At 42.9% G+C, this 144179-nt stretch overlaps 2 protein-coding genes and 1 long non-coding RNA gene across 8 annotated transcripts in view; 2 read left to right on the plus strand and 1 right to left on the minus strand.

Annotated features, from left to right (window-relative positions):
* Positions 1–7145: 7145 nt before the first annotated feature.
* Positions 7146–88123, minus strand: RBMS2 (RNA binding motif single stranded interacting protein 2). 5 transcript variants are annotated; one of them, XM_087710394.1, is made up of 14 exons: positions 87948–88123; positions 37434–37627; positions 30661–30719; positions 28553–28644; positions 26196–26347; positions 23068–23147; positions 18362–18471; positions 14994–15040; positions 14714–14807; positions 13233–13283; positions 12133–12246; positions 11965–12045; positions 10833–10919; positions 7146–8345 (listed from the first exon to the last, which is right to left on the minus strand). In XM_087710394.1, the coding sequence occupies exons 1-13, from the start codon at positions 88011–88013 to the stop codon at positions 10839–10841; spliced, it is 1221 nt and encodes a 406-aa protein (XP_087566520.1). In that variant the 5' UTR covers positions 88014–88123; the 3' UTR covers positions 7146–8345; positions 10833–10838. The 5 variants fall into 5 exon arrangements, with proteins under 5 accessions (XP_087566520.1, XP_087566518.1, XP_087566519.1 ...); XM_087710392.1 differs by having other exon boundaries at positions 26196–26353; positions 87948–88122; XM_087710393.1 differs by having other exon boundaries at positions 12133–12243; positions 26196–26353; positions 87948–88121.
* Positions 34974–40768, plus strand: LOC106556942 (uncharacterized). Of its 2 annotated transcripts, none has more exons than XR_015696046.1 (3): positions 34974–35918; positions 37783–39509; positions 39751–40768. It is a non-coding gene; the product is annotated as an uncharacterized LOC106556942 (long non-coding RNA). The 2 variants fall into 2 exon arrangements; XR_015696047.1 differs by having other exon boundaries at positions 39772–40768.
* A 28886-nt stretch (positions 88124–117009) lies between the features above and the next one.
* GLS2 (glutaminase 2) overlaps positions 117010–144179 on the plus strand; it is a 31268-nt gene continuing 4098 nt past the window's right edge. Inside the window, exons 1-16 of the mRNA XM_087710397.1 lie at positions 117010–117238; positions 121102–121201; positions 122710–122831; positions 124546–124675; positions 125661–125740; positions 126478–126641; positions 129434–129492; positions 131180–131212; positions 131769–131827; positions 131970–132036; positions 132191–132241; positions 134621–134797; positions 136990–137121; positions 140249–140341; positions 141708–141769; positions 141876–141952. Coding sequence (XP_087566523.1) covers positions 117042–117238; positions 121102–121201; positions 122710–122831; positions 124546–124675; positions 125661–125740; positions 126478–126641; positions 129434–129492; positions 131180–131212; positions 131769–131827; positions 131970–132036; positions 132191–132241; positions 134621–134797; positions 136990–137121; positions 140249–140341; positions 141708–141769; positions 141876–141952 — 1603 coding nt within the window. The 5' untranslated portion in view covers positions 117010–117041. The remainder of the gene's footprint in view (positions 117239–121101; positions 121202–122709; positions 122832–124545; positions 124676–125660; positions 125741–126477; positions 126642–129433; positions 129493–131179; positions 131213–131768; positions 131828–131969; positions 132037–132190; positions 132242–134620; positions 134798–136989; positions 137122–140248; positions 140342–141707; positions 141770–141875; positions 141953–144179) is intronic.

A 144179-nucleotide genomic window follows, 5' to 3' on the forward strand; every position in this document is an offset into this window, starting at 1 on the left:
TTGGAAGAGAAAGAAAGAAAGGGGGGGGAAACAAATATCGCCTCTTCTGCCCTACCTTTGGCCCATCCCAGAGACAGCTGCTCACTGTTCTGTTTGGGGGGGCGGGGGCGTCTCTAGAAGACCCATAGTGTGCAGCAAAAAATGGAAGCAGGAAATCATAGCACCGAGAGTCCTGGAATTATAATTGGCCGGGTTAACAACTTCTGGTTAACTACAAGTCGATTTGGAACGGCTGAAGCCCATCCTCTCTCCGAGTGTGCCGTCTTGCATGCTTGCTTTGGGGTGGGGGTGGGGGTGAAGGGCTGACAGGGCTTCCCGGGTTATGTGGGCTACCATATACAGCTCTTACTGGGAACAAGTTTCTATCAAGCATGTCGTCCTTATTTTGGGGGGTGGTGGGCTCTAGCTCAGCCATCCTGGGCCAAACCAAGGATCCACATAACATCATCTTTACAACGAATCAGAGTTTGATCTTTGGAAAAGTTTTAACAGTATAGTAGCACTACATATAACCTTACCCTCTCCCCCCACTTTATCATCCCCAAAGCCATACTATTCATACATCACCTTATACAATTTTTACAGATGATGAAAGTCCTTGCTCAAAAGTCTTTCCGCTAAGGGTCTGGCCGGTTTTATTGCCTGCATTCTACCTCCTGGTGGTTTTTACAGGAGAACCAGGTGTTGGTGGTTTAGAAAGTGTGGTGTATCTCAGGGCAAGGATTCTCTCTCTTGTTGAAACCAAAGCCTTGGGAATACTGTACTTGGCTACAGTGAAACTCTTAGGGAGGACAGCAGCCTCTTCTATGCTCCGATCCTTCCCAAATTGGGTAATGTCTTGCTTTGGCAAGAAAACATTCACCACTATTCCCTGTTCTAAAACCAAACTCCGTCATTCTGGAATCTCCCTTGATCTCCTCTGGTGTGAGCAGTGAAGCCCCCAGCAGAGCCTGGAGCTCAAGAGACATGGGGCAAAAAAGCAGGGGGAGAAAGAGGGAAGCAACTTCGTGGTCTTGTCAACTCTTGCCCAGTTGGGTTCTCACAACAGAGCCACAAAAAAAAAAAATGCTTCTCTAGACAAAACCATTTCTGCTCCATCTTTTTTTTAAATAAACTAATATATTTTACAAGGAAAATTAGAAAAGCAAAGCAAAAAACGAGTACATTGAACATAAAACTGTATTAATTAGCAGCAACACGGGGGTCTTTTTCTTTTTTCCATTCAAACCAACATTTTTCTTCTCTCTCTCTCCCCCCCTTCCCAAAAGCAGAGGAGCCTAAAGGATTTTCTCTTTTTAAGGATGAGGTGGGGAGCGTATCCCTTGGAGAAGGTGCAGTTTGCCGGTTCTGGGTATACAAATGAACTGCGAGTGCATGTGAGGTAGATATGTAGCTAAGAATGATGGAAACTGGAATTGATGAGCGTGGAAATGAAGGGAAGTTCTGAACCGGGTTTCCTCTCTCTCTCCACCCCCACCCCACCCCACCAACTTCCAAGGAGTGCAGGGTTCAATGCCAGCATGGTACAGCTATAGAATTCAGGGGGATGGTGCTTGCTTTCTAAACTATCCGCACTGCAAATGGATGTGGAGAGGCTCGTCTAATAGTTCTTGGAGGCAGCCTGCTGCATTCTCCTCCGGTGTGGTGGGTGGAAAGATGGGGTGAAGGCTGGTTAAGGGGAGGGGAGCTGGAATAAGGAGCAGCAGCCAGGTAGAAAGGAAGGACAAGACTACAGCATCCTTGCTTTTTGAAAAGATTCACGGAGAAAGGCTGAACTAGGACTGGGCATTTATAAAGTGCAGGGACTGGTTCCCCCCGCTGTCAAGAATGGGACAGGGGAAATCAAGGCACAAGATAAAACAAAAAAACCAGCAGCTCAGAGGTGTGGGCTCCAAAGGTCCCGGCTGCTTGTGTTTGGTCCCTGCACAAAGCATGCAGGCTTCCATATCATGGTTTAAGCAAGGGATGGTTATATGTGGTAAAGCATCATAACAGGGATCTTCCCATCCCGCAGGTGGGTTAGAACTGTGGACTTGACTTGCAGTCCGACAGGAAGCTGGAGCTATCCTGCAAGCTTTCAGCAGACACCGTGTGAGATGGGGCTGGAAGCAGGAAGGCTGCCATCCAAAGTCCCCTCTGCCGCCTACCGAGGATGAAAGGAGAGCCTAGCGTTTTTTCATCACCCACTATGCTTCTGTTCCGAATGGCTACGATGGAATAAACTTAAAATAATAAAATGTTACTGCCCCAAAGCACATCTCTTAAGTAAGATGGCACAGGAGCATCTCGAGTGTGCAACTCTTTTAACTCCCTGCATCTTTGCCTGGGGTAACACACTTGCCCTCTTCAGCTGCCATGGGTTCCTAGATTTTATTTTTTTTAAAAAACCCAGCTGCTTTAAAGAGTCGCAGAGAGATGCTGTGTCTCTGCACTCTTGCATTCCAAAGGACCTCCTTGGATGCAGATCCAGAGTGTTGCCCAAATCTAATGTCTACCTTGGGTGAGAGGGTTGTGAGGCAGTGGTCCGGGAAGAGGAATGAGAATAGAGCCGAGGCTTAAAAGGAATCTTGGCAGGGCAAAACGCGTGGAAAAAGATAGTATCCCTGTGTGCACATGTTATTTCTCTTCTAGCAGCTTACATTCACTCTTACATCCATCCATCTCTAGCTTGGATCTTCTTCAATCTTCCACATAGCGGACTTCCTCCAAAACATTTTTGATCTACAGCTGTCCTCTTTTCTAAACTCTTAGCAATCTCTGCCTGGGCATGCACACTGCACATCGGCCACTGCTATTACTCTGTCTCCACCTCTCCTTTGCCATTGTGCCAACAGTCTCAATGCCTTTGGATGGCGATTCCTTTGTGGCAATTCTACTGTAGATTCAGGTCTCCTTTTGTTTCTACTACGCCGTGTGATCACTTAAGATTCCTAGGGAGTTGCATTTGGTACACCATGCCGAGTCTGCTTCTATTCGTAGTCCAGCACCCTCCTCTTCCATCCTTGAAGGCCGCCTAGTAGAATTGGATTTGAAACCCTGCTCCCTGCAATTTCCCCCATCCAATAGCCTGGGCTTTGGTTCTGGAAAATGCTATCTCCTATTCCACATCCAAGATGACCAACAGTGAGCCGGTCCCAATCTCTGGTTCTAAAAGAGGAAGATCCATCAACACTTCAGAAGAGCCAGTTTTCAGAGATTGAGGGTGGGGGGAGGATAATAAGGCAGGGAGTCTTGAGGCCTTTTGTCTTCATTTAGAAATGAACCCTGCAGTTTGGAGAATTGGGTGCGCTGTGATCCTGTCTTATGGGTTCAAGATTATGTGAGCGGGACACATCTAGACTAGACCACAAGTGGGTTGCCCCCTTGCTGGAAAACATATATTTAGCTCTTTGCCACAAACATTTATGGATCCATTAAACATCATCATAAAGGTAGGGAGGGCTGTGGGATTTTTTTTTTTAATCATGTGCCCCGGACTTGGACAAATGCCATCAAAAGGACAGCCAACACAGAGGAAAGCTTCATGCTCTTTTTGGGTGGGGACTTGCTTAGGATATGCTAGGTATCTAACGGCAGCCGAATACCAAATGCACGGATCAGAAAAGCAATCAGGACAGGCAGGTATGCTGAAAAAAGGAACACCCGTTTCCAGAGCAGATCTTGATCTGGCGCTTGCATTTTTACAGAGCCGTTGGGGGCTTTCAATGCAGACATACATTTCTGTGCACAGATAAGCATCCCAGCATCCCTCAGTGAGGGTCAGATTAGCATTACACTAGAGATGGGACAGAAATATTGGGGACGGGTCTACAAATCCACATCCCCCATTCACCCTGAACGGAACCCGCTTACTAGCCACACAGGTGTTTGAGGTTACACTACGGCTACAAAACACAGGAATGTGCACATTTACTTAAAAGTTAATTTCCTGAATTTATGGGGATTTCCTTCTTGGTAAGGACTGCTCTCTTAATCATAACTAAATTTTACAGAGCTGTATCCTGGATTTCTTTGCTTTTTTAAAAAAAACAGTGCTGGAAAGAAGACACAAAATTTAGGAAGCTAGGATACTCCTCATTTCATATAAGCAGTAAAATAAACCTGGTAGCTAGTTAACTATAACTTCTTTGATCTCCCAAATTAGCTTGGGTTCAAATCCCCACCGTTTGCTGCTCTGTTTTACAGCTTGAAGGCAAAGCCAAACCAAGCCAAAGATTTAGCATTTATCTGTTTTAAAGTCCTGATATCAGGATTTGCTAATTTTATTTACTTTATTAAATTAATCAATGATTTTAATAAATAATTTAATTATTTTCAATGCTGTTCCTACTATTTTAAGAAAATGGTGACCCTGATTTTAATGATTACACCTGAATGCCTAACTCTAACCCTAACCCTAACCCTATGGTCAAGCCTAACCCTTGGTGTTTATTTTCTAACAGATTTCCGAGTTAGAGTCTAGCCAAAGGGAGTTTTTAATTTTGCTTCTTTGATTACTGTTACATTTAAAAAGGGCCCAACTCTAAAGGCTCTGCAAGCACAGACTAAATTGTAATCTAGGGCAGTGGTTCTCAACCTGTGGGTCGGGACCCCTTTGGGGGGGTGTCGAACGACACTTTCACAAGGGTTGCCTAAGACCATCGGAAAACACATATTTTCAATGGTCTTAGGAACCGAGACACCAGTTTTACGGTTGGGGGTCACCACAACATGAGGAATTGTGTTAAAGGGTCGCGGCATTGGGAAGGTTGACAACCACTGATCTAGGGGTTGAATAAATCTATCAGTTGCCCATCATCAAATGCCTAAATATCTAGCATATTTCCCACTCCCATCTAAAATAGGTAGGGGAAGGAGTGCTTGGAAGTGACACAAGCCAGAAGAATCTTAATTGTAAACACATCAATTTGGGGAAATCAAATTTAAGGATCAGGAGACCCTATGGACATCCCCCCCCCTTTTTAAAAACAACAACAAGGGTTTCATTAACCTCTGACTGCTAATTGTTTGAGCAAGATCTCGTAGCAGATTTGGACAAGCAGTTATGAATCCTAACCTAGCAAGAAATTTGGCAGCACGAATCCTATCAGAGCAAGAGGGGGGGGGAAGGGTGTGCCTTTCTACAGATCTCATCCACTCCCAAGAAAACTTCATAGGACAGCTTTCCTCAACTTGGACTGCATACAAAAGGGTCATCGGGGATTAAAGAGAAAACGCAGGGTATCATGGAGGGTATCTGCTGTAACCTTTCTAAAAGCTGCTCAAAAAAATGGGAGGGAGGAAGCAGGAGAGTGGCCTGTTAAGGACCAGGTGTACCCCGATGTAGTCTGAGGTTGCAGCCCGTATTTAGAGCAAACCTGGAACCAATTTCAAAAGTAGAATCCTTTTATAGCTTGTATTTACTCTAGGTTCAGATGCAAGGAGTTTCAAAGTTTCCCTGCAGTTTGGCCTGTGAGCTCTGCAGGCAAATCACAAGAGGGAAGGGTGGGTGGTATCAACCCCCAACCTAGCTGGGAAGTTCCTTTACTCATCCTGCAGAGACTGGGGGCTCCTCTGCCTTTGCCTCCCAAATAGTCTGAGTCAGTTGGAATCAGAATCTCAGTTACTGCATTTTCATTTATTTTTTAATTGTTTCTCTAACTAGCCACCCCAACCCATTTTGGGACCTGACTCTGCAAAACGCCACTTGGCCACGGATGAGGGCCCATCGAAGATCACGGAACATAAAGATGAAGGCAAGCTTGCATGCCCCAAAAAAGGCACTTCAGATTCTCTCAGCACTAGGGGGACAGGGTGGTGGTGGTTAGGCCAACCAGGAGGTTCTAGCCAGGCTAGAGAAAAGGGGCACCAAACGTAGCCAGCCTTTGGATCCACTGGGTGCCTGCATTGTCGGTCTTGCCTCTCTGTTCTGGGGGGGCATCACGGCCGTGTCAGTGTGTTGCCCCTTGTCACGAGCAATGCGGGAAGGGATCTAAACTAGTCTGGCTGAAGGATTACGCGGATGGGGCGAACTCAACCCTCCCCAAATCTCCAACAGGAAGTCCACCTGCTCTTTGCTGGGTCAGGAGCCATGCTTTCAAAATGGCCAAGACGGCAAAAGGACCCTGAGCCACGTCCCAAGTCCAATGACACTCGACAGATATATTTATGCCACTTCCTCCAATGCCACAGATCTCTCTCCGCTCCCTCCAAAGACATGGATGGTACGCACACAAACCAAGACAGATAGGGACCACATGCACACGTAACTCTTGCTTTCCTAGACTCCCGTGACACCCGTATGGCCTCCGCCATTGCTCCTTCCTGATTGTCAGCTGCATAAGAGCCATTTCTTCAAAGGAAGGGCCCAGCAGGGAGGAGGGGGGAGGGGGGGAGGGGAGGAGAGGAAAGGGGGACAAAGTGATCGCAGCCCACGGTGGGAGAAAGCAAACGGTCATTGGAACAACAGGATGGAAGGGATCAGCTACATGCCAGCTGGGCTGGGCTGGGGGTGACTTTATGGTGGAAGAGAGGATGACTTTTAGCACCATCTGGTTGGGGGAGGGGGGAGAGGGGGAAGGAAACATGCAGAGGTGTCTAAAGCACTTCAGGAGGCTCTGCAGGGAAACACAAGGTAGGAAAGGCTGAATTATTGCACATAATCTCCTCCTATTGCAAATCTCAGGGCGCAGCCAGCAATCAAGGGCTGGGGGAGGGAGGGATAACGTGCATAGTAACTAGGGTCTCCGGAGGGGAGGTTGGGAGTGGGGTGGGGAGCGGGGAGCTGGGACATCCCCTGCAAGGTGCTCGATGCTCCTTGGTTGCTTGGTTCACGGCCATCGGGACGGGCTTCCTGCAGTCCCCACCAGTCACGGAAGGAGAGCACCTGTTCCCAGCTGAGTTGGTCGAGAGAAAACGGACGCACTGTGGACCTGGGCTTGGTGGGCATGCAGGAACTGGGTGTTGGGGTGGAAGGGGGGGGGGGCTTACGGCAGCACAGTCCGGACCGCAGGCAGCAGAAGGCACTGTGTGTGTGTGTGTCTGTGTGTGTGCGTGTAAGAGTGTGTGTGTGTTTGTGTATCCCGGGGATGGGGGACAGGGCGAAGCACTGCTGCTGGCAACGTGTCCATTCAACGTCCGAGAGTCCAGAGGTGACGACGCATCACTGGCGGCAGATTCCTTAGTCCGTTTATTGTTCCCCTGGTCCAGGGCAGGACGGGGCAGGCGAGGGGGGGGGGAGCCTCCCCATGGAAGCAAAGACAGGTCTGCACAGAAGCTCAAATCAGAGTCCAAAACATCCAGCAAAAAATAGTCCAATTGGACAGAGGGCAGAAATTGAGGTCTGGCGCAAACTCTGTTTTTCTCTCTCTCTCAGCTGAGGCAAAATTTATGCCAAAAAACAAAACAAAAAACAGGATTAAGTTCATCCGATGCCTCCAGCCGCATCATTTCATTCCAACTTGACAAGCATTAAGCAAGCCCCTCTTTGCTGCCGCCAAAAGTTCAACTTTTTTTTTTAAGATTTCCTTTTTTTCTGAATTTTTTTTTGTAAATTTCCTCTTTTTTATTTTTTTGTAAATTTGTCTTTTTTAGAAAAAAAATACCCTCTTGAAATAATAAAATAATCCTTTCAAAGCAAAATTCCCTCCCCGCTCCCACCCCAAGGAAGAAAAAGAGGAAGAAGAAGAAGAAGAAGAAAAAAAAAGAATTCCGCACTGATTTTTATCCTACAGCTGCGAGGTGGGGCTTTTCAGAGCATTTTTTTTCCTTATAAAACAACAACAAAAAAAATATTCAAACACTTTTGCATATTTGTCCTTTAAAAAATCTTTTACATGACCAAAGAAAACAAAATGAATTCAAAGGAGAAAAAAAAAAAAACCTTCCTCCCACAGAGGTACCGAACCAGCTTTCCAAAAGAAGGGGGGGAAAAATTCATTTTCTTCTCTGGAGAAATTCTGGGGCATCCAAAGCGTTTGACTTTGCTGTTATCAAGAAAATAAACACGCACGCACACACGCAAACACACACGCTCAAACATACACGCACAAATGTTCTCGTATTAAAATAGTCCTTAGTCCATCTGTACATCTAAGGGTCGGGGGTATTTTTTTTTTCCTTTTCTACCCCCATTCTAACCTCCTTTGGTTCCTCGGTGACAAAAGTCTATTGCGGTTATTTCCTTGTTTAAAAAACAAAACAACCTTTTTCTTTGCCAAAAAGAAAAAGAAGAAAAAAAAAAGAAAAAAGAAAAAATGGTTCCGACATCTTCTAAACGCAGCACAAAATTTTAACAAAAAGAAAATAAAGAAAAACCACGTTGTCTCCCTCGAAGTGATTGCTCAGAGTTGAGCTGCTCGGTGGCACTAGAGGGATGGAAAATGGAGGGAATTACGAGGAGAGTGGGCAACAAAGACCAAAGTGGAGGTAGTTAGCATGGCACACAAAAGCAGTAAGCAAGGAGAGAAACCGTCCCATTCCCAAGCCTTCCTCCTTTAGCCTCTCTTCCCCCGCTTCTGGCAGCCACCCCAATGTCCAACATGTTAGGAAGCATTTGAAGGACCTATCTGAGCACACACAACCTTCTCGGCCTTAACCTTTAGCCACTTACCTATGTGGGAGAAGGACTTTGAACTGAAGGGGCAGACATGGTTAAAGATAAAGGATCCGCTCACATATATGTGCTAGTCGTTCCTGACTCTAGGGGGCGGTGCCCATCTCCGTTTCAAAGCCGAAGAGCCGGCGCTGTCCGAAGACCTCTCCGTGGTCATGTGGCCGGCATGACTAAATGCCGAAGACACACGGAATGCTGTTACCTTCCCATCAAAGGTGGTCCCTATTTTTCTACTTGCATTTTTTACGTGCTTTCGGACTGCTAGGTTGGCAGAAGCTGGGGCAAGTAACGGGAGCTCTGTTATGTGGCGCTAGGGATTCGAGCCGCCAAACTGGCGGCCTTTTTGATAGTCAAACTCAGCATCTTAGCCACTGAGCCACTGCGTCCCCGTGACATGGTTAGGTCTGAAATAATTAGGGCAACTCTTGCACCGAACACTTGCTGCAGAAGCCGTGCCCCGTGTTTCCTGCAGTGAACAAAGGAGACGCCGTTCTGAGGCAGAGAACATTGGCGTCCTTCAAGTGTTCACTGTGGGAAATATCAATGTCACACCTGCCGCTCCTTCCAAAAAAGGCCATTCCGAGAGTTGATCTCAGAATTCCAAGTGGAGAGTCACATGCTTGGGAGAACAAACGAGTGTTGTGACACCTTAAAGATCAATATATAATTTAGGTCTCATTGAACAAACGAGGCCGATATGCAAAAAGTTCAGCAGGTGATCTTCAGTTGTTCCTGAAGGTCATCTACCCTTCAAGATCATTGGGTCACAAATTGCCAGGCTATGCAAAGGCGAGAATCCTTATTAGTCTCATTAACATTCCACTTTCTGCTCACTCAGTTTTGTGGTTGTGCCCAAAGTTCAAATTTGATGATCCTGATGGAAAAAACCTGAAGCTAACATAGAAACTGGGCCTGTTCCTGGGACAAGGAGGAGATTCTGCATCCTATCTCAGTGAGAAGTTTGATTTTTCTTCATTTTTGGAACTCGGGAGGTGGGGCAGCCTCCACCAACCTAGGTGATCTCCATTCTCTAGGTGAGAATGCCTCAGTCACCACAGCTACCGCTAAGAACTCTGGGAACAAAGGCCATACACTTGAACAATGTCCGGCTCGCTCCAGAAATGCTCTGTGGAACTTGATGTGGAGACTCAAATCTAGCCTCTTGGCTTCCTTTTTTCCTTATTTGGGAGTAACCAAGTAGTTCATCTCCCTGTCTGTCCTTGAAGCATCTCAAAACCCTTTTTATTCTCTTTTAAATTAAGCAGCAGGAAGAAGCAGGGCAGAGGTGGGGTCATACCCATTCGGTCCGGTTCAGTCGAATAGGTAGTAACTCCGGTAGACACGTGACCTACCAGTTCTATCCTTGGCGGTGCCATCTTGCTTTTCTGTTCTGCACATGCGCAGAACAATCCTCATTGAAAAAAATGTAATTTTTATTCCGTTGTGTGCATGTGCAGATCATTTTAAGTGCAAATGTGCGACTGGTGTGCAGAAAATTTTTTGGCAGCCGAACCGGTAGTCACCCTTGAAGCATGGGGCTCAGCTACAAGCCTTCTGCTTGGCAGCTCATTTTCCTTCTTTTTAGAGATTAAATCCTGCTTAAAGGGGTTTCCTGCAGTTGCATGAATCACATGGGGTGCTTTTTGACTTTGGGGAGTGGGGGGTGTTTAATTTCCAAGCCACACTTGCTGTCCCTCCATGGTAAAGAACAGGGAGGGGAGGACCCTGGATCTCATTTTCCAACTGGCCATGACTGGATGCTGTAAAATAGAGATTGAGGTTCCTCTGCCAACCTCCTCCTACGATACATTCCCAGTTCTAGTCAATGTCCCAGCGTCTCAAATGCCATCTTAACCTCCTTTACGGAATCTTCCTGGCACGTGGATGAGACAAATCCAGGTTTCTGGAGTTGCTGGAGAAAATATCTTCAATGGACTCCTAACTCTTACTTTATCTCATCTTTTTTACTCTCCACACCTCTCCTCCTGCTCTTGGGAGGAGAGAAAAGGGCTGTGTGTGGGTGAATCTATCCAGATTGCTCAAATTACCCTGAGAGGGACCCTCCTGGGCTCGAGGGCCGATGCCCAAGGCACTGGCCATGAGCTTCAAATTCACTTATTTTCCGGAACTGGCAAAGGATTAAGAAAATGAAAAGAATGGAGCTATCTCTGGCAGAAGAAAACTAATATATATATATAGATATATATAGATAGATGCCAGTGGCCTTTCCTGTCCTTACCTGTTGTTACTTGTTGTACTGATACGAATAGGCAGCATGATCCGATGGAGACTCCACTGTCACGTGGCTCTGCTGGCCACTGTTCTCCTGTGACAAAATACCCATTGGGGGAATTGGGATGGTAGCCATATCTTCCCCAAACCTTTCAGCCCCATTAAGACAAGCAAGGTCAAATCACTACGTGGCTTGGTAGGGAATCAGACCTCTCCACTTGCCTCATGAAGACCTCAGCAGATTGCCATGGACTTGGAAACTGGTCTCCAGAGACTCCTCATCTTACCCCCAAAGAAAGACCCATCCACCCCCCAAAACCCTGCGATGGGTCTACTCAGAGGCTTTCTCCATGTTGCCTGTTTAAAGCTCGGCATATAAAGACACTATGTGGCTGGGAAGAAAAACTTTGCAAGGGCCTCTGTGGGAAGACACCAGTGGGCAGAAGTAAGGGCTCATTTCAGAACCTATTAAAGATTAGTGGCTGATCGAATTCCCAGACTAATTTGAGCTAGTTTGGTAAACGTCATTATCCAAAGCACATTTATGCCATAGCTCCTAAGGACCAGGTGGGGTGGGGTGGGGTGGGGGGAATGGTGAAGAAGAAAAGGTTACAAAAGTCATGGCAAGGGTGGCAGCGGAATATGGGAATCCTCTTCCATTCCCCAGCATTGCCATTTCAAAAATCTATAAGCCATGCTCTGGGTTTCCACTCACCCACTTACCCTCGGTAACCTGTTCCTCTTTACTGGAAACACACAAAACCAAATTGTGTATCAGCGCAAGATGAACAATCTCTGAATAGGCATGTAATATATATATATATATATATCTCAGATAAATACACAGTCCAGAGGCTGAGTTCACACAACCCACCAAATCCCAAACCCAAGTTAATAAACCACAGTTGCTGTGTTCACATAACATGTGACGCGACTCCCTCATCCCCACCCACCCCCAATGGCTTAACATAAGAGCCAGTTGCTACGGCAAAGGTTCAGATCCCGGAAGAAAATAAGGCACACATTTTCCATCCCCATTTTAGCTTACTCAGAGCTGTTATGTGAACTCAGCGTGAGGCATAAATCTGTACCAAGGAAGCACTCCTAATTTAAGCAGGAAGGCCCAAAGGGCCTCTTACCTCAACTGCGACACTAGAGGAAGGCACCGGTGTATACTGGGGGATATAGGCTCCTTGCATAGCTGCTGCCGCTGGCATATACTGGCAAGAAGGAGAGAAAACGTCAAGAGGCGGCAGCAGGACTGAGTCTCAAGCCCCACACACAAAAAAGGCAAGGAGAATCCTTACTGTGCCAGCACTGCTGAGGGACAGATGGCCCAGCTGTTGGGTGAGAGGCCCCATCATGGAAGTGGGCTGGATGGAAATGGCGTGGTCCATGGCAGGTGTGAGCACCGTCCCCTGCTTGGGAACAAAATGCTAACTGAGTAAAAGAGGGCCCCATTAGAGACAAAATGGAAAGTAATGAAGGGATGAGCCTATCAATATCCTAAGAACAACGGGCATCATAACGGTATGAAGGTACTACATTTCCCAAAGGTTCAAATCGGGGGATAATTAGAAAAGGTGAGACATGCTGACTAGCACGCTAGGCCACACAGCACTTTGAATTAAAAACAAAAAAGGTTTTTCCCACTTGAGTACTAAAGTATATTAAAGGTAAAGGTTTCCCTCACACATACAGAATGTGCTAGTCATTCCCAACTCTAGGGGGCGGTGCCCATTTCCGTCTCTAAGCCGAAGAGCCAGTGCTGTCCAAAGTCGTCTCTGTGGTCATGTGGCCGGCATGACTAAATGCCGAAGACGCATGGAACGCTGTTACCTTCCCACCAAAGGTCGTTTCTATTGTTCAACTTGCATTTTTTATGTGTTTTCGAACTGCTAGGTTTGAAGAGCTTGGACAGGAAACGGGAGCTCACTCTGTTATGTGGCACTAGGGATTCAAACCGCTGACCTTTCTGATCGACAAGATCAGCGTCTTAGCCACCGAGCCACCGCGTCCCTTTTAAAGTATATTAGTTGTTATTTAACACAGATGACACATATGATTTTTTTTACCCTCCTGACCCAGGAAGACAAGCAGAACAAAACACAAAACAGTGACACCATTTAATCTCTTTTCCTGTCATTTGGTCTAGAAAGGGAGAAAGCCCAAGCTCTCACAAGTTTAAAAAAAAAAAAAAAAAGCCAACTCCAACTTTCACTGCTCCATCTGAATCCACAATTAAAGAGGTTAATCAGCACCGGGAGAACTTTTGCAACATTTTCCTTAATGGAGGATTCCAGGTAGGTAGGTGGCAGGTAGGTGGCAGGTAGGTAGGTAGTAGGTAGGTAGGTAGGTAGTAGGTAGGTGGGTAGTAGGCAGGCAGGCAGGCAGAAATAGCTCTCACCGTGGGCTGCATGAGGTATGACTGATGGTGCATCCAAGATGGACTGTGGACCTAGAATAAGAAAGGGTGTTTTATACAGGGTCTCTTAGCAAAACGCCCCTAAAAAGTAGACTGAGTTATTCATCCCCGTCATGAAGGAGACTGAGAAACAATATCCAAGTAGGGCAGATAAGATTTCAACAGGGGACTTCTGGTTCACAGCTCACCCCCTTGTAGATTTTTCTGCTTAACCGGTCTTGCCCCACTCTGGGTTCCCTCCTAAAAATTGGGCTTTGGACTACAACTCCCATAATCTTTGATCATGGGTCATGCAGTTTGGAAGGCCACTTTAAAGGCAGACCTTCCCCGTCACACACACAGTCAGCGGATAGCTACATTTTCTTTCCTTAAGCTACTTTTTTTACCTAGACTAGATGACTTCTAGTAGCTGAAGGGAAGATACAACAGGAAAGTCAAAAAGAATTATCTTCCATTTGTTCTAAAAAAAAAAAAATCGGACAGGTGTTCTCATTTTTCCCTGGTGGGGAAACCCAAGGGATTGGACAAATGCATCAGCCCCCCTCCATGTTGGCTTGGTCCTTCACAATAATGTCACATCATTTCTTGCCATTTCTGACTCGCTATTAGTGACCCCCCCAAGCCATGTTAATCACAGAATCTTGTTATTCTAGGCGGCCAACACATCAATCTGTTAAGTCCTCTGAAGCAGGGGCCTCCAACCTTGGGCATTTTAAGACTTGTGGACTTCAACTCCCAGAATTCCCAGGCCCCTGCTCTGAAGGGAAGAAAAGAAAGGTTGTGTTCTGACTGAGGCTTCCCAAGAGCCTGAAGAAAACTCCTTGTCTCGACAAAAAACCCTTTTTACTAATTTAGTGTGAATTCTGCTCATTCACATCCAGCAAAGTCTGTCAAGGGAGGATTTATAGTCACAGACCTTATCTGACTTGACAAAGTCTGTCAAGGGAGGATTTATAGTCACAGACCTTATCTGACTTGGACAGCTGCCAGGCTGATATCTGCAACCAATTAACTCCACTCCCCTTTCACTCTCTTTTATTTCCTCTGGGAGGGGCCATTTATCTTCCGCCTGTGGCCTTACTCCCAAGTCAACCCCTGTTCTTTAGTTGTTCCCTTTATCTGGCAACTCTGCGCATGCGCACACTGGAAACAGGCTCCAGCTGTTTGTCTGCCTCCCTGATGTCTGACTCCGAAGGCAGCTGATAACTGTCAGACAGCCCTTGGCCCCCTCTCTGCCTCTGACACAGAGCCCTCATCAGATCCTTCCCCAGACTCCAACTGGCCCATGTTCCTCCCCAACCTCCTCACTGCCTGAATTTGCTGCCAGCTCTGCTGGCAGGCCACAACAGGTTGCCTCCTCCTCCTCCCCATTCTTAGTACAGCCGTTTCCAAGCTCTCGTCTCTTGTAATGACTCAGAGGTCCCGGCTTGTCTTGTCCAGTATTAGCTGCAAAAGCAACACACCTGGTAAGAGGAAACAGGTGATGGGAGATAAGGGGAGAGCGCAGTCTGGGCAATCATCCTGTTCGGAGCCAGGCTGTAGGGCGTTGTATAGAACCTGCAGCGAAAATAGGAATCGCCTGTTAGAAGTCTGTCCCAAAAAACTGAGAGAGGTCTCAGCAGGACTCTCTTCCCAATGGTTGCCATGCCAGTTTAATTCTGCCAGGCCCCATTTTTCATATCATTTCTAATGGAAAATATTACTGTACCCATAAAAGGTGAAGGCACAATAGCAAAGACATACCCGTTTTGTAACGCTGTTGTAGGGTCATAAGTCAAGGTCATCCCACCCTGCAGGAAACAATAGTTAATTCACATAGGGCTCATGCCTTTTCCTTTTTCCCCAATGCACCAGGTTCTCAGCTCAGGGAAGCAATAGTTATGATTTCACCTTTCCAGGAACAAGTTGCAAGCCTTCTCCAAGCCAGCAGAAAGCCTGTTCTCTCAACCAGCTTAGTGGCATGTCAGTACAGCTGGTCAAGCTGTTAAGGGAACGTTCTCCTGCTGTCTCTAAGCTTAGCCTGCACACCTTGTGGCCAGTTCACAAAATCCAAAGGGAGGGGCGGCAAACCAGTTCACTTCCGTGCCAGGGATGCAGTTGTAGACTTCCCGCAAGGAAATAGCACACTGACCTACCACGGAGCGGTGGGAGAGATTACGTTGAAAATGGTAGCGGGACATGGGAACCAAATAGCCAAAATCTCTCCGGAGAAAGGAGAGACATTTGAGATTACTCATATGTATTCCGGACAGCTATTTTTTTGTGAATACATGATAGGAACCAAAAATTTTGCCGCTGCTCGCTATCAGCGGGCAGTCATTGGACTACAGGTAGTCCTTGAATTATAAGCACCATTGAGCCCAAAGTTTCTGTTGGTAAGTGAGACAGTTGGTAAGTGTTTTGCCCCATTTTATGACTTTTCTTGCCTTAGTTGTTAAGTGAATTACTGCAGTTGTTAAGTTAGTAGCAAGGCTGTAAAGCGAATCTGGCTCTGCAACTGTCATAAATATGAGCCAATTACCAAACACCCCAATTTTGCTCATATGATTACAAGGATCATCAGTGCAACAAATAGTTGTAAGTCACTTTTTGGGGGGCTTTTGTAACTTTGGACTGTCACTAACATATGGTTATAATTCGAGGACTATATGCACCGGAGCCAGAGACATTATTGTAGCCTTTCCTAGACTCAAGGTTCACCTAAACCTCACTTCTTAATCACTTTGGACTTTATTTTTGTATTGCTTTTTAAAGATTGAGAATTTTCAGAACCACAAGTTTTATTGTATTCACTGGGTCAAGGGTTTTTGTTCTTCAATTTTCTTTCTTTTCTTTGGGAAAATCATGAATTTAAGATTTCATGAAATCATGAATTTAAGAGTTTGCTATAAACTTTTTTTGAAAATACAAAGTTATTACAGAAAATACAGAAAAAGTAGGTTCGAGAAATTTTCAAATAGATTAAAGAGATGAATTTGAATTAAAACTTTGACGTTAATTCAAAGGATTTTCCTATGGGAAACATTCCGTGCTTACTTTTGAAAACAAATAACTGATGACTTTGAAGGCACAAGGTAATGAATGTATCAATGGATTTATTGAGTGAGCTATATGACTTTTGGGTGCAAAAATAATTTTAAAATCTGCCAGGATAAATAAATTAGATGGTGTTATGGAAGAGAAACTGATTTTATTGAATAAAGTTGAAATTGATCTAAATGTAGATGTAAAAATGTATAAGCAAGAGGGAAAAGGTGAATAGTGGATACAAAAAAACGGAGCTGTTGGACATACAAGTGAAACTGATTGATTGGGGGTGGTGGTGGATGCAAATAATAAACCAGAAGAGTGATGTTAATAATCTCTTCATACGGGATTTGTAAAAGGAATTTGTTAAAGTTGTCAACAATTTTCTGAGAAGAAGCATGGAGAATCTGAGGAGTGAGGTGGATAACCTCTTTACACTGGATCTACAAAAGGGCTTGAAAAAGATGCCAATGATTTGGTGAGAAGACATGAAGAGAGCATAAAAAGAAAACAGATGTTTGAATATTATCTGAGGAGACTAGAGGTTGTTAATGAGAAAGGGGAAAGATTACATACAGTGTTTGGTTTATATGATCAAGGTTAAAAGAAATGGATTGCTAATTCTGATGACATTTGATGGATGTTATGTAGACTAAAACTAGACAACAATGTTTTAAAAGTTTTGTTTATTTATAAGCCAGTTTGGTCTAGGCACCAGGCTAGAAAGCAGGAGGCCTTGAGTTCAAGTCCCAACTTAGCCATGAAAGCTGGGTGGCTTTGAGCCAGGCATTGTCTCTCAGTCAGTGGTGGGTTCCGGATCCCGATGCAACTGGTACGGTGCAACGGGGCCCAGTGCCACCACATGTACGTCTGCAGCGCACGCATGGGTCCTTACCTTCTGCAATGCTCTGCGATGCCACCGCAACGCTCCAGCTGCTCAGTGGAGCGTTGCGCAGGTGCGGTACGCTGTGTGCGCATGTGCAGATGGCCTGTTTCCTTCAAATACAGGTAAGGAACGAGGGCGGGCGGCCCTCCGGAGCACCGTACCGGAACGGTACCCGGTGCTCCTGGCAGCTCCCGTACTGGGGCATACCGCCAGCAACCCACCACTGCTCTCAGTCCAATCCACCTCACAGTGTTGTTGTTGGGGAAACCAGGAGGAGGAAGGTGTGTTGTATATCTTTGAGGTATTTGTAAAAATAATAAAGCTGGGATACAAATAAATAAATATTTGAAGAACTGAGATCGGGAGATTTGTTTAAAGAAAATGAGGAATAAATGTAAAAACAAGGAATCAAAATGGGTTTATTGAACATACCGTATTTTTCGGACTATAAGGCGCATCGGTGCCTAGGATGCACCAAGAGTTTGAAGAGGTAAGTCAGAAAAAAAAAAAAAAGGTTTTGTCTTCCCCGGCCCCCAAGAGCATTCTGCATGCTTCAGCAGGACTGGGGAAGGCAAAAACGCCCCCGTTTTTCACCAAAACAAGAGCATTTTCCCCTTCTCCCAGCCCTGCTGAAGCCTGCAGAGTGTTTCTGGGGGGTGGGAGAAGGCAAAAGTGCCCCCATTTTTCACAAAAATAGGATGCAGGGGTAGGGCTTCGGGAGGCCAAAAATGGCTGTATTCAGTGTCTAAGACGCACCAAAATTTCAACACTCTTTTTTTTGGTGGGGGAGTGAGTTTTATACTCCGAAAAATATGGTAGTTTACAATAGTTATGTTGCTACTTCTTGCCTTAATGGACTTTTGCTGGGGGAGATGGGGTGATGAGGTTTTAAAGATTTGTTTAATCTGAAAGAGAAAGGGATGGGTTGTGGGATGAAGAAATGATTAGTTGTATTTTGAGAGAGAGTGAAAAGTTGTTAATGTTAACTATACTTAACTAACTGGGCTTTTTAAAAAATCTTTTGTAGTTCCTATTAGTTTTATTTATACAATACAATTCTTAATAAAATTATTGCCAAAAAAAGGGGGGGGAGTTCCATGCTAGGAGCAAACGTGTCAAATAAACTTTTTATCAAGTTCTCGTTGGGCCACCATGTATGACCAAAGGGGATTCTGTGCCCACTGAAATCCGCTCTTACCGTATCACTTTCCCTTGGCCAGGCTCGCCCATTCTGCACATATTTGCCCTGATTCTGGCGCTTCTTCTGACCACCATCAGCAAACTTGCAAAGCAATGGATCTGGAGGAGCTGCAAGGAAAAAAAAAAGGAGCTGGGATTAGCCTTGGGACTTTTTGTTATAACGTATCTGGACACTCCTGGTATGAACTCCTAGGTCTCCGTATTCTCTCGATGCACTTGAATCTAAACCTAAACCTTCTCTTCACAGATGACTGGATGCACTGAATTCCACTCCACACATCGTCCCACCTGTGATGGACTCATTAACAGGATGCTACTTTGCTTTGTAGCAATAACTGCTGTTATCAAACCTGAGTTGCTCATTGTCCCTTCTTCTCCTTGACTTCATCCTACCTCTGAACCACAGATACCCTCCTCTTTCTTTTCTTTCTTTCTTTTCTCCATTCCTTTCTTTCCCTCTCTCTTTCTTTCTCTCTTTCCCTTCCTTTCTCTCCCCCTTCCTCTTTTTCTTTCTCTCCCTTTCTTCCTTTCTTTTTTCTTTTCCTTTCTATCTCTCTCCTTTCCTTTCTTTCTTTTCTCTCTCCCTCTTTCCTCCTTCCTCTTTTTTCTTTCTCTCTCTCACTCTTTCTTTCTCTCTCCCTTCCTTCCTTTCATTCTCTCATCTGTCCTCTTTCTATCTCTCTCCCTTCCTTCCTTTTTCTTTTCTTTCTTTCTCTCCTTTACTCTTTCTTTATTTCTGGCTTTCTTTCCTTTCTCTCTCCCTTTCTTTCTCCCCCCCTTCCTCTTTCTTTCTTTATCTCACTTTCGTTCTCTCTCTCCCTTTCTTTCTTTCTTTCTATCTCCCTCTTTCTTTCTTTCTTTCTTTCTTTCTTTCTTTCTTTTTATCTCTCTCCCTTCCTTTCTTTTCTTTCTTTCTTTTCTTCCTTTCAATCTCTCTCCTTTCTTCTTTCTTTCTTTCTTTCTTTCTTTCTTTCTTTCTTTCTTTCTTTCTGGCTTTCTCTCTCTCTCTCTCTCCCTTCCTTTCATTCTCTCACCCGCCCTCTTTCTATCTCTCTCCCTTCCTTCCTCTTTCTTTTCTTTCTTTCTCTCTATCCTTTCCTTTCTTTCTGTCTTTCTTTCCTTTATCTCTCCCTTTCTTTCTCTCCCACTTCCTCTTTCTTTCTTTATCCCACTCTTTCTTTCTCTCTCTCCCTTCCTTTCTTTCTATCTCCCTTCCTCTTTTTCTTTCTTTCCTCCCTTCCTTCCTTCCAATCTGTCTCTCTCTCCCTATCTATCTATCTATCTATCTATCTATCTATCTATCTATCTATCTATCTATCTATCTATCTATCCCTTCCTTTTTCTTTCTTTCTTCCTTTCTTTCCTTCCTTTCTATCTCTCTCTCCCTTCCTCTCTCTTTCTTTCTCTTTCTTTTTCACCCATCATGGCTAGAAATAAAGAATGAAACCTTCTGCAAATTGTTCAGGATCCAGCCGTGCTGAGGGGAAGTCAGAAGAGCTAGCTAGTATCAATTCTGAGACTTTTATCAGACCATCTGCAGACTTTTATTTTAACATCAGTGCTGGGCCTATTAGTATTTTGAAGGGAATGCTACAGCCTCCGTCCAGAGTGTGTGTGTGTGGCCCAGGCAGCTTTCCATGTAAAGACTTGCAGACTTCGGTGTCATGCTACTGTTTTCCTTGAACTCTTGTGGTTAACCTTCCTTTTTGTTGCCAAGCAACTACTCTCTTCTCCCACAACTGGGAGAGTGTACAGAGCTACATAGCATTCTGAATTACTACCACATGAGTAGCACTTATGTACAAGAGGACACTCCTGCTTCCCTCCACTGGACCCTTGGCCAGCAAGTCAGAAGGGCCAGTTGATACATGCACTGAAACCAAAGGAGCCTCTATTCTGTGAGTTATTGGGGGGGGGGGCACAGAGGACCAGGTATGGCCACTTTGGAAAAGCAGATGATTAAAACAGCTTGTCAAAAAGGAGGCATCAAATAATTGGGACAGAGAATATATTTTAATGGGTCTTCCCCAATCAGATACGCTTCCTGTGAGTGGAGTGGCTGTGTTCCCTCTCCCCAAACTCTTTTTCGTTATGCGGCCTAGTTTTATCGCAGCCAGCACTGGAGAGCCTGTAGCTGTAGCCACTGCAGCATCGGAAGTGACCTGATCGAGCGCTTCTCCAACACAAAGACTCTTTAGGTGATTTGGGGATAGTCATCCTCTCTCAGCATAATCCATCTTTATTGTTGTGGGAATTAAATTAAGGTCAGTCTCCATGTAAGCTCCTGGAGTGTTCAGGCAAAATTGGGGACATGAATGCAATGACTAATAACCACCTCTGTAAAGGGAAGCTAAGGGAAACGAGTGGAAGACAATGCGATATTGTACTTAACAGACATGATCAATTGATAACAGCCCGGAAATGGCAAGAAACCCTTAATTCTTAATTCTTTTGGTAGATGTGCACACCTACCTTGAGATGGGAGGAGATGGACACAAATAAGGAAATAAAAATGTCCCTCTTATAAATACCTTTGCCGGAGTGAAGTCTATCTATTCCACAAGGACCATGCTGTGAAATGTTACTCCTTGTAAAAAGTAGGATTCCTTAACTCTACGACACCTTCCCCCACACATTCCTCTTAGAGCAGTGTTGGCAAAGCTTTTTGGCACCGAGTGCTGAAATGGAAGCGCACGCAAGGGCCAGAAACTGGAAGATCAGCCACCCAGTGCACATACGGGCACCGGGCACCTGACCTTCTAATTTCTGACGTGCATGTGGCGTGCCAAGAGCTGCTGGCCAATGCGCATGTGTGTGCTCGGAATTTGGAGTTTGCATTTAAAGAATATTCATTGGCTTTATCAGTTCCTCGTCACAGAAACAGGAAAGCAATTGCTTCATGCCCTGATCATCCCTTTAGCTCAGTGTTTCTCAACCTTGTCAACTTGAAGATGTCCGGACTTCAACTCCCAGAATTCCCCAGCCAGCGAATGCTGGCTGGGGAATTCTGGGAGTTGAAGTCCGGACATCTTCAAGTTGACAAGGTTGAGAAACACTGCCTTAGCTGGATGACTGCAACAGTCTCTTAGCAGATCAATTACAAAAACAATTACTACCAGCCTGCTTTCCATTGAGGACCTGTATGCTGCACGAGTCAAAGAGAGGGCCGTGAAAATATTTACAGACCCCTTCATCCTGTTTCAACTCCTACCCTCAAAATGATGCTATACGATGCTTGTGTCTAGTTGTTCACACCAGAACAACTAAACACAAGGACAGTTTTTCCCCGAATGCCATCACTCTGCTAAACAAATAATTCCCTCAACACAAACTATTTACTAAGGCTGCATTACTATTACTATTAATCTTCTCATTGTTCCTATCACCCATCTCCTCCCACTGCATGACTGTAACTTTGTTGCTTGTATCCTTACGATTTATATTGATTGTTTCCTAGTATGATTTGATTACTTATTTGTACCCCATGACTATCATTAAATGTTGTACCTTATGATTCTTGATGAATGCATCTTGTCTTTTTATGTACACTGAGAGCTTATGCAGCAAAGACAAATTCCTTGTGTGTCCAATCACACTTGGCCAATAAAGAATTCAATTCAATTCAATTTAATTCAATTCTAGTCTCTAGTCTCTTCTATTCCCTGAACATCCCTTAGCTGGATTATTGCAACAGTCTCTTAGTAGGTCACCTAAGATTCTTATTTTATTGATGATCTAGATAGTGTGTGCTATGCTGGACCTTCCCTGAATCAATCCTTCCTTCCCTCTATTAGTGGGCTCCCAAGTGGCTACGTATTTATGAAAGATACCGACTCTAATTGCTGGCTAACTCATTGGGTCTTGCACTTTGGCTGTTGGGTTTTCACAGGCACATCTATTTAACTGGAAAACCTGATGGTGGTTCCTCTCTGTGATCTCTGTGAACCTTTAGCTATGGGCGAATAGTACCACCTCATACTAAAATTGTGACATCAGATTTGAGAATTGTTTTCTCATTTTAATGCCAGCCCTCTAGAACCAGCTGCTGCCAGAGTCATGCCCAGACATCTAAGCATTTGGAACAGTACTAAAACCTTCCTTTTAATGGAATTTTTTACCCCCAAGCTGGTCAAAATATTAATTATTTGGGCAAAAATGCTTTGTTGTTTAGATCTGACTTCTAACGTCTATTTTAACAGATATGGGCTATTCAAGTTATTGAGTTTATATAGTACAGTGGTGGCGAACCTCTGGCACACGTGCCAGAGATGACACGCAGCACCTTCTCTGTGCACACGTGCGCTGTTGCCCCAGCTCTGTTTTGGGTCTCTGCGCACATGCACCTCCCGATGGCCAGCTCACCTTCAGGTCTCTGTCACACATGTGCAGGGTGCCTGTCACCTTGCAGTTTGAGTGGGGGGGGGAGGCATGCACAGGGCGTGCACACACATGAACCCACGACTTTCAGTTTGGGCACGTGGGCATTTTGGGCACTTGGTCCCTAAAAGGTTCCCCATCACTGATATAGTTACCTTAATTGCAGGATACGGAGTTACCATACTAATGTCTCAATGTTGTTTTATTGTTTAGTATGGTGCCCTTTTAAAAAAAACTCTACTATTTTTGCTGCTGCTGCTGCTTCTATGACCTTAAACTTTTGTTCTTCCGGCAAGGAACCAATTCACCCTTATAGTATTTTCTCACCTGGGACCCCTGGAGGAGTCTTGATATATTTGCCATTGAAGTGGGTGATGATTGCTTCACACTTTTCTGTAGACTCCATCCTGGAGAAGTAATGAAAAGAAAGCATTTATGAAGCTGGGATGGAGTAAAATGCCAAATGTTTCTATTGGGGAATAACTAGGGAGAAGAATGTGCTCTGTAACAAATGCTGTGGAATTCCAAGTCCCTCAGACATGGCCAACACAGCCATCAGGAGGGACGATTGGGCAACTTCGGCAAGATATCTACACAACCTGCTCCTGATCGATGGGGCCTGCAGCTCAAAATATAGCAGATGTGAGAGTTACCGACTCATAATTCCTATGGAGAAATTCATCCGTTTATATATTTTGCTGAACTGAAGAGGAGCTGAACTGAAAAAACAGCTCCATGTCAACTCCAGTTCACGTCAATACCCATTCCAAGTTGTCGAGATTGAGAACCAGTGCTTTAAATGGCCCTGCTTCCATTTAAAGCAGCGTTTCCGACTCTCAGCAACTTTTAAGATGAGTGGACTTCCAACTCCTAGAATTCCCCAGCCATCTGGAAGTTGAAATCTACACATCAAGATGAAGTTGCTAAGGTTGAGAAACACTGATTTAGGAGCTGCGGTGGCACAGTGGTTAGAGTGCAGTACTGCAGGCTACTTCTGCTGCCTGCCAGCTGCCTGCAATTTGGCAGATTGAATCTCACCAAGCTCAAGGTTGACTCAGCCTTCTGTCCTTCCAAGGTGGATAAAATGAGGACCCAGAGTGTTGGGGACAATAGGCTGACTCTGGAAACCGCTCAGGGAGGGCTGTAAAGCACAGTGAAGCAGTATATAAGTGTTATTGCTATTTAGAGGACTTTGCAGAGAGGAAGGGATAGGGACATTGGGGTGAGTACCCTGTAATCATAAATCCAGGTACTTAACTTTCTGTTATGCTCAGAGACTTGTGATGATGGTATTTGGAAAGGTTAGATAGGAATTAACAGTCCGTGTGATTCTCCTAGATTCTCCTAATCAAGATTCATCAAAGGCAACAGATCAAATTTGGAAAATTTATGCGATATAACCCGTTCCTAAACTATAATTCCTTGGGGAGATTTACACAAAAAATGAATCCAAGCATGTAAAACCTGACATCAGAATTAACCTGGGCTGGTTTTGAACTGTAGCCGTTTCCCAATCACTGGCAGGATATGAATTTATGACTCCAAGTAGTTCCAATATTTCACTGAGCTTTCAAAATGCTGGCCTGTGTTTCCACGTGGCTCTGCTATGATGATTAAACACCTCATTTTCTTGTTATTCCTTTTGGCTTTCAAACACTACATTTAAGGACTCGTGAAAAATATTTTAGAGCTGCAGCGTTTGATAGAAAGCAGGGAAGGGGGGAGGGGGGGAAGCAGCTTAGACAGAGAGAGAGAGAAATAAGTCTTTTAATTTCTCTCCACTCTTGACGAGGACCAACCTCATCCATTACAACTAGCCGTAGGAAACAGGAATATGTAATTAACCAACCATTGCTAATTCTACCTAACAGTCCAAGTTTACCTCTCCAGGTAGGAAGGAAATAAAAATGGAGGAGCCAGGAGCGGGCTGCTGCAATGTGAACATCAGCCAGTAGGGGGCAATATAGGACAGAAAAGAATGGTCAAACTAAGGCAGGAAAGGGAGACTGGAACAAAACTGACCACCCAGGTAGATACCTGAGCAGCAAAGCAGCAACAAAGGAGCACACACCTATGCTTAAAATTAGTTCCACACCACAGCCAGACAAATCTTTAGCAGTGATCTTGGGTTAGAAACCATATGCATAAATGTGTATTTTCCTTCTCCTTAGTAAACAACGCTCCACAACCTTGTGAATCAGGAAACTGTAGGATCAATGGTGCTTCTGCCTTTCAGCATTCCTGTTCCACATCAAGCCATTTCTAAATCACTAGTTTTCTGCTACCAGTTTTTCTCCCCTTCCCTCTCAAGCAATTGACTGAATATCTTGCTTCTAACCTAAGGCTAAGCTCAAGACTGAACAGCAGTTGGGTGGCGTGGGAAAAGTGAATGAGGTAGCCTAGGGCTTTATAGTCCACATCAAAACATCTGGCCCGCAAGTTAGCCACATGTTGTAAGGCCTTAGGACAGACGGAAGTGCCCACTGACGTTCAGCTTTTTCTGTCGGCCAACCAAACATGGAAAGGAATCATTTTGAGTGTCGATGCTCTTCCATCTTTCGCTGCAGCCTCTCCTAATCTTTCAGGAACATTTGGTGATACAGTAATGGATCAGAAATGGAAAAATACACCTGGTAATAAACCCAACGTAAAAAGGTCAAAGTTCCCCTCGCACATATGTGCTAGACATTCCCGACTCTAGGGGCGGTGCTCATCTCCGTTTCAAAGCCGAAGAGCCAGCGCTATCCGAAGGCGTCTCCGTGGTCATGTGACCGGCATGACTAAACGCTGAAGGTGCACGGAACGCTGTTACCTTCCCACCAAAGGTGGTTCCTATTTTTCTACTTGCATTTTTACATGCTTTCGAACTGCTAGGTTGGCAGAAGCTGGGACAAGTCATGGGAGCTCACTAGGGATTCAAAGCGGCAAATTGCCGACCTTTCTGATCGACAAGCTCAGTGTCTTAGCCATTGAACCACTGCATCCCTATCAAACCCAACATACAGTGAGCTAAAATAATACAGTTTCAGAAAAACATAGAAAAATTTTCACAGAAATGCCAAATATCTAGTTCCAGGGAACCAACCCAGAAGAGGAGTGTGGCTATAGCTATCCTAACCCTAAAACTTAGGGAATAGGGCATGGAAGAGTAAAAAGGCACCTTCACCACCTTGAACCCAGAGGGAAATATTTGCAAATGCTCCATGCGTAAGGGAATATTTAGCCCAGCAAATTTCTGTGCAGGTATTCCTACAGAAAAAGCATCCTTGGGCAACGGAATTGTTCAAGGTGCTCGTTCCCATAAGGGATGCGAATGGATCACATTTCTGAGGGTTCCCCCAGTGAACATAGGCTATGCCAGTTTGTCCTTTCCAGCCAGCACTACTGTGGAGAGCTGAAGAGGTATACCAGGAAACCAAACATTCTCCAACCCTGTCCCAGCCATCCTGCCTGACCTGGCAAAGCCAACTCCTCGGCTGGTGCCGCTGGCATCACGTAGGATACGTGTCGAGATGACTTGTCCGAACGGTTTCAGCATCGACTCCAATTCAGCCTCATCCATGCCCAAAGGCAAGTTTGACAGGTAGAGGTTGGTAGGATCCTGCTCCTGTTGCTATGGAAACAAGAAGTCAGGCTGTTGCCTAGCAATGGTCCATCCCATCCCGGGGACGCATTCCTTTGGACTCTCCCTTCCCCTTCCTGAACGTATCACCTGCCTCTGTTGAGATGCTTGCTGCCCCCCCTTCCCTAGGCACACTGGGGCCTTTCTATCTATAAAGAGAACTCAACGTATTATCTCGGTTGAGCGCCCGGCTTCTGCTCTGAGCAACCCCGCTGGGGAGACTCACTGCTGTGAAGCAGAATGAAGAGAAGCTGAAACACTGGAAGGATCCAGCATCCAAGGAGAGCAAGCGAGGCAGCAAACATGGCCTAGAGTACTGTTGGCTACATCACATACCCAAGTGTGCTAACTGCACACTGGGAATGACATACATGACCTAAGTGCATGTGGGAACGCTGTGTGTTCTTTCCAAATAGTGATACTCAGACTGTCAAAGAAATTCCGAGGGAATCCCACCGCTGGCCATGGCTTTAATTAACCAAAACATGGAGAATCATAGGTTCCCCACCACTGATTACAGTGTAATTTACTCTGAGTAAATCCAAATCTACTGGAGCACCAGAGTGCAACATCTGCCACCCATCAAATGGGAAGATAGTCTTGGGCTAAGAGAGCATTACTTATTTCTTATATGGAACCACAATGATGGAGCTCTCTGCTTCTTTGAGTAGTAGCTTATTTAGTCTACAGAACAGTGGACCCAATCTTTCTGGGTTTATGAAGCGGCAGGAGCAGGGGGAAGTGGGTGGAGAAAGAGGATGGTTTTGTGCACATGCCGACCGCTTGCACGGCCCAGTTCCCAAGGGCCAAGGACTGGTACTGTGTCATGGACTAGGGGTTGAGTACCCTTGCTAGAGAAAGCTTTCTTTTTCTCTTTCTGTGTCTTTCTGTTTCTCTGTTTCTCTCTCTCTCTCTCGCTGTCTTTCTATCTCTCTATCTTTCTGTCTCTCTCTCTCTTTCTGACTGTCTGTCTCTCTCTCTGTCTGTCTCTCTCTTTCTCTGTCTCTCTTTCTCTCTCTCACTCTCTCTTTCTGTCTCTCTCTCTTTCTTTCTCTCTCTCTCTCTTTCTCTCTCTCTGGCTCTCTGTTGGAGGAGAAAGAGGAACTGAAGCTTGTTTCAATATCAAAAGTGCCACCTGATTCAAGCAACCTGCCCCAACCAAATGGTGGCACCCTAATTTCCAGAACTCTTCCCAATATCCCTGGAAAGCTTCCGCTTGGGGGAAAGTGGAATTAAAATGATGAGCAAAGTGTGTTTTTGAAAAGAATGAATACATCATATGTGAACAATTTATCTTCAAACATTGACGCCTCTAGTTTTAAAGACTTTTTTTGGGGGGTGGGGAAGGGTATTCTTTTCCCAAAGAACTTGGGAAAGGAATCCTTGCCTGACCAAGTGAGACTGAGTAATACTGGAAATTATTCTGGGATTCCAAGGCCAGGCTATCCAACTTAATGGATAAATAATTTGATCTGCTATGGTTGAGTCTCAGGTAATAGCTGGGGTCCGATTCACATATAATAATACTAAGGTACATTGGCTCTGGGTGTTGCTCTTGTCTGCTTAGGCCTTATCTGAAGGATGGCTTGAATAGAAAACCCAGGTTCCTGCAGAATTTACCACCAGGTCTACTCATAGGGAATGTTCCCAGCACCACCAATCCAACTACATGGAGTGAAGCACCAGTGCAGGGGTCGGCAACCTTAAACATTCAAAGAGTCACAAAGGTCCTAACCAGAAGCTTCCCGTTCAATTCTGGAGCCGACCGGAAGTCTGGTTCCCCCACCCTTGAGTCTCCTCCTGGCGCGTCGTCCTTTTTCCTCTACCTGTCCTAACCGAAAGCCCTATCAATTGTGGAGCCGGCCGGCGACAGGGAGCCGCAGCAGAGGGATGAAAGGGCCAAATGCGGCTCCAGAGCCGCAGGTTACCAACCCTGCACCAGTGGTACTCTTGAAACACTAGGTAACACAGGTAATGCCAGAGAATATACTCTGTAGAGAAGCATCTCCATCATGGCCAGGTTATTATAAGGAGGGTCTTGCTTCCACGGGGCTAAATCACAAGGAGCATCTTGTGGATGGAGGACTAGAAGCTGAACTGTGATGATTTGAGTCAGGCATGTTCCCCGTCTCCTTCGTGGAAGTGAGGGGGGGGGGGTTCTGCCGGGCAGGGCTGTAGCTCAAGGCTTACCTTGGCCATCTGAGCTTGGACCCCGCTGGCCTTGAGTGCAGTCACGGCTTTCTGAGCTGCTGTGGGGCTGTCAAAATCCACAAAGCCATAACCTGAAGGTTCAAGGAGAGGAAAGGTAAGTCCCGTTGACCTCAGAGGTTCTGTTTCCAGCTTCTACAAGAAGTCCTTGACTTACAACAGTTCCTTTAGGGCCCGTTCAAAGTTACATCACTGAAAAAAAAGTGACTTATGACCGTTTTTCAACACTTAAGGACCACTGCGGCATCCACACGATCACAAATTGAACGCTTGACAATCGGCTCCCATTTATGACGGTTGCAGTGTCCCGTGGTCACGGGATCCCCTTTTGCGACCTTCTGACAATAGGGAAGCCAGGTTCACTTAACAACCGGATGACTAACTTAACAACTGCAGAAATTCACTGAACAACCATGGTCTGAAAAAGGTCGTGAAATGGGGGAAAACTCATTGAATCCATGTTTCACTTAGCAACATACATTTTGGGCCCAATTGCAGACGTACGTTGAGGACTACCCCTATAGGGGATCCTTCCTACAGCCCTTTGTACCTCTGGGTGAGTAGCAGAGAGACTCACCTCTGCAGAGGAGCAAAAAGCCCTCCTGCCTCACCCACCTATTTTACATTCTCAGCTGCACCACACCCTCTGGCACACCACAAACAGCAATCACTCTGAGGGGCAAGACTAATGTTATCTGGCGGGTTAGCAAACCTTGGCACGGAAGCCAGAGGAGGAGGATCCGCCTCACCATTAAACCATACAGGCTGCAGGACTACTCCCCTCCTCTTCTTCCTCTTCCCACCCCTCCTCCTCCTCCTCCTCCTCCTTCAACTTGTACTCTGAGTGGAGGCTCCATCTTTTTTTTCCCTTCTCCCCAGCAATGTCTGGCATTTCAGGAATGCAACTCTCCCCCCCCCCATCACCCTCATGCCAATAAACCATCCCCACCTTCAGACTGAGCCCCTCCTCCCTCAGGAAGCTTGGCTCCAGAATCAGATTCTGAACCTGTCCTGTCGTCCCGTCCTCCCCCCCCCCCACTGCCCCAACCCTTACGTGGGTTTCAACTTTGCCAGCCTCAAAGCTGTGGAAGGAAGAAACCCTCTTTTGGAGAGATTGCATTCTTAGGCCACTGCAAAAGGTGTGTGTGTGTGTCTGTGTGTGTGTGTCTGTGTGTGTGTAAGAGAGACAGACCCAGATAAAGAGAGACAGAGAGAGGGACAGAGAGAGAGCGAGAGCACACAAACACACACACAGAGAGAGACAGAGACAGAGAGAGAGACAGAGAGAGCAGAGAGACAGAGAGAGAGAGACAGACAGAGACACACACAAACACACATAGAGAGACAGACAGAGACAGACAGAAAGACAGAGAGACAGAGACAGAAACACACACACACACACACAGACAGAAGAGAGAGACAAACAGTCAGAGAGACAGACAGAGACAGACAGACAGAGACAGACACATACACACACAGACAGATAGAGAGAGAGAGACAGACACACACACACAGAGAGACAGAGAGAGAGAGAGAGAGACAGACACACAGGGAGAGAGACAGACAGAGTCAGAGAGACAGACAGAGACAGAGAGACAGAGACACACACAGAAACACACACACACACACAAAGACAGAGACAGACAGAGAGAGAGACAGAGAGAGACAGAGGCAGACACACACACACACACAGAGACAGACAGAGACAGACAGACAGAGACACAGACAGAGACAGAGAGACAGACAGAGACAGAGAGAGCAGAGAGAGACAGAGAGACAGAGAGACACACAGAAAAACACACACACACAAACAAAGACAGAGACAGAGAGAGAGAGAGAGAGAGAGAGAGAGAGAGAGAGTGGGAGACAGAGAGAGAGACACACACACACACAGAGACAGAAACAGACAGACACAGAGAGACAGAAACAGACAGACAGAGAGAGAAAAAGATTTAGCAAAACAGCTCTGCACTCTCCCTTTGAGAAACCCACCAAACAAAAACTCACACATTATCCAGACTCTGATTCAGGTCCTGCGGTTACCACCTAAGATACTCCATGTGGGAGGAAAAAGTCCAGGCTGAGCTCACCTTTGCATTTATTGGTGGTTTTATCCAGGATGGCCTTTGTGGAGACAATTTTGCCGTATCTGCAAGTACAGAAAAGCATCAAGATAAGCAAGTTTGAGAAATTAATACAATGGTCCTAACTATCCTCCCTGGATATACTTCTCCTTCATAGACTCTTCCCTGACCCCCTCCCTCTACCAACAACACCCCCCCCCCAAAAAAAAGAGGCCTGAAAAATAAAAGTTTTTCTCCACTCCAGAATTAGAGCTGCTCTTCAATTAACTTCAAGACTGGTGAGAAAAAAAAATGTTTTGAGGGCTATATTTGGGGCCTTGGTTTCCCACCAAGAAACCAAACTTACAGAAGAATGGTAAATTCTTCACCATGAGAGCCAAGAAGCTGAAAGTGTCTAGAAAAGTGTGTTCAGATTTGTGTCGTTCCCTGGATATCTCTGTCTCTGTCACATATTTGTAGGGTTTGGTGTACTATGTCTGTGAAAGAGCCCTTAGCCAGGAAGATGAATGAAACAAACAAAAATGGTAACTAATATAAATTACTTCTAGCATAGCCCACATCTCTACTGGGCAAATTTTTATAGGAAAAACCTATAGGTGCCTCTGTTTCAGTGGTGGGTTTCAAAAATTGTTGGAACTTACTCTGTGGGTGTGGCTTCCTTTGTGGGAGTGGCTTGCCGCCCATGTGACCGGATATGAAATTATGTATTAATACTTAGGTTGGTCCAAGTAGCTATTCAGAAACTCTGGCATTGAAGCATGCAAGTCTTAAAGCTGTCAAGTTGCAAGATCCTTGCCAGTGGTGGGTTTCAAAATTTTTTGGAACCTCTTCTGTAGGTGTGGCCTACTTTCTGGGTCCACTGGTGGAACCTCTTCTAACTGGTTCGGTAGATTTGACGAACCGGTTCTACCGAATAGGTGCGAACTGATAGGAACCCACCTCTGCTCTGTTTGTAGAGAACAGAACTGTTTGGCAAAAAAAAAAAAAAAAAAAGCTTCTGGGTTTCCAAATGGATAGCCATGATATTGTTGTTGGGGTGGTTGTTAGTTGCGAAGTTGTGTTCTACCCATTGCGACCCCGTGGACAACATTCTTCCAGGCCTTCCTGTCCTCTGCTATCCTCTGGAGTCCATTTAAGCTCATGCCTATTGCTGCGGTGACTCCACCCAACCACCTCATTCTCTGTTGTCCTCTTCTTCTTTTGCCCTCAATCTTTCCCAGCATTAGGCTCTTCTCCAATTGAGTAATTTCTTCTCATTAGGTGGCCAAAGTATTTGAGTTTCATCTTCAGGATCTGGCCTTCTAGAGAGCAGTCAGGGTTAGAACATATATGAGAACCTATAGCTGGAAGATATCAGGGAGGTGAGAGTGGGTGGCCCATCTTGACCAGTGGTTGGTGAAGATCCCAATAGGTTCACAGATATGGAGAATCATATAGATCAGTGGTCTCCAACCTTGGCAACTTTAAGACCTGTGGACTTCAACTTCCAGAGTTCTTCAACCGCTGATATAGATAACTCTGTTGTCAAAGAGCTATTAACTGCAGGCTCTTCCAATTTCAAAGGCATTTGGCCACTTGTTCTAACAGCAAATGAATTGCAAAATGACGCTGGATTTCACTTGAATTGGATTACAGGTAGTCCTCAACCTATAACCATTCATTTAGTGACTGTGTGATGTTACAACGGCAACACACCATTTTTTTCAAAAAAGTCACTGACAACCCGTCCTCACGTTTACAACTGTCACAACGTCCTCAGAGTTATGTGATCAAAGTTTGGGTGCTTGGCACGTAGTTACAACAAGTTGCAGCATCCCGGGGTGGCCTGATTGCCATTTGCATCCTTCCTAGACAGCTTCCAACTAGCAAAGTCCATGGGGGAAGCCAGATTTGCTTAAGGACCACCTATAACTCATTTAACAGCCGTAGCGATTTGCTTAACAACTGTGGAGGGGGGGGAGTTGTAACCTCAGATGCGACTCACTTCACGACCACTTGGCTTAGAAATGAGATTCTGGTCCCAACTGGGCTTGCAAATTGAAGACTACCGGTAGAACAGGGTCAGTTTGGTGAAGTAAGCCAAACTCCACGGCTTCTGAGGAGTGAGAGCTACAGAGAGCTCAGTGATACTGAGGTAGGAAGGAGGCTGGGGGCTACGCACTAGACTAGAGCTGAGCTTCCATTTTTGAGTGGGAATTTTGTGTTTTTTAATATAAATCCTGCTCCACCGTCAAGTGTCTCCAAATGGTGGGAAATCATGTTGCTCAAATTCAGTAATGAAGCAGTCAGTACTTAGTAGCATGGAAAAAGCTTCTTGGATGAGAAGCAAAACGTCTTCAAAAAACCAACCCCAAAGCCCAGTTGCCTCATGAAATAAAGCATCTTTGGGACAACCATGACCTGGATGACTGAGAATCTCCATAGACTTTCAGAAACTTCATTAGCTGAGGTTACCCATCTCTGCACTAGAGAGCATTCAAAGTTGGTGCATCCAACAATTTATACTGTGCCCGGTAGAATGACTTTTATGATATTTGAGGTTTAGCTTTAAAAGGGGGGGGGGAAACTGCACCCTCCTAATTACAGCTTACAAGTGAAATGTCAAACTTTGGAAGATGGGCAGATCTGAAATTCCAGTCTTGCACAATACAGTGCAAGAATGCTGAGTCTGGGTGGCGGAACACTTCCATAGATAATATATATAAAAGCCTGAATGTTGTCCTGATAGGAGCCTATATTAAAATCTCGAAAGGTGAGAGCTGGGAATATTAAAATAGCCAAGGAACAGCTCAGATTCTCACCAGTCCTTGATCTAGCAGAAAACCATACCAGCATAACATAAGCTGCCTCTGGTGATGATCTCTATCCTGCCACAGATAATGATGTTGGCAAATGCTGCTTGTTCTTATTAATAAGCAAGCAGGACACGCTAAAAACAGAGATTAATATGTTTTCTACTAACTTTTATTCCTTCCCCTCTCCAGGCATCACAAAGTCAGAAATTTTCTGACAGTGAGAGCAATCGACCAACGGAACAGAAGTTGCCTTTGGAAGGTGTGGGAGCTTCATCACTGGAAGCTTTCAAGAAGAGACTGGACAGACATCTGCCAGAAATGCTGTAGGGTCTCCTGCTTGGGCAGGGGGGTTGGACTAGATGACCTACAAGGTCCCTTCCGACTCTGTTAATCTGTAATCTAAGTAACAGGGGGAAACACTTTCCTTAATGTAGGTGAGGGATGAGGCAGAGGCAACTTTTGACTAAATCAGTTGAGCGGAGCTACCTATGAAAACTTGCTTTGGTTTTGCACGCAGGTTTTCTATAGGTGCCACCAAAGGGAGCCCAAGTATCAATTGGCTCAAGCTCATTTCAAATATGGGTTTAGAGCTGTTCTAACAGAGCACAAAAACTATAATCAAAAGTGGCCTGGAGAACAGTTCACAGGGAAAACTACACTGGGAGGCAGCCCGAGAGAGGGCCGTTTGTCTCCCCTGCTTCATTATGAAGCCTAGCCCACCCCCACCATTTAGGTTGATACAGGTCACCAAACATGGGATCGGACGGCTGGTACAGGATGAGAGCTCTCCTGCTGCTTAAGCGGAAAGGTTTTTGAAGAAAACGCCCAGGGATCAGAGGAAAGTGGTTGTGCCGTAGGTCCCTGGCCAATCTCGCCCTTTAGGAGTGACCACACAGCAGCACTAGCCAAACAGCTGGTGAGAGATACCAGACACCTCCTGTGTCAAAACCATGGGAACTGACCGAATGCTTTTAAGAGGTATGTAAGGTTTTAACTCTGGAGCCGCTAAGGACAATTTTGAACTGCTTCAGGTACGAATCCTGCAGGAAAGGAAAAAGCACCACCAAGACCAGGCCAGAAAAGATGGTTACTAGGATATGCTCCTGACCCAGTTTCCCATGGGAAAAAAGAGGGAATGGTTATCCCAGCATCCTCTGAATAGTTCTGGGACAATTAGAAACAGCCTTGGCAGTGTAATCATTTGCTAAAAAATGGCTCTGATAGCCCTTTTCTTTTAAATCCCTTCATTAGCTTCCTTATCGCTATCTTGCTAAGGAAGTCACAGTTATGCATGCAATTCCTTGGTCCAGCCTTTCTAGGACAGCCTTAAATTCCTCCAACCTATTACAAGCCCCCTCCCCTCCGCCCTCCGTTAGTGTGAGCCCTGAATTAGTTTCCCTTTAAAAATAGCCAGCGGACTCTGGCTCTCTTCCCCTCCCCCCAAGTGCTGAGCCCTACAGAGTCCATCCCAGCTGCCCTCTCACCCCACCCGCGATGCTTCCTGTTCACCCCGAGCAGGATTTCCTGCCCAGGGAAGGACAAGCCCAGGAAATCCGACCGGCGCCAAGAACAGCCAAGTCCTGGCGCCTCCCAGCCTGGACTCAGGGGAGTCCAGCTGCAGGGCTTCAGAGCGAGATGAATCATGCTGAACGCTGTGGTTATGGTCAGACCTCCAATGGGGGGGGGGTTTCTACTGCTTTGCAGATGTGAGAATGAAGGCACAGGGGGAGGAGGGCACCGCACACAAACGTTGCAAGATAGGGGCAGGATCAGGAATGCCGCCCAGAATTCCCAGATCCCAGCCCCTGCCGGTATTAGGCTCTGGAGTTGTTTCCTTCCCTTCCCTTTGGTCCTCCCCAAGCTCTCCGCCTGCTGGTTGCAGCTCTCATCCATGATTCCCTTCTCTCGCACATTCCTGGTATGAAGCAGGCGTGTTTGTCAAGTGTGGCTTTGGGGCCAGATCCAGCATTCCAGACCGGGGTGAGCTGAGGTAAACGAGGAACAGCCCCCTGCCCACCCACCCCTCCCGGCCTCCTAGCTTCAAGTGCTGTAGCTTTGCTCGGTCTCCTTCAGGCAAGGCTCGGAGATGGAAGAGTGGTGCAAACTCTGGCAGGCAATTAGGGAGCCACAGACTTCACAACGTCAATATGTTGCTGCAGGCAATGTGTACGTGACTGCACTCTACTTAGCCCCCTCCAACTCTTTTTTCCTCCCCCCCCCACACTCTGGAAGTCACTTTCAGAACTCTTTAGCAGGGAGTCAAGACACCTTCCCATCACTTTTTAGATAACTTTGGCAAATCAGGGGGCTACCAAAGCAACACTGATTATTAGTCAAGGTTGGAGTATTTGCACTGAGCTTCTGGAAGATGTGGGAGTTCAATACAGCAGATAGCACGAAGGTCTTAAGCTTTTGATACCCTTAAAACAAGGACACAATGACAGATTTCCATGAGGATCCAAGAAACAGGTGAGCCACAGCAGCAGCAGCCCTCCAAAACCTGATCAACGTCCTACAAATAATGACTTTCCTGTTCAGGCTACACTTTGGTTCAGGACCCCCAGAGCAGAAGGGCTGGATTCAGACCTGATGCTGCCAGCTTCCCATCCTTACAAAGAAGGACATGGTCCTTCACCAAAGTGACAGAAAGAGCTAGGATAGCTTAGGTTTATTTTGAATTACTCCTCACCCAGAATATCCTAAATGGCCCAGGTAGAAGGATGCCAAGCTTGTGGTCCATAAATTTTCAGGTTTGGCTTCAGTTTTAGTTGTGGAATAAGGAAAGGAAAGGAAAATGGGTGCAGAACCGTAGTGAAGAGATAGGAGAATAGGGCAAAGGAATGAGCATTCCTGATTCCTGTCTCTTTGCATAAAGAGCTGCTAAATCTGTAGGCAAACCCAATCCAGACTTGACTTGCCCTGGTTTGTAGGAAAACAGTCTTGACTGATCCCCACAATAGCTGGGTGATCATTGAATCTCTGAGAGTTCTAGATTTGTGAAAAGCTTAAACGACTTCTTTGATTTTAGTGACGTGAAGAAATTTCTTTTTGCTTTCTCTTAAGTCTTTCCTTCTGGGCCCTAAAGCCCTCTAGACATCAACATGGATAATCTTAGGGCTTCAACATAGGCATATGATGTGAAAGTGGCTTACTGTATATGTTTCTTGGTAAATTGTACATTTTGGTTCGTTGCCACATCACTTGAGCCCATCTACCTTAGCAGGGAGAAGGAACATATCCTCTCCAAGAGCCTGACCCAACCCTGATCCAATAAGGCACAACCTTACCAATAGCCCCCAAGCATATTTGTACACACTATGTCTTATACGACTGCCTTCATGTTGCCCTCGTAATGAGAGACTTCATTCATCCTTAGTTGTACTAGTGTTACAGAACTATTTTCTTTTCTTTTTTTGCCAGCTCTATCCAAGGGCCGCCTTACCAGGACTGTTAGGACTTGTCACCTGGAGGAAGTCAGGGATTGTAGTGGTTTGAAAAAGCAAGTTGTACAGACAGGATAGGGATTAGCAACAGGGATACACATTACATGCCAGTATTTTGCTGAATTCAGGAAGGGTGGGTAGCATTTAGTAGCACTTTAGACTTATATACCGCTTCACAGTGCTTTACAGCCCTCTCTAAGCGGTTTACAGAGTCAGCCTATTGCCCCCAACAATTTTGGGTCCTCATTCTACCCACCTCTGATGGATGGGAGGCTGAGTTAACCCTGAATCTGGTGAGATTTGAACTGCCAAATTGCAGACAGCCGGCAGCCAGCAGAAATAGCCCGCAGAATTGCACTCTAACCACTGTGCCACAGGGGGGCATACTAGAGAAGACTGGTAAATTCAATTCCCACTGGCAACAGAATACCACACACCAAGGTGTAGATGTAAGCACACAACATTTGCCCTCCCTCCCTCGAATCATTTAATTCCAATCCGAGGATTGACCGCCCATGTTTCTTGGATGATGGAAACTTACGGTTGGCAGAGCTTGACAAGGTCCTGATCGGTGGTACCAGGATGCAGGCCCCGGATGTACAAGTTTGTTTTGCTCAGCTGGTCCCCGCCACCTCCGCCACCGCCTGGCCCACTGCTGCTGCTGCTGCTACTATTGTTGTTGCAGCTGCCACTGGGGCTTGGGGGTGCCATCTGCTGGGCCACTGAGACATAAGGCTGCATGGCAAAGGAGAGAGAACTTGGATTAAAATGGCTGTCAGGACAGGCAAGGCAAAAACAGCTAGTAAGACAACGCTCCATTGTGGGTGTGACAGAGACACAGTGAGCAGGGTGGAATTCCCATTGCACTCAAGTCTAATTTTTCTTTTCAGTTCACTTCGCAAATGGGCAACTTTGACCTCTCATCACAATGAGCATAAAGGAACCGTAAGTTATATGTGCGGACTGCCTTCCTGAAAAGGTAAATGATAAGAAGAATGGTATTGCCTCCATTGGATACAAAAAGCCCAGCTAATTTGCCCATACTGGGTCTGCAGCAGAGGGAGAGACCCTTGGGATAAGGATTTCTTCTGTTCTGCTTGCTAGAGGTGGAAGCCTTCACAAGTTAAATACAATGAAAACATACAATTGTAAGATCAGGTCAGGGCAGAGGGGTTTTTGCTTCCTCTGAGTTTCAAGGGCCTTCCTCCTCTCAGGGCTACAGGCCCTTCACACCACCCATCCTGCCCCAAAGTGGTCCCTGATCAATTGCCTTCAGTCCCCGGAAGGGGAGAAGTAAGGAGGTTTCCTCATCCAGGATGATCAGAAGTTCCACCCTCCCGATGGATCTGAAGCCCTGAATGTAACAAATGCCCCCAAACACTGCCACCATCAGAGAGGACAGTATGAAAGGAAGGGGGGAAAAAACAGCCCTGCTATCATTGGTCAAGACACCTTTGATGTCATAATCAAAGTCAGCAGGTAAATTTGGTTAGAACATTCTCAGCTTGGGCTCTTTTTACAGACAATTCCTGTCTCTGTGCAATGAACGTCGAGCCTTTGCTCATGTTTCAGAAGACCAGGAGATCCATCCCCAAATCACCCCAATTTTCAGGACCTCAACAGCAATGTTGTTGCAGAATTTTCGCTTTCTGCCTAGCGCATTCATTCTTCTTACGTGAGTGTGATGGTCACGCTGAATGTTTCTGCTTTAATATGGTGAGCTTGCACCAAGTCATAATATAAGCTCTATTTAGGTTTGACTTAGCCCGTTGTAGTAATTCACCAATTCTGGTTTGTAAGCAGTGGTGAAGTTCAATTTTTTTAAACTACCGGTTCTGTGGGTGTGGCTTAGTGGGCGTGGCTTGGTGGACATGGTAGGGGGGAGGATACTGCAAAATCCCCATTCCCACCCCACTCTGGGGCCAGCCAGAGGTGGCATTTGCCGGTTCTCCCAGCTACTCAAAATCTCCGCTACTGGTTTTCCAGAACCTGTCAGAACCTGCTGAATTTCACCCCCGTTTGTAAGCCATACTTTCTGGCTTCCCACTTTATGCAGATCCATCCAATTGTGTACACCAGGTTTAAATCAAATATAGTTTAACACAAAGTGTGAACTCCACTGGTGGTTAACGCTCAATACGATCTATAAGGCCGAGGGATGCAGCTTGTTCATACTGTTTATGTGACCATCTCTACAGTTTTAGGAAGCAAATACTCCGATGCACCGTTCTGTTGCCACTGGCGTGTGACTGGCTCTAAACTGGCAGTAAATACAAATACATGTACTTTGCCAGATAATTCTGGGAATTTAGTAGTTCGAAGAAAGAGCACGAGCCTTCATTTAACTTAATACTCAGCACATCAAAATACAATTTCCAGGATTTGGGGAGGAGGCAGGGGAACTTTAACACTATAAATCCAATATATACTTGTAGTGAAAGTATATTTTATCTTTTAAGGTGTTTTTTTTAAAAAGAACAACAAGAAGACAATCTCTTGGAGATGTTAAAATGCAAAAAAATATATATATTCATGTCTGAAATGGTCACCTGGCCAATATGGAGGGAAGATTTTTGCATCTCTTCAAACATCTAGCAGTATTAGCTTCGAAAGTCAGGTGATTATTCTTTTCATAGTATAATCCTAGCAGTGCCTGCTAACATCTGCGAATCGGCCTGATTTTAAAGGCCCAGAAGCAAAGTTCATTCTCATTGCAAGCATTTTCCTACTCTTGCATACTTCGGTTTACTTTCTTCATAAATGAAAAACAAGTATTATTAGAGCTACGATTTTTGTCAAGTTCACTTGCTCGTCCAAACGGTCTCTTTCTAAGATCCCTGTATCCCGTTATTCCTCAGGATTATTTTTTTTTTAACAAGGTCCTCCGATTGTGGGAAGCAGAGGAGGAGGAGGTGCAAAGGGAAGAAGCTGGAGCTTTTCCAAGTTATTTCTCCGCTCCGGGGCATGTGCAGGACAAGTCCAGATGTACATATGTTTGGCTGTGCGTGAAGAGGCTGTCCTCCCCAACCTTCCCTTGCAAAGCGCTGCTGAAGTCACGGAGTCTGCCCTACCCACAGGGACACTCGGGGTGGAGTACTCCTATTGCAAAACTGCTCAGCTATTCAGCAGGCCTGGCTCACAGCTCAAGAGAGGCCATAGGCTGGGATCAGAAGGGGCTTTTAAGGAAGAAAAGCAGAATCAGAATGGATACGAAACTCAGAGGTTGGCCAGGGCATGTGTCCTGCTCCACGTTAAAAAATAAAAGCAGAACGGTTTTTGCCTTCTTTTTAATATATTTTTATTGTTTCTGCATTTAAAATAGTGTAGCACAGCGAAGACGTCATGGCCAAACAATCAGTGTGTGTGTGTGTGTGTGTGTGTGTGTGTGTGTGTGTGTGTGTGTATAAAATCTCATCCATGAGTTGTCAGCCTACTTATTACATTATCTATCCTTCTATCCAATCACATTATTTACAATTTGTTCCAGTCTTGTCACCTTGTCTTATACCAATAACAAAATCTGTTCCAAACTTCGTAATATTCCGACTCCCCTCATTTTTTAATTCTAGGGTGAGCCTATCTGCTTCCACACAGGCCAACATTTTCCTAATTATGTCTAACTCGGATGGGATACTTTCTTTTTTCCAAAACAGCGCATAGGTTATTCGTGCCAGAGTTTTTGCCTTCTCATTTAGTCACCACACTTTGATTACAGGCGGTCCTTGGCTTACGACCATTTCCTTTAACGGCCGTTCAGAATTACAAAGGCACTGAAAAAAGTAACTTATGATCGTACCAAAGGTGCTTTTTAAACTTATGACCGGTTCTCACATTATGACTGTTGCAGCATCCCCACAGTCACATGATCAGAATTGAAACACTTGGCAACTAGTGTGTATTAGTGGTTGCTGTGTCTCGGGGTCATGTGATCATCTTTTGCAACCTTCCAACAGTCAAAGTCAATGGGGAAGCCAGATTCATTTTAACAACCATGTTACTAACTTAACAACAGCAGTGATTTACTTAACAACGGTTGCAGGAAAGATAATGGGGCAAAATTTACTTAACAACTCTCTTGCTCAATTGTGGTTGCAAGTCAAGGAATACTTCTACAGGGATATAAATCTACTAAACAGTACTGGAATGATGCTTTAATTAATGTTTTAATTTACAGGCATCCATTGATAAATAATGGATACTCCTTTGTGAAGATTGTACTAAAGCTTCAAATTTCCAATTAAAACCTTGGTTTAAAATGAAGTTTGACTTCGATAAATTAATGTAGCAATGGTACTTTACTCTTAAGGGACAACAACTCAAATTAAATTTCAAAACAGGATAGGGACAGACCACAATAAAATAAAACAACTAAAACTTGTAAAAATATAGAACTAACTGTAAAATAATAAATAAACAAATTATTAGTTAGTAAACAAAAGGAATAAAATATTAAAAATAAAAATAATTAAATATCTAAATTTTAATTCAGTTGCAATTAAAAGTGTGAGCTATTTCGGTGATGAGTCTAGTATATTTACCAGGTTTTCCTGAAAATAAGAACAGGGTCTTATTTTCTTTTGACCCCTGAAATAAGCGCTTGGCCTTATTTACAGGGAGGTCTTGTCATTTTTTAGGTGCAGAAGGTGGTGAGTATAGTCATCTCATGGCTGCTGCTGTGTTGCTATATTTTCGGGGGAGGGCTTATTTTAGCGCCTGCGCTCAAAAGCACAATTGGGTTTGTTATCTGGGGAGGTCTTATTTTCAGGATAACAGGATAATTGTAGAAATCAATGAATGAACACAAGTTCATTAATTATCACTGACTGTTACTTAGCACTGTAAAATACTAAGATTACAGTTTTAAAATTCTATCCAAGCCATAAGATTCTAAACAGGGAAAACTAAACAACTGCCTGCTACTGTTCCTATTGGCCACTCCTGGAGGTCACTCTTAAGTTCCGCTCGCCAGGATAGAGCAAAATTGGCCTTTGATTTGCTAGTACTGGATGATGAAAGAAGTTAACTTAAAAATTTTAACGCCAATTTGGCAGAAAAGTCAATACAGAAGGATATGTGTAATTGATAATTGAATTTTTTTCCAAGGAACCGGAGTATAAACCATTTTATTTATTTATTTTTCTTAAAGAAACTAAACAGTTTGTGTGGTTGATACAAAAGTTTTTTGAAGTTCGGACACAAAATGTTGATAAAATATTTGCTGCTTGGCATGCCTAAATTACTGATTTTTAAAGTAGAGTTTTGATTCTTTTGTAAACCTAGGTTGAGAATCTGTCTTATTTCTGATAGACAGAATTTTCTCAAAGCCAGTCAAGGCCAAATATTACATGAAGATTTAGATCAGGCTTAATTTCTATTAGCCATAAACACGTACAGTTATCTTGGATAATCAATAAGATTATCTTGAGGAAATGCAATCAATAATTTCACAGCATATCAAACTAGTGGTCAGTAAAAGAAGACAGGAAAAATATAAATAAATGAATTTTCTGAATGTACAGTTGATATATTATGTGCTTACATGGCTCATAATAATGGATTATTTAACAATTAATATACAAGCTTGAGATACAGGACTTTTGCCCAATTTAGAAGTGCCACCCAATATCTTCAAAGTTTCACAGTGGTACTTGTATCACAGTTACAAAACTCGAGCTTTTTGACACAGGTGGATCATCTTTATTCCATTAATATAATATTCAGGGTATATTGTTCTTTTGTTTCTGAATATTTAAAATCTTAGCCCAGATCACTGGAACAAGAGGCTTCTTTATTGCTAGTTGGCCTGCAATTAGGAAATATAAGCAGTAACTGAATAAGATGAAATCATGATGGAATATGGGATGTGTGAATGTATCAACCATGCCTGAACTTGTTTGAGATATTAATAGTCAAGTATATTGAAGACTTACTATATGTTTGCTCTTTCCAAACATAGTGCCCCAAATTATAACAATGGATTGTTATTTCAGGGTTGTTGTAAACTATAATCTTCGCATCAGGCCCATTCCTATTAACAATGAAGGAATAATGCTAATTATTGATCAGGCAATAAAATTACCATAAACCGCTGTCTCCATTTGTAATATAAAACTACAATTGCAGATTTGTCACAAATAATTTCTCACAAACCCCTGCAACATGCTATTGACACTACTTTTAAAAGACGTTTCTGAACAATTTGACCAAAAGAAAACCTAAATTTAAAAAAGTGCAGCCTTTCTCTGTATAGAGCTATTGTTAAGTTGGCCTGGGCATGTTTGCTGTCTCATCTCACTTCTGCTAAAGTCTTGGAGAAAATCTACTGATTTTGGAAAGCATTTCCAGGGGAAGGGACATTTAAAATACCCTCTCAGTGCTGATGAGGAAGATTAATCAGTCACACAGAGAGAGAAGCTCTAGCCAGAGACCTTTTTTTCAATTTAAAAAGCTAGCCGATTTCTCTATTCTTTCGAGCCATCTTTTGGATGATACCATTTCCTTGCCCAGCATGCCACCACCTCTAGTTCTTCAACCAGTTTTTTTTACTGCTGTAGAAAGTCAACATGAACTAAATCTCCCAGCAGTCCAATCTAGCAAGTGATGGGGAGGGTTGCAATTCAGCAAATTTCTGCAACTCCCCGATGGGAAACTGTAGGCATCTTTTTCCTGCTATGTCTGCATGATGTCACATTCCTCTCATCCCCACCCCGCAAGGGAGGCAGACGTGAAGATCCCTTAGCTGAACAGGTTTTGAAATATTTCCCCTCCTCTTGATCTGGCCCTGTCCAAGCACCGCCTCAAGGTGTATGAAACCTGAAGGAAGGCAGGGGACCGCATAAACTTGAAACAGTAGAGACAGGATAGGGATTGCCAATAGGATGCGTATTTCACACAAGCATAGTTTTTTGCTGACTCAACAATGGCCAGAGAACATTTCAATTCAGCGTTAAGAGACGTCCCAGAAATTGGTGTCATTTTTACTGATTGCTAGACAGACAGAGAAGTGTGTGAATGTATTATTTTCCAAATCCAGCTGAGGTTCTTTCAGTAAATGAAGCATTCACATTTCTTAAATATTTTTAAAAAAGAGGAAAATCAGTAAAGCAATAGCAATAAAATGTATAAGTGGTCCTCAACTTACAACAGTTTGTTTAATGACCCTTCAGTTACAATAGCACTGAAAAGGTGACCTATGACCGTTTTTCAGAGTTACAACCTCTGCAGTCTGCAGATCATGTGGTCAAAATTCAGATGCTTGACAACCGCTTCATATTTACGATGGTTGCTGTGTCCCAAGGTCCTTTGTTCCCCTGTGCGAATCTGGGAAGCCAGATTCACTTAGCAACTAGGTTAACAACTTAAAAACTGCAGTGATTCACTTAACAACAGTGGCAAGAAAGGTCATAAAACAGGGTAAAACTCAAATGTCTCATTTAACAGCAGAAGCTTTGGGCTCAATTGCAATCCTAAATCGAGGACTCCCCGTAATTAGTAAATAGAAACATTTAAAATTTCCTTTTCCAGTGCAGAATAGTCATTAAACCCAGACTGTGTACAAAATTATACATGTTATATATAGGGCATGTGTGTGTATCTAAGATTTAGGTACCCAACCCAGAAGATTCAGCCTGTTGTCCCCAAAAAGTGTGCTTTATTCCAAAGGCAAAATTCACTCAGAAGAGTCCCACATAAATCTAGGTTCTGTTAAGGGAAGGCGATTATTCATCCTATGAGCCGAGGTGGCGCAGTGGTTAAATGCAGCACTGCAGGCTACTTCAGCTGACTGCAGTTCGGCAGTTCGGCTGTTCAAATCTCACCGGCTCAGGGTTGACTCAGCCTTCCATCCTTCCAAGGTGGGTAAAATGAGGATCTGGATTGTTGTTGGGGGAAATATGCTGACTCTGTAAACCGCTTAGAGAGGGCTGAAAGCCCTATGAAGCGGTATATAAGTCTAACTGCTATTGCTATTGCTATTCCCATTGAAGAGAAAACCTTCACATCTGTAAGAAAACATTTCCTTATATACACAGTGACACTAAAAAAAAAATTATCCAGGTTACTTGTAGATACGCTGTAATAGCACTTCACAGAAGATTGGTTGGCAATTCAGAAAGGTAACCTCCCCACCACACATCTCAAAGGCCTCAGTGTTGGAAAAAGCTTAGTGACTGATTTAAAATGGAACAAATGTCTTGTTTTTTTTCTATGGGAAGCCTTGAGGCTTGCTGACAGGAGGCCAAATGGAGCTTCATGAAATCTTCAGGCTAAGCCCTGTCAAAAGAGAGATATAACTAATATTTCCTCTTTCTGTCTTGGATTTCCTACATCCGGGCTCACAGTTTCGGACAGGATCTCCCTTGTGCCAATCCATATTTTCCAAGGACAGGATGAGGAAGCATAAGTCAATGTCCCACAAGGTCGCTCTTTTCTAAAACAACACAACAACTATCTCACATACGCGACAGGCTCAGCTCAGATCTATGCTTAACTATTTCATCAGCCACTCGCATGACAGCTTAGTTTTCCTCAAAGGAGCGTGAATTCCCCTCCTCAGCCATATAGATCCGTCCGTCTCACCTGAGCAATCCTTAGATGGCCAGCTTTGATGAAGCAGCTTGAGCTCTGCACTAAAGCATTTGTAACAACTTCATTATTACCTTCACTCTGGTAAATCAGAGCATTCATGGGGGAGGTGGGGGCAATAGCCTTGCAAAACCAGGAGCAGAAGCCCACCACAGGGGACTGGAGACTAAAACGTATGAAGAACAGTTGCAGGAACTGGGTATGTCTAGTTTAATGAAAAGAAAAGACTAAGGGAGACATGAGAATCTCAGGGGTTGCCACAAAGAAGAGGGAGTCAAACTATTCTCCAAGGCACCTGAGGGTAGAACAAGAAGCAATGGGTGGAAACTAATCAGGAAACCCTATACCGTTCCAGACAAATGGCTATCCAAAACCTTCTTAAAGAGTTCCAGTGTTGGGGCATTCAAGGAGAGAAGCAACTTAGAAAGAACGTTGGTCTTACCTGAACGTGTCTTTTCAGGGGAAGAGAGGGAGTGGTCACGTGTGGGTATTCTCAAAGCCTGATTGGTCCAAAGACTGAGAACAAACTCTTAAATACTAGCCCAGTTTCCTCGAAGGCGAACGGTAAAATTGAAACAACCAAAACAACAACAACCCCTCCCGGGAACTACCCGGGCCCTCCCCTTGGCCCCAAAGGAAAACACTCAGGGTGGGTCATGACCACTCCCTCTCTTCCCCTGAAAAGACACGTTCAGGTAAGACCAACGTTCTTTTTCCAGTGGAAGAGAGGGAGTGGTCACGTGTGGGACATACCCAAGCTTAGTCCCAAGGGGAGTGTCAACTGCCACCCTCTGCAGGACTCTCCAGCCAAAAGAGGCGTCAGCCGAGGTGAACGCATCCAAGTGATAATGACGAATGAAAGGTGTCGGCGACGCCCAAGTAGCTGCCCGATAAATGTCCTCAAAGGGAGCCCTAGTGGCCCCGGCCCCCGTGGTCACGACACTCCTGGTGGAATGGGTTGTTATTCCTGATGGAGCAGGGAGCCCCATTGCCCCATAGGCCTCCATGATCGCCTAACGCAGCCAATGGCCAATCGTAGCCGAGGATACCCTGGCTCCCAGCATCCCAGGCTGGAATGAGACAAACAAGGCCTCAGACCGGTGGACCCACGAGGTCCGCCGGAGATAAATGTGCAAAGCGCAGCGAACGTCTAACTGGTGCCAGAGCCTCTCCCTATCGCTAGACAGGCCCAGACAAAAATTGGGCAGGACGATTTCCTGGGCCTTATGAAAGAGAGTGTTCACCTTAGGAAGAAAGGTAGGGTCAAGTCGAAGAACCACCCTATCTTGATGAAAATGGCAAAGGTCATCCTTGGAGGAAAGAGTGCCCAGCTGAGATATGCGGGCCGAGGTAATCGCAACTAGAAACACAACCTCAAAAGACAAGAACCTCAGATGAACCGAACGTAGGGGCTCGAACGGAGGCCCCGTTAAAGCCTTGAGAACTAGAGGAAGATCCCAAGTGGGAAACATATGAACAGGAGGAGGTCTGAGATTAGTCGCCCCCTTAAGAAAACGCTTGATCAGGGGGGCGTGAGTAAGAGAGGGAGACCCCACACCCCAAGACTGAAGACAAGGCCGCCACCTGACGGCAAAGGGTGTTGTGAGACAGCCCGTCATCCAGGCCCTTCTGAAGGAAGTCCAAGATGTTGGGAATAGTGGCCCTGTCAGGGGAAACACCCAGGGGGGAGCACCACCTAACGAAAGCCGCCCAGGTGGAGTTGTAGATCCAGGTCATAGACTGGCACCTAGATGCCTCGAAGGTGTGAATGACCCGGGAGGACAGGCGAGCCTTCCTCAAGAGCTGTCGTTCAAGAGCCAGGCGGTCAGATGGAGCCACTGGGGCTCCGGGTGAATCAGGACCCCCTGGCAAAGGACCACCTCCTCCTGTGGACTCCTCCACAGAGGAGCCACTAACAGCTGAACGAGATCAGCGAACCAGGGTCTCCTGGGCCAGTAGGGGGCCACGACGATGACCAGTGCCCCCTCCACTACCACCTTCCTGAGGGTCCCCGGGATGAGGGGAATGGGGGGAAGGCGTAGAGGAGACCTCGAGGCCACCTGCACCGAAGGGCGTCCGTGCCATCCGCAGCCCAAGTCTGGAACCTGATGAAGAAAAAGGACAGCTGCACATTCGCCGGACTGGTGAAAAGGTCCACCAAAAGGGTGCCAAACCTCCGACAAATCCCTCGAAACAACAAAGGGTGGAGTTGCCACTTGCCATTGTCCAGGGTCACCCGACTCAGCCAATCCGTCTGGTGATTGGAAGTGCCAGAGATGTGTTCCGACACCAACGACAACAGGTGTCTCTCCGCCCAGGTGCCCAGCCTCAGGGCCTCTAGCCAGAGGCCCCGAGAGTGAGTCCCCCCTTGACGATTTATGTGGGCCTTGGTGGCCAAATTGTCCATCAGAAGAAGTACGTGACGGCCCTCCACCGAAGACCGGAAGTGCAGGAGGGCCAGGCGTGCCGCCTTTAGTTCCAACCAATTTATATTGTGTCGGAGGTCTGAAGGCATCCACTTGCCCTGGGCCAGGCAAGAGCCCACCAGGGCCCCCCAACCAAACAGACTCGCTTCCGTGGTCACGGTCACTCTGGTCGGTTCCCAGAAGGAGCAACCTCGCTGAATGGCCTGGGAGATCCACCAACTGAGGGAAGACCAGACGCCCGCAGGGATGCGGATGTTCCGAAGAGAATTGCTCATCCTTCCCCTTTGGAACGGAATGAGCTCCCACTGAAGGGGCCGGAGGTGTAACCAGGCCCACGGGACTATCCCTATGGAAGAGACCATCTTGCCCAACAACTGAGACAACGTGAGGACAGAAACTGACTGATTTTTCTGAACCCCCTCTGCGAGCTGACACAAACTTGACTGGCAGTCCTGGGACAGGTAGACCAGATGTCCGGATGGTGAGCCGGGCCAACAGACTGAGAGGAAACTGGGCTAGGATTGGAAGGCACAGTATTTAAGAGTTTGCTCTCAGTCTTTGGACCAATCAGGCTTTGAGAATACCCACATGTGACCACTCCCTCTCTTCCACTGGAAAACTGAGGAGAAATTTCCTGACAGAACAATTAATCAGTGGAACAGCTTGCCTCCAGAAGTTGTGAATGCCCCAACACTGGATGTTGGATAGCCATTTGTCTGGAATGGTATAGGGTTTCCTGCCTAGGCAGAGGGTTGGACTAGAAGACCTCCAAGGTCCCTTCCAACTCTTGTTATTGTATTGTATTAAGGCCTGTCGTGGTCTTACTGTCCTAAACTAACAGAGGTGCTCCCTTTTCAGGAAGGATGGACAGACGGACTGATCAGTGGTTGCTAAGGGGAAGTGTTAGCCAGACAGATCTAGGAGGATCAACTTGAAATGGACACCAACTAGCTGGATGCATTCCTAGGGCAAGCCATCTGTTGTTCAAATTCTTGGACTATTCTCTACCTCTCAAGATTGTTAAGAGCACTTTATTTTCAAGATCCGTACTCTAAGGACTTGAAAGAGTACGAAATACCCATGTGTTATGGCAAAGAAAAGGGTTTTTTTCCAAAAAATTGTAAACACACCCATCGGAATGTTCTCCTTTGGCAAAGCCTGTATTGGGGATTGAAAGGTTTCTTTTCCTGTAAAGTTTAGCCCATTTTCCCTGGGTGCATGGATGAATTAACCCGGTAGGATAAAAAGGAAGCATTACTCCAAACGAACAAATGACAGCCTACATTAACACGGGTACTTTGAGGGGTGGGAGCTCTAACAGCAGCTTATTTGCCCAGTACATACATAAATATATTATTTATTTATATATACGCAGGGACACGGTGGCTCAGTGGCTAAGACGCTGAGCTTGTTGATCACAAAGGTCATCAGTTCAGCAGTTCGAATCCCTAGTGCCGTGTAACGGAGTGAGCTCCCGTTACTTGTCCCAGCTTCTGCCAACCTAGCAGTTTGAAAGCACATAAAAAATGCAAGTAGAACAATAGGAACCACCTTTGGTGGGAAGGTAACAGCGTTCTGTGCTCCTTCAGCGTCTAGCCATGCTGGCTACATGATCACGGAGACGTCTTCAGACAGTGCTGGCTCTTCAGCTTTGAAACAGAGATAAGCACTGCCCTCTAGAGTCGGGAACGACTAGCACATATGTGCCGGGCGAAAATAGAACATCGTCTAAGAGGAGAACTCTTAACAAGTACTTTAACCACACTGCACACACATCTTCCCAATGGAACTGACAGATGCATAGACAAATGAAATGCTAGCTCAGCTGCCTTGGCCCACCCCCTTCATGTGTTCGCAAGATGCTTGTTCCAACCTGCTTTGCTGATTCTCTATTGTCTCCCCCAGTGAGAGACAGTCATCCAAATGTCTGGTGGGAGCCATCTTTTAGCTTCATATGGATGCATGTAATGAAAATAAGTTATGTATTTATTTTCCCAATAGTGGCTTTGAGAAAAGGGGCTATTTTCCTTAGAGAAATGATAGGTTTTTTTTTAAAGCAACACCACTCTGAAACAGGTCAAACTCCACCATTCCTACCATAGAATTGCTAAAAGGAGACATTCACACAACCTATTAGCAAAACACCAGAATTCTGGCCACTTGCACGGGTTATTTTTCCAGCTGTCTGGTTTCACGTCTTTCAGGACTCAAGAAACCTCATGTTCCAGAAGGAAGATAGATTATGTTATTACTTCTTGATATCTCATTTTAAATTTGAGACCAATCTCAAGAATCCAAAACCTCTGAAAAAAATAGATGTGGACACATCTTTCCTATTTTCGTAAAACATACCCTGCACATTCAATATAAGAGATTCTTCTTCTTCCTTGAACAAATATTCTGATTTAAGAATAATGGAATAGACGGCTCTTCCAAATGCTTTTACTTGAATCAGAAAAGAGTGCTGATTCCACAAACCTGCAAACATGAACTATATAGCACTTAAGATTATTGTTCTTCAAATCCCTCACCATCAGCTGTAGTAGCTGCTGCTAATGAAAGTAGTAGTATTCCAAAAACATTTAGAGGGCAGCAGGTTCTCCTGAGCTATAGAAATCGTGAAAGATAAACATTGACAGGCATCTCTTTTGAATTTTGTTAGCATCATTTTCAGGTGTATCTCCAGATCTTCCACTGAGTTTAATCCTCAGAGCTTTCCTCTCCATACAACTTTGCTGACAGCAACAAAAGACAAGACAAGCACAAGAGCATCCCTGCAAGCTTAAGTCACTGCTCTTAGCAGGAGCTTGTCCTTTGCAAGGTTAAGCTAAATTTTGCAGTGGGTCAGCTGGTATTATTTAGAAATAAAACATGGGAGGCTATATTAGGAATGTGACTCAAATTAATATAATGGACTTACATTTACGCCAGGAGTCCGCAACCTTTAGGGCAGCTGAGCACATCTGGAATTTGGAAGCCGTGTGGGGATACTCTACCTTTTCATAAAACTGCTGCTAGGGCAATTATAAACAATTGCATAGCACTGATTTGCCAAACAGCTACCTTTGTCTACTCCTGCAGGATTCTTTCTACTGCTCCCGATTAGCTTTATCCTTGGGAGGGATGGGGAGATTTCAAAGCATTGTTCAAAGCACTGGGTTTTAGCTCTCTGTTATTTTTACTTTCTAAGAAACCTTACGGGGCTCACAGGTATTCCTGGAAATCATAATGATGCCAAAGGCTGGCAGTTTGCTTTCTGCAGGAGGCAAGGAGCCAACAGGCAAAATGTTCAGCAACCAGCTCTGCAGATTGTATTCTGAAGACAAAACATGATGCACTCCCCTTCCTCAAGTTTTAAAAGTACAAAAATAAAATGTACCAGGCAGGGTCCTTTCAGATTCCCTTTTTAATCAGTGGGCAGAATATATATATCTGCTGGCACTTTTGAGTCATGCAGCCATTATGCCATTGCTAATGTGATGTATGCGGCTCCCTTCTCTGTCAATTTCTCTAACAAGGAAACATCACTGCTACTTTAAAATCCATCACAGGCTGCCATTACTAGTGGGCCGAGTAGCCCAGCCAGGGTTCTTCGGACAATGTGGATGATCTATTTCATCATGAAAGAAATTCTTGCACAACGCTCACCTCCGTTGCTGTACAGCTACTTAACCGTTATGTGAAAAGAGTGGAGTTGCACATTGAAAACTCACTTCCTAGTTTACTAACAAGCCACCACAAACACAGCCAATGAAAAAGGCAAGGCCTTTGAAAGCAAGGTCTGCTACATGATTCAGCTGACTGTAATTTTGGAATGGTGGTGAACATACAGAATCCCAAAAGCTGTTTACATGTTTACAACCAATCCTCCGTCACCATCCCATCTCTATACCAGCTTTTCAAGATTTTCTTCCCCTTCCCAAACTACTAGGTACTAGAACACATGCAGGCAAAGATATATGCATGTGTGAGGGGTGTTGACTAGTTCCCTTTTTTAATACTACACAGACAGACAAAAAGGATGTTTGTTAATCCACACATCAAAGCTCAGGAGGACCCAGTGACTTGGAGATGCCATAAAGTTGCTACCTGCTCAGGTCAAACAGTCTCCTGAAAGCAGCCGTTGCCAAATGCAGCCCTCCAGTAGGTCCAATATTGTTAAAATACATTGCTGAACTGAATTTTGCTGCCTGAGTAGCTGGCAAAAGGAACAAGATAAATGAGCCAAGGAATTGGTTCTGTTTGTTTGTACAAGTGAGGACCCATAGTGGCCTTAAGAAATTTTTCTGCCGAAGATTCCAGTCAGCATGCTGTAGCCATCTTGAAATCCTATTCAAAGTTTTACTTCCGGGAGGGAATAAAAAGGAAGAAAGAAACAAAAAGATTAATCTGTTATTCCTCCTTCTTTCTATTTTAGAATAGAATAGAATAACAGAGTTGGAAGGGACCTTGGAGATCTTCTAGTCCAACCCCCTGCCTAGGCAGGAAATTCTACACCACTTCAGACAAATGGTTATCCAACATCTTCTTAAAGGCTTCCAGTGTTGGGGCATTCACAACTTCTGGAGGCAAGCTGTTCCACTGATTAATTGTTCTGTCAGGAAATTTCTCCTCAGTTCTAAGTTGCTTCTCTCCTTCATTAATTTCCACCCATTGCTTCTTGTCCTACCCTCAGGTGCTTTGGAGAATAGTTTGACTCCCTCTTCTTTGTGGCATCCCCTGAGATATGGGAACACTGTTATCATGTCACCCCTCATCCTTCTTCTCATTAATCTAGACATACCTGCAACCGTTCTTCATGTTTTAGCCTCCAGTCCTCTAATCATCTTTGCTGCTCTTCTCTGCACTCTTTCTAGAGTCTCCACCTTAAATCTTTGCTTTTTGCATTAACCACTAAATATTACCTTCTGGACTATCTGATCCAACCAGTACCAGTTAGAACAGCTGGGAGAGATTTCTTGTGCATCTCCATTTCTAAAAGATATGTGGGGTGGGGGCTAGACAGCTTTTCTCTGGCTGTGCTAATACTCTGGAACAGCCTCCCAATGGAGATGAGGTTGGTCCCTGCCTTTTCAGGTTTCCAGAAACTTAAAAAATGGATCATTTTGGCAGGACTTTCCTCAAGTCCTTATCTGATGCCATCTTGCTTCTTCGTTCTCTGTTGTTCTTTTCTTCTTTCTACATGGGAGCTGATGCAGTTATTATTGTTAACATTGGTTTTATTGTGCATACTTCAAGACTAGTTTGTGTAGCCTTTAGGCCATCTAGAGTCATTTGATTGCAGCAGGTTAGATGGATTATAAACAGATAAACATCTGGGTTTAAGACTGCTGCAAGCAAGCTGCCCCAGGAGGTAGGGCATGAAACAGTAGGTGTCAGTCACAGGGAAGTAGACATTGGTTAGATATCAGAAGAGGCATCTCAATGCTAAAAGCTGCTTGACTGCCTTTGGAGGTGGCGGCCTCTCCTTTGCATCGGGTATATAAACAGACTGAGTGGTCATCTGCTGTAGTAGGAGATTCCTGCATTTAGAGAGATGGAAGGTTAAATTACTTTATCTCTCTCCAATCTCTCTTCCAGTTCTTTCATTGTAGATTTCTATAAACCCTGGTGCATTATCTTCCTATGTAGCAAGGAATGCAAATTTCTAGAGCAGGCATCAGCAAAAGAGCCTTTCTCCATTTGCATCTTACCATTGTCTGAACACTCCCCCTGGCCACATTTTACTCTGCTATGATGTTACCTGATGTTACCTTCATCTTGTATACACAGCCCATGCGTGAGACTGCCATATGTAATCTCTAACACCACCAGTGTTAAAGATAGGAGCTTTCCCTTCCAACCAACAGCGAGCAATGGCTATTTTAAGGCCTGAGCCAGGTCTCAGCCCCATCACCATCCATGCGGCTGGCGATGGGAGCCAGATGTCTTCTGAAGTGTGGGATCAACCAAGCACCTGTTGGTCACCTCAACCAGTGCAGGCACACAATCCCACCCTCCCCCCCGGTCACAGAGGGCTTATTTCCAAAATACAGAAGACTGCCATTGAGTTCCGTGCGTTTACAGAGGGGAGGGGCTTTGAAAAGTGTCCCTCTCCACCAAAGTTGAAGATTGCAGTTCTTTCAAATTCAGTGGGCTTGCAAAGATGCCAGATTTTTTTTTGGGGGGGGGGGGAACCTCTCCCGAGAGAAAGTAGGAAAGCACAGGTTGAGCCACTTGCAAATCCTGCCAACCAAACACCAGTCCAATAGGCTTGAAGAGTGGATGACAAAAGCTCTGTGCTGCTTTTTTTTTTTTTGCTATGCACAGGAAAGTCAAGCCAAGTCACCTGCTAAAAACTCACCCCTTCTCCAGGCCCCATCTCTGCATCATGATTGGAAGATGTTTCTCACGGATGGGTGACATTTGCAAAGGGAATGGCAGTCAATCCAGAAGGTTTAGTCACTTAATATGCCACACACAGATTGCACATGCATTATCAAGGCAACACCAATCAACAACAAACCAAAAAAAGAAGCAATTGGGGCAAGGCAGAGAGTGGGAACAGCAAATCTGAGGATCGCTAGACTTCTGCCAATTCAAGAATGCTTGGATAGTAATTTAACTCAGCCATAGGTACCGATTATCATCCTAAGATTTTCACAAACAATATGGAGTTTCTCATTATGATGGCAGACTCTCCTCTCCTCCAAATGTTTAATCCTGCTCTAGAAGGCTTCCAGACTGAGATTCTTTACACCTCAGGTGCTGCCCAGCTGCCAAGAAATTAGAGCCTGAGAGGCGCTGAATTAATCCACTTTTTTTTGCAAACGGCTATCGGCTGCGATAGGCTCCTTCCCTTTGCAAGAGCTGCATCAATCTGAGATTGGCACCATGCTTTTATGCCTCCACAATGCTATGGACCTTGAGTGGGTGACTGTGACTCCAAGCGGAGCTGATTAACTTGCAGCTCAGCTACTGTCCCAAAAGAAATGCTGCAAACAGTTTCGCCATGCGGCTTCTGGAGCTGCAAAGCAGGTGGTTTCCCTACCGGTGGGAACTCTTATTTTCTTTTGCCTCTTCCTGTTTCTTCCTTCTGCCAGGCTCAAGAGTCAAAGCAACGTTGGTATCTTCCCCTCCTCCTTCCTAGTTCTTCTGTGGAGTGACTTTGCTACCATCCCATACCCTGGCCAGTCGGGCTGCTTTTTATTTTTAACTAAGTTTTTCACATTTTGTAGTGGCCTGCTGGAAGGAAGACTGATAAGCCTCATGAGAGGGTAGAGCAGGGGTGTCAAATTTGATTTCATATTGATGGCCGCATCAGGGTTGTGTTTGACCTGGGGGGGGGGGGCTGACCAGCTCATTGTCACTCATGTTGGGGTGCCTGGGATAGCCCAAGTGCTCTGTCAGCGAAAATGGAGCTCGGGAGGCCCACGAGCTCCGTTTTCACTGGCAGAGGCACTGCGGACCTGTCCTTTGCTGTTTCCAGGCAGCCCCATGGGCCAGATCTAAGCACCCCGCTGTCAGATCCGGGCCCCAGGCCTTAAGTTTGACAGCATCATCAATAGCAAAAACACTGGTGTGGCAAAACTGCTTAGAGAGAATGAAGGGTTAAGTTGGGTTGTACAGGTAGTCCTGGAGTTATGACCACAACTGAGGTCAAGATGTATGCTGCTAAGTGAGAAATTTGGTAAGTGAATTTTGCCCCATTTTAGGACGTAGTTGTCAGTGAATCATTCCAGTTAAGTTAGTAATAAAGTTGTTAAATGAATCTGGTTTCCCTATTGACTTTGCTTGTCAGAAGGTTGGAAAAAGGGGATCACATAATCACCTGGGATACTGCAACCATTGTAAGTATGAGTCAGCTGTCACACATCTGAATTTTGATCACGTGACCAGGGGACGGCTGCAACAGTTTTAAGTGTGAAAAATGGTAGTCAGTCACTTTTTCTGTTATAACTTCGACCTGTCACTAAACGAACAGTTGTAAATTGAGGACTACCTGTATACATAAGCGCCCATAACTTGTTGGTTACTTTCTTGTAGTGTTCACATGCCTGGCCCAATTTCACACCCTTGTATCCAGCTAGTGATATAGCTCCGTGATTTTCTGCAGGAGTTAGCCAACGCACATTAAGAGTAATACAATTATTACAGAATAAACTGTCCATTTGATGAAGTGATGCGAAGAATATGAATACAGTCATGAATTAATTAGTCTTTAAGGTGCTAGAGCAGTGTTCTCCAACCTTGGCAACTTTAAGACTTGTGGACTTCAACTCCCAGAGAACTCTGGGAGTTGAAGTCCACAAGTCTTAAAGTTGCCAAGGTTGGAGATCACTGTGCTAGAGGATTCTCAGTGTTTTTAAATAAAAAGTCAGCCAGACAGGAATGTTGACACTTGTTTACGATGGATGACAATGCTCCAAATTCACCACCTTTAAGTCTGCTTATCACATATTTTCCTTCGTAATCCGGTACAATACACTGCAGACACCTTTGAAAAATAGGCTAGTTTCCCAGTTCCAGTGTTATGGGTTTCTTTTAAAAACAATTGTCGGTAGCTGTAAAGAGGCAGAGGTTCTTCAGGCAGCAATCACCATCCTATATACAAATAAGCCTTCTAGGAGGTTATGGGATTGCCATCCTCCAATCTAGAAACTGAGGAAAGGCTCCATGTTGTAGAAACACTGATCTATAGTTAGACAGCATGGGCAATTTAGCCTAGCATGGGCAAACCCACCCTCTGTGATTAGCACACCAGACTACCTCTTGGTAAAATCTAGAAAGCCAAGTTGAGTGAACTACAGGCAAATTAGGTGGCTGTTATATGAGCAGAGTCACTACCACTACTGGGTTGCACGCTGTATGATTACGACTACTAAAACCACACAATGCAACATACAGTAACATAGCTAACCCTAGCTACACCTACCTATCCCCTCCTTAATTTCTGTTACCTAGCCTACTGCGCCATGCAGCAATCCTGATTTTAGCAGCCAATAGGTCTGAGGGTGAACAATGCTATGATGGCCAGCTTAGAAGATGGTTGTTCTCCTTTGGTGAACTTCCTCTTCCCATTCTAATTGCTTAACTGATCCTAATCCTGATGTAGATAGCAATAGCAATAGCAGTAGACTTATATACCGCTTCATAGGGCTTTCAGCCCTCTCTAAGCGGTTTACAGAGAGTCAGCATATTGCCCCCAACAATCTGGGTCCTCATTTTACCCACCTCGGAAGGATGGAAGGCTGAGTCAACCCTGAGCCGGTGAGATTTGAACCGTTGAACTGCTGATCTAGCAGTAGCCTGCAGTGCTGCATTTAACCACTGCGCCACCTTGGCTCTCCAGAAATCCAGAAATCTACAGCATTACAATCCGTATTCTTTCCAGTGACATGAAGACTATTCTAAACTAGGGGAATAAACTGAGCCATTCCTAGCAGAGTAAGGCTGCAAGTGCAATGAAGCTGCAACCAAGATAATATCAAAACGCAACAAAGGATATCCTGTATGTGAATAGGATAACTGAACTGAATAGGATAACTGAACTGAATTACTAATTACAGTACCATACACAATACCAAAAGCATACCATGGTGATGCAGTGGTTAGAATGCAATATTGCAGGCTAATTCTGCCGACTGCCAAGAGTTCAATTCTCACCGGCTCAAGGTTGGCTCACCCTTCCATTCTTCCAAAGTCGGTAAAATGAGGACCCAGATAATTGGGGGCAATAGGCTGACTCTGTAAACAGCGTAGAGGGGACTGTAAATCACTATGAAGCGATATATAAGTCTAAGTGCCTGTCCTACCTATGTGGCATGATTTAAAAAACATGAAGATGCACTAAAAAGTTGTTTTAGAGGTTGGCTGGTGAGCTTCAAGTAGCCGTGGACAGAGATGCTTTTACTGCATAGACTTCAGCACTCACTGTTATCTTGATCACAGGATGCCATGAGCTCACCTCATACAGTGCTTTGTATATGAATGTATTCCCTTTCCCCTAATCATTTGTAGGGAAAAAATTGGTTTGGCAAATGTGGAAAAGAACAAATTCCATTGTGCAGAAACCAATAATTCTGCAAAATGCAAACTCTGTTGCAGGAAAGCAGGCATACAAAATGCAAAGATTAGCAAGACAGAAACACATGGAGTCTCTGGTTGCTGGGCAGAGGGAGGAAATGGCCAACCAGAGCGAGCATTTCAATCCTACTAAGGGCTCTGTGAATTCTCCTGCGCTTTAGAATGACTATAAACATGTACAACCCATCACAGGTGTGTAAAGGGAAACAGGCATGGCAGGGAGTTTTGCTTTTCATCACCCATGAAGTCATGGGAACAACCACAGCAGCTGCTCACGAGAGTCATATTCCGCCCAGTCCTCATGCAGTTAAAGGAAAGGGCCTGCAAGTCAGTTCTGGGTAAAGGGCGGAACATCTGTTTTTCGCTGGAGGACAAGCTTGTTGCAAGAAAGGCGGTCATTTCTGCAGCTGTAGCAGCAGCAGCAAAGAATAAGCTCTTTCCAGAAAGTTTACGCCATGCACAGAGTCAGCAACATGCTTTTAATTGGTTATCCTACTCTTCTGTTGTTAATGCTTCAGGGAGAGCTTGGTTTAGGTTATTATACTGAAGAGCTGAACCAATGAAAATACTTAAGCTAGTACAAATGGCGGTCGGGGGGGGGGAGGGGATTGTGACATTGTGCCAGTGACCAAATCTTGACCTCCAGCGTGATGACAGCAATGCTTCTTTTTCTTTCTTTCTTTCTTTCTTTCTTTCTTTCTTTCTTTCTTTCTTTCTTTCTTTCTTTCTTTCTTTCTTTCTTTCATTGCGGTTCACCGAAAGAAGATGCAAAGGTTTATCTGAAACGCCAGATGGATGTTCTCGCATAGACGTATCCTGGCAAAACCCTCATAAACTCTATGGACTCACCTCTTCCTGCTTGCAAAGACCTCTTCATTGAGAGGGACTTGGAGGACTTGTGGATGGGGCTGAGGGGAAGAAAAGAGGATGTGCTCTTTCAGGAAACATGCTGGGGCTGAAGGTAAAAAGAGGGCAGGCCCCTGCGGCAGGGGGTGTTGGCAACAGGAGGAAATGATTCATAACCTGCTGCTGCTGCTGCTGTTGGCTTTCAGTTCAGTCTTAGCCACAAAGACTGCCAGATCCTCCGAGGGCCGGAGGGCCAGGCAGCCCTTAGGTCCTAGTGCCCGTTTTGTTCGATGTTATTCTGCTTGCAGCAGCTGTGAGCAGCTGTGGCCTTCTGATGTACTTCATGCTCAACAGCCACAAAGCGTGGTTGGGTTTTTTGAGGTTTTTTTTGCAAACATGGCAAGAATATGCAAAGCTGCCAAATTCTGGAACAAGGTCTGTGATTATTAAAATCTACAAAATGTTGAGAAAGAGCGGCTAGGAGAAAGCACCTTTGAAAGCATGGATTTAGCCAAGGAAAAAAAAAATAGTGGAATCAAGAGCAGTGATACAAGGAGTTACATGAGACTGACTCGGATTGACACTCCATTCAGTCCAGGCTGTCACTACTTCAAAGAGATAGAGAGATAGATAGAGATAGAGAGATAGATAGACAGCCAGCCAGAGAGACATATAGAGTGGGGAGAGGTAGATATATTATCTATCTATCTATTATCTATCTTTCGATCTATCTATCTGTTCTTTTCTATTCATCTGAAATTGGGAAAATTCCTTTCAATGAAATTTTGGATATACTGTATATTTCAAATGAATGGAAAAGAGCATCTTGTAAGCAGCTGTCTAATTTTCTCTATAATAATCAAATATGGCACTAATCTCTAAAATAAGTAATACGAAGGAACAGAACTCCAGCCCAGCATCATTCATTAATTCCCAAACTTTACCTGATCTCTACAATGTATGATTATCTAATTTACAGTTCTGTTACGCAGCACAGCTTTTCCCAAGTCCTGGCCTCCGGAAGTGCTGGAAAGTTATTCTGGGAATTGCTATTCAGCATTTCCCAATAGCAACAAGTTGAGACTATCTAGTTTAATACATATAGTTCTGTGAAGAACCGTTCTTGAAATACTGTTGTCCTTAACTGGATAGCACCAGCATGCTATTAGATGTAAGCTATTATAATTTTTCTCTTTCTCTCTAACCTATGGCTTTGAGAAGTTTCCTTTGGTTGAACTTCATTCTTTAGGGGTTTAAACACTGCTGAGTCAAAAGAAAACCCACACAAGAATATCTATGGAGATTTTCAGTCATCCAGGTCATGGTTGTCCCAAAAGTGTCTTTTAAAAAGGAAGCTCAACCATTTTTTCCTTGAAGACTTTTCACTTTTCATCCAAGAAGCTTCTTCAGCTCTGAAGAACTTCTCGGATGAGAAGTGGAATGTTTTCAAGGAAAAAACAAAGTCCAGTTGCCTTCTGAAAAAGAACTTTTGGGACCACCCAAGATTACCTTAGACTCTCTCTCAGCTGAGAGAGTCTTGAAAAAAACCACTACTTCTTGGGATTATTTCTCCCAGCCTTATTTCTCTTCTCCACCTGGCAGCATCTCTCCAGACCTTCAGATGCTCCTTTCCAACTTTTAAGGCTTTGTTGACTTCCATGAAGGAAGAGAAAGCCAAACTTGCATTAGATAAAGAGTTTTCCTCCAGTGACAGCACTTTTGAACAAATCTCAAGACTGCTGACAATAACCTATTTTGTGTCTCAGACGACCTCTCGGTTTAGGGACAGCCTTACATGAGGATGACATTTTGTCTCCTCAAAAAAATCTGACCGAGCCAATTCCTACGAGCATCTTCATTTTTAGCAGCCAATTTCAGACAAGAAGCAGATCTATAATTTTACTAGGCAACCCCATATGTTCTCTGCAGGAGGAGGTCCCTGTAGCTGAACAGGACATGCTCCCAGGTGGTGCAATCTTAAGTGATCTTTCATTAGGAAACCTTCATTAACAAATAGGTTACAAAGGTATGCAAAAAATAAGTAACAAAGGTATGCAAAAAGGTATGAACTTTGCTGCAATTTTTCAGAAACAGTATTTCTGGGTGGAAAAAACTATGTTTTTATCACAGAACTGTACACATTCTGGAAAGGTTTAAAGAAAAATATTAAAATTCTAACCTCTCTCTCTGGTTCCTATTAACAGACACCCTAACCAAGCTACACACTTTTGTCCCCTTGGCTAAGGTTACAACTGCAATCATCTTAATTTACAAAACACTTTGAAGGAAAAACAAGCAAACAAAAAGAGAGAAATTATAGCAATATCAGCAACAATAATCTCTTGTTCTTTCCTAAATTTAAAATATACATGCCCAGTCCTTCAATTAAAACAAATACGAAAGAACAGGGCAGAAGATTGATTGGTCTTCGTTCATGCAGGTTGACAACTTAGCTGGAAACCCATCCATTAAGGATTTTTTGCCAGGGAGAAGTAACAAAGAAATGTACCACTTCGTCATGTTATGATGGAGAAATGCATTGTTCAGTGGCACTTTTGGCTGAGGAACAGGCAGGGCATGAAGTGGTGATATTTAAACCAGAGAAAGGATGTGACAGGAGTGACAGTCACAAGCCAATATTCACAACAACTTTACTATTCATTTCCCCAGAACATTTATGACATGCTTTTCAAAGTTAAAGCTTCTCCAAAGTATTGGATATATGCATGCATATATAAAATCACTGAGGAAATTAAAGCTGAGATTGTTGAGAATGGAGTGCCTTTCTTGTGAAAGGCCCTCTGGAACAAAGGCATTTGTAAAACTTTCTTAAAGGCCAGCTCCAAAAGCAACAGGAAATACATAATTCAGAGAGCATTTCTGAGAAAGCTCTGTTTCTCTAACCAGCAAATATAGGAATTAAGTCCTATGTAAGAAATCTGTGGACAAGCTCCATTTCTCCCACAGACTTATCATGTAGCTTTTGGCGAGACAACCTCTGGGTCTTAGAGGAATCTTCATCCAAGAAAATTATGCCATTACGGAGCCAATTCCAAATCTTGGCAATTGTCTGCTGCTTCTCACAACTGGGTTACTGTCTTTTATGGCTCATCTGTAACTTGTTTGAAAATTCTATTCTAATCTGTTGGAAAATTTTAGAGATAGCATTTTCTTTGTAAAATTCTGCAAAATTTGGAGAGGTCCAATTTCCTAACCAGAAAAGTCTTGCCTGTCCTTCTTTGCAGAAGGACCTTCTGTTTACTTTCCTCCATTGCAAAACACCTTCACTTCACTATTAAGGTTAACAGAGAGGATTTAAAGTGAAGGAATAGGCAACTAATGGCAACCTGAATGTTTCCCTTTTAAACCCAGGACTAGTGGTAGCTAAGAGGATGCGTGACACTCTACTGAATGAATGCTTTTACACTCTTAGGTTAGCTGGCTGGAGGGAACTTTGGCTGGCTCATGATTTTTCCATGTTTTCTGCATTTATTAAAAAAATGATTTTTCCATGTTTTCTGCATTTTGAAGTTGACAACAGTGAGGGCAACTGCTGGCCCATTCCAAACAAGAGATCAGGGAGTAGTAACTGAGTGAACTGGAAGTATTCTTAATTTGTTTTCACTGAAATGAACACTCATCAGATAATTATTGCAAAGGCAAGCATGAAGACAGCTGTAGTAATATTGCGTAAATGACAGCATATTTCCTACGATTCACTTAAAATTCTCAACATAAAGGGGGGGGAGATAACTTTGTAAATTAAATTGTTCTTAGGATCCTTTATTTAAATCATGCAATGTGACCAAAATTTGAAAGATATTTGCTTTGGCCCTCTGTCATTTCCTTCAGACAAATTGGTATTAGAAAAACCACTGTTAATTTGGATTTTATTCGCTGGTTTATCAGTATTAAAATGTAAGCAAGTTGAATTTAAAAGCATATAACCTGACTGAAATGGACGTACTTATGTTTGGTGTGTGTGTGTGTGTGTGTGTGTGTGTGTGTGTGTGTGTGTATGGTTTTTTTTTTAATTTGTGTCTATCATCTATCATCAAGATATATATATATATATAATAAATTCTACACCCCCAAAAAAACACTTATATTTTGGGGATTTCTCAACAGAGGGAAGATGATTCCTTAAACGATGAACGTTGCAAGCAGGATCTGTTCTCTAACGCAGGCGTGTATCCATCTGAAGAAGTTACATTTTAATCATGCTCAGCTCTGTTCATAGATGCAGAAAGTTTATAGCTGCATCTCTCTGGGCTTTCTAATAAGTGAGTAATATGTAGACGTACATATTTGCATATAATGATGACCTAAAATCACTTCCTGTGCAATTGCAAAGTCCTACATTCTTGATAGCAGCAAATGTATTAGTTACAGGGAAGCACATTTCTAACTTCCATAGCTACATCTTAAAAAATTAAGTATTGCTCACAAGAAAGATTACGTTTTTTTCCCCAAGGAATGCAAGCTCTCCTACCTTTATAACAATTCAAGTGGGTCAGGAAGAGTGTGTGATTAGTCCAGGATCACCAATGAAACTGTACAGTCTGAACGGTTGAATAGTCCTAGGTACTCTCTAAATCCCACATGCCAGTGATTCCCACGGGGTTTCCTGAATTTTTTCAGTCAACATACGTTTATGTCAACTTGAAAAAACATCATGAATCAGAGCTCCCACACGAGGATGAAAGTTGCTTTGTTAAATCACTCCCCAAGATGACTGGGTGATGATTCATATATCAGATGGACAATGACCCACAAACTCTCACAACAGACTCCTATGGCTTTGGAGAAGGAGAAGAGAATCTGGTCAGCAGAGGAAACAGCCAATGACATCACAGGTTCTCACAAGATGCCTGTGTGGTGATGCTTTCAGGGTGTGGTGTGGAAGGGCAGATACCGTGACATTCTTGGCTTATGGCTGCTTCTTCGCGTCCCAGGCCTGAAGGCAACGTTTTAATGCAAAAGCCAACCTAAAAGCTTTCGCGGAAGGCTGAGTAAGACAGCAACCAAGAATGCTCACTCACTGATCTAAAACAATCCTAAAACTGTGGAGCAATCAGAGACACTTTGCTCTTTCTCCTCAGTTTTCAACAGCTCATTGCCAACCAGATCATGTGCGTCTGAATCAGCCTTTCTTCTGGTTAGAAAAGAAGTCTCTATATATGCTTAAAGTCTCCCCACCACTACTAGCATAAAATGTGATCAGATTTGTCTGGATCAAAGAATGGGAACCCATCATAATTCTGAGCCTCTGAGACATTCCAGAGACATTGATCCACCTCTGGGGTACTGTGAAGCCTTTTGTGGCAGCTAAATAAGTTGCTCTGGGGGGGGGGGAGTGAAAAAATAAATCTTGGATTCAGTAGCTGAGAGATCTGCTTTTCCGTCATATTGATCCTTCCCAACAGATCCCACTGCTCACCCCAATCACTCTTGGAGTTGGATAATTTGTAGATGGTAAGACTTTACCTTATCATTTGCATCATGGTATCCCACTGGTGCTCTCTCATCTTGAGTAGTGAATGGCACAATGGTTTTTTTCTGAATTGCATAAACTAATTGATCTAGCAGTTGGTTTATTTCATGAAAAAATCCACTGAGTTAATCCTTAATAATTGCACCATATCCCGCAAATCAGCCCTACCATAGGTACAGAATAACTTGAAAATACTTATTCTTTTTTTACCAAAAAAAACAACATATCTCTTTGAAATTTGGCATGGGTGCTTCCATTGGGAATATAATTACATATTTTATTACCTTCTGTTTCAAAACAACATTATGGACATTTTAAAAAACTGACAAACGTTATAAAGCTGCACAGATTGTGTCTGTGTGTGTCTGTGTGTGTGTGTGTGTAGCGATGCATGCCTTCAAGTCAGTCTTGACTCCTGGTGACTGCCTGGAGAAATCCCTGCAGTTTTCTTCAGAATATTTTAAAAGTGATTTACCATTGCCTCCTTCCTAAAGCTGGGAGACAATGGCAGTCTCATTCCAAAGATGCTTTTTTCAGGAGGAAACTGGACTTTCTTGCTTTTTTCTTTTGAAGAGGTTTCGCTTCTCATCCAAGAAGCTTCTTCAGCTCTGACAGGATAATGGGGAACTTCCCAAGATCAGTCAGCTGAGGTAGGGCTAGTGATCATGGACTCCTGATTTCTAGCCGTAATCTTGGACTTACTTGGACTTAGTCTTCGTAAATGTCAACGTCCATAAGGCAGTGACCGTTGCATTGTGAAGGCCAGGGGCAGGACGTCACGGATTACAGCACGCCATTGCTTCCGATTTAGGGCGGCTTGTTGGGCACCCAATGGCTAGCCGTAATCATTATGCCCAACTGGTTCTCTACTAACTTTTACATGCTTACAAAAGAGTCCCTTCCTTGCCAAATTTCAAGAGATCTCTTTTTCCAAATCACAAATTTCAAGATTCAGTTCAGATTAAATAATGTCATTTCTGTAGCTCTGGATCAGGTAGAATCGGGCGCTCTTATTCTGGATCTAATGAGTGCTGCTTTCCTTTTCAGCAACCTTTATATCTGAATATCTGTTTAGCAGATCTACAACTTAATTGCAGGTGTTCCTAGATTTATAAGAGTTTGTTTACTGGCCATTCAGAGTTACAATGGCATTGAAAAAAGTTGATATCAATTTTTACATTTACAACTGTTAATGCATCCCCAAAATCGCATGATCAAAATTCAGATGCTTGGCAACCTACTCATATTTATGTTGGTTGGAGTGTCTCTGAATCATGTGATCACTTTTTGCGACCTTCTGACAAGCAAATGAATGGGGAAACCAGATTCACTCAACAACCGGGTTACTAACTTAATAACTGCTGTGATTCACTTAACAACTGTGGCAAGAAAGGTCATAAAATGGGTCAAAATTAACTTAACAAATGTCTCACGTAGCAATATAAATTATGAGCTTGATTATAGTTGTACGTTAAGGACTACCTATACTACTATACCCTTGATCTTGAATTTTGGAACCTTAAGCTACCTTTGTTCCCTTGTTCCATTTTTTTTTAATTGCATGGTATTTCTGTGGCTGAGGCTGCATTTGCACAAACATTTTAAAAATAAGAAAATTATTCTTAAGCATTTAAAATTACAATTATACTTTTAATACTGCTTGGTTTCGTTTGGTTCCCTTCAATGCATTCCAATTTTAGGTTGTTAAGACTATATTTAATTTTTAATCATGACAGTGTTAACAGGAGAGCTTAATCTTCAAAAATTAATAAAACACCTCCCCTTTCCTAAACTTCCTGCCAAATCAATTTGCTCTGAGTGATTCCCGACTTGATAAACCTCTGACAACTTTCCCTTTTCCATTGCCTTCCTTGCCCCATTAAAGCTAGCTATTGAATCTGTTCCCCCTTATTTCCTTTTTGTACTCACCTAGAAAATCCCTGTCATTCCTGCACATCATCACCTGGATAGGCTTTCTGATCTTATGTGTAATCCCAAGCCTAACACTGCGCCTCTGAATGCTTTCTGCATTGGGACAGGACTCAGCTGCCATGCAGGTTTGATTAGCAAGAGCTGCTTTTGTCTAAAACAAGTTCTGTACAGACCAAGACGTTTATTTCCTAAATGGGAAAATAACCATGAAGGTGCTTTGAAGTGTGCAGCAGCGCAGACATTCAGTTCCTTGAGGGCAAATGCCCCATCACACAAAAGTTCTTTGTTCTTAGGGTAGACAAAGAAACATAATAGTGTGACAGAATCCTTGCAACAAAGTAAGACCTGAACCATTAAAAGGCACGTGTGTGTGTGTGTGTGTGGTGTGTGTGTGTGTGTGTGTGTGTGTGTGTGTGTGTGTATTGGGTGACCGGGGTTATGGTATCCATAATCCATGCATTCTCACATACAAAAATGGGGTACAAATACAGCAGGGATTTCTCCAAGAGTGGAAAAACCTCACCTGCAGATGCCAAAGTATCTAAGACATTTGCAGATAGTTGCATTATGTAAACGCTCATTATTTAGAAAAAGATAATTCCAGAGAACCAGGATCTGGCTGTTCTCAGGAAGACTTCTGGAAACCTTTGGACTGGTCCTGGCAACACCCTTAGCATAGTCCAGAGAGGGAATGGAATGTTCTAGACTTCTCTGGAACATTGTTTCTCAACTGATGTTTTACATATCCTCAGTAAATAGCGAATCATAGACACACCAAAATTAAATTTCAAAAAATGATAATGGTGAAAAATCTAATAAAATGCTAGAGTTCAAACGAAGAATCCCACAAAATGTGAGGCAAAAACACCATCTAATTAGATTTTATATGAAAATATAAAAATTTGAGGATAGCCTGGTTTTGATCTTTCTCCATAATTTGCTGCTGAAGCCCTGAAAATACTCACTCCCTGAAAGATTTTTCAATCTGTTTTAACTATAGTAAGCGACCCTCAGAAATTCCAATCTGGTAACCCATTAGTAAAGGTAAAGATTCCCTTCATGCATATGTGCTAGTCATTCCTGACTCGAGGGGGCGGTGCTCATCTCCGTTTCAAAGCCGAGGAGCCAGCGCTGTCCAAAGACATCTCTGTGGTCATGTGGCCGGCACAACTAAACACAGAAGGCACACAGAATGCTATTACCTTCCCACCAAAAGTGGTCCCTATTTTTCTACTGGCATATTTACATGTTTTCGAACTGCTAGGTTGGCAGAAGCTGGGACAAGTAATGGGAGCTCACTCCATTATGCAGCGCTAGGGATTCAAACTGCCAAACTTTCTGATCAACAAGCTCAACGCCTTAGCCACTGAGCCACTGCATCCCTAACCCATTAGTAGAGCATGCTATTATTGAGGGAATGGACTGAATTTTCCCTCCCACACCAGGGCTCTGCATATCCCAGATCTGTTCCTAAGGGCAAAGGAAGAATTGAGAAATCAAGAAGAAAGGTTCCTCACTGTGTCGTGCAAATTGTTTCAAACTTGAACATTTCAAGCGCAAATTAGTCTCTTTCAAGCTGCTCTCACACATACAGAGCTATTTCAAGCTTGGAATACTTCTGGAGTAGTAAGAATACTAGAATGGTGTCAGTAAACACAACTGTTTTGAACTCAAAGTGCCTGGAGCTCAAAACATTTAGAAATGGAAATATTTTTATACTCTGGCTCCACAATCCTTAAATGGATAGGTCCTTTTGTAAATGAGGATGGTCTGTAACTTTTTATCATGGTTTTCTTCTTGCTCTCTGAGACCTAAAACAGCCACAAAAGTCCCAGCCAGAAGGAATTCTAATTCCACTAATACAGAAGGGGAGAAGACTGCTCAGCTCCTCTTGACATTCCCCAGAGCAGCAAGATGATCTTTTGGTGCTAGTGGAAAATACAGAGATGCTTTCCTGAGATGGTGGGGAAAAAAGAACTTGGGCCTCTTTCTCAACCAACAGAATGAGCTCAGTTGGAGGAGAGGTGGCCAAATAAAGGTTCTTCTGAAGCAGCATCCCTGTTCCCCATCCCCAACTCATACCCAAGCACAGGGGTCAGCAAACCACGGCTCTGGAGCCGCATGTGGCTCTTTCATCCCTCTGCTGCAGCTCCCTGTCACTCAAAATATGAGTCACAACCACCAATGTGCAACACTTGCTGGCATTTGATTTATTGAGCTTTTCAAGCCCTAGTAGGACAACCATGGATAAATCCAAGACAAGAAAGGTCTCAGAAGAAAACAGAGTGTTTAATTCAACTATATATGTTAGTTTTGTAGCTACTCAGGAAATAGTCAGGCACCGGAAGGGTTTTGTGGCTCCCGCTGTTTTCTTTTCTGTGGGAAACAGGTCCAAATGGCTCTCTGAGTGTTTAAGGTTGCGGACCTCTGCCCTACAAGCTTCTTCTTGGGAGTCTCTCAACCTACCTGGACTTTTTGAAAAGAAAGAAAACATTTTCCTAATCCTAGGTGTTTCAACTAGGGAGAAATTTCTAGCTACTGTGACTGCATACTCATTCCAGTGAGAGATATCTATAGAGATTCTCAATCATCCGAATCATGGATATCCCAAAAGTGCTTTCCAAAAGGCAACTGGACTTTCTTGGTTAACCAAGAAAGTCCAGTTGCATTTTGGGAAAGCACCCTTGGGGATTCCAATGAGAGGGCATTAGATTGGGAGGAGACTGAAGAGATGGCTAGATACATGCCATCTTCAGTTCTCCTATGAGCTGTACATTTTTATTGGCTGCAAAATCTTTCAGCATCATAGATAAGAGATCATTTAAACCTAACTGCCCAGCATCACTCTTCTGAACTCTTTTCAGGTCTATATATAATACATGATCAAGTCTGGGCAAAAAGGATTTCATGCAGTTCTTTGTGCAATATAATATTTTCTGTAGCTTTCTTTAAAAAGACAAAAATGAAATCACCCATCCCTACTTTAGAATTACATTTAATGAGAAGCTGACTATTACAAGTATCAAACATCTTTTTTTTAAGGATTCCCAGATTGCTTAGGGAAAAGCTATGATTTTTAAAAATTAATCTCTCTTATCAAGATCTTTCTAACACTGACTTTTTCTGGACACACATTGCCTCTGTTTAATATGTTTCGTAACACTTCATGTTTGGACACATCATTTTATGGGCAAAAGACCGTTGGCTTACCTGAACGGTCGTTCTCGGGGCACTGCGAAGAGAGCCCAAATGCTGGGTTAACACAGCCTATCTGCCCTTGGACTGAGTGATGATTTTCTTGACCACGCCTCCCTTTGCCTGCACATGCTCAATTCGAAAACGAAGGAACCGTCCTGTAATCAATTACAGTCAATACAGCCACATCGTTCAAATACAAACACCCGGGTGGGTTTGGGCTCTCTTCGCAGTGCCCCGAGAACGACCGTTCAGGTAAGCCAACGGTCTTTCTCCAGTGCACTGCTCAGAGAGCCCAAATGCTGGGACATGCCCAAGCTATTGAGTCCCAGGGTGGGGAAGCGCCGAAGCCTCTGGCATTTCAGCCACTCTTTGTAATACTCTTCTGCCAAAGGAGGCTTCGGCTGAGGCAAAGGTGTCAATCTTATAGTTTCTAATAAAGGCCGTGGGGGAAGCCCAGGTGGCCGCTCTACAAATGTCTAGGATAGAGGCCTGGGTTGCCCAGGCTGCAGACGTTGCAGCGCTCCTGGTGGAGTGAGCGGTGATTCTTCTCGGAGCCGTCTTGCCCTGGTGCTCATATGCCAGTTTGATGCAAGCACGTAGCCAACGTCCCACAGTGTGAGAGGAGACCTTGCGGCCCAGGGACGCAGGGAGGAAGGAGACAAAGAAAGCCTCTGACCGGCGGTAGTCCTTTGTTCTCTTTACATACGTGCGCACGGCCCGTCTCACGTCCAGCTTGTGCCACTCACGCTCCTTAGGGTGAGAAGGATGGGGACAGAAGTTGGGCAAAATAAGTTCTTGAGTCCTGTGAAACAGGGAGTTAATTTTCGGAGCAAATGACGGATCAAGTCTCAATATTACTCTGTCCGGGTGAACTACGCACAAATCCTCCCTGACAGAGAGCGCAGCAAGCTCGGCTACCCTGCGAGCGGATGTAATGGCCACCAGGAAAGCGGTTTTGATGGTGAGGTAGCGCAGACTGGTCTTTTTCAAAGGCTCAAATGGGGCTTTGGTCAGGGCCTTAAGCACAAATGGAAGATCCCATGACGGATACCGGTGAACAGTTGGAGGGCTGATGTTCGCTGCTCCCTTGAGAAAGCTCTTGATCTGGGGGAGCTGACTCAGCGAGCGAGAGGAGCCCTTTGCCAGGATGGTAGACAACGCTGCAACCTGGCGTCTGAGGGTGCTGACCGCAAGGCCCTTATCCAGACCCTCTTGCAAAAAGTCTAGGGTCTGGGGGATCGAGGCTGAGGAGGCCTCTATGTTCCTAGTCTTGCACCACCGTGAGAAGGCGGCCCAGGTGGCATCGTAGATTCTAGTCGTAGAGGGCTTCCTGGACGCTTGGATTGTTCGAATGACCTGGTCAGAGAATTTTTGCTTCCTCAGGAGCTCCCCTTCAAGTGCCAAACGGCTAGCTGCAGCCACTGGGGCTCCGGATGGGAGATGGCCCCCTGGCTGAGGGCAATCTTGTCCCGGGGGATTCTCCAAGGTCTTTGAACTGAGAGGCTGACCAGGTCTGCGTACCAGGGCCTTCTGGGCCAGGAGGGAGCCACCAGAATGAGGTCTGCCTTTTCGGTCAGGAGCTTGTTCACCACTTGAGGGATGAGCGGAAGTGGAGGGAAGGCATACAGAAGTCCCTGAGGCCACACTGACCTCAGAGCATTTGTTCCCTCCGCCTGGGGCGAGTGGTAGCGACTGAAGAAGCGTGGGAGCTGTGTGTTGTTGTGTGTGGCAAACAGGTCTACCTGTGGCTTGCCGAACCTCCTCACGATCTGCTGGAACAGGTCCGGGTGCAGGCGCCACTCCGAGTGGTCGATGCGTTGGCGGCTCAGCCAGTCTGCTTCCCGGTTGCTTACGCCGGAGATGTGATCTGCACTGAGAGACGCCAGATGACGTTCCGCCCACCTGCCCAGCGCTTCTGCCTCGAGCATGAGGGCCTTTGATCGAGTGCCCCCTTGCCGGTTTATGTGCGCTTTTGTCGCCACATTGTCTGTCATCAACAGTACATGAGCCCCTCTTACTAGAGATGCGAACTTTCTCAGCGCTAGGCGAGCTGCCCTCAGTTCCAGCCAATTGATGCTGTGGGCGGCCTCCCTCTGAGTCCATCGGCCTTGGGCTAGGTGGCCCTGACAGTGGGCGCCCCACCCCAGGAGGCTGGCATCCGTGGTGACAACTAGTCTCTCCGGCTCCTTGAACAGGCAGCCCTTCCTGACTGCCTTGGACCTCCACCATGCCAGAGACCGGATCACCTTTCGTGGGAGCCGAACCCGCCTGAGTGAGTTGCTGTTCCTGGCCCTCTGCACTGGCAGCAGAAACCACTGCAGCTCCCTGGCGTGAAGGCGAGCCCAGGGAACCACCCCCAGGCACGAGATCATTATCCCCAGGAGCTGGGACAGCTGAATGATGGGTACCGACCTGGGAAGGCTGCAGTGCTTCACTCTGCGTCTCAGGTTCGACAGCCGGTCTGGCGAAAGAAATACCTGGCAGGAGGTGGAGTTGATGACCGCACCCAGGTGCTGTATACAGGTGGATGGTCGGAACTGGCTCTTCTCCATGTTGACAGAGAAGCCATGGTACTGCAGGGTCTGCACAGTTAGAGAAACATCGCGGTGTGCCTGCTTGGTGGTGAGAGAGTGAATGATTATGTCGTCTAAATAACATTCCAGACGAACCGGATGGTTGCGGAGATGAGCCGCTAGCACTGCCAGAATTTTGGTGAATGTTCTGGGCGCAGATGATAGCCCGAAGGGAAGAGCCCTGTACTGGAAATGCTTCCCTTCCGCGTAGAACCTCAGGAACCGCCTGTGGGCCACATGGATGGGGACATGCAGGTAGGCCTCTTTGAGATCTATTGATGTCAATAGGTCCCCCTCCCTCACACAGCCCAGGATGGAGTGGAGTGACTGCATCTTGAACCTCTTGTAAGCCAGATGCTGATTTAGGCTCTTGAGGTCCAAGATGGCCCTCCACCCCCCTGAACTTTTGGGCACTAGGAAGAGGATCGAATAGAAGCCCCTCCCCTGCTGATCCCTGGGGACTGGCTCTATCGCCTCTATCTCTAGGAGATGGCAGATTTCTGCCCTCATGCGTTCCCTCTTTTCTGGGTTCCTGGGGGTAGGACAGCGGATAAACTTTCTTTGGGGAAAGGATAGGAAGTCCAGGACAAGGCCCTTGCGAATGGTGTTGAGGACCCACTTGTCCGATGTTATCTCCTCCCACCTGTCGGCATACAGCCGTAGCCGACCCCCGATGGGGGGATCCCTGTGACCGTCACTTTCCCTTACGAAAGGGCCGGGATCCACCACTGTTGTTTCCTCCTCCTCGGAATGGTCTCCGAAAGGAAGACTGGGATTGGTTGGCACGAGCCCCGAAGGATCTGTCTTGGTGCCTATCCCCCCCTGCCTGAAAGGGCCTCTGATAGGAGGAAGGGTGAGAAGATTGCCCTGTTTCCTGGCTCCTGTAGGGTCTCTTACGAAAGGACCCCGCCCCTTTCCGGTCACCCCTTTTAAAGGTTGCCGGAAGGATCTTGCGTTTGTCCTTGGTTTCGGTGACAAACTTGTCCAGGGCCTCTCCAAACAGAAAGCCCCCTTTAAATGGGGCCGATGCCAGCTTCCATTTAGCCTTCATTTCGGCCTGCCAGTGCCTGAGCCATAGGAGGCGGCGGGAGGTGATATTGGAAGCTAGAGCTCTGGAAGAGAATTTTGCTGCTGTCAAGGTGGCATCCGCCGAATACTCGACAGCGGTAATAATCTTGGTTAGCTCATGGCGCCACCTAGATCTCCTGGGCGGGGGTCTGGACCTGAGTTGGCGCAGCCAGAATAGGGTGGCCCTAATAAAAAAGGAGGCAGAGGTGGATGCCTTGATGGTCCAGGCAGACGCCATGTGTGTTTTCTGACATGCCTTTTCTGACCTCTTATCTTCTGCCTTAAGTCCCTCTAGGAGCTCAGCTGGCAGGTTGGAATTGGAAGTTAGAGACACGACTGGGGCATCTACTTCTGGGAATTTGAGGATTTCCTCCATTTTATCTTCTACTGCATATAGAGTTCTATCCCCCCCACTGGGGTTGGTCAGGGTGCCTGGCTGTAGCCACTGGCGCTGTACCGCGTCCATAAATAGGTCTGGCACAGGAATAACCTCGGGGGTTTCTACTGTCTCTTTGAACAACCCATGCTTAAGATCCTTGGAAGTGGAAGCCTGAGAGGCCTCAGGTCTGGAAGTGGGGCCTAACTCTGTGGCCGTCATGGCTTTGTGCAAGATAGACTTGAATAATGACGGTTGAAACAGGCCAGAGAATTTTGGCTTGTCAGGGGTGGGGTTTTCGTCTTCAGAAAGGGCGAAAATTTCCCCTTCTTCCTGCTCAGAACTTGATAACCCAGAGTGAGAGGGGCTTGAAGATGGGGAGGAGGATACAGGCTCCTTAGAGGTGGAGGCCCTAGGTTTGCGTTTCTCCTTTGGGGCCTTGCCCTTGCTAGAGCCCTTGCGCTTAATGCCTTCAGCTATCCCTTGGGAGATGGCTAAGGCAATTACCTCCCTCATTTCATCCGAGAGAGCAGAACTTTTCCCCCTTTTTTTCTTTTGCTTACTGGGCCTGCGCTGGCTAGGCCTGCCTGAGCTGGATCCACCCTTCCCAAGGGGGGAATTCTGGACAGAATCTCGTTCCTCTCCGATGGAGGAGCTAGGGGAGTCGGGGTACCCCCAAGATGCTTCAGGAGATGGATCCCTGGATGCATAGTTATCCCCAGACAAGAATTCACTGTCCCCGGGGGATTGGGCCTCACGATCAGGGGAAGCTGACTCCCTGCTGCGACGGTCTGGGCTAGGTTCTGGCTGAAGGGGCCTTGAAACCTCCCTGGGATCCACTGTGGCTCTTGGAGAAGACCTTTCAAGTGAGCCTTTGTGCCCTTTGCCTTTATTTACAGAGGGATCCAGCTTGCAGCGCTTGCTGGAGGGCCCCACCTGATCCCCTAAGGCCTCCCTGCATTCCTCAGCCATTTCAGGTCCCCACGAGGCCTGGGAGATAGCTGGAGCTGGGATGGGCACGCGCTGGTCTTTGCAGTCCAAAAGCGCTGGCAGAATCTCCAGGAGGGAAGGGCCGCCTTGGGGTCGGATTTCCTTCCTCCCACCGCCCTCGGTTCCCCGAGACTTAGCTTATTTTCCGGAGGGAGAGGCTAGCTGGCTTCCCAGACTAGCCCCCAGCCTCCCCGCGGCGTTCTGCAGTCGTTGAGGGCTCGCTGAAGCTCCGTTGGCTGGCTGGGCTCTTCTTGCTGCCTTGTTCCTAGCACGCTCTGAGCTCTGCCGCTCTGCCCGGTGAGTCGGAGCGATCCAAAATGGCGGGGGGTGCGCACGCAGCCGCTTCCCGCTCTTTCCAGCCCTGAAGGTGTGCGAAGACTCCAGCCGTCGCTGCTGTTGCCGGGCAAAATGGAGCAGGCGAGGGAATCCTAGCAATCCGGCTCACCTGCTTTAGAGCCTTCTCAGAGCCTTGCTGGATTTTTCCTCCCCCTGGGACGCCCCTGTTCCAACAGGGAACTTGGTTTATCCCACTAACTGCTCCCTTGCTAGCCAGCCCCCGCTGTGCAAGCCTTTTCAACCCCCTGCAGTGCTTGCAAATAGCAACAGCAGGGAAAAACCGGCAGCCCTTCTCTTAAAGCGACGGAAGCCTCACTGGAGGCAAATAGACAGACCTGATGTAGAAGCGTGATTTCCTCTATCTGAGAATTTAAACGTGGTCCAAATTGGGAAACTTTTTCCAGCCTTTCTGCTCTTAGACTGGAGCTCTCCCAAAACAGCCCTAACTCGGGCGGACTGAGTTTTCGAATTGAGCATGTGCAGGCAAAGGGAGGCGTGGTCAAGAAAATCATCACTCAGTCCAAGGGCAGATAGGCTGTGTTAACCCAGCATTTGGGCTCTCTGAGCAGTGCACTGGAGAATGCATACCAACAAATACTAAGCCCTTTTCTTGAGTATAATCTAGTAAGAAAATCTTCCCCAGGTTCAAAACTTTATTCTACAAATGTTTATTTATTTAAACCATTTCAATGAAATGTCTACACTTGATTTACAATGTTTCTACAGGCCTTCAGGTTTACAGTCTAAAAGAGAGGATCCAGAAGAGAAAGAAGTGGGAAGGAAAAGGGCAAAAAAAAGCAAATGGAGGCCCTATGTCAAGGATTCAAAAGATGTACAAGACAACTGGCAACTGAGGATTGGAAAAAGTTCTGGTCTAATAATGCAGATGCATTTAGATCCAATAAAGATAATATCCAGCAAACTGATGTGCAACAAAGGAGTCAACACCTCATCCCACTTTCCAACAGCAGACATTTTGTGACAGCATCCTGCCCCTCCCCACCTAGCATTCCTTCAGATGTACCATCAGCCCTTCCCACCTGGCTTTTAGATAATTGGCAAAAAACCTGGGTGTTCCAACAACTTTCAGGGGCTGGGTTGTTGTGATTACTCTCAGTTCAGTGGCTTGGGTTTGTTATAATAGCCAATGTATTCGTGACTCCTTGCTTCATATGAATACTATGTAGTTGTTTTTAGATAGCTAATATATTTTTAATCCCAGTTATGTACTGAGGAGTTGCACACTACTCAGAGTTGGTGGATCAGCCTATATAGGCTGTGACAACAAATAAACAAGACATACACATTACTAATGTTCCCACCAATCCCTAATTGTTGCTACACTGCTATGTTAGCCGCTTGAGATAGTCCAGACAAGAAGCATAACCAGAAGTACTACTCTATCTTCACTGTAATATTTACATTAAAATAATCTTCCAAGACTGAAATTATTTCTTCACTTATTTCCTTTTACTCTCCAGAAAACTAAGGAGGGTCCCTTCTCAAACATTTCTCACGCCATCATCTCCTGGGGCTGAATTCTTTTACATCCTACTCGCCATCTGCACTCTCCCTCTCAAGGTCATTCCTACTTACCACACAAGGGATTCACTTAAAAAAAAAAGCTCCCTCCCCTTTGGGATTATCCTTTCTCCTTCTTCTGAGAAATGATCACAGCCCAGATGGTGATAACCTATATACAATACCTGTATCAAGGATTTATTTCCCTGAAGACCCAAAGTCCACAGACAAAAGACAGGCTTCAGATCCTCCCGCTCTGAATGTTTGGGGTGGAAAACCGCCAATTGCTATCCTACTCTTTGGAACAATCTCCATCATGAGATCTCCCCCCTCCCCTCCCAAATTAGAAGAGCTGCAAAAACTGTTTTGTGATGCAGGCACTTTGATTTGTCATCCTTGACTAATAGGTGATGGTTAGCTGTTATTGCTGATTTCTATTTTATTGGAGAACCTTTAATCTTTGATTTGTGTTTTACTTTGGATAGTTTTAGAAAATGTTTTGATGGCCTCCTTTTTTGGAGAAGGAAGGAAGGAAGGAAGGAAGGAAGGAAGGAAGGCAGGCAGGCAGGCAGGCAGGCAGGCAGGCAGGCAGGCAGGCAGGCAGGCAGGCAGGCAGGCAGGCAGGCAAGCAATTATCATGCAAAATGAAACATGTTGTTAGTTGTGAAGTTGTGTCCGACCCATCGCGACCCCATAGACAACGTTCCTCCAGGCTTTCCTGTCCTTTACCATCCTTTGGAGTCCATTTAAGCTCACGCCAACTGCTTCAGTGAATCCATCCAGCCACCTCATTCTCTGTCAGTCCCTTCTTCTTTTGCCCTCAATCTTTCCCAGCATGAGGCTCTTCTCCAGTGAGTCCTTCCTTCTCATTAGATGGCCAAAATATTTAAGTTTCATATTCAGCACAACAAAATCAACCAGCCTTGGCTTGGATAACTGTTATAAACACTGTTTATAAATACTTTTATTTCTCCCACTGATGGGGTTAACAGGCAAAAGAAGATCTCATAGGATCCAGATACAGGTCCACATTTCTTTGGAATTAGTGGGCTCTTCTGGAAAATAAAGCCATGGTGGCGGAGGGGAAGGCTGCCTAGATAGGAAACGGTTGCTACAAGTGATCATATCTGGTCAACCCAACTCTGAATTACTAGAAGCCTGTTAATTATTGGAGCACAAAACACACACACACATTCCCCCCTCACAATGTTATTTTCCACTGTTTCTTTCTCTGGGCCAATGGGTAAAGTTTTAAATAGCCACCCATCCACTTTTTTTTCTAAAGAATCTTATGAAGTCTATGTGGGAACCAAAAGTGTCATTAAATGAAGATGATACTAGAGGCTAAACAAGCACATGGAGTTAAATATGCACCCAGAGGTTCATCTATTTGACATTGGGTGGGTGTTGCTCCGTTTCCCCAATATTTTGCACTTAATGCAAAAGCAATGTTGCGGATATAGAGGTTACGTAGACAAGTTCATTTCTAGCAACGCTTAAGAAATTGGATTTTTCCACATCCATATTCACAATGAACTACTATGTTTCCCCAAAAATAAGACAGGGTCTTATTTTCTTCTGACCCCTTCCAAAACAAGCATTTGGCCCTTTTTTTCAGGGAGGTCTTATTATTTTTGAGGTGCAGGAGGTGGCGAGCGTGATCACCTCAAGGCTGCTGCTGTGTTGCAATATTTTCAGGGAGGGCTTATTTTCAGAGGAGGGCTTATTTTAGCGCATGCGCTCAAAAGCCCGATTGGGCTTATTATCCAGGGAGGTCTCATTTTGGGGGAAACAGGGTAACTCATACCTTGCAGATTCAGGTGCTAATTAGAAGTTGATACCTACTTAAATACCCTACTTGGAAGGATTAAAAAAGAAAGATGCCAGTTTAATACAGAATAATATGAGCACATATAGAGCTTGGAGTAGTATATGACATAATAGTAAAATCTTAGTTAGATGAGGAACTTCACTAAATTGGTAACAATTGTTTGTTTTTGTTTTCATTTTTCCCCACTGCTAAACAAGTCAGTTGTCAAGTTGTGTTTTGCCCCATTTTACAAGCTTTTCACCATAGTTGTTAATTGAATCGCTGTAATTGTATAATGAACCATGTGGTTGTTAAGTGAATCTGGCTTCCCCCATTGACTTTGCTTGCAGAAAACCAGCTAGGAAACTTACAAATAATGATCACATAACACTGGGACAGTGCAATTGTTAGGTGCTAAGCACCAAAAGTTTGATCAAGTGATCATAGGGACATTGCAACTATCCTAAGTTGAAAATGGCCATAAGGTACTTTTTTCAGTGCCCTGGTAACTTTGAACAATCACTAAATGAATGATTGTAAGTTAAGGATGACCTGCATTGTCTCATCCTATGATGGATTATAGGAAGAGCTATCTCTCTGAAGCAAATGAATGAACAACATAAGACAGTTTCAACCAGCAGGTCCTCAAAAATTCACATGCAACTCAAAATTCACATACTTAAGCCCTACCCGTTATTTTTAGCAGCTGTGTTCAGTCCAAAGAATAAAACATGAAGTAACTTTCCAAAATTCCTGGGTTAAGGAAAAATTATTTTCATAATGAAAAAGGAATGGAGCATTGGGATTTCCTCTTTGGACAACAAAAAACGTTGGGATGATACCATCAAATACTATTTCAGCAATTATGACTACCTTCCTGGGATTGTTTGGAAGACATCATGAAATATTATTGCTTTCTTGAACAAAAGGCGGGACATCAATCTGACAACTAATGTAAACAAACTGACACGTAAACATAGTTGTGTAACAACCTGTATAATTATATTAATTATATATAATAATATAATAATAAAATAATTTATATAATTTAAAAATTGTACAACAACCTGTTTGGTGTAACATTTAAGATGCTGGTCTAGAAACTAGGAGACTGTGAGTTTTAGTCCTGCCTTAGGAATGGGAACCAGCTAAGTGCCCTTGGGCCAGTCAATCTCTCTCATCCCAAATCACAGGATTATTGTTGTGGGGAAAACAGAAGTATTGGGTATGCTTGCTACCTGGTATGGACCATATATAAAAAGGGGATAAAATAACAATAGTATCCTGACCTCCCTGAGAAAGAATACAGGTTACTGAATCTATATAAATATATAAGCCAAATACCACTCACACATCATCACAGAACCGTAAAGCCTACAAACTTGAAATTTGGCACATATGTTCCTCTTGGCTTCTAGGTGCTCACTAGAAAAGGATTTGTCAAAATCATTAGTGTTTCTTATACAATATTATATTAACACACTCTGATGCTAAGGAGTTAGACATTCTACTCCCCCTCCCCACCTGAAAAGAACTCTGTTCCAACTTCCAATTGCCTTATACTAACACACACTGATGCTAAGGAGTTACACATTCTACATTAATTTCAAGCTTCAAGTGTTAATTTATCAAGCCGGTTCAAATAGTTTCGTAGCAAAGCATGGGTATCCAGGTAGTTAATTAATATATAAATTGAATAATATGTTTTGCAATCACACAGACATCTATTCAATCAGTTAGGATAAACAAAAACAAAAAAATTGAGCTCTCACAGAAAAAATTGGTAATACATTTCCCAAAGCGACTTAAAAGCCTTTAGGGCTGGAAACTTTTTAGGCAGAATGAAAGCTGATTTCTCCAAAAGAAAAGCTGGCCTTAGGGAAGGTCCAGTCTTTCCATGGAAATGAGGATTGCTATGATTTGAGTCCAAACAAAGGTTCCTTTCCCCATCTTTAAGCTTCTAAGAGGAAAAGCAGGATACCAAAAGCAATCCATTCAAAGCTTCCTAAGAGTAACCATTTGTTGCATCTTAATTACCTCTGATCAGAGACATCAGAGAAAATAACCGTTTGGAAGGCAGTGGGTGTGAATAAATAAAGCCCAAAACAACTAAGACTTTTCAAGAATGAATGTATCCTCAGAGAGGCATCCGTTCACATAGATTTCTTTTGCAGGCCTATGCTCAAGCAATCTTCTCAAACAATGAATAAAACTGAAGAACCTGCTTACCATTGTCATTAAATGTACACTTTTTGAACAGTAACCCTTCTTTAATGTAGTCTTTAACTTTTGGAAAAGACAATTTGAAAAGAAATGTGAGTACCAATCATTGGGCATAACAGTACCCAAAGCCCGGGAACATTGGCCACAGCCCCTTCCAAGTCTTCAGAGAGTCAAAATAGGTTTTGAATTTATGAAAAAAAACCTTTTAAAAAATGTCCAGTTCTGCTATTAACCTATGGAAATAGTCATGATTGAAGAAGATACAGTTTTTTTAAAAAAAATCATAGATGTTCTACATACCCACATATTCAAAATGTGAGAAATGTTTGACACTGAACTTTGTTTCAGCAAGAAAAAAGGCAGCTATATGCAGAAAAAGCTGGGCTGTGGGGAATGGCAGAATATATAACAATCTTATGTCATATAATAATATATCTAAAGAACCACCGAAGAGCAGTACTCCGTAGTTTTAAGGTTTTGTCGGCCTGGTGCACACACTACTCTAACACAGAGGTGGGGAACTAGGTCCCCTTTACGATTTGTGGAGTTCAACTTCCAGAATTTTGGGAGTTGAAGTCCACAAGTCATAAAAGGACCATAGTCCCCAACCCTTGCCCTAAGGCAGGAGTCGGCAACCTTAAACACTCAAAGAGCCACAATGGTCCTAACCGGAAGCCCCCTTTTTAATTCTGGAACCGACCAGAAGTCCGGTTTCCCCACCATAGTCTCTCCTCCTAGCACAATGTCCTTTTTCCTCTACCTGTCCTAACTGAAAGCCCTATCAATTGTGGAGCTTACCGGAAAACCTGCCCCTTGCCATAGAGTCTCTTCCTGGCGCACCCTGCTTCCCCCCCCCCCCACCCACGCACACTAACCGGAAGCTCCTCTCAAAATTGTGGTGCTGACTTGCAACAGGGAGCCGCAGCAGAGGGATGAAAGAGCCACATGCGGCTCCAGAGCCGTGGGTTGCTGACCCCTGCCCTAAGGCATAACATAGTTTCTCTGGCTGTGATGCTACATAGTTACCAATCCATATTAAAACAAACCATGGCTCAAAATAATGTGTAACTAACACATTCACTGCTTAAATTTCCTTTCTGCTAGCAAGGATAGTAAAAACAGAACTCTGTGAAGCAAATGGACAAAAAAATCTACATTGTGTATTATTCTGTCTTGCAACAAAAGTTGAAGAAGAGAAATGATACTGTAAACATTCAGCATTACTAACTCAAACCGAAGGAAGTTTGACTATGGAAGTTACCTATTAGTAATCACTCATAAAGCTGACAACTCCATCACCACTCCATATTTATATAAACCATTAGAGCATACAAAGTGCTTTTCCACTTTATTTCCTAAAATCTCCCAGGAAAAGTAAGTTGAGAGACACTAATATCCCTGTTAGTTTATTCCTGCATTTTTGCTTTTCTGCAACTTTGAGAAAGTAGAAGTAAAACATGGGCTACATATAACCATTTCTTTAAATGCTGTTAGCAAAGACAACTTCTGTGTATTTATATGTATTTAAGCAAACAGCACAACTTTAATTAATAGCTTCCTCTTGTAAATACATTAGTTTTCTTAATTCCAGGACAATGTAAAAAAGAAAATAGTGATACACTAGCTTCTTTTAATTGCTCTGTCAGTTTTGACTTGCAAGAAAATGGAAGTTGTATTACCCTTCTATTCAGATTACTTTTTTCATTTCTTGTCAGAATAGGATTTCTGTACTCTAAAATGAACTAAATTAAACAATAATTAAATATTTCTTCATTGAATGTTGGTAATTTAACACAGGCTGTTCAAGGGGCAATACAGTAGTTGATTTATCATTAATCTTTCACCCTATCCATCTGAATTTGATCAAATTGGCTGAAAATAGGGAATGTTTTAATTAAAGATCCAAGAGGCTTAGAAAATGTAATACTCTTTTGTCCATACAAACTAGAGAGGAATGGGCTGTGATTTTACTTCACTTTACTTTTTAAAATGCCACAAATATAATAACAAAGTGAAAGAAAAGGGTTAATGTAAGAAATTTTAAAGTGAAATAAATGAAAGTTTCTAGGATGTACCATAGAAAATAAATGAACAAAAAGATTATGATTTCAGAGAAGAGACTGTTGAGGAAAATGCCTAATTCAGTTCTTCTAAATCTGTTGCCAAGTTGTCTGGGAATGATACTAGTTTAATCAATGAATCTAAAATATAAGTTAAAGAAATGACACCTAGTTAAGTGTCAGACAGAGGTTAGGATTCTAACTTCAATGTTTTACAGTACTTATTATATATGCATCCCATCTACTCATCTAACTTTAATATAGATGTTTTACAATGTCTATTTATTACAAATTAAAGAAAACAGTTACATGAAGAATGCACCGGTAAGATGAAGAAATAAATGCAATGCAATGCTTGGGGAAAGAACAGAAAGTGACCAGACCAGTTCACAAACAAATGAAAGGCAAGGCTTGAAAACTGATTAATATTCAACATGCAAAACATATACAGTGCACATCCCTACTCAGCCATGGTGTTCATGAAAATCACTATCTTTCAATCTAGCTTCCCCAGTAGTACTGGTAGTGGTACTTTTGTCTGATAGCAAACAAAATTTCTATATCTATGCATAGTAGAAGCACCCAACAATTAAGCCAGAACACAAAAATAAGTGCATGAATTTAACAATTATCTAAACCCCAGCATTACCATAACATTTTACAGTCAGAAAGAATCATTCTCCGAGTTTCTGAAAATGAGCTGAACAAAAGATACATTTAAGGGTCTTTTAAAAATCGACTCAATTGGACTCCATACAGTGAGGTACCTCATTTGAAGGGAGTCAATTTTTTTTAAAAAGAGTCCAATGAGTAAAATCTCAAAAATACCACATGGATGTCCAACAAGTGGGCAAACAGGATGTTGTAGGAAAATGTGAAAGGACAAAGTTGGTTCTACAAAAGAGATGCTATAAGCTTAATAATGGGGCCGAGAAGAACCACTTTCTTCAGAGCTGAAGTTATACTTTATTGATTTAACTTTATTAAAGCCCTGAAGTCCTCTCACAAGCAGATGGTATAAAAAGACGTATCTCAATAATAATTAAATTATGAAACAAGAATTTTGAGTACAGATTTTATCTCAGAGTTTGTTCATATAGCCAGAATAGGTAATTTTGCTCCTGCCATTAGATAACTTCATGCATTTATTTTAGAGCATACTAGATTGATATCTACCACTAGATACCAATCCATTGTTTTCATTCACCAGCAAGGAATAACCAAGTTTGCTTTTAACTATAGCTGTTTTTCCCAAAGCTGTACCATATGCTTCACTAAATATTGTATGTATGTATGTATGTATGTATGTATGTATGTATGTATGTATGTATGTATGTATGTATGTATGTATCAGGGGTGGGTTCCTGCCAGTTCTAACCTCTTCTATAGAAGAGGTTCCACAAATCTACAGTGCTGCTTAGAACCAGTTCCAGCTCCCTCCCCCCGCCCATCCGCACATCATCAAGATGAAGAGCGAGAGAAGGAATTCTGGGAGTTGAAGTGCACAAGTCTTAAAGCTGTCAAGTTTGAACACTCCTGGGGTTTTTTTCTAAAGGGTTAGGGATGCAAGGGCCTTGTAACTTGACAGCTTTAAGACTTGCACACTTCAATGCGGCCTATAAATTTAATAAATCCAATCCAATGCCAGAGTTCCTGAGCCAACATGACTGGAGGAGGAATTTGGGAGTTGAAGTCCACAAGTCTTAACGCTGTCAAGGTTGAACACCCCTGGGGGTTTTTTTCTAAAGGGTTAGGGGTGCAAGTGTCTTGTAACTTGACAGCTTTAAGACTTGCGTGCTTCAAATGCCAGAGTTTTTGAGCCAACATTTTGGTTGCTAAGCGCCAAGCCACTCCCACTCAGTCACATGGTCAGCAAGCCACTCCCACTTGGTCACATGGCTGGCAAGCCACTCTCACAAAGCAGGCCACACCTACAGAAGAGGTTCTAAAAAAAATTGAATCCCACCACTGGTATAATAGGTATGTATGTACACACACATATGAATTTGTACCTTGCACTAAAGGCGTTGTGTAGTTTGTGTTGTTTTAAAATTATGAGGGAAAGGATTATTTAACAACTCACAATTAAGCCATGGTTATTAAGATCATTGAGTCAATGCAACATGGTTAAGACTCAGATGGATGCTCAAGTTGTGCCTCATGTTGATGCTAACACCAGACACAGCGGATCCATGGTAAAGCAAACTGAATGTATAATTTTCACAACAGAGTAATGAGAGAAACATGTCCATCAAGTTCATTATTAATTCTATTTCACAAAAGGCCAGTTCCATTGATATGCAGGCTGAGATCTCCTCCTCTGCATACAATGGCTTTATTTCTGTTACTTGCATTCAGGTAAACAATGCAAATGAGTGAACATGTATTTAAAATAACTTCTCATAATAATCTAAGAGCCATATTTTTGTATTATTCCAAATCAAGGAAGGTTCTTCAATCAACCTACATCTTAAGAGCAATATTGTTCACACAAATGGTTTGGGAACAGAAAGAACCTAAATATGAGACCTGAGTCAGAGAAACGCTGGATAAAACACAGAGCTTTCTTAAAATCGGTTTTTGTGCCTAAGGCAGCACCCGCCCATTGGCTACCATTACAATCCTAAACATTCTTCCCACCTCCCTCTTCCTCCCTCAATTAGGACAAAAACGGATTTAATTCCAATTTAACTCAATGTAAATTCAAAACAGTTAATGGGATTACTCCCCAGGTACTTGATAATTTCCACTTCTGTAACAAATTACAACTGCAATTTGGTCACAAATTTTTGCAAGGGCTCTGGGGATTGCACCTAAAGCTTCTGCTGGCTACATTTGGCTCTGAAGTCAAACAGAAATCCATTGATTTTAATGAAATTTATTTCTAAAGAGCACCTTTGTGATGGGAAAGTAGAAGTTTTTCAGATGGAGTAAAATCTGTATATTGTACATCAGTGGGGCAAAAGGTACAGTCAAAAAGTGGTCTATCTACAGCCTACCAGCCTTCCATAGTGATGCTGCCAGAGCATGACATGAGGCCTTTTTTTAAAAAGTAATTTGGAGAGGAAAAGCAAAGGAGCAAAATTGGTGCTTCAAGTTTTGCAGACTTTTTCAGGCTCACAAGATCTTCAGGGGATTCTGGCCCAGCCCCTTTGGAGTGCGGCACTTGACGTGCCAGGCAAGCCTGTAACTCTCCGGCCCACAGACAGTGCACTCATCACCATCATGCCCAGATACCATCAGACTCATTTCCAGACATGCATCCGTATACCTACATTGTGACACTTCGCCGGATCAAATTCTATTTATATACAGCTACTACCCACACCCACATCTTTACTGTCATACAAATTCAATATTGTCAATATCTAAATGGGATTGCACACCTATATCACAGTTGCATCTGTTCATCAGTGCACAGAAAGATGAATTTCCTCCACACTTACTGTTGGGTAATCTAATCACTAGAAAACAGGCAGTTATACATGCACCAAATCCATAAAACCAAATTTTAGCCCAAATTAAATTCAATTACAAACACCCTAGAAATACAGCAATATAATGAAGACATTTTCAAAATTATATACGCAAGTTATACATACAATTTGGATTCACGTGGTGGGAAAAGTGAGGAACGTACATCCTTATACACAAACCTACAGAAGTAATTGCAACTCCACTTCAAATCTAAAAGATGCCTGCTGATTTGTCCTTAAGTGGGCTTTTAGGACTCACGAATGTATATATTCATAAACAGCATATGACACACAAAGATCTTCTCTTCAGCATTTCAGGCCTGCTTCTCTCTTCCACCATCCTATAAGTTCAGCCTGCCTACTTGTATATATTTCCATCATCCAATAAATCAGAATAATTTTTTTTTAAATGTGACCCAGGTTCAAAGACAGGCTGCCCAGGGAGGATAAAAAAGCTAGAAATCCTTCTGCTGCTTACCCATACCCACCCCAAATATGGACAAACACAATTAATAATCCAAATTTAGCCTGCCTCCTTCTTGTCAGGTTCCTGCCCATCCTCTTTATTACAGTGGCTTTAATGTGCCCATTCATTGATTGTAAAAACCGTCAGCTCCTTCTTTTGGCTATGGAGAAGACACGGAGGAATATATAAATATGTGTTTTAAAGTCCCTCCTCCCTACCCACCCACCCTGTTTCTTTTAAATTCACAACATAGGCATACAAGGTCATTCGGCGAATCAACAATAGAGATAAGCGCTTCAAAAGCCTGGAAGTCTTAATTCTCAATTCCTGCTTTTTGCCCCCCACCTTCCCAACCCCAGGTGGAGAGATAACTTAGGTGCCTCAACGCCCTATATACCCACACACTCAAACCACACTTCTTGCCACAGGGGAAACTAATCCACGCCCCAATCTTCAAGCGAAGCAACCAACCAACCAGGCTAGCCAACCTGCATTTTCCCTAGCTGACAAGGCCTTTCAGGTTGCCAGGGGATAGCCTTGCTTGTGGGTTGGGGGTCACACAACTCCCACCCACCCCCACCCCACCAACACATTTGCTACAAGTCCCTTACAGCTTCCTATAAGCTGTGGAGGTTCCATCTTCCTAGGCAGGCACACATACTCCCAGACGGTGTTGTTGTTGGGGGGGGGGGACGACAAAAAAAAGGGGGGGGGGAGACGACGAGGAGCCTTGTTTATGGCACAGGCTGCCTGAGAACACATGGATGCCATAGAAACCACATCCTGGAACCCCACCCTCCAAGAACACCCAGTGAGGGGTGGGCTCAGAAGTCTTGTCTCACCCTGGGAAGCATCAGGAGAGGGTTAAAAAAGAAAACCAGGCCTTTTTGGCGTGGTTCTGACTTGAAGCCCACGTCTAAAATCTCCCCACTGCGACTTCTTTCCAGAAAGGGGAGAGAGAGAGACCACCCCCAGTCTCTCGGGGATCCATCGCCTCCGTCGCTTCCCCAGGCAAAGAAAGTCCTTGAATCAGGGGGTTGCTGGGAAGAACGTAGAGAGACACTACCGATGTCCGTGGAAAAAAAAAAGTCAGCCAGTGCTGTGAAATGGGGATTTCGCCGCCTGGGTTTTCTCGTCTCCCCGGCTCTTCTGCTTCTCCCCCCTCCCCTTTTTTTTGTAAAATTTTTTTTTTATTATTATTTATTTAAAATAAATTCCGGACTGAAACTCGCCCTTGGGAACCCTCCGGCCTGAGCAAGAGGGCTCGCCGAATGGGGACAAGGGGGTGGTGGTGGTTTCCACCCGGGGAACGGAGCTAAGACCAGCCAACAACCCCGAAGATTGGCTTCCCTTTGGAGAAGGCAACCTTCTAGTCTCCCCAAAACTGGAAAGACCCCATTTCCTTCATCGCTGCCACCCCCACCCTCCCCCTGCAGTGCCAGGATTTTCGGAAGAGCGGGGGGGGGGGCAAAAACCTTCGCAACCTTCCTTTTTTTTTTAACCTATCCTCCCCTGTTTTAAGCCAAGGACGTTTCCAAGATCTTGAGAAATAAAAAGCGGGGGTTGGGGGGGTGGAGCGGGGGGGACACACGGGGTGGAAGGGCTTCCTTACCTTCTTGTTGCTCTTGTTGTAGCCAAAAGTGGCAATTCCTGCACGAGGAGGCACAGAAAGAAGCATTTTCGCTTAAATGTTAAGAGAGCTTGGAAAAGGGAGGGGAGGGGGGAAGAGAAAGAGAGAGACACACACACACTCACACAGAGAGAGAGAAAAAAGAGAGAGAGAGAGAGAGAGACAGGGCTTCTGGCTTACGTCACCAAAGCAAGCCAGCTTGGAATCTAGGACTAGGGTGCCTGCGTTCCGCCAGGTCCTAGTGCCTGCCCTAGACAATCCTTGCTTTTAAAAAGAACTGGAAATGTTGGGAAACTTAAGTGCAGAAGTGAGACCATAAGCGACCTTACATGCCAAAAAGCAGTCCTCTGGCCTCTGGCTGCCCTGAAAAATATTAATGTCATATGGCTCAGCTATTCATCAGGTGTCCAACAAACTCCAGCAATGCCCCCCACTCTTTTCACCACACAGGATGCTATATGCCAATAATTGCCCAAACCATGTTACATGATTAATGAACACCCTGCACAGATCCAAACTAAAACCTCAGGTTGAAGTGTTGCAGAAGACTATGCCTTTATTCTGGATTTCCTGGGATAATCAGTTTCCAATACCCCCATGGTTCTTTTGGACCATGCCTTTTTTCCTGGATAAAACTGATTCCCATGTGTCATTTCTACAATTGAGAGGAAGTAGAATCTCACAGCATTTTAATGATGAAAGTCATCACACCAGGGATGAAATTCAGCAGGTTCTGGAGAACCGGTAGTGGAAATTTTGAGTAGTGCAGAGAATTGGCAGATCCCACCTCTAGCTGGCCCCAGAGTGGGGAGGGAATGGAGATTTTGCAATATCCTTCCCCTGCCATGCCCAACAAGCCACGCCCACAGAACCGATAGTAAAAAATTTGAATTTCACCACTGCATCATACTTTTTCTGAATTCTAGAACAAGTTTTCTTTTCCTAACTGGGGAAAAATCAAAAGAAGTTTACCCTTAACAATCAAGGTTCAGACTCAGAGGAGAGAACCCGTTCTTTGTTGACTGTGGACAATGCATTGCTCTGGAGGCAGCTTCAGTCTGAAAAAAAAGCAGGTTTTTTATTATGGAGATAGCTTTCCCTGATGGCCAATAATTCTGCTGTCCCAATATGCGAAATAATTAAATGCTCTACTACATTCATTGATAAGTTTCAAATGAATTACCCACCCTCTTGTGGAGATGAGGATGACTACAGAGGCAAGATAAGATCATGTCATCATGCAGAGATGCAACTTCCTCTCAGCTCAATTGACTCTAAAACAAATCAAGTAGTCGTCTTTCATGATATTGAACTGTGTGTTCCACAATTGTGTCCAGGTAGTCCTCGACTTCCAACAGTTTGTTTAGTGATGGTTTGAAGTTAGAACAGCATTGAAAAAAGTGACTTATGATCATTTTTCACACTTATGACCATTGCAGCATCCCCAAGTTACTTGAAAGCTCTGATTGTAATGTATAATTTCTATAATACTTTCTAGAGAGATTAAATTCATAAACCTTTATACACATATCAGCAAACCGTAACTATAGTACAGGTTACTTACACTGGGGACAGGAACTTCCATCATTAAGTGAGTGAGATGATTGTTAAATCAATCATACGCAATTGTACATTCTTTTTTGCTGTAGTTGTTAAACAAAACATGGTGATTGTTAAGCGAATCACATACTTGTTAAGCAGATCAGTGGTGGGTTGCCAATTTTTTTACTACCTGTTTGGGCGTGCTTCCACAGGCGTGCGCCGCATCTGCGCATGCACAAAAGCATCTGGGTGGGGAGGTGGAGCCTCCCGCTTATGCTACTACCAGTTTGCCCAATCCGGGCCAAATCAGGAGCAAATCACCTCTGAAGCAGATGTGGCTTCCCCAGTGGACTTTGCTTGTTGGAAGCCAGCTAGGAAAGTTGCAAATGGCAATTACTTGACCCTGGAACATTACAACTGTCATAATACAGGCCAGTTACCAAACGCCTGAATTTTGATCAGGTGCTTGGTAATCATGGGAAAGCTGCAATGGTCATAAGTGCAAGATCCAGTTGTAATTCAGTTTTTTTCAGGACTGTTGTAATTTTGGTCACCAAATGGATGATTTTAAGTCAAGGACTAAGACTAACTAAGACATTATGTTTGGCAAATCAAATCTTAGTATACTTATAAATCTAACCATTGTATTTAAGTTAAATCAAACCATGTCTTACTGTGTATAAACTCAGCAACATCACAATATTACAACTGAACAGTATTCAGATATGTGGTCAGTTTTCAGCCAGAGAGCTTTGGATGGGGGATAAGAGAGCCACTTTGGATCTAGAGTCAGTTTGGATCGAGAGTCAGCTTGGTTTAGGGATTAAGGCACCAGGCTAGAAAGTGGAAGACCATGAGTTCAAGTCCCACCTTAGCCATGATGACTGGATGACTTTGGGTCAAACACTCTCTCTCTCAGCCCCACACACTTCATAGGATTGTTGTGAGGAAAATAGGAAGAGGAAGGAAGAGGAAGGTGCTATTTGAATGATTTGTAAAAATAATAAAGGTGGGATACAATAAATAAATAAAATATAATAAATAAAAATAAGGCAGGATAGTAAAACAATGCAGTTCTATCTGCAAATATTCAAAAGAGTTACACTTCTGTTTTAAGGAAATCAGAGGATTTAGGAAGTCATGACAAATAAAGAAAAGGTATAAAATGCCCATTACTATGTTTCTATAATAGTGCAAAATTTTCCAGGAATTTCTTTGTCCTGCACGAGGAAAAAATACCTTCTCTTAAAACCAATAAACGTGTAGCTGTTTTAACTGGAGCCTGTCTTTTGCACATTTAAGGAGTTTTAATGTCCATTCAACTATTTCATATACAAATAGACATGCCTCACATCAGTATACTTTTGCTGGGAAAGTACATTTTCTTTCTTTCCTTAGTATGGTAACTGCTGCAACCAAGTAACTCAGAACCAGCAGAGGGAACTGGTGGCAGGCAATTGCTATTAAATAAGTCCTGAAGTTTTGAGCTGCCTTCAAGGATCTCTTAGCAGTTTTTGATACTCCTGGACTGGCCATTAATCTTAGTCTTGGGAAACACAGTGATATGATAGTTTCAGCTCTGCCTGGAGGAATGGTTTCTAACAGCAGAGCTGTGTTAAAGGTTCTTATATGACACCACAATAATCTGTTCTATCTGCTTCAACTTTTATTATCTGCATGAAATCACTAAAAACTTTGGACTGGCATTCGTCTCTTTTTGTTTTCTGTTGTGCAACTTTTGAGCTGGTCTCTGGAGCTGCTTCACAAGCTAAGACTTAACTCAGGCAAGAGGAAAGTATTGTGGGTAAGAAGCCCAACACTTCGAATGGTGGCTTACAATCAAACCTTGATATGTTCCCTGGAGTATGGGAAATCTAGGGCAGTGTTTTTCAACCACTGTGCCGCGGCACACTAGTGTGCCGTGACATAGTGTAAGGTGTGCCGTGGGAAAAACACCTGCCTATAGTCAATATAGGCACAGAGTTAATTTTTTAAAACATTTTCTAATGGTGGTGTGCCTCGTGATTTTTTTCATGAAAAAAGTGTGCCTTTGCACAAAAAAGGTTGAAAAACACTGATCTAGGGGGCCTGCAATAATGCGTAATTCTTACCAGTTTAAGCAGCATATTGAGGTAACATTTGGCCAGAATGTTCAGTTTTTAATGTTCTATTGCAATCATCTCCAAACTTAATTCTGACCAGTATGTGGACTACAATCCCAGCCTATTGCTGGCTAAAGTATTCTGGGAAATGGTCCATATTTCTGTAAAGCTTCCTTTTTAAGATAGCTCAGAAAACTTGTATTGATACTGGTAGATGCAAAGCAACTGAGCATGTATATTATTCACTGGCTGTAGTGATTATACTAATGTTCCCAATGTATAGGCGTTGGGCTTTAAAGTCGAAAAATGTTTATGCCCACTTGATGAATTTCAGTAGCACAGATTTTAAAGCACAGATTCAGCCTGGCAAAAAGAACAGTTGATGGACATGAGGAATAGGCCCTTCTGTTCAATTTGATTCCATTTGATACTTACCAGGCTCAATCATTGCAGTTCTTCAATGAGTCAGTCTTGCATATTCTGATTATACTGATAGCTTAATTTCACAGTTTTAAAAGTTGTTATCATTATCTGGTTCATATATTTCTAACACCTTGGAAAAATTCAAAGTGATTTGGAAAACTTTCACTGAAATAATTAATCAGAAATATATTTATTCACCTACCTTTCTTTCCCCTTTATGATACATACTGCATTAAGTATTAACAATAGCAGTTTGATGATCCATCTACAAAACGTCTGCAATGTTGAAGATTCCACCAAGGGCCAAGAACTGCTCAAATGAACAATGTGCCATTGGTAGGTACATTCATTTTCTTCATTTGCCTTCTCCTTCCAGTTTCCTCTTGATTCATAATTTCAGCTGAATAAGTCTCTAAGGAGCATGGATCCTTTTTCATCTTGTAGAGTTCCCATTGGTAGATCTTGACCTACTGGAACATTCAAGTGTAAGGAACAGGTAAATTATAGTATGCAAGAATATTGCCTAGAAAGGCATTTCAACATCATATTCTCAAACTGATTGGGGAAAAACCAGCAAAGGAATAAGCAGACACTCTTCCCTTTATCTGGATATTCTTTTATCACATTCAGATCCTCATTTTTGTGAACCCCACAGTCCATACATTATACTAATGTATGGCTTGTTTCACCATATTTACTATATAAACCACAATTAGCTGGTTTTCACAATACCCTAAGCCAACAAAAACTTTATAGCAATATGCAAATTCAGTATTTGAATACACTGAGGACTTACAAGCGTTACTTGCTTTAGGTCAGCAATGCAGAGATTTTTCACTTCAGGTATGTTCAAAAGTTTCAAGGCTGTATGACATCTGTAATTCAGGTGCTTGTTCTAAAAAAACTCAGAAGCTAAAATGCATTGTAACTGCATACTACTTTCCTGTCCCACTGCCCAATCTTGTTTTAACTTCTCAAGAAAAATATTTTTTCTCCATATGAAGTTTTTAGTTTTTTTCAATGCAGACTACGGAAGATATGCTAGATTTAATGTTACTTTCACTTCAAAAAGTAATCCAAATATTTGACCAGATCATGGACACTGAGTCAGGTAGGATAATTTAAATCCTCTTCCTTTTGCAAAGAACATTTTTCCAACTCAAAACATTCCAGAAAATTTACATACCTCTAGCATTGGGCAAGTTTAAAGGGATTTCAAGTTTATTCATTAGCTGTGACTTTAGGGAAAGTTTGGAGGAGATTTTCAGTGACATTCCCACTCACATGCTGGTCTACATTAATAACCTTTATTTGGACTAAACATATTAATTCAAGTATCTCCTCCAGGTTGGGAATCTCTGGCCGAGTTGCAACTTTCAGCAGCATCAGCAGGATGGTCAACTATGAGGGACACAGAGATTTGTAATTCTGCAACATTTGAAGAGCCATGGATCTTTCCTTGCCTGCATTAGGATGTTATCTAGAAAGCACTACAGTAATCAGGCTCCAATTTCATTGAATTGTTTCAATAACTTGACATCTTACAAAGGACTTAAGCATGCAGTCCAGGGCTGTGTTCACGTAATATACTAAGCCAAGGTGGTGGATGGTGTATGAATAACATAACACACTAATTCAGAAGTGAACTGAAACATACAGTATTATGGTTTAGTATGGGAAATGAATTCATGTAACTCATGATGCACTATTAAGCCATTTTTCTATCTCCTCTACCTGAATGGGCAATGTTATTTGTGTCCCCTACAGTTTTAGTCCAAGTAGAAACATGGGTAACCAAGAGGCAACCTTATGTTCTACTACTAATATAGCCCTGAGGAGTCCTTACTAGGCATCTGAAGAATCTCAGAGTTGTCCAGGAACAGTATGAAAACCATTAGCCTAAAGGCATCCACCCTCCTCTTGCTACCATAAACTCCACAGAGACTTGATTTCCCGCAATTCATAAAGGCAACAAGCTTCTCTTGAGCACTCATCTTGTTCCAGATAATTATAGCACTTCAAATCTATTTGCATGGTAAACCAAAATAAAAATAGGTTCCCCGTAACCAGAATTATAAGTCCCCAAACCAGAAATATAACAAGCCAGAATTAGCTCAATACCATAGGCTAGACATTCTCCCCATGTCCAGCTTTTCTTTCTTCATAAAGGCTCTGTTTGCTTAACTGTGCTGCTAAACTAAACGTGGGGGCCATTTTAGATTACATACTCCATGCCTCTTTAGCTTGCTATGTCATCCAAGCACAGAACATTGATCACATTGGGTCTGGTATCAACCTACAAGCCTGGATTTTAAGTTATACTTTGAGCACAAGTAAAACACTCCCTGCCAAAGTATCTACCTTAGGAAACATTCTCCCGCCCTCAAATCTACTGACTTTTGGTATGTCCTTAAAAACCTGTCTCTATGCTCAAGTCTGAGGCCTTGAGTATGTGAAGGTAGACTTTTATTGGTTAATTTAGTAATATGATGAGTGATGTATTCTCGGTTGCTGCGTATTTATCTTTTACATTACTGCAATTGTTTTTATTTAAAAAAAAAATTCACTGCCCAGAATCTCTTGGTCAGCCATAAAAAAATAAACTAACTAACTAAATAAATCCCTTGTAGTGTATGTTTATTTATTTTATTTATTTATTTAGATTGTTGAACATGTACAAGATAACAGGTATAAGTATAAAAATGGACATGAACAAGGAAATGAATATTAATAAATGGGGACAATAGGACAGGGATGGTAGGCACGCTGGTACACTTATGCACATGGCCACATACACAGTGTACATATACAAATATGTCCCTTTACCACTATCAAACACAGGATCATCAAACCTGTTTTAAAACCAGTTTGATATATTTGACAATGTCTGGATTCCCACATTTCATAAGCCATAAATCAATCATGATTTACAGATGACTATAGCTGTGTTCACACAAGCCAAATCCAAACCCACATTTAGTTTAGTGTAATACATAACGTCCACACATTGTTAGGCAATAACAGTTCTATATCTGTGTTAAGAAAAGCTTTGCAAACTAAAGTGGGTGCTTTTTTTAAAGCCCAAGAACAGGTATTTTTCTTTCTCATTGGCTAGAAATTCTTGCTTCCTTATTAGCATACAAATCCAGCCCTCCCTATTTAACAGAAGTAATCATAAGTAAAATGGAAGGTGTGATTGAAGAATACTTAGTAGTTATTAATCTTCATTGAATGAATAAGAGAGTTTCTCTTACACATTTTGGCACCATTGGAAGAAACGTTTTAAAAAACCCTTTTCTTTTCTCTCCTTGGAATGGATGTGGGAACTCTTAGGCCTCACAGGCTATCTTGCCAGATCTCTTGATTGATTTAACTTTGGTGCACATCCCACTCCTTGCTCTCCAAAACATCTATCTCACGCTCTTTGTACCCCAGATTCGTTAATACTGAATCTTACTCATATGCTCTCCTTCAGACTTAAGGGATTCATCACTTACTTTTATGAGTATTGTCTCCTATCTTCCCTCTAATAGAAGTGGATTACCCTGGAAGCTGCTTGCCGGGCATAAACACAACTGAAACGGCAAAGGGCAGAACAACAACCTTAGCCAGGAAAGAGAGAGAGAGAGATGGTTTCCTCCTTGTGACTTAAGTCTTCAGTACCTTCTGATAATATTAAGTCATCACTGGACACAGAACTGAAATGTGGCACTGAGGAGTCCAACTCTTTGCTCAGGACAGGAATCGAAATCAAATTAAGGAGAAATCACTATCTTTCTGGGAAACGGGTCTCATTATTAAGCTGCTTTTATCATTATGAAGTTTTTTCCTAATATTGAATGGACACCTACATTCTTAATTGCTGCAATTAAGCCCATTATTCTGTGTCCTGCACTCAAGAACCCTAGAGAAATAGTCTTGGCCTTCTTCTAGGTGGACTGAAGGAATGTTTAGTCTTGAGAAGACTATGAAGGCATATGATACCTAGTAGTCTTCAAATATTGGAAAGGTGACCTTTCCAATATTTGAAGACTACTAGGTATCATATTCCTTCATAGTCTTCTCAAGACTAAACATTCCTTCAGTCTTATGTTTTAGTTCTTGTTGCCTTTTCTCTCATCTTGTTACAGTTCATTTTAATCTTTCCTGAAGTGAAATGGTTGTAAGTCAAGATGGGTTGACCTACTACTTTCTTGGATTAGAAAGCTGCATTTTTACTGATACAACATTCATTCATCTTTTCTGCAGTTATGTCACTCTGTCAATTCAGCTTGTAATCAACTACTATGACAGTATTTTTTTCCCACAAGGACTATTATCACACCAGGTATCCACCATCAGCTACTCCATGACAGAATGTCAGGACAGGTTCTTTACAACGAGCTATATATTGGCCATTCCCAATGGGGTAAAACAGTGTTATGTACTAGCCCCAGTCCTATGCAATCTGTTCTTTGTATATGCATGTTATCAAATTCTAGCCAGATCTGAACGAGGGAATGTATATCAGGTACTTATTGGACAACTTTCTCACTGGCCTTCATCACTGGAATGAAGTGCCCCTATATAGTCATTCAAGAAACCTTTACAGTGATCTATAGTTGATGCCGAACATATTTTAAGATGCTACTATGCTCTTTGACCTAACATCCTGAACAAGTCTGAAGTACTTTACCAGCCCGTGCTAAATTCCAAGCCCATAGAACCATAAATCACTGTTGATGACACCCAGCAAACAAACGTAAACAGCTTCAAATACTTAGGAAGCATCATCTCAAGCGATGGATTTTTGGGCAAAGAAATTGACTCCAGGATCAGCAAGGCCAGGTAGGCACTGGGGCCACTACATACTAGAGTGCTCGATGAACCCAACATCTGTCTCTCCACAAAACTGAACATCTACAGAACTCTAGTTATCTCTTTCCTTCTATATGGTTGTGAGTCCTGGACTCTGTACTGAAGATTTCCCATGCATACTTTCCACTTCATTCTCAGCATATGTTGGCAAGACCGTGTCTCCAACCTGGAGGTCTTGTCTTGTGTGGAGACCACCAGCATTGAGTCCCCGATTATCAGAACCCAGATAAGATCGGTGGAGCATGTCATCAGAATTGATGCCTCACCAATTTCTCCATAATGTAATGGAGCCTGGGAAGAAACCGCAAGGTCAACCATGAAAACTCTACAAAGACACTGTGAAAGAGGCACTATGCCAATTATGACATTCAGCCAAGGAAACTAGAAGCGGCAACTGCTGGTTGAACCTGCTGGAGAACCCTGTGCAATAAAGGCTCTACTGGCTTTGAAGACAGATGTCACGCAAAACTAATAAAAAGTAAATAAACAAACATTAACATCACAGAATAATACTCAGTTACCACAACAATGGACTACCAGTGGCCCAGACTGGGGCTTCAGAGCCACTTCTATGTCCACAAATGAATTGCACAACAGCATGTTTTCTTCAGACCTGAAACTACCATCTATTAATAATCATTCCCTTTACCTCCTCATCCACGTTATTAATGAAATATTGAAATGTAGAAGTTTTCTGGCCATCAGCAGTTCTTTAGAATCAGTTTCTTTAAAACTCCCACTGTCTAATTAAGTTAAATACTAGATTAAGAAATTAATATGGCAATAAACAGTTGAATCAGGGACAGTTCCATCTATTGATTTCATTGCTCACCTTAGGGCTTTATCCATTGGGACAAAGTATTCAACATCCTCGCCTTAATTTATAATTTTTTGGAAATGGAGTATCAGAAATGTACCACCCGTACCCAAAATCACATAAAAACTATAGGAAGAAAGCATACAAAGAACTGTACATTCTGAAACATATCCATATTTGCCCCAAAAGGAAAAAGAAAATAACTCTCAATTTAAGACAAGCCCTCCCCCCAAAAAGTCATTAAATAGGAAAATCTCATTTATCAATATAATTATATTTTGGGTGAATTTAAGATAGCACTCCCATTTTAAAACTTATTCTTTTGAGGAAGTAATTCTGCCTTTCCTTTTAGGCAAATTCATACAGAGCCTGACTGACAATAAATTCAATTTCCATTCTGATATCCTTTATTCTACGTGACTTGATTTCTCTCCATCAGACACTAAAAACATTCAATGCAATAGCAATATCTGAATATCTCCATCCAGATCATGTCATTCTCAACAGGCTTGGAAGTTAAAAGGATAATTTGAAGTTGTTTGTCAGCGTAAATGCCCCACTGAAACTCCATCATTGAAAAAAATGCATCCATCTTGTCCCCAAAATTAGTCAGTGCCACTTGCTATAGAAGTGAAGGGGGAGACACAAAGTCTGAGTAAAAGGGGCTTTCAGGGAGATGGTGTTTTAAATGAGAAAAATATTTCCTTATATTTTAATGTAAAAGAATAGTTAAAATATGAAAAATGTTTGGAAATCAAGAACTAAACTAAAATGTAAGAGAGGAGTCAGGAGTCAGGCAAACAAATCTTTAGTTTGTTGAAGTTCATGAAAATTATAAAAATAAGGGTCAGAAAAAAAGGGAAACTGCTTACAAAATACTTTAAATTCAGAAAATTAGAATTAGTCAACAGTATATAATGTGGCAAATGTATATTCCAATATTTGGTTTTCTTACTCTACCTACTACCCGCTGACTTTTTTGAAAATTTAATATTTTCTATGAAGTCTTCTAGTGTAGGCCCTGGTTTTGGGGTAGGGGATGTGATCACAGGACATGCTATTTTTAACTAACAAGGAGATTAAACCGGGTAGAATGAGAAGTTGGTGACATCATCATACTCAGGTGGTTCCCTTAACTATGGTTTCTTAAAAGACAAGCAATTTAGTTCACACGCGATGGGCTAAGTTAAAACAAACTAACCACAATATAGTTTTTAGTGTAATATTATCAGACACCATCTTTGGACCAGAGGCCTAAAAAGATTAACTCAAGAGTTGAATCTGCTACAGTTTGCTGAATGAGACACAATTGGTTCACATGCTAAGCCAAAATTAATTAAACCACTTTATGATTTAGCATGCTGTGGAAATATGGCCCAGCTGCTGTAAGAACAGAAATCATGAAGTTGAAAGTACTTTTCTCTGCTTCTCTATAAACTTACCAATAAGACAGCTCTCTTGCCGTGGGTTAAATTATCCACACAAAGCTCATCCGAATCCCAGAGAAATCCCAACAGAACAGTCGGCAATGAAAGGGATTGATGCAAAAGCAGAGAGAAAATATTCCAACCATTTTAAACCAGAGGCTCCGCCTCCAGAGTTAGATGGGAAATTTGACCTGGTTAGATTGTAGAGTGACCTCATTAATATTTATTTTAATAGATGGCAACCTATCTCTTCTGCTAGAAACATAGCTCTTCTTTTTCCTGTCATTCTTAGCAGAATTCCCAGGCCAGTTTACAAAATCGAAGATAAAATAGAGCATTCACATATATTATCAACACATTATTAGAGATGGCACACCTTACCATTAATTATTTGATGACCCCAAATAATTGCAGCAACCCTGTTGTTATTCCCACTGCACCTTCACTTCTACACAGGGTTGCTATAGTAGCATGCTTTCTCACCCTTCCTTTCTCACTAAAAGGCTACAAGCGAAGTAATAGCATCTCTAAGTCAGTGTAGGAGGGGACTGTTGTAACTCCACCTCCAAAGCCTATTTTGTCTCTGCCTTCTCTCTTCTTTTCCCCACAATACAGGATGGAGGCCTTTAAAAGCAGGGTATTTAAAATAGCCAATAGCAGAAGAACTTACAAAGGTATACGTACTGTGAGATGCAGCCTTTACAAGGACTGAGCGACTGGATTAGAAGTTTAACAACAGTAGGATTCTCACATGGTGCCAAGTTGAACAACAACACACATACATGATGGCATATACCCGTACATGTCCTCAAAGTTATAATGCAACTTAGACCTGACAGATTGCCATAGTGTAACTGTGTGCTAAGAAGGCAATTTTGGCTTGATCCATAAATGTGACCATATGTGGGAATAACCTTGGGAGAAAGGAGGAAGACTTGCAATCTAGGTAATAGTCTGATAAGAGGCAGCTGGATCTGCATGGGAAGTGTTTCAGAAGTGATCCTCCCTAGTTTCACTCAGACTAAAAAAAGAAAAGGGGGGGGGTTGCTTTCAGTTTTGCAAGAGATTAACTATAATCTAACAATAAAGATAGAGATAGTAACGCCTTGATGTCTTTCTGGTCTGGACTCAAAGACCTAATTATCAGTGGCGGATTAAGGCTCACTGGTGCCTAAGCACAAATTTTGTTGCCCCCCTCCTTTGTCCCCACTGTACAAATCTTCATTGTTTTGTTTTTCTTTCTCACCTTTGTGGTGGCTCCTTTGGGCCTGGTACCCTAAGTACGTGCTTAGTCTGTTTGATGGTTAATACAACACTGCTAATCATGATTGAAACAGGCATATGAAATAGAATGCCCATAGACACCAATATATCTATAAAGGCTTTCCATTGTGATATCAGTTTTTATATTCTACCTCATGTTCTTTTAAATATAGTGAAATATGAAATTGCCCCCTCCCCAGCTGATTATTTATTTAAAATAAAAATGTTGGATTCTAACAAAGATCTCACTGCATTTCTCACTGGGAAATCACTTCACCTTGTAGGAAACAGGTGTTTTAGTGACGGGCAATGCCTACAAGAGCAGTCATTTTGTGATGATTAACCATTTACATCCATTCTCTACCCTTGGCTCAAAATGGTTTGTCTATATTGTATTTAAATAATCATGGCTTGTTTAAAGCAAGCACATTTGATTTAATTTGTGAGCACAATCTAAGGTTAGTTCACACTCCAGACAAAGTCTTTATTCCAGGGGTGGTATTCACTTACTTTCTCTATTGGTTCACAAATGTGAGTGCATGTGCTGCGTCCAAGCATGTGCTCGGCCTTCCGTGCATGCACTTTGTTCACATGTGCGGTTTGCATGCATACATGTAGCTTGAAAACATACCTAAACAGGACAGCATAGAGCTGGGGCAGGTGAGCAGGCCCGCCCACGATTTCCACTACCAGTTCGGGTGAACTGACCCGAACCGGCTAAATACCATGTCTGTTTATTCCCCCTGCCATGTTGCAGCACTATCCAGCCATGTTAGAGTGAGCTTATCTATCTGTCTGTCTGTTTGTCTGTCTGTCTGTCTGTCTGTCACGTTCTGAGCATGCTCACCAAGTTTGTGTAACGGCGGGAGATAGCCGAGAGCTGATTGGCTTATACCATCTGACAGCGCCAAGTATAAAAAGGGAGCTGTCAGATGAGAAGCCTGCTGTTCCTGTCTCGTGCCGGTTCCATTTGTTAGCTTGTTACGTTCAGGGAGTAAACTTGTTAGCCCTTTTTATTCCTGTCTCTGCCTCAGTTACTTCGGCCATAACCCACTGTCCTAGTACACAATACTATCTATCTATCTATCTATCTATCTATCTATCTATCTATCTATCTATCTATCTATCTATCTATCTATCTATCTATCTCCATCCATTTATCTAGCTAGCTAGCTAGCTAGCTATTTTAAGCAATTACAGTCTCCTTATTTCCCTGCAAGAAATGGTTCACAAAGGTTAACTGATCTTCTTGATGGAAAGGAAAAAATGTTATTCTACTATCTGGCTTATCTTAACCAATATCTTTCAATGTGTGCTCCAAGGCCCTCCGAAACTTTCAGAAGTGCACAAAATCAAAATTATTCACCAAATGAGGCTGAAAAATACTGTAATACAATATTAAAAGCCCATCAAACAACAGTAAGAAGTTGTACAGTAGTGGTAGCAATTGCATCATTTTAAACTTTAATATGGTAATTATTAATATATTTAGAAAATTCATACAAACAAAACCTCTTTAGGGATACGCCATCTTTTTTTTTAAAGTGAAAAGACATCCTAAGGGTAAAAAGAAAAAGAAATACTGATCTAAACCATCCTCGGACACTCTTAGTAGCACATTGACAGACAGAGGCAAAGTTGTGAGGAAAACTTTCAACAGACAGTAGGTGGAACATTTTTTTCCTGGAGCAAGATTGGGCATGGAAGGCTCAGTATGTGAACCAAATCCATCCACTGAATTCAAGCTAGATACTTAAGAACTTCTGATTCAATTTGTTGCCACAATTGCTAATATATGGATATGGCTGTGCATGGCAATACAGGTAGTCCTCAACTTATGATGAGACAAGAATTACCATTGTTAGGTCATAAAATGTGACTGCATCACTGCAGGGATGACAATCCTTGCGATCTTGGTTGCCATCATTAAATGAACCCCACGATCCATAGATGAGACAACTTCCTGCTGGCTTCCCATAATCAAAGTCACTGGGGAAGCCATCTGGAAGTTGCAAGTCCAGGACTGGCAGGCAGGTAAGCGCTATTGCCTGGTGGGGCAGGGAAGAAATGAACGGTGGGGGGTGAGAGGCATCTTGTGGCTCAGTAAGGGTGTGTGAGAGGTGCTGCATGGGTCAGGAGGGAGTGCAAATATGTGTGAGAGATACCGTGCAGGTCAGGGAGGTTTGCACCAAGTTCAGGGCAGGTTGGGGTGATTGAGCAGGGATGCAACAGGATGTGCAAGGCTGCAAAGAAGTATGGTTCAGGGAGGTGCATGGTGATTCATGAGTGCCTACAGCGGGGTTGGGGAGAGTGCGTGGGGAAGGGGGAGATCACCCCAGCAATTTGTGACCTTTCCTATTGTATTTCCCATTGAGTTTCTGGAGAAGCCAGCAGGAAGGGTTGCAGATGGCAAGCACCTGATTGTGGGATGCTTGGCAACCAATCATAAGTGTAGACAGGTTGCTAATTGCCCAGATTATAATCACATGATTATGGGGTTGCTGGGATGGCCAGTTGCTGAACGAATGGTTATAAATTGAGGACTATGTATAATAAATTGCAGGTTTTATTCCTCTCATTACTTGGACAACTGATTTCTTGCCTGTGGCTCAGGTGTTTATTTATTTAAAATATGCTTCCCAAATGACGCTGGTTAGCTTATAACTAGGGACCAACATGAATGTTGGTTGGATGGATGGATGGATGGGCGGATGTGGATGGATGGATGGATGGATGGATGGATGGGGATGGATGGATGGATGTGGATGGATGGATGTGGATGTGGATGGGTGGATGTGGATGGATGGATGGATGGATGGATGGATGGGTGGATGGATGGATGGACAGACGGAGAGGGGGGGAGAGGGGGAGGGAGAGAGAGATATGCAATATACAATTGACTGTAAGATCAAATATTCAAACTAACACCCATGCAAAACTAAACAAGCAAAAGGATAATAGCAAGCTTCCCTGTCACCCTGCATCTGCAAGGCTTGGAAGAAAACTGGGATGGGATGAATCCTGATGGAACTCCTGGGGGTGGGCATTCCAGAGGGCAGGCATTGCAACTGAAGCACTGTAGATGTGTTTCCTAGGTCTCATAAGATGACACCTGGTGCACCAAACTGGATGGGCAGAAACCATGAGAGTTAGGCAGTCCCTTGGTTATCCAATCCCTATATCCTAAAGGGCTTTAAAAGTGATAACAAGGACCTGGTTATGGCACCCAATTCTGCTGACACTGTTTATCAAATCTCGAAAGCCACTTATGCCAAAGCAAATCTGGGTAGCATAAAATCAAATTTAAATAACAACCGTTCAAATAAGTTAACGGAACATTGAGAAAGATAAAAGCAGCAACCTTTCAACATACATACATACAGCTTTCCCTCCTGTGACCCACCATCCAAACATAACCTAAAGCCTAGGGGCAAAACCAAGTTTTAAAGGCTTGCTTGGATGAGGTTAGAGTAGGGGGCATACAAATCTCACGGGGTAGGGGGAAACCTTCCTTTTAATCATGATGAGCAGCTTACGCAAGTGTGTGCCTCTGACTCCAAGGTTTATATTTCTGGAGTCAGAATAGCAGCTGCTTTGTAGAAAGCTGCTTTTTTTTACTTTTAGAATTATGCTGTACTAGAGAGGGTTATCACTTTTTTCTTAAATAAGTCCCAATGCATTCAGTGAAATTTACCAGTAAGCAAATATGGAAATGATTATAAACTCAGTTTATTATACCAGAAGTAAACCCAATTCGATACACTGAAAAAAAGACATATGTAAGCAACTACTGTAAGCAACATTATGCATATTTCTTTGGATTTAATGATGTTAGACGAAAATTATATTCTAGGTAGAGGTGGGGTGTACATTCCTAAGTAAATAAATGACATTCCAGTAAGACATGGTTTACTAAATAAACAATGATTGGTTTTTACCCATTAAATAATGAATTCCCTTACAAGCTATAATGGCTAGTTTGCCCAGGATGCTAATCCAAATCCACATTATGGATTAGCATGACTGATGAATCAGCATTATGTGACAAATACTGCCAAATAAATAGGATTAAAGCTGAGTATCTTTTAATACATTTTGTGGGATGGAACATCTCATTGGCCAGCTGAGGAAATCTCCATTTTTAAAGAATGCAACCCTGGAGGGGAACACATTGTTAAATTTTATAAAAGTGGGATAGGGATTTGGAAGCAAGTCACCAGATTTTATGTTAACCTAACACAATACCGTAGCAAAAAGTAGGATATAAATCCTACAGATTTGCCAAACATGGTTTACTTTCTCCCCTATTTTTAAAGCTTATTTTACAATTAGAAACTATTTGCACACTTTTGGGGTTTGCAGGCTAGGAAGGGTTGTTTCTCAAGACTACAGTTCTCAGTATTTCCTGGGAAGAGAAGGAAATAACTATTAAGTGAATGTTAGTATTTGCATGGGGAGTTACACAAACTTTAATTATACCTTCACTTTTTAAAAAATCATTATTTATTTGTGAGCTTGCATGACGCAGGTTCACAAACTAGTCAACCACATTCCAACCTAGGTTGTTTTATGAATCCAATCTCTGTGGTAAGGTTACGGTTTGTTGTGCAATGCAGACACATAAGTTGAGTGAGTAAACCACATCTTTCTTAACTGCAGTGAAGCACGAAGCACGGACGCTGTCTGGAAAGCTCTGCCCTTTCATTCTTGATTTACGAGAGTTGGCTATGATGGTGTAGCCTTGCTGGAAACATACTAAGATCTGCTGGTGGTTATTCCTTCTTAGAGAGCTTTTCATGTGCCCTTAAATCAGTTCTGGTGCTGAAGCCAATCTAATCTCTCTGCAGGCACTGTGTTGTCCCAAGAGGGTCCTTGCTTTTACCTTGAGGGGAAGCCTCCTCCTCCTCCTCCCCCGCCCCCAGAGTAGAAAGGGTGAGATCTGGGGAACCGTCAGGCCAAACAGCTTTCGCTAGCGTCACAGCCTCTGGTTTTCCAGCTGGCAAGACTGACCGTAACTGCAGATGTGTTGGATGTCAGCCCAACTCTTCCTGAAGGAGGGGGCAAAATGGTTGGGAAATATGTAGCCAGTTTGTTTTGGCTGAAAGACCAGTTTTCTGTCCAGGCAGAGGAGAAAGAGAGAGAGAAAAAGATGGGTGGGTCCTATTTTGTAGTGACCCCAAATGGCTGACTTCACAATATGTTGCTGGAGATGGGGCTCGAAGAGGAGCTGGCTTCAATGGAACAACAGCAAAACAATGGCAAACCCCAGCTGTTGTTTTATTTAATCCCTCTACACTTGCCCCGCTTCCAAATAAAGGAAATCCAGGCCAGGAGTCACTTTTTTTTAAAAAAAAAAAGTATATTATTATTGGTTGTCTGCATTTCTTGGCATGGAAAAGCAAAGGCTGGTATGTGTACTGTATAGGCTTGCCTGGGATAGGGGCAAAAAAGCAGACAGCATTAAAAAAAAGGCTTTTACAAAATTAAACACATTGTCAACTTAGAAGAAACACCTTTCAAATATTTCCTCTTCAAAGCTGTATTGTACCAAATTCTGGAACTCCAAAAGAGGTCTTCACAGGAGTTGAAAAAAGAGTAAAGGACGGCTGGCTATTTTTCTGTAACTCAGTTTTAGAGGCAAAGATCAGCAACCAGGCTGCAGCATAAAAATCAGAATTGATTTGATGGGAGGAGCCAAAATCACGACGACACGATGTGCAATCTCAATGCTCTGAGATTGTAGTCGATACTTTTGTCCCTGGGTGGTCCAAATGGACCTAAACCATCCCGCAGAGACGGTGAATAGGAAGAATACATCTTGCTGATAACAGGGACATCGCAAAGTCTCTGATTGATCCAAGAGAAACTCTTCAAGCCGGTGACAAAAAGTCCAGCCAAATGGCTGATGAAGTCGGGGTGGCTCCAAAACGGAAGGATATGGAAAGAGAACGTGTTTTCACCTGGTGAGGAATTTTTACTGTTTTAAAAGTGTCAGCCTATAAAAAAAACAAAATTAATTTAAATTGGGAAACAGAAGAAATAAGCGGCGGAATTAAATTTGGACTGGTTTTGAACAGTGGGTTATCTTACTTTTTAAATGCTATTTTTACGGATGGAATTATTCAAGCCTTTTAAAACGAACGGATTAAGTTTCCTTCTTCTATTTTTCTTCTTTGACTATTCTCTATAATCTATGGACTAAAACTCTCCTCTTTCATTACTGTGGGTGTTTTTCTAACTCATTTAAGAATCGGACCTTTTTTAAACTTGAAATACAAAACGATACAAAAAGAAACAAAGAAATGGTAACATTGTAATATTGTAACACTGCTACTTGGAGGCTAGAGGTTTGTGTTTTGGAAATGAAATACTTTTTTCACTGATTATCCTGGCTTGGCACTTCAAGGATTCACAGCTTGTTTATAGAGAGTGATAAAAAGAAGAAGAAAAACATACAGATGTTCCTTTGAAGTAGATTTTTAACCAGAGAAAGGTGAAATGTTATTGTGATGCTTAATTTTGTTAAAATCTTTTAAGCTAGAGCAGTATTGTTTGTCAGCTGGAAATCATGGCGCAATTTCAACACCAGAAAGAAGTTTTAAATCTGCAAAAGATACTCTCAGAAATACAGAAATTATCAAATACAAGTGAGAGGATGGAGAAGAAGTTGGATTACTTAGTGCATCTAACAGTAAAATATGACGGAGATATTGAAGATGTTCATCTAATGGAAAAAGTGGCGGTTAAAATCCAAAAAATCGAAGAGGAAAATGAATATAAAGAAATTTAAATTGCTGATATTTATGGTGATTGGTTTGTTTCTGAAAACGGAAAGAGTGGAATACTGAAAGAGGAATTAAATGGAGGGGAAACCTATCCCAGATGGGAAGATACAGAAGAGGAAAACAAATAAAAGAATTTATGGATTTAAAGAGAGAAATCTTATTAGCAATAGTTTTGATAACACCACCGATAATCAAAGATAAGCTGATTAAGGAAACAGAAGAAGGGCATCGAAATTACATGAGAGATTTTATAAGCAAAGAGTTGATAAGAGGAGTCCATACAAAGTTGATTAAGGAGATGATTAGAGGACTGATGCCACAAATGGCAGAAGATATGACACTGTTTTGTTACTGGAAAGATACAGGTTGATAGATGGAAGAGTATAATTTAAAACTAGCTAAACTTAGTGAAATTTAGTGATAATAGATATAGTTAAATAAATAATTGATAATGATAATAATGTATACAATGTGTAGTGTTAAGTGATAAGTAATAACTGGATATGAATATTGAATGGTACCCATGAAAGGAAGATTAGAAACCCTTTTGGATTATATATAAAGGTTAATAATAACAAAAAAAAATAATTAAGTTAGATTCAGTTAAGTCTTGATTACTAGGGGGGAAATAATATGATGCAGGATATAGTTAAATAAAGGAGAGATAATGATAATAACGTACATATTTATATATGCATGTATGTATGTATGTATGTACATACGTACGTATGTATGTGTACAACATAAGGAAATGAGATGTAAATTGTAAACAGTGATTTGGAAAGAAGGATAGAAAACTTTGTTCTTAAATATTATGGATGTTTAGCTAGAATAGGACATAAGGATTTAGTGTCATTGGAGGATTTTAGCAATAGTAAATGAAATGCCAGTATGTGGTTATGTATTAAATCTTGGTATATTTTATAATGGACGTATAAACAACTATAGTCAAATGAAAATGGAGGTATGATGACGGTAACATGTATAAATATCTGAGTTAAAATACTTGTGTTAATATGAATTATGCTTGATGACTGTGGAAGAGATGCACGAAAGTCTTTTGTAACCAACTGATATTTCTACAGTATGTAAAAAAGGAAGATTTTATGTGTTGTGTTTGTTTTGAAAATTAAAAATATTTTTTTTAAAAAAAAAATCAGAATTAACACATATAATGATATTAAAGTGTATTGACAGGGACTGGCTGAAAACTCTACAATCTTTCCAGTTTCTTTGGCCACAATTTGTATATGCCTAAACACATGCTTAAAAAGGGACGCGGTGGCTCAGTGGCTAAGACACTGAGCTTGTTCATCTGAAAGGTCAGCAGTTCGGTGGTTCGAATCCCTAGCGCCGCCTAACGGAGTGAGCTCCTGTTACTTGTCCCAGCTTCTGCCAACCTAGCTGTTCGAAAGCACATAAAAATGCAAGTAGAAAAAATAGGGACCACCTTTGGTGGGAAGGTAACAGCGTTCTGTGCACCTTTGACGTTGAGTCATGCCAGCCACATGACCATGGAGATGTCTTCAGACAGCGCTGGCTCTTTGGCTTTGAAACAGAGATGAGCCTAGAGTCGGGAACGACTAGCACATATATGTGAGGGGAACCTTTACCTTTACCTAAAACACATAGCTTGCAGTGAAAAAGCAAAAAGCAGTAATGAGACTTCCTGTTTTCAGGTATATATATTTAAGAATATATCACAAGAGGAAAAGTGGTTGGGAGGGATGAGGGGGAAAAAAACACACACACGTGCAGGTTGAGAATTAATTTAAGGGCTGCCCTGAGTTCATCCTATTCAAGAAAAAGAAGAGCTAAGAGATGCTGGCCTTTCAATAAAATTATAGTAGTGTAGCATTTTTTTCTGCCACAACCTGACTGAAAGACTGCTGCCAAAGAGCAATTGAAAAAAATAGAAAAAAATAAAAGCAGTGCACATTTGTTTAGTGACCAAAGCCCTGAAAAAAGTGACTTATGACCATTTTTCACTCTTACGACCACTGCAGCATCTCCATGGTGATCAAAAGTCAGATGTTTGACAATTGGTTTATTTTTATGATGGTTGCAGTGTCCTGGGATCATGTGATTTACCTTTTTTGACCTTTTGACAAGCAAAGTCAATGGGAATTAAGTTTCACTTAGCAACCATGTTACTAACTTAACAACTGCAGTGATTCGCTTATAGTAACTACTGTGGCAAGAAAAGTCATAAAACAGGGCAAAACTCACTTATAACTTTCTGGTTTTAGCAACAAAAAAATTGGGCTTAATTGTAGTTGTAAATCGATCTGTATCTCTTCACATCATGTCTAAAAGCCCAAGAGACAGAAATCCAAATAGGATGGACAAAAAGAAACAAGGACAATTCTCAATATTTGAGATTTCTTTTACACACACACACACACACACACACACACACACACACACACACACACACACTCTTGTTACAACAGACACTCTTTCACAGTTGACCTTTTCCCCCACACACATGGTGCCAGCCGTATAGATTCTAATCACAGAGAAGAATTGCTTAGTTAGAGTAGTGAAGTCAAATCAATATAATGTAACTAAGGTTTATTCAATTTGCTAGATATGCAAGACACACTGAATTATAAAGGGTCATACACTATGTGGGATTTATTAACTCTATCTTCTCTCCAAAAAGATCATGGATCTACAATGCTCGAAGTTGCTGATTTTCATGAAAATGTGAAATATGAAGTATAATGCAGCCCCAGACTGCATTAATAGAAGGAGAGAATCATGTGAAGTGTTAATACCACTTTATAATGCCTTGGTAAGGCCACACTTGGAATACTGCATCCAGTTTTGGTTGCCACAATATAAAAAAGTTGTTGAGACTCTACAAAGATTGCAGAGAAGAGTAAGGAAGATGATTGGGGACTGGAGGATGAAACATATGAAGAACAGTACATCTAGTCTTGTGAAAAGAAGGATTAGGTGTGATATGATAGCAGTGTTCCAGTATCTAAGGGGCTGCCACAAAAAAGGGGAAGTCAAGCTATTCTCCAAAGCACCTGAAGGACAAACAAGAAGCAATGGATGGAAAATAATTAAGGACAGAAGCAATCTAGAATTAAGGCGAACTTTCCTGACAGAATAATTAATCAGCGGAACAATTCGCCTCCAGAAGTTTTGTGGCTGCTCCAACACTAGATGTTTTTAAGCCAGATGTTTTTAAAGAAGAGATTGGACAGACATTTGTTTGAAATCATCTAGGGTTTCCTGCTTGAGCAGGGGGTTGGACTAGAAAACCTCCAAAGTCCCTTCCAAACTCTATTATTCTGTAACTATATTTTTTTTTCATTTAGTTCCTGTAATTCTGGAGCCCTAAATTTTCCAAACCTCTTCAGAATTCTTAATAAAACATACTTGTCAATTGATTGGGAAGCAGGGGAACTATCACCATCTAGTGGCATCTCTCAATGCAGTAGTGAATGACCACACAGTTTTTATAATATTTAAGTGATTTCAGAAAATGCTCCCCTCCCCTCCACTACTAGATGTTGCTGAACCATCATGTGTAATAACCCCAAGCAATATGGACAAGGTTGATTGATAATGACTTAGGTTTTGTGTTCCAGGTTGAAATAGGATGTATAAGGAAATAAGCATCTTGTTTATTATGTTAATTCAGACAATTTGAGTAAAACAGAACAGTTTTTTTTAAAACCAGCCAAGAACAGGAGCAAATGGAAGGAGAAAATGGGTTTGTGGCCAAGATTATTAAGTACAAGCTAAGTTTAAATATGGTTTACTTTGTTTTACCTTTAGCAGATTGTATGAACCCAACCAATCGTGGATTGAAAGAAAGAACAGGTAATTCTTGTGTACTATTCATTTAAAAACAGCTAAAAGTTACAACAACTTCAGAAAAACTGACCTGTCCTTGAAGATACAACCATCACACCATACCACAGTCACACAATCACTATGCAGCATTTATGGTTATGCGATTGCAATTTGCAACTTTCCCAACTAGCTTCCAACAAGCAAAGTCAATTGGGGAAACCAGATTCTCTTAACGGTCTTGTGATTCTCTTAGCAACCACATGACTCACTTTACAACCACATTAACATTGTTGTGCAATTGAGTTTGGTAATGTGATGACTTGCTTAACAATGGCATCATTTAGGAACCAAAATTCTAGCCCTGGTTGTGGTCGGAAGTCGAAGACTACCTGTAAAGCTCACAATGTGAAAAGTTTATCTATAATGCCAGCAGGGGTGGGTTCCTGCCAGTTCTAATCTTTTCTATAGAAGAGGTTCCACCAATCTACAGTGTCGTTTAGAACCAGTTCTAGCTCCCTCCCCCCCCACCCATCCGCACATCATCAAGATGAAGAGCGAGAGGAGGAATTCTGGGAGTTGAAGTCCACAATTCTTAAAGCTGTCAAGTTTGAACACCCCTGGGGGTTTTTTTTCTAAAGGGTTAGGGGTGCAAGGATCTTGTAACTTGACAGTTTTAAGACTTGCACACTTCAATGCCAGAGTTCTTGAGCCAGCATGACTGAAGGAGGAATTCTGGGAGTTGAAGTCCACAAGTCTTAAAGCTGTCAAGTTTGGACACCCCTGGGGAGTTTTTTTCTAAAGGGTTAGGGGTGCAAGGGTCTTGTAACTTGACAGCTTTAAGACTTGCATGCTTCAATGCCAGAGTTCCTGAGCCAGCATGACTGGAGGAGGAATTTTGGGAGTTGAAGTCCACAAGTCTTAAAGCTGTCAAGTTTGAACACCCCTGGGGTTTTTTCCCCTAAAGGTGTAGGGGTGCAAGGGTCTTGTAACTTGACAGCTTTAAGACTTGCGTGCTTCAAATGTCAGAGTTTCTGAGCCAACATTTTGGTTGCTTAGCAAGAGCATTGTTAAGTGAGTTTCACCACATTTTACAAGTTGGCCACACCCACCTGGTCACATGACCAACAAGCCACTCCCACAAAGCAGGCCACATCCACAGAAGAGGTTCTAAAAAAATATGAAACCCACCACTGAATGCCAGGTGCAACTCTTTAAATCAGAGGAGGGATTAGCAATTAATCCTAATTACAAAAATCTTGTCACACTCAAATAACATTTAAAGTTGTGGGGATGAAATCAGCCCTTGAGCCCAAGGGATCTTGGTCTCTGGCAGCCAAAAGGAAGCAGGGAAATAAGAGATGAGAAAAGAGGAAAAAAAGGATAAAAAAAGACAATATGTTGTGGCAGTGGGGATGAAAAGGAGGCAGTTGGGTTGCCATCATTTTTACTTTAAATCATCCCTATTTCTGTTTTTGGTCTTCCCCACTGCTACCCTGTTTTCCCCAAAAATAAGACCTCCCCGGAAAATAAGCCCAATCAGGCTTTTGAGTGCATGTGCTAAAATAAGCCCTTCCCGAAAATATTGCAACACATCAGCAGCCATGAGGTGACCACGTTTACCACCTCCTGCACCTCAAAAATAATAAGACCTCACTGAAAATAAGGCCAAGCGCTTATTTCGAGGGGCAAAAGAAAATAAGACCCTGTCTTATTTTCAGGGAAACACGGTAACATGGTTTCCTCAGGGGCAAAAGGTCTCATGACAGGAAAAAAAACATTCATTTGATGAAACAACTGGGAGGAGATACTAAGTTTTTACACAGTATTCCTCCCTAAGGCCAGAGAAAGGAATCAAGGTGGGTTTTTTTCTGAATGATTGTAAAGCTATAAACATTGAGTATGTTCTTGCCCCCAATTTTTATGATCTGAATAACTGTTTATGAATAAGAAGCTTAAAGCAACTTAACAAACCATGTTCACTTGAAAATAAGACCTCCCCAGATAATAAGCCCAATGGAGTTTTTGAGCACATGCGCTAAAATAAGCCTTTCCCTGAAAGTAACACCCCCCCCCCCGAAAATATTGCAACACAGCAGCAGCCATAAGGTGACCACACTCACCGCCGCCTGCACCTAAAAAATAATAAGACCTCCCCGAAAATAAGCCAAGTGCTTATTTCGGGGATCAAAAGAAAATAAGACCCTGTTGGAGATGAAACCATTCAGACAGAATTTTCTTTTCAGGAATGGCCGTTTTGATTACAAGCAACTGCAAGATTTTGTGCTATTTTTTAAAGCCAACCCCTGACCCCCAACTGTCCTCTCACTTATCTTTTGTATCAATATAGGTAGTCCTTGACTTATGACAACTGACTCCAAAATTTATGTTGTTAAGTGAGACATTTGTTGATTGAGGTTCGCCCCATTTTATAACCTTTCTTGCCACAGTTATTAAGTGAATCACTGCAGTTGTTAGGTTAGTAACACGGGTGTTAAGTGAATCTGGCTTTCCCACTGACTTTGCTTATCAGAAGATCGCAAGAGGGGATCACATGATCCTGGGACGCTATGAGTATGAGTCAATTGCCAAGTGTCTGAATTTTGATCATGTGACCATGGGGATACTGCAACGTTCGTAGCTCACTTTTTTCAGTGCCGTTGTAACTTTGAACGGTCACTAAATGAACTGTTGTAAGTCAAGAACCACCTATACTGGATATTCAATACTGTAAGTTAAAAAACAAAGCTGCTTTTAAAAAGTGGATGTTTAGTCTCTAACTTCCCTCTTCTCTGCATCCAGAAGATTTGCAGTGTTTATAAATATTTAAGCCTGCTTAAAAACCAAACTGTAGATGTTTGTATTTGCTTTGCTGCCTGATGGGTTGTATGAACAGAAGCCATTCTTTCTTGAATTTGGATAAGCTTCTATTGTGAACATATGCTGTACAGGTAGTCGACGACTTATCAGCACAATTGTGACTGTAATTTCTGTTGGTAAGCAAGTTGTTAAGTGAATCATGCCCAATGTTACACTTTTGCCATGGTTGTTAAGAAAATCACTGCATGGGTTATGCAAATGTGGGGATAATTAAGCAAATTGGCTTCCTTCATTGACTTTACTTGTCAGAAGCCATCTGGGAAAATCACGAATGGTAACCATTGACCCCAGGATGTTGCAACCATTGTAAATACATGCTGGTTGCCAAGTGCCTGAATTTTGATCAGATGACATGGAGATGCTGTAATGATTATAATAGCAATAGCACTTAGACTTATATACCGCTTCATAGTGCTTTTACAGCCCTATCTAAGCAGTTTACAGAGTAAGCCTATTGCCCCCAACAATCTGGGTCTTCATTTTACCAACCTGGGAAGGACCGAAGGCTGTGTCAACCTTGAGCCTGGTGAGATTCAATCTGCTAAGCTGCTGGCAGCCAGTGATCAGCAGAAGTAGCCTGCAGTACTGCACTCTAACCACTGCGACATCACGGCTCTTCTTGAGGACCAGTCATAAGTCATTTTTCAGTGAACAACCACTAAGTGAATGACTGTAAGTCAAGAACTATCTGTAATTTCATTGCCATGTGTTGTCGACAATTGGATAGCATAGGTGTTGTATCTTTCTTCCAATGTTGGGCAAAGTTTATCACTGAAGCTGTGAGTGTCTGTCTCAGCGTTCCATCCCCCTGTTCTTTTTTCTTTTCTTTTAGTTTTCGTAATTAAAAATAAGGTGGAAACTTCTGTATTATTAACCTCAAAGATCTAAATTCAGCATCAACTGTATAATTTGACCAGCTCTGTCCATTTACATCTCAGAAATCTTTTTTAACATTGATATACATTTTCTATTTTGAAAGATAGTTTAATCATTGCAGTGTTAATATCTTCTAGTTCCTATTATATATGTACCACTTTACCTGGCTATTTGTATTCTATAATGTAATAAAACAATTAAAAAAAATAAAATGTTTCTGAATAAAATAAAAACCTCCACATAACTCTAAGGTAGCATGTCTTTATTTTAGACTTTATTCTACTCCCTTGGTAGTGGTGAGGTAGGGGGTGGGGGCAGGAAACTATCATTTTGCTCTCATGTATAAAAGGAGACTAGGAAAATGCAACATATATATTCCTTGGAAGTACTGGAGGAAAAATTGACTTTTTAAAAACTTGATAGAACAATGAAACATATGGTATAGCATGAGTTTAATTCAAGAGAAGCAGCTAAATATCAAAATTATTCACGAAGCAATTGGCCACATGAAGAAAATATGTTGAAAAGAGCACAACATGGAGCCTTCTATAATAATCCATGTTTCACTGCAATGCATGAACCTAATAATCTAAGAATGTCAATGTATCCAAATTAACAAATGACAGATAGAAACAGGTTTCATATCACATAATGAACAGCACTTTTGTCCAACATATTACAGTCATGAGTGTTGTATAAATGAGGACATATGGTTAGGACAGGGTTCAGTGGTGGGTTGCAGGCGGTACACCCCGGTACAGGCGTACCGAAGTCTGCCCGGAGCACCGGGTACCGTTCCAGTACGGTGCTCCAGAGTGCCCACCCACCCACCAGAGCTCCTTACCTGTCCTTTAAAGCCTTCGGTGCTTCTGCGCACGGGCATGGCACATACAGCGCCTGCACGATGCTTTGCCGAGCAGCTAGAGCGTTGTGGAGGCTTGTGGAGGCGTCGCAAGTACGATACAGGCACGCGCTGCAGCAGGATCCGGAACCCACCACTGACAGGGTTGTTTGTGTCACATGAACCTTGGAAAATGTTGATTCCATAACCATGCTTAACATACACATATTAGCACATCTGCAAATATACATTAAAAATCATTATGGTGCTGTGGTTAAAGTGTTGGATTAGGAACAAGGAAAACCAGCTTCCATTCCTCCCTTAGGGACAGAAACCATCTGGATGATTTGGGGTCAGTTCTTTTCTCTCAACCATAGACTAGGAAGCCGAAAAACACTTATCAACCCACACTGAACCAGCACAATGGAGTGCAGTTCGTAGCCTTCAACAAAGAGACCTTCAAACCTGTAATGCTGGCTGGATGACTTTGGGCCAGTTACTCTTTTGCAACCCAACTTACCTGTTATTTTGGGGAAAATACCGGCGGGGGGGGGGGGACTATTAGGAAAGTTCCCCACTTTTATTTACAAAAAACACTGAAACCAGGATTTAAAAAGAAAGTTAAAAAGTACAGAAGTTTTACATACCCATAAATTTCAATCACTGCATCTCTACCACTATCAAAATTAGAACTCTATTAATGACTCTCCAGAGGGAGCTCCCATTACGTGTCCCAGCTTCTGCCAACCTAGCAGTTCAAAAGCATGTAAAAATGCTAGTAGAAAAAGAGGAACCACCTTTGGTGGGAAGGTAACAGCGTTCCATGAGTCTTCAGCGTTTAGTCATGACGGCCACATGACGACGACACGTCTTCGGACAGCGCTGGCTCTTCAGTTTTGAAATGGAGATGAACACCACGCCCTAGAGTCGGAACGACTAGCATATATGTGTGAAGGGAACCTTTACCTTTAATCCCCAGCAAGTGGGGGAGGGGGGAAAGGGACAACTTTAATACAAGCTGCCCCTCTTAACATTCCAAGGAAGTATCATGAGAGTAGTATCTCGCTATCCCAAACAGTGAGTACTGTACACAAAACCAATGACAGATGCCTATAATATCATAGTCTCCTCGGGTCACTGAAAGAGGGACCGCCTTTAGGCACCCGAGAAACATTGCCTGTATTTTCCTACCCTGAAATGCGAAGCCCACGCAAAGCCCCTTCCTCCCGCCATTCCTCATTGGTTTTCTATAGTTCCTTAAAATCATTGTTTTGCTGATTGGCTGGAGTTCCTCCTCGCCCCTCCCTCCCCTTTTGGAAACCGCCGGCCTGATGTTTTTTTCTTTTAAAGGGGCGGGAGCCGCGGGGGCGGGAGCCGTGTCCTTTGGCGCTTCCTCCCCGTACCTTTCAAGGTGCGCTCCCGATCTGGAGAGCCGGAGGCATCGACTGCAGTCATGGGCGCTCTCAGGATCGTGACAGGAGCGCTGCAGCCTCGGGAGATCCGGCGCCACTGGAGAAGAGGGTCGTCGGGACACGGTTTGGAACTGGTCCTTCCCGCGGCTTTGGGCAGAGCCCCCTACTCCGCCGGAGGGAGAGAGGCGGTGATGAATGGCCGTCACCAGCAGCCGCCTAAACAGCGCCTCACTGACCAGTAAGGGCTATCGCTTGTCACGCTGTAGTTCGGGGGGATCTTAAATTGGGGTGGGTGGGTGTGTCTGGCCATTCCCAATGGCTAAATGTGCAAGATCACTTTACTCCCAATCCTTGGAGTGCAACCCCTTGCCTTGTAGAGTAGAATAGAATAGAATTATTTATTGGCCAAGTGTGATTGGACATACAATGAATTTGTCTTTGGTGCATAGGCTCTCAGTGTACATAAAATAGAATACATTCATCAAGAATCATAACATACAACACTAGACAACTTTCTCCATGTGATAGTTCCAGGGTGTGTGTGAGCCCAGACTTTTTTTTCATCTTGGCACCCAGGGACAAATGCGGCTTTCCTGCTACAGGTAGTCCTCAACGTGCAACAGTTTGCTTAGAGACAGTTCAAAGTTATAACGGGACTGAAAAAAAGTGCCCTGTGACCCGTTTTTTCCACAGTTATCATCTTTGCAGCATCCCCATAGTCATGTGATCAAAATTCAGATGCTTGGCAGTTGATCCGTGCTTATGACCGTTGTTCTGTTCTGGGTCGTGTGAGCACCTTTGGTGGCTTTCTGACAATAAAAGTCAATGGGGAATCTAGATTCACTTAACAACTGGGTTACTAATTTATCAACTGCAGTGATTCACTTAACAGCTGTGGCAAGAAATGTCATTAAATGGGACAAAACTCACTTAACAACATAATTTTGGGCTCAATTGTGATCGTAAGTTGAGGACTATCTGTACTCCAGCTTTATTTATTTGTTCAGTCAAGTAAATGAAGTAGAGAGGCAAAGGAAACCTTGCCCAGAGCAGAGTGTTAGCCTTTTAATTTGTTTCATTCAGTGATTCTTTTTTAAAAAAATGCAACTAGATCTTCACACTGCCTGCACAGCCACAATCAGAGAGTTTTCAGTCCAAGACACAAAAGAAACATTACTAAATTCTTTAAATATACAGAAGTCGTTGTCACTGTCTTTTAGTTGGTGCCTATTGATTTTTGGCATTTCATGTTCTTAATCTATGGCATGCTAAGCATCTTCAATTCTGCCAGTCGGTGGGGTAAGAACTGAGACTGTTCCCAGCAGAAATGCGGGCTGCCATAGAAACATCCCCTCAGCAGCAGAATTGCCTTTGATCCAAAATGCAACTATGGAAAAGGAGAAACAAAGTGAGCCTTGGTGCTATTTTATGATCTAAAATATATCAGGCATGGTGAATACTTTGGGGGATTTTTTTCCAGGGCACAAAATCTCCACCAAGTACTAAATGACGGCGATTGTGTTTCTGTAGGATGCATGATCGTAATTTGACTTTGTAGGTTAAAACATAGAAATACACATTTTACTTTTGAATGCATTTTTCTAGCATTCAAATAACATTGAAGTTGTTGAGAAATATTGGAGGTTTTTTTTTAAACATAATCTTTCTTTTGCCACCTGTTGTTCAAGGCTCTTATTCCTGATATTTTGTCTTCCTTTTTTCATAGTTGAAGTGCAATATAACATGCAGCTACCTGAATGTATATTGATTAGTGTCCATTGTATCAATATTACAGTGGCATGCTTCTTTCCTTGTTAGAACCCATGAATTTATGAAAATAATTTTAAATAGACCTTTTTTGGTTCAAATTCATTCATTTAGAAATAATTTTTCCTTCAGACTAATTTTAAATAATAAAATGGTTCCACCACAAATCCGCGAAGCCCTTATCCGCGGAGACATAAGCACGAAGACTAATTCGCGCCGTTCTAAGCGCTAAGGAAAAACACGACCCTACCGCGATGACATAATCGCGGAGGGCAAATTCGCGCATTCCCAAGCACTCAGTACCCTAAACCTAACCCTAAACCTAACCCTAAACCTAACCCTAAACCTAACCCTAACACTAAATCTAATGCTAAATCTAACCCTAACCCTAAACCTAACCCTAACCCTAAACCTAACCCTAACCCTAAAACAAACCCTAAAACAAACCCCTAAACCTAATCCTAACGCTTACCTTAATTGAAGTCGGCTTTCTGCCGCGGCACCGTTTTAAAGCGCCCTTCTGTTGCCGCGCTGTTGTCGCGGCGGTGATGACGCGCGGTGATGACGTTGCGGCTTTAGCGCCGCGATTTTATCTCCGCGATTTTGACGACCGCGGTTATGTCAGGCCACGTAATAAAATAATAGCATTGGAACATAATGAATTACTATCCACTGTACAATTTACATCTTAACTATCTCTAAGTTTTAATTAGATCTTCTTTTCTTCTTTTCCCCTGATTCTTGCATATTTTGTATATTAAATGCTGAAATGGAATGTATTATATATGTAATGATCAAATTTACTATACCAAATACTTGCCAAAAATAAATTAATAAAGATGGAGAAGATAAAAACAACCGGCCATGTCACAGTACCAAAGAATTATTAAACATGAATTTAAATGCGGTATAATGGATTTTTCAGGAATAAAAAAATACAAGGATATTTTTGAATCCACCTTTATGACTAAAAAGCAAAACCAGTTTAGAGTTTTGTAGGCAGATGTCAAGTTCTATGGGAAACAAAAAGACTTGGGCTTTAAAAAGATATCTTTATTATTTGTATAGCAATACAACAAAAATTTAAAGGCACAGCATAGTAATTTTTCTGTACAACTTATATCTTGTGTAATTAAGGCAGAATTACTCACTTTCTAATGCTTCCCCGCAGAGGTGGTGTTCAGCAGGTTCTGACCAGTTCTGGAGAACTGGTAGCGGAAATTTTGAGTAGTTAGGGGAAATGGTAAATACAACCTCTGACTGGCTCTGCCTCCCGAGTCCCAGCTGATTGGGAGGGAATGGGATTTTGCAGTAACCTTCCCCCTGGAGTGGGGTGGGAATGGAGATTTTACAGTATCCTTCCTCTGCCATACCCACCAAGCCAAACCATGGCCACCAAGCCACGCCCACAGAACTAGTAGTAAAAAAATTTGAACCTCACCATTGCTTCCCTGGGATTCAAGAATCTCTTATGGGCCAGCCCTCCTTCCTCCCGTAACTAACTTGTTGTCTGTTCTGTGTTCCCATGGCCCATGACAATAGAGAGAATGGACACTAAATGGTTAGACTGGAAGAGTTAACCCAGTATTATTACACAGAAAATTATGATGATGAGGTATTTTCTTATTTGGAACAGCATAGACTCCCAGAATTCCTGAGTCAGAAGTAGCCTACATAGTTAACTTTGACCCCATGAAGTTTCAGATGTTTTTCAAACCTCAAACATTCATTATATGAAAACAATGTAATAAATGCTACTTTAATGATATTACAAATAACAACATCGATCTCTTGTACAATCCCATCAACCCTGCTCTAAACCTCTCCTGATGCTGGTGACTCTCTGACTTCAGTGAGGGGAAATCTACTTTTCCTATTGTCTGAGTACTGAGAAGCAGACCCGTAGGAGCTAATGAGGAGAATAAATTGAGTGTGGAATTATGTTTTCCTGTGGGGAAAATGTTTCCTGTCTCTCTTGGTAGCATGGCTTTAATTTGCCCATATTCTTTTCTTTTAGGAGATACTTCTCTTCCCAGGAATTAATTAATTTTGGTATATAGGAGCAGAGAGACCTACAGTAATTCTCCTTTAGGCATGGAAGCTGGTGGGGTGACTTTGGCCAGTCACATTTTCTAATCTCTAGACTGGGAAATTGAAAAAAAACTCTATCAAACTACATTGGCCCACCATAGTGGATTATGATCTATGATCTTCAATGAAGAAGGCTTCATCTTGCTACGGGATGAGGAGGAGGAGGAGATGGAGGAAGAGGATGGAGGAGGATGGAGGAGGATGGAGGATGATAATACATATGTTGTTCCCATCTCTCTCCAGGGACCTCTCAGCGAATGGGATGCTGCCACGCCTCAGTGATCTCCTCTTCTACACAATAGCCGAAGGACAGGAAAGCATCTCTGTTCATAAATTCACCACTGTAAGATATGCCCTTAAGAATGGCTAGGATTGCTTGGGTGGAAACATTGGACTGCCATCCTGATTTCTAATACAAATGAATCTTTTCAGTGCAAATTTCCCTTTAAATTGGATTTGAAACCTATAACTTTCCATTATCTAAGTAATGGATATGGGGTTTGTTTGTTTTTTGTGCATTGCTAATTGCATCATTACATACATGCAGTTAAACTTTGCTGCTCATGATTGTATGATTGTGTTACATGATTGTATTATATGATTGACAATGCTTTTAAATCACAATTTTTGGTGAATATAAGAGAAAGGTTCTGTTTATTAGATAAGTACAGAACAAATATGGTGGATACAGCATAAGTGTGTCATATATAGTGTTCCTGTGAACCTAAATTATGCACAAAATTATGTGATAAAATGGGTAGAGCTTAAAGATGCACACAACTTCTGTGTAATGCCTCCCAAATTCTGCACCATCAGAAAATAAAATAGATCTCATGGCTTTAAATGATGGAGTGTCCAGTATGACATCAGGCACTTCGAGAAAGCCATTGCGCTGGAAGACTGGGGACATCCTTTGCAAAGAACCTTGTCTGTAATGCTATTGTGATGCTACTGTCACAATTTCTACCCCACAGGAAATAAAGATTACAATAACATCTGCTATTCTAATACTGACAGAAATGGAGTATCTATGGATAAAGTGGGACCTCGGGTCCCGAACAGCTCAGACCACGAACAATTGGGTGCCAACAAAAAAATCCGCTAAATTTCACTCACGTCACGAACATATCCTCGGGAGTTGAATAAGCACAGCCGCGGCAATATTCCCTGCAGCAGCAATTTCCCTTGCCGCGCCATTTTGTGTGTGTGTGTGTGCACGCATGCACAGTTTGTCTTGCTTCTGGTCACGATCAAATCGGTGCCGACCAAAGTCCTGGAATGGATTATGGTTGGCACTCAAGGCCCCACTATACCTATAATACAATTTATTCTCACAGTTAATTTTTCTGGGCAATATGCATAATTTTTTACTGGAACCTTCAATTTCCTCTTAGTAGAGATCCGTCCACCCTCTGAAAAACAGCATGTGGAAGTTTTCCACACATGTAAAAGCATATGCATTCATGTACCAAAGTGTAATTAAGAATTCACCTTTCATACTGCTGAGTTCTAAAGTACTGGGTATTGCATCCAGTTCTAGCAACCCTCATCTTGAGCCACGGTGATGCAGTGGTTAGAGTGCAGTACTGCAGGCTACTTCTGCTGCCTGCCGGCTGCCTGCAATTTGGCAGTTCAAATCTCACCAGGCTCAAGGTTGACTCAGTCTTCCATCCTTCCGAAGTGGGTAAAATGAGGACCCAGATTCTTGTGGGTAATATACTGGCTCTGTAAACTGCTTAGCACTGCAAAGACCATAAAGTACTAAGTTGTAAAGCACTTTAAAGCGGTATGTAAGTCTAACTACTATTGCTATCTTGCCGTATATTCATCCATGACTGATTCTTAATTCAGGCCTTACAGCGCACTGGTCTTTGGACCTCAGATCCACGTCTTCGCGACTGCATGATTCTGATGCGGACCGCAACTCAAGAAGCTAGCAGTGGAGGAATGCTGAGTCGAGAACTTTTTCGGAGGTAGGAAGTGTCCCTGGTGGTGTTGTGGCTGTTCCTTCGCAACTGGAGCGCTGAATCTATGTTTGCTTAACAAAGCATATCAGCTTCTGCAGGCAAATTGAGTTTTTGTTCATCATGTTGCAGACAAATTTTGTTCTCTAAACAATTGCACTCCGATCCACAGAATTCCTTCTGCAGTCCTAGTCTCACATATTTCCTGTTTGCTTCTCTTCCTACTTCGTTATATCTTCTTCCCCTCAGCCCACCACAATTTTTCATAGCCTAAAAACATGAGAGCTACTTTGGCTAAACAATATACATGCTACAGCAGTTACATTTGCATGTTTGGGAACAGCAAATGTATAATAGGGTTAGCTTTAGAATGTTAAAAAAAATGTCCAATTATTTTGAAAAACCTCAAGTCTTGGACATGCTGAATTTCTATTCCATTCCTAACATCTGATTTAATGGTAGCTGCATCCAAACAACATACTGTACTTTCATGTGGTATTTTTCAATTGGGCTCTTTGTTGGACAAACCCAAACCGGTAGGTTTTGTCAATCACAACACAGTACGTTGTGTGAACGCAGATAACTCTGGTCTAGCAAACAAACTACAACCAAGCAAACCATACCACAGTGCAGTATACAACCAATACATGGGAATGGAAAGTTTATTCTGTGTCTTCTTTGTGCTCTGGGCTTCACATGTGGCAGCTAGAAACTGCAGGAGGCTATCTCAAAAAAGAATTACAGAGAAAGATAGGAGAGGAGATAAATCAGTTAGCATTTCAAAACTGGAAGCTCTTTTTTTAAACAAAAATTGGCTAACTTGTTAAGTTTAGATGTTCAAAGGGCAAGAAAAGAGAAAACATACTTCGGAGTCATTTGGTTGGTATTGTCAAGTCAGCTGCTTTTCAAGGCAAAGAAGTAGAAGATAAAAGAGTCATTACAATTTTCATGTCTGCTTGGTCACTAAATAAGACATCTTACTTTCTTCTCCTATGTGCCATTCAATATTTCAGAATACTTCATTATCATTGTACGTATATACACAGTATACCCATACAACGAAATTCACATAACACCCAGAAACCAGTCCCAACACACATGACAATCTGCAACACACTCCCACCCACCAAAAATTCCCCGCCCCTAAACCAACCAAGCATCCACACAACAGACCAAGTAATGCTGTCCAACAGCTCCCTTAAAGGTGGCCCTTTAGTTCATCGTTGTGTGCAATTTTAGCTCCGGGATAAAAACTATCCAGAAGATCTGTGGTCCGAGTTTTCATTGTTCTGTATCTTCTGCCAGAAGGCAACAGTCGAAAAAGATGGTAAACTGGATGGGAGGAGTCCCTGAGAATGTTGTGCAACTTCCTGAAATAGTGAGATGCGAAGATGTCGTCCAGGGCTGGTAGCTGGAGCCCGATGATATTCTGGACAGGTTTAATGATTCTCTGTAGAGCTTTTGTGTCCGCTGCAGAGCTGCTCCCATACCATGCAAGAATGCCATATGTCAGGACACTCTCAATGGTGCTGCGATAGTAGGACAAAATTAGATGCTGACATAGATTTATCTTCCTTAGCAGTCTCAGGAAGTACAGCCTCTTCTGTGCCTTCTTCACAAGTATGTTAGCATTCATAGTCCATGACTGGTCCTCTGAGATATAAATGCCCAGAAATTTAAAACTACCAATACCAATTATTTCATCTATAATTTTGGCTTGCAGGTGTGTGAGTAGCAATATAGTTCTCTTGACCCAGGCTTTCCGGAAGAAATTTGTCATCCCCGACTTTGAGGAGTTTACATCACACGTGGAGCAGATCTTTAAGCATACCGAAGGACTTAGGGAGGGCAAGGTAAAAAGATCTGATTGCACATAGCAGAGGATAAATGATACGATCCCTCTGCTATCTTCCAAAAAAAAAATCTGTATGGAAAGCTCCCCATTGCTTGGGTAGAATATGAGAGTGGCAGATAAGAAAGCAAAGAGAGTGGCTGGCTGGCCTTGGAATTAATGAGAGAGATTGTCTTATGCAACCAGCGTAGGAAGAGGGAACTTGAATTAAGTACCCTTAACTCTTACTAAAATCCCTGCAAAACTTTTTTCAGTGCTGTTGTAACTTCGAACCGTTACTTCAAATGGTTGTAAGTCGAGGGCTATTATCATGGTAAAATAAAACCGCAAATGTATGTGACAGTTTAGGATTTCTTCCTCGGCTGCTGATTTTGTTTGTTAGTGCACTGACCCAGGCTGCTTCTCTGAGTTTCAGTTTAATCCCACAATCTCACTGGTGTAGAACGGAGGCTGGGGGAAACTTCCTCCACTGCCCTCCGTTAGATAGGCTGCAAAGGGTTATTGACTGTTTCCCTAGGGCCGTGATGGCAAACCTATGGCACGCATGCCACAGGTGACACGCAGAGCCATTTGTTAGGGCACGCGAGGCGTTGCTCTGTCAGCTCCAGAATGCATGTGCGTGCTGGCCAGCTGACTTTGGCCTTCAATTTCGGCCATTTTTCACCCTCCGGAGGTTTCAGGGAAGCCTCCTGAAGCCTCTGAAGGGCCTCTGGGGGTTGTGAAAGGCTGTTTTCACCCTCCCCAGGCTCCTAGAAAGCCTCTGGAGCTCAGGGAGGGTTAAAAATGGGTCCATCATGTGCCAGAAGGGGGGGTCATATGCGCATGCATGCAGGGATGTCGCTTGCATAGAATTATGGGTGTGGGCACGCCTGTGCATGACCCCCCCTATGCTCCCCCCGCTTTTGGCACACAATGGGAAAAAGGTCAGCCATCACTGCCCTAGGGCTTGTCCCACATCCGAACAATTTCTCTTTCCCTTTATATAGGTAGCAAATTACATTCCACAAATGGCGAGATATAATCCAGACATCTGGGGTGTATCTCTCTGCACAGTGGACGGACAACGGTATGTATAAAGAACCGGGATACAAAAAGGTGTGTGTGTGTGTGTGTGTGTACCTTACAGAATAGGAAAAAAAATATTTTCCTCAAAACAACAACTCGGCGAGGTGAGTTGGGCTTAGAGAGAGTGATTGGCCCCAAATCATCAAGCTAGCTTTCTTGTCTGACGGGGACTGAAAACAATCTTGTTTTTTACTAGGTGTTTTAATCATCAGCACAAATTCAATGGGATTGTAATACAGGTAGTCCTTGACTTATAATCGGATCCAATTGGGTCCATCGTTTCTGTTTCTAAGAGAGATATATTTCTTAAGTGTGTTTTGCCCCACCTTTTTGCCACTCTAAGTGAATCATTGCAATTATTAAGTTAGTAACACAATTGTTGCGTGAATCTGCTTCCCTCATTGACTTTGCTTGTCAGAAGGTTGCAAAAGGTGATCACATGACACACACACACACACCTGGGACATTGCAATTGTCACTAATAGGAACCAGTTGTCAAGCATCCAAATTGTGATCATGTGACCATGGGGATGCTGCAATGGTTGCAAGTGTGAATAACAGTCATACGTCACTTTTTTCAGTGCCGTTGTAACTTTGAACTGTTGTAAGACGAGGACTACCTGTATAAGACAATGTTTTTGGAACAGAATTCCAACCTTTGCACAAGCATCAGGTCACCATGTCTTTGTCACTGAGTACAAAAGGGCTGGCATTATTTCTCTCTCACTATCTCCCTAGGCATTCCATGGGCCACACTAAGACTCCCTTCTGCCTGCAGTCATGTGTCAAGCCCTTAAAATATGCTGTTGCTGTCAGTGAATTGGGCACAGAGAGAGTCCATCAGTATGTGGGCAAAGAGCCCAGTGGGCTGCGTTACGACAAACTCTCTCTCAACGAAGAAGGTAAGTAGTGGAGAGCAGCCACAGGGTGCTGGGGAACAGGAGACCACCCAAATATGGACCACCCAGACCAGTGTTCAACAACCTGTGGCTCTGGAGCTGCATGTGGTTCTTCTATCCCTCTGCTGCGGCTTCCTGTTGCTCAAAATATGTGTCACAACTGCCAATGTGTGACACCTGCCAGCACACGATTTATTGAGCTTTTCGGCCATCAGTAGGCCGACCATGGATAAATCCAAGAAAAGTAAAGTTTCAAAAGAAAACAGAACCTTTAATTCAAATACATCTGTTAGTTTTGTGGGCGCTCAGGAAATAGTCAGGCACGGGAAGGGTTTTGTGGCTCCCGGTGATTTCTTTTCTGTGGGAAATGGGTCCAAATGGTTCTTTGAGTGTTTAAGGTTGCCAACCTTTGACCCAGACCATGTTTGCACACCCAGTGGTAACACAGGTGCTGTCCTTTGTCAGCCCCTTTGACAACTGAAAGCCTTACTGTGAGAATGAGACCATTCCAGTTGTGATGAAAACATCTGTATACCTCCAATGAGTGAGTCAGGGTGCAACTGCTGTTGAAAGACACAGTTTGCTATTGTGTAATGTGTGTGAAATATTTGTTTCGATCTTCCGGGATAGTAAGCCCTGGTATACTGAAAGATGGTGTGGAAATGCTGGTCATAAAATATATTTATTTTCCCTATTAATATTCCGATGGAAAGTAAGAAGGAGAACTTTTCCCTGAATCTTTATCTATCCCATTAAAACTTTTCCTCTTTCAATCCATTTTTACTTCCATGCAAAATTCATAGAACATATGCAAGGGGGAAATGAGAATAGCTTACAAACATTGTATGTTTATTTTCTATGTGTTTGAGCATTAGGTAGATGTTTAACAGTTCATTGGTCCTACTTTTTATTATGATTTGCATAGTAAGTGAATGGTACTTAACAAACCTATGAAAAAATATGCATCCTTTATTAAAGTAATTGTGATTTTTTTCTTTTTCAGTAAAGCCTCCATAATATGAAGAGACAATAAGATCACATGAAAAATGAAAACAATAGCTCTTGTTATACTGTTAACAAGACCACAGCAAGCAATAACACTTAGACTTACATACCGCTTCATAGTATTTTACAGCATTCTCTAACAGTTTATAGAGTCAATATATGGCCCCCAAAAATCATTTTAGCAGCCTCGGAAGGATGGAAGGCTGTCAACTTTGAGCCAGTCAGGATCAAACTCCTGGCTATAGGCAGAGTCAGCTTGCAATACTGAATTCTAAGCACTGCACTACTATGGCTTTTTCCCAACTCAGAGCTCCTGCAGATCAGTGGCTTCTATAGATGCTAAAATGTTCAGTCAGAAAAGTTGGTCACTACTGAGGATTTGGGAATTGTGGTTCCATCTTATTTATTTAAAAACATTAATAAAGCTTCCCATCTTTCAACCAATTCTGGACAGCTCCCAATGAAAAATTAAAAAGCATATAAAATCACTCTCAAAGCTATAAAACTCAACCAATTAGTACATTAAAAAAACAAAAACCTTACACCAATCAGACCTCTTGAGGAGAGTATCCTTTTATTTTTGTTAATTTTAACATGTAAAATTAATGAATTTTAAAGTGCATCCCATAAACTGTGCAAGATCACTGCAAGATCTATTTGTCTTCCTGCCATCATAACCCTGCTGAGGTTTAGAAATTCTCTTTTTCTTTTCTTAGATTTATAAAGGTGTTAAACTAGAAAGATTCCAGGCAGCTTTATTTCTCATTTATTTCTGAGGTAACATGACTAAAGTGGAACATGTGGGAAGATAACAGACAACTGTTACTTGGCTAACTTGAACACAAAGAAATAAATGAACTTTAAATTTACATTAAATAAGAACCGAGGTGGCGCAGTGGTTAGAGTGCAGTACTGCAGGCTACTTCAGCTGACTGCTAGCTGCAGTTCGGCAGTTGAAATCTCACTGGCTCAGGGTTCCATCCTTCTGAGGTGGGTAAAATGAGGACCCAGATTATAAACCACTTAGAGAGGGCTGTGAAAGCACTCGGAAGTGGTATAGAAGTCTAAGTGCTATTGCTAACTGCTATTAAATGGTTTTATTAAAGAAATTAACCTGATTCTATAGCAGGGGTGTCAAACTCAAACCTGTGGGCTGAATCTGGCTCATGGGGCCGGCCTGGAAATAGCAAAGGACTGACCCGCGGTGCCTCTGGCAGCCAAAACGGGGCACAGGGGCTGTGCGTGTCCCTCCCTCCGTGCCCTGTTTTAGGCCTGGACCGCCTCCAACAGCACTCTGGTGGCCAAAACATGGTGCAGGGGGCCACATGTGCCCTTCTGTGCCCCATTTGCACCAGCGGAGCGCTGCAGAAGGAATCCGTCCTGTCTCCCAGCCAGCACGCATAGAAGTACAATGTCCTCAAAGAAGTCCATTTTGACACCCCTGTTCTATTGTACAGTTATAGCCAATCATGATTTGCTTACCTAGTACTAAATAGAGCCCTAATCCTGTCTCCATGACTGATGGAGGATTTCCAGAGCTAAAACTCTCAGCCTTCCTCAGATTTGCCCATTCACTTACACCTCCCAAATCCATGATTCCTCAGTTTCTCTCTAGAATGTAAATGGAAAGGAGTTGCCCTATATGACCATATTTTGATTGGCAGTTCCATCTCCCAATCAACACCGATTCCACATATTGGGAAGGCCAGTGAGTTAGAGAAACCTTAACTGAGTAAGATGAGGATGCATAATTCAAAGACTCCTGTTTTAATCCTTTCCTTTACATTCAGGGATTCCGCACAACCCTATGGTGAATGCAGGAGCCATTGTGGTGAGCTCTCTTATCAAGGTAAAAGTTTATTCGGCTCTAGTACCTCCATTATACATGGGTTGGAGTCCCTTGACACTGGATACAGTTCAGATTAAAGACATTATCGTCTCTGGACTCACTTTGCAAATGCTGGAATGTGGTTTGTTTGGTTTTGGCTTAGCATGTAGCTTGAACACATTAGCTGCTGTGTTTGATAAACTATGCATACTGTGTGAATAATTCCCATTGCCATATAAGGGAATCTACATAAGGTTTAAACTGCAAAGTCTATATTGCAATGCACACATTGTCACTTCTACTTCTCCTACCCCAGAAACAACATTTGGGCTATTCCATAAGGATCAGTTTTGATATTGTCCTACAAAGACGGATTCTGGTTCCAATTTATCTCCAGGGTGAGGGGTTACAGAATGTTTGGGTTTGTTTGCTGAACTCTAGTCATGACTGCCATTACCAATCGTGACCCGACAAATGCGCGCATGACAAAAGCGCGCCGACAAAAGCGCGGCGCTAAAACCGCGATGTCATCAACGCGCCGACAACAGCGCGCCGACAGAAGCGCGATTTAAGTTAAGGTTAGGGTTAGGGTTACAGCGTGCTTCTGTCGACGCGCTGTTGTCGGCGCGCTTCAGCGCTCATTCGTCGGCACGCTTTAGAACTCGCAGTTTTGTCACCGCGGTTTAGTCAGGCGTGCTTTTGCCGTTCGCCCTTTTGTCGGTGAACCATTACCAATAGGCTATAAACATGCTGTCACTACAATTATCTTCCCATTATGGTTTTCTTCAGGGGTGAAATTCAGCAGGTTCTGACCAGTTCTGGAGAACCGGTAGCGGAAATTTTGAGTAGTACAGAGAACCGGCAAATACCACCTCTGGCAGACTCCAGAGTGGGGAGGGAACGGGGATTTTGCAGTATCCTTCCCCTGCCACGCCCACCAAGCCACACACACCCTAAAAAAATCAGTAAAAAAAATGAATTTCACCACTGGTTTTCTTCCTTTGTCAGAGTTGCAACTGTCCTGCTCTTTCACTCTTGGCCAAAGTTGAGGGATCCCTTGTTTCATAGGGCAGATGCATATGGAGCTCAAGCATCTTCTCATCTATCCAAAACTCTCACAAAGCCAAAATATCCCTCCATGTCCTTAAAGTTCTACACAAGATTTAACAGCTGTTCTATCCATTTCAAGAACTGATCTGGGGCCCCTGTAGCTATCTTAACTAGAAGCTTTAGAATGCATTGCTAAACCTATAATGTATTTCTAAACTAGACGTGGTGGCTCAGTGGCTAAGACGCTAAGCTTGTCGATCAGAAAGGTCAGCAGTTTGGCGGTTTGAATCCCTAGCACTGCATAATGGAGTGAGCTCCCGTTACTTGTCCCAGCTTCTGCCAACCTAGCAGTTCGAAAGCACGTAAAAAATTTAACTAGAAAAATAAGGACCACCTTTGGTGGGAAGGTAACAGCATTCCGTGCGCTTTCGGCGTTGAGTCATGCCAGCCACATGACCATGGAGAGGTCTTCAGACAGCGCTGGCTTTGAAACAGACATGAGCACCACCCCCTAGAGTTGGGAATGACTAGCACATATGTGCGAGGGGAACCTTTACCTTTAAACTTTCTAACCAATGCTCACATTTGTCAAGATTAAACTCTACCTCAAAAGGCAATTTGATTCTTTTCTCTCATTTTTTCCATTCTTCTTCATTAGATGGGCTGCAAGAAAGCAGAGAAATTTGACTACGTGAGTGTGATCTTCATTTCCTTGCCGGAAAACTCCACAGTGTCCTTTCTCAGGGTTGGAGGAGAAATTGATTTTCTGGCAACGTGGGCTGATCGAGTCATTTATCTTGCAATGCAATCCTGCCATTTGATTTAGTCATTTGTTTAAAAATCTCCTGGAGTATTTAGCGATGAAGGGTGAAAAACATGCAGAACACAAGGGCATGCTTTCTAAATGACAAAGTGGCAAGCAGTATTTCTGATGGATTCAATTAGAACGGGGAAGCTGCGGCCTGCAGGAGCATTCAATTGTCCAGGATATCTTTTGCAACCCCAATTTTTTTTAATGTGCTTGTTTTTTTTCTTATTATTTTGAAGGATGGATGATAATCAGCGAAATGGGTACCGAATGTTACATGAAATTAAAAATACTGCAGTTAGGCATACAAATAAATGACTATCAACTGAAAAAGAAAGAAGGGTTACAGGAACACTGTAAAAATCCAGACTGAAACAAAAAAAGAGCTGGAACATAGAAGAGGACCCTTCCGGATGTAGTTTTTTTGTTTCTTTTCTAGGTGGTGGATTATTTGAAGAAGATGGCTGGAAACGAATACGTGGGATTCAGCAATACAACGTAAGCCACATGCGGGGGGGGGGGGGGGGGGCTTGCAGTTAGAGTGCCCAGCAGTATGTCAGGTTTCATCTGAATGATAGTTCTCCAAATGGAATCATCCAGAGGCTGGGAGAAATGAGGATTTGTGCACATTTCTTTGCAGGTTTCAGTCAGAGAAAGAAATAGGAGATCGGAATTATGCCATTGGCTACTATCTCAAAGACAAAAAGGTAATGAGAGGGAAGGAGAGAGAGGAACCCTGGGCTTTCTAGTAGACCAGGATAAACGCAATGTTGTTTGTTGAAAGAAACCCCTCACGCTGTGAAAGATCCACTTTGCCAAGATCCGACCCAACTTTATTCTCCTTGATTCCCTACTTGGCAGTGCTTTCCATGTGGTGCAGACATGATGGGAGCTCTTGACTTGTATTTCCAGGTAAGTTGCTGTCAGAGTTTTGGCAGCGTGACTATTATTATGAGATAAACCCAGGAGCAAAACAGAGCATACAGCACACAGAGCCTTTATACAGTTAATAGTAGTTTATATATACATATATACAAACATATACGTACATGGAGATAAATTCCTTATCACTCAAGCTACAGACACAAGGAGAGATACACATTAAGAGAAAGAATTGCCCTCTAATGTGTATGTGTGTGTGTGTGTGTGTGTGTGTGTGTGTGTGTATATATGATTTTTTACAACCCCTGGTAAGCCCCAATTATGGGAGGAAGCTAACTGCTTCCATCATCTGTCCTTCGGCTCGTCACAAGAGTCCATCACGACAGAAACCCAATATTTTTACTGTTGCCTTTGTTATATTTGTGTTTTTTTTTAAATTTGTGTTTATTTATCAGCACAAATAAACACACACACACACACACACACACACACACACACACATATTTTACAACCCCCGGTATGCCCAAATCTGCCTTAGAGGCAATACAGCACAGGTTCGATTCCCAAACTTGGGTATGGCTAGCTGATGAGAGCTAAATAGCTTGAAATAGATCTATACTAGTCTCCCTTTATTTATTTATCAGCACAAATATAACATATATATATATATATATATATATATATATATATATATATATATATATATATATATATATATATATATATATATATATATATATATATATATATATATATATATATATATATATATATATATATATATATATATATATATATATATATATATATCAGCTAGCCATACCCAAGTTTGGGAATCGAACCTGTGCTGTATTGCCTCTAAGGCAGATTTGGGCATACCGGGGGTTGTAAAATATATATGTGTGTGTGTGTGTGTGTGTGTGTGTGTGTGTGTGTGTGTGTGTGTTTTTATTTGGGTATGGCTAGCTGATGAGAGCTAAATAGCTTGAAATAGATCTATACTAGTCTCCCTTTATTTATTTATCAGCATAAATATAACAAATGTAACAAAAAAGGCAACAGTAAAAAATATTGGGTTTCTGTCTGGATGGTCTCTTGTGACGAGCCTAATGACAGAGAGTGGAAGTGTGACCTTCCTCCCATACTTGGGCATACCAGGGGTTGTGACTTTAAGTATATATATATATACATACATACATACATACATACATACATACATAGATACATACATATACACATACACATATACACATACATACATATACACAAACACACACCACATTGCATCAGCTTTCAGATTACAACCTTACATCAGCTGGCAGCTATTAAATCCTCATTACCTGACAGTTGCATTTTGAACTGCAGCTGAGCTGGTGTATTGGGTCCAAAACAATCCTTTTGAGTTTGAGTTTTTGAGTTGAGGGAGGCAAAAAAAAAAAAAAAAACATTTCAGGGTGAATCTTTTTTTTTTTTTAGTAAATATTACAGGGCTGGATGAATAGGTTTTCCAAACCTATTCCTCTAGATCAGAGGTGGAGAACTATGGCCGTTTTGTGACTTGTGGACTTCAACTCCCAAGTACACAAGTCATAAAGAGGCCATGGTTCCCCACTCCTGCTCTAGTTTAATATCCCACAGGCCAGTGTTTAATCCCCATCATCCCCATTTAGCAGATTCTTGGCACTGACAATTTACACTGATGCATATGACAGGCATCAGGTCAAAAAGGTTGATTTTGGATATTTGGCCAGAACCTTATTGTCAGGGTTCCAACCAATGCCCTAATTAAAACATGAATCTCAAGCTGAGGTTCAAAAAAAATCCAGTTATTTATTAGGAGCATCATGTCGGCATAATCCAAGTGAAGCCAACTCTGACCTCACTTAATTCGCGCCTTGGCTCTGACCCTGTTTCCCCCTCTCCGCAAGGTGTGTCATCAGTTACATTCCCCAATGAAGCAATTTTGCATGTTGTAAAAGTCACTCCCTCCGGCCACTGTGGATCTCCGTGGAGATGGCCTTGACATTTGCTGTCTGGAATGTGCTTTATTTTGACTGAGGTGCAAACTCCTCAATACAGCTGTGAGGCTCAATTCCCCATCCCCCTGCCTATGGCAACTCAAGAGTGGGTCGGGAAGGCTTCCCAAGTTGCTACATTCTTTGTTCAATTGCATATTACTTTTTCACTTGGAAAGAGACCTTCACATAATCAGAATTCACATATGTAATCCTTCATTTTTCACGAAATATTATATCAGGTGTTTTCTCTGCGTTAAATTTGTGTATAGACCCTAAATTTTCACCCCAAGCATTGGTTAGGAATGATTTCTGGGCTTCTTACTAAGATGTTATTAAAATTAATTTCTCATTTTCTTTAAAAAAAAACAAACCTTTTTTCCCTCTTATGAAGTTGTGTTCTGTTGAAGTGACTTGTGAGTCTGGAAGTGTCATGGCAGCCACACTTGCCAATGGTGGTATCTGCCCTATCACAGGCGAGTGTGTCCTCAGTGATGAAGCCATCCGCAACACCCTTAGCCTCATGCATTCTTGTGGCATGTACGACTTCTCCGGGCAGTTTGCCTTCCATGTAAGTTTTTGCTCTGTTTTGGGTGGGGTTGGAAGAAGACACAGGAGTGAGCATCCAGAAAGAGGATAGGACTATTTTCATGTGAGACAAGGTGGTGCAGTAGTTAGAATGCAGTACTGCAGGCTACTTCAGTTGACTGCAATTTGGCAGTTCAAATCTCACCAGGCTCAAGGTTGACTCAGCCTTCCATCCTTCCGGGGTGGGTAAAATGAGGACCCAGATTGTCGGGGGCAATATGCTGACTCTCTAAACCTGCTTAGAGTGGGCTGTAAAAGCACTATGAAGCTGTATATAAGTCTAAAGTGCTATTGATATGACAGCTGATCTCGGTGGCAATTCTCTCCAAAAGGCTTTTCCTAGCCATTGAAACGGTCAGATGAATAAGGTGCTACTGAGCATCACATGATCAAATAAATATCATATGTAGATGGAAATGTGGATGGAAATGAAGAGGAAACAACACTTTTGAAAGTTCCTATACCATGCTGAGGCCTATGCCATGGCTTGACTCATTTAACAAAGTGGAGGTAGACCATTTTGCAACCATTCATGTAGTGACTGTTCAAAGTTACAACAGCACTGAAAAAAGTGACTTATGACTTAATGTTTTTTACACTTATGACCATTGCAGCAAGCCCATGGTTAAGTGATTAAAATTCACATGCTTGGTACCTGGTTCATATTTATGACGATTTCAGTGTCCCTCAATCATGTCATCGCCTTTTGAGACCTTCTGACAAGCAAACTTAATGGGAAGCCAGATTCACTTAACAACCGTGTTGCTAACTGAACAACTGCAGTGGTTCACTTAACAACCGGGGGAAGAAAAGTTGTAAAATGGGGCAAAACTGACTTAACAGCTGTCTCGCTTAGCAGCAGAAATTTGGGACTCATTGCAATCGTAAGTTGCCTGGGTTCAAATGACATAGTCGCCTAAAGCCAAATATGCCACATGATATCATAGTATGAGGTGTGAACTAGATCTGGGAAGGTTGTATCAGCTGCCTGATACTCCATTTGCCTCCCACAAGTATTCAAGATAATCCGGAGATGGTACAATTTTGTCTAGAGAGGCTTATATCCATGCTGGAGACTTGTGGTTCAGCAGTGGGGAAGTGACTTTGCTGCTGAAGCTGAATGTGCTGAAGCTTAAGATGCTGTAGGATACTTCTTGGCTTGTGTTGATCTCAGCTCATTTCTGACAGCTGACATTCTTTGGAAAAATATAGGGCAATTTATTTATGCAATGCAATCTCCTCTCTTGGGCACTTGTTCCTTGATACACATGTTGCACAGAGCCCTCTCTATGGGCACACTTGCCGTTGCCCCAGCCCAGCTCCACCATGCATGTGCGCATGCCTCCCACAAGCCAGCTGATCTTCTGGTGGCCGCACATATGTGGGAGGGCAGGGTGCATGTGTGGGGACGTGTTCGCATTGCATTTTGGGGGGTTGCACACATGTGGTTTTGCACCTGGAAAGCCTCCTGCACCAACCTAGAAGCCAAAAATGGGTGGGGGGGCACATGCACAGGGATGCACGCACATGTGCAGGGGGTGGGGCACATGTGCAGGGGCAGGATGCATGCGTGGGACAGGATGCATGCATGGGGAGCAAGGTGCATGCACAGGGGGCGCTTGCATTGCATTTTGGAGTTTCATGCATGCACGCATTTGTGTGCACGGACACGCGGTTTGGGCTCTGCAGTTAGCCATCACTGTCTGTAGCATCTATCCACTCTCTTCAGTCATCCTGGCATAGTGCTTTGCAAAGGAGGGGCAACCAGAAATGCACCATTCTTAAAAATGGGTGTGTGTGTGTATCAGACCAGAATTGTGGTTACAGTACTTGTATACACATTCACTTCTGCTTTCCGAAATGCTTCTCTCTAGTGCTATTTCCCTGCTTTATCTGCATGGTAATAGCCACCACTTTCATTTCCCCAGCCCAGCATGAAATGTAATTCTGCACCAGGCAAAGCCCAATTTACACCTGCAAAGAGCTTCCAGAATTAATAACACAACCGGAATATACTGCAAATTGGGTATCTGCTTTGCCATTTACAGCGATCAACTTTAACTCTTTGTCCCTCAATTGTACTTACTTGGTTTAATGTTGAATAGGAGGAAGAGCTTTGAGATACTTAAAATGTGGCTTGTTGTATCCTTCATGTAATCTCTTTCTCATTACCAGGTTGGCCTTCCTGCCAAATCTGCAGTCTCTGGGGCTATCCTGCTGGTGGTGCCCAATGTTATGGGAGTGATGTGTCTATCGCCCCCTCTGGATAAAGCTGGCAACAGCACGAGAGGAATTGGGTTTTGTCAGGTAAGTTTCATGAAACTATAGATGTGACAGAAGGAGCCTTTTTAAAAGAGCCTGTGAGAACCATGGATGGAAAAGTGACAGAACAGGGTTGATGGGTGGGCAGAGGTTTTGTGCAAGCCACTCTCCCAATCTCTGTTTCTTATGAGTAACACTGTAATAAAGATAGAAATGAAAAATACTCTCCATATTAAGAAAGGGTAATTGGGGAGGGAAATGACAACATACCATATTTTTCGGAGTATAAGACGCGCCTTTTCCCCGCCTAAAAGAGCATGGAAATGTTATTGCATCTTATACACTGAATACAGCTATTTTTGGCCTTCCGAAGCCCCATCCCTGCATCCCATTTTGCAAAAAGTGGGCTGTTTTTCGCAAAAGAAATGAGCTGTTTTCCCTTCCTCCAGCCCCCAGAAGCACTCTGCAGGGTTCAACAGGACTGGGGGAAGGCAAAAATGCCCCTGTTTTTGCAAATAATGGCCCATTTTCCGCCCATTTTTCACAAAAACAGAGGCATTTTAGCCTTCCCCCAGCCCTGCTGAAGCCTGCAGAGTGCTGGCTGGGGGCCAGGGAAGGACCAAAACTTTTTTTCGTACATATCTCTTTGAAATCTTGGTGCGTCTTATACACCGGTGCATCTTATAGTCCAAAAAATATGGTAACTGATGTGCTTCTGGTATTTATGGGCTATATTTTATGTCATAACCCTGAAAACATATCAGAATGAACACCTACAAGAAAGTACAAATAGTTTTACCATGAAGCACTTGAACAGCTGAAGGCCCCCCACTTTTTATGCCAAATTTTGAAATTCTTGATTATATTGGTATTGATAATCAAGTTAATGTTGATTCTTAGTAACTACATAATAAAAGTTCTCAAAGATGATCTGTCCCCCAACATGGCTCTTCAGGTTTTCCAGTGATGCATTCATGGCTGCTGAAATCAAATCCATCAGCCTTGCTATTGGTTGTCTTTTCTTTTTCTTTTTTCTTTTCTTCGCCTTTTTCCAGCATCCTGGATTTCTCAAGGGGCTAAGTCTTTGCATAATAAACCCAAAACATGATAATCTGAGTCTCAGATAAGAATTCTGAATTGATTTGTCCTTTGATCCATTTGTTGGTGGTTATCCATGTATTCTCAAGAAGCTTCTCTAACACCTATATTCAAAAGTGTCACTACTCTATCCTGCCTCCCCAGAGTTTGACTTTTGTTTCTTTAGCCTGTCCCAGGGAAAAGAATATCATGCATGAGTCTGATATTTATAGGTAGCCACATTGTCGTATCTTTTTAAAGGCTTTAATTTCTCTTCTATCAAATGCTAGTTTGTGACTTATTTCTTGATTGCTAGACAGTCAGTCCTAAAAGCCAGAAGCTACCTGTCTTCGGTTAGTATGAAGGTTGGCTGCTGTACTTTTTAATAGTTTACTCATAGTTAATCCAATTTTCTAGATACTCCTTGTGGCTTATTGTCAACCACCAGAGCAGGGTCATCAGCATCGTGCAGTTTATTGAGGTTTTTTCCTTTAACTTTTAAAACCATTCTCATTTTCTTCCAATCCAGCCTCCTGTACTGTTGTTATTAGTTGCAAAGTCGTGTCCAACCCATCGCAACCCCATGGGCAATGTTCCTCCAGGCCTTCCTGTCCTCTACCATCCTCTGGAGTCCATTTAAGCTCACCCTGACTACTTCGGTGACTCCATCCAGCCACCTCATTCTTTGTCGTCCCCTTCTTCTTTTGTCCTCAACCTTTCCTAGCATTAGGCTCTTCTCCAGTGAGGTGGCCAAAGTATTTAAGTTTCATCTTCAGGATCTGGCCTTCTAAAGGGCAATCAGGGTTCATCTCCTCTAGGACTGACCGACAATGTCCTTTACTGTACATTAAGCATACTACGGGTGAATACGGAGAAGAGAATCTATAGCCTTGTTCCATTTCTGTATCAATCTGGAGCCAGTTTGTTTTGCCATGTTCTGTCAGGATTGTGGCTTTCTATCTCGTATATACATTTCACATGAGGTTATGGATGATTTGGGATTCCATTTTCCTAAGGATAGTACTTAGGAAAATAATTTAAATCGATTTTTGGCAGTCAATGAAGCATGAACTAAAAACCAGTTTGGTCTGCTGGTTAAGGTATCAGGATGGAAATCAGGAGATTGTGAGTTCTAGTCCTGCCTTAGGCTGGGTTGTGAGGAAAATAGGGGGAAGAAGGAGTATTAGCTATGTTCACTTCCTTGAATAATTTATTTAAAAAATAAAAAGTAGCATATAAATAAAAATAAACTAAATAGATTCTTTCTGATGTTCTTTGGATGTTTAGATTTTCCAGCATGGCTCAGCAGGATTGCCTCTTGATTCTCAGCTTTTTCTAAAATGAACTTGAACATCTGGTATTTCCCTTTTCACACGGGGCTCCAATCTGCATTGAATGATCCTGAGCATTATTATTTGACATATGGAGTAAAGGATACTGGGCAATTGTTTGCACATTTTATTAAGTCTTATTTCTTTGATATTGGTACTAGAAGACTGACTCTATCGGCTAGGGTCTCGTACTTCAGATCTGCTGGTTTGGTTTGGTTAGAGCCAAACTAGAACTGATTGTTTTTCTCTGTTGTTGGCCACATATCTGTAGCTATTTCATCAATTCCTATTCTCTTTGAACTTGGTAATGACCAGAGCGCTTATCTGACTTCATCTTCTAATGTAGAGATTTTTGTAAGTAGGGAATATCTTCTAACGGAATGATTCTTAAACCGATTAACCTAATTACCCCCTTTTCCTGGTCTCAAATGTCATTACCCTCACACACTACACACAAACATACACACAAAAATCCCCAGATTGTTGTTTTACATAAGCATTTTGCAGCAGGAGTTTCAAACTGGAACATCAAGTCATTAACAAGCAACTACAAATTGTTTCATTACTCCCAGGATATGTTCAAATTAGCCTCTTGGAGGAAAATGCCCAGAGTTTAAGAACCACTGTTCTGTGGCATCTTGGATGCTGCTGTTGCTTCCATCTTCTTTGAACCAATTACTAGAAAGCATTACAGTTTATTTTATAACTTTTCATTTCATTCCTTACTGATGCTTATTCTTGTCTTTTGACTGTTATTGCTTCAGGAATTGGTGTCCCTCTTCAATTTTCACAACTATGACAACTTGCTGCATTGCACCCGCAAGATGGACCCACGCCGTGAAGGAGATGAAGTTAGGGTAAGAAACCAAGGGCCCTTGTATTGGAAAGATTCTACAGATTTAAGTGGACTAGAATGGGAGAGAAACTCAGAGGACTTAAGAGGGTTAGAATAGCAGAGGTAAGTGAATGGCCCAGGGCTTAAAATGCATAAAAGCAATATTTTATCAAGAAACTGATACACCTGAAGTCCTAGAGAGCACAGAATAGGAATTGCTGTGGTGGCGCAATGGTTAGAAGGCAGTACTGCAAGCTATTTCTACTGACTGCCAGCCGTTCAATTCCCACCAGCTCAAGGTTGAGTCAACCTTGACTCCATAGAGTATAGTATAGTATAGAGTATAGAAGTTTATTTGTATGCCACCCTTTTCCCTGGGGGGACTCAGGGCGGCTCACAACCCAAAAGGGAGGGGGAGACAAACTTTTAACATAAAGACAATACATAATTAAAAACACAACATTCATACCATTCGGGCGGGTTACAGTTTTAGCCCCAGGCCTGACAGGATAGCCAGATTCTGAGGGCTGTGCGGAAGGTCTGGAGGGTGGTGAGGGTACGAATCTCCACGGGGAGATCGTTCCATAGGGTCGGAGCTATCACCGAGAAGGCTCTCCTCCGCGTAGTTGCCAGTCGGCATTGACCGGCAGATGGAACTCGGAGGAGGCCTAATCGATGAGATCTAATAGGTCGCGTGGAGGTAATTGGCAGTAGGCGGTCTCTCAAGTACCCAGATCCACTACCGTGTAGGGCTTTATGGGTGACAAGTAGCACCTTGACTCCATCCTTCTGAGGTCGGTAAAATGAGGACCCAGATTGTTGGGAGCAACATGCTGATTCCGTACACCGCTTAGAGAGGGTTGGAAAGCACTGTGAAGCGGTATATAAGTCTAAGTGCTATTGCTATTGCCAATCTAGAGGGGTGAGGCTCTCCGTTCAGGAGAACAGTACAGATATTAAAAACATGGGATATCTTTGCCTTCTTGGTTTCAAGAATTAATTCATCCATCCATCCATTCAATACGACCACCCACTCTGGATCTTATGTAGCTCTGATTTGCAACCTTTACTGTGCTCTTGCTGCTACAAATACGCTGAAGAAGTGGATGTGCAGGGATGCCTTTCCTGTTTGAGTTGCTCAAACAGTTGGTCTTGGTGTATAAGAAAACAGTGAGGAAACAACAACCAGCTTTGCCTGCAATGAAGATGTTTTCCTCCATTCTAGTCAACTGGGAGCTTCTTTTAGCTGTCTTCTAACCCAGTTGTGGAAGAATTTTGTTTTGGGATATATATTCAGAATATTTCATTATGAGAAATTTTAAAAGCCTCCAAAATCATGAAGATGAGTTATTGTAAGCCAGATGCACTCAATATACATTATTTTTCAGAACAAGACTGTTGTGAATCTACTGTTTGCTGCTCACAGTGGAGATATCTCTGCTCTTCGGAGGTATGACTTTACTTATCCAGGTGCTGAAGAGAGATCTTGAATATAAGTGAAATAAGTGTAATTTCCTTCCATGACCTTTACCACTGTCCTCTTGGCTTTCATCTAGGTTTGCCCTATCAGCTATGGACATGGAACAGAAAGACTATGACTCTCGAACAGCCTTGCATGTTGCTGCAGCTGAAGGTATCATGTTTGGGATGCAAACCTGCCATGATTTCTAGGCCCCTGCTCTATATCCACATTTGCACTTGCAGGCTTGCATTGTTTAAATCAGGGGTCCCCAACCCCCTGGTCTTTGGACTGGCACCAGGCTGCGGCATGCCAGAAACCGCAAACAAGTGAAGCCCCATCTGTGGGATGCAGGCAGTATGCGAAAGCATGCCCCCTCTGGTCCATGGAAAAAGCTCTCTCCACAGAACCGGTCCCTGGCGCCCAAAAGGTTGGGGGCCAATGGTTTTAACATCTACCAGACTTTTTGTCATTGGTGCTTCACTGGGGCTCATCTCTAACAAAAATGGGGAAGGGGTTTGTAAAGGAAAGGCAATGCTCTCATTCATATAAGTTCAATATAATATTGATCCATCACCATTAGTCAGTGTGCACTTTAAAATAAGCCATCATAAAAAAAATGATGTATTGGATCTGAGGGAAGATTCTGTATAAAAAGTATCAGTAAAAAGATGAAAAGTATTTAGCATGCAGTAAATACAATACTGTCATAAATCTATACATTTGTGAATTTTCCCACATTTAGAAATGTAGGAAAATCCAAAGCAATTTCAGGTGTAAAGATGGGAAATTCTATGTTTCCCCAGGCATTTATTATGGAATTGTTTTTCCTTAAATGGGTGTCATCTTGGTATCTCTTCCATCTTTTCTCCTACCACCAAACAAAACAAAGAAAAGTGAACTGTTCAGTGTCATATGACTAAGCCTCCTAGAAGCTCAATCCTTATTCCTCCAACTGCAAATTGTACTCAGGTCTGCAAGCTTTAGGTTAAGCAAACTTAGATACTATATATTTCTGTCTCCAGGCTAGAGAAATTTTTCCCAAGCATTGATATACCGGCAATCCTCGAGTTACAACAGTTCATTTAGTGACTGTTCAAAGTTACGATGACACTGAATCATTTTTCAATTACGACCGTTGCAGCATCCTCATGATCATGTGATCAAAATTCAGATGTTTGGCAACTGGTTCATATTTACGACTGTTGCTGTGTCCCCGAGGTCACACAGTCCACTTTTGTGACTTTCTCACATGCAAGTGAATGGGGAAGCCAGGTCCATTTAACAACCGGATTACTAACTTATCCACTGCAGTGGTTCACTTAACAACTGTGGCAAGAAAAGTCGTAAAATCGGGCAGAATTCACTTAGCAAACGTTTTGCTTAACAACAGAAATTTGGGGCTCAATTGTGGTCGTAAGTTGAAGACTTTCTGTATTAAATGGAGGTTTCTTTTAAAGAGTTTTAAAAATGAAGGTGTAAATAAATCATGCTGTCTCAGTTCCAAAATAAAAAAAAGAATAACTCCTACAGCAAGCATGGGACCTCTAAACGTTCCTGGAGATTCTCAGTCATCCAGGTTAAGGTTGTCCAAAAGGTGCTTTTTTCAAGAGGCAACTGGACTTTCTGGTTTTATCTTTGAAGACGTTTTGCTTGTCATTCAAAAAGCTTCTTCAGCTCTGACCTGACTTTTCCTAGAGCTGGAGGAGCTTCAAAGAAAAACCAGAAAGTCCAGTTGCCTCTTGAAGTAAAGCACCTTTGGGACACGGGACCTCTAATTGCACAATCGGAATAATTTCCCCAAAGTACATTTCCTAAGAGATGGTGTAAGCATTCTGAGAAACATATATGTATCAGAAGAACTCCTGATTTGTCAATTCTCCTGATCTGTGTTGCTGAATGCCAAGAGAGTCTTTAGAAATCTGCAGCCTGCAATGAGAGCTTACATAGCTGAACAGAACACGAACTTTCCCATCCTTGAAATGTCTGCTGTGGCTTTCTTGGTAGCCCCCATTCTGCAGTCCAGAGGTGGGTTCCTACCAGTTCGCACCAGTTCGGTAGAACCGGTTTGTCAAATCTACCGAATGGGTTAGAAGAGGTTCCACCAGTGGACCCGGAAAGCAGGCCACACCTACAGAAGAGGTTCCAAAAATCTTTGAAACCCACCACTGACACACACACACACACACACACACACACACACACACACACACAGACTCACACAGAGAGTGAAAGAGAAAGAAAGGAAGAAAGAAAGAAATAAAAAAAAGAAAAAAGAAAGAAAAAGTGAGAGATGAAAGAAAAAAAGAAAAAAGGGACAGGGAAAAAAAGGAGAGAGAGAGAGAGAGAGAGAGAGAGAGAGAGAGAGAGAGAGAGAACACATGGCCGGCAAGCCACTCCC

This window comes from Thamnophis sirtalis, unplaced genomic scaffold, assembly GCF_051295495.1.
Source record: "Thamnophis sirtalis isolate CommonGarterSnake01/CBP01778 unplaced genomic scaffold, rThaSir2_p1.2 scaffold_3, whole genome shotgun sequence".
Classification (NCBI taxonomy): Eukaryota; Metazoa; Chordata; class Lepidosauria; order Squamata; family Natricidae; genus Thamnophis; species Thamnophis sirtalis.

What these genes read in the sequence shown, in the direction of transcription:
- RBMS2 (XM_087710392.1), bottom strand. Translation starts at nt 88,013, where the DNA reads ATGCTTCTTTCTGTGCCTCCTCGTGCAGGAATTGCCACTTTTGGCTAC. An exon ending in CTTGTCAAGCTCTGCCAACC is followed by an intron (nt 30,720 to 37,433) that starts GTAAGTTTCCAT and finishes CTGTACTTGCAG; the next exon opens with ATACGGCAAAATTGTCTCCA. An exon ending in GACTCCTCCAGGGGTCCCAG is followed by an intron (nt 18,472 to 23,067) that starts GTGAGAAAATAC and finishes TTTTCCTTGCAG; the next exon opens with CTCCTCCAGATCCATTGCTT.